The sequence below is a fragment of the Wolffia australiana genome, chromosome 9 (assembly GCF_029677425.1).
Source record: "Wolffia australiana isolate 7733 chromosome 9, ASM2967742v1".
Lineage (NCBI taxonomy): Eukaryota > Viridiplantae > Streptophyta > Magnoliopsida > Alismatales > Araceae > Wolffia > Wolffia australiana.
The window spans coordinates 5,877,299-6,021,477 of NC_135843.1; the positions used below are offsets into that span (position 1 = coordinate 5,877,299).

Consider the following 144,179-nt stretch of genomic DNA (forward strand, 5'->3'; position numbering starts at 1 on the left):
TATCCCAATCAAATACTCAAATTTCTCTTTTATGATGATTGATAATCTTGATATTACGCTCGGTGGGGTTTTATATTTTCGGAGGTATTTGGAAGATAATATCTAGAAGGCTTACACCTTCAGTGTTTATGTTCATAATATCATGGTGTTTGACATCAAGGAATGGGAACCTGTAACAAAGACCTCCATAAATGTAGTGGTCGTTGAACGATACTAGTTGAACGATACTAGGAATGGTGTTTGAACTATACTAGTTGATCACACAGATAGTTTAAATTCTTAGAAGGTTATGCGTATTCAAAGAGATTTGAAATGCTTCACATGAGAATTATGAAATTGGGATGTACGTCTGTCCAGAATTTATGTCGAAAGTACACGGGTCATTCCTAAATGCAAAGAGGGATACTGAAAGTGTGATGTAATTTCTCTTTTGTGGTCTGTGAAAGATGGTTCAAGTGTTACTCGACTTCTTAATGGGATTGCCTTACTAATGAATTATTGAACTGATGCTTATAGAATTAGAAAAAAAACATGTGGCTATTGGGCATCCATTTATGGGAATAAGAGCTTGAAAATTAGGAAAAATGGATTTCTATTATGTAACTAAATGGCTAAACTACCGTCATGTTAATAAAAAGAACAAAACATTGAGTGCATGGCTGGAGAATCCTTCTGATAAACTAAAAGTGGAGGATACTGTGTTTCTACTTCAGAAGGGAAGGGGGTGAACTTTGGATTGTAGATCAATTTTGTGAATTGAGAATTATCATGATAGTTAAGGATGTCATTAAGGTTGTTATCATTTAACACTGTTCCATTTAATTTTAAGCTTAGATTACTATGAAAATACTAGGTTTTAGAAGTCGTGAAACGAGGCTATACAAGCAAATTTTGGATCAATTGTGATCACTTCTGAGGATTTATTTTTGGTGAGGTTATAGAAGTGAGTGACGAAGAGGATCAAATCAAGATGACAGAACAAACCACTCCATTGAATGTCTTTCATTCACCTATGCCAGCAAACTCAAAACCATAGGAAAACAGAAATAATGGACTCGGTATCTGAATTCAATTGGTTTGTTACCTACATTTATATTTTACACTAATTCTAAGTCAGGAATAAGTCACCGGCTACCTGGTTTAACACTGGATCCTCCTGTGTTCACTGTATTCAAGTCACTATTTGTTGAACTCCAAATAAAGAGCTATTAATTCCTATAACATTTTGTTAACATTTTGTTAACATTTTGTTTTTAATCCTCACCAACCATGTCTAATTAGGATGAAATTTGATGTTTAGTGCTCAATAGGAGGATGAGTTTTTTTCCCTTCTGTTTTCATATTGGAGAAAATGTGGCAACGGATATTAAGCACTAGGTGCCAGCTACCCAAGAGAGTTCCCTCGATATGAGAGGAAGGAGGTCCACCACACAGACAAAAGTGAGACACCTTAGGATCACAGGACCATATCTAGAGAGAAGTACATCTTTCTACACACTTCATTACCTCTGCCCAAACCAGGAAGTTCTTCTCATATTCATTAAAGGTTAAAATCCAAATTGTCATCGAGCATTTTGATTCTTAATATGTGATTGTACTTCTAACACTTCATGCAATTGCATTTGATCTCATGGATGAAATGGGTCACCTATTAAAAGTTAACTATACATTCCTAAGGAACTGGCAATATTTTTGTAGCAGGGTATGATAATTAGCAAATTACAGTAGAATTAACATCTATAATCATAAATTTATGCACTGAAAGCCTCCTACTTGTATATATGTTTTAAAAATAATTCAAATGGACTTTGGTGGCATTTTAAATTTTTCACAGCATTCTATGGTAATTCCCCTGAGCTTGATTTCATTGATACATCAAATCTGCAAGTTGGAGAATATTTGTTTTGAATTACTAAAGGCATGTATTAGTTTTTCTGGATTTTTTTCCAGAAATTTCTAACTTCAGATGTACTAAGACATAGATTTTACACGTCAGAAAAAATATTTTTTGATTTATTAATGTCTTTTTACTTTTCTATGAAACTAAATCAAATATGATGTGTCATTCTGGAATGTGTTAGTGACTTATTTTAACAGTAATGTAATCAGTGATTGACTACGTAATGATTACGTGCCACGTCAATTTGACATTAAAATACCAATTATGATTTATTGATCTATTTTATTTTGAGTCTTACAAGAAAGAGGTCAGAGAAAGAAGGATTCTTGATTGCAAACAAAATCATGACAGCCCATGTGACCCAATAAAAAATGTCATTTCTAGAGAATAAATTCATGTGGGATTCCAATGTCATGGAAAATTAAAAATACATACTACCTTGACTTTCAAATTAAATGCCCACCTATGTCTACAGCATATTCAGACTTGTGGCAGGCCTTCGACCGTCCATGAGGAATATTGCATTGTTAATTACAAGACAATGATTCCGATATTTCATTACGTAGAGAACACGTGCCTCCGAAATTTTCAAAGGGTGGTCTGACTAACAACAGAGAAGACTAAACATACATTTTTTGGTGAATCAGGAGAAAAAAACCTAAATTTGTTCTTAACATCTGAAGGAGAGAAAAAAATAGAAAAAATCAGATGGCTTTAATTCAACAACATTTAAATATTGTGATGGCGAAGCCCTCAACCTATCTACGTTTTTTTTTTCTTAGGTTTAGGTTAAATTTTTATCTTTTTAGTAGGGTTTTTTCCTTGCTTTTCTTCATGGGGCCCATATAAAGGACCCCTAGGTTAAGATGAAGGTAAGTCTTTGAGATAGAAATTTTTGGAACAAGAGAGGTTAGAGAGAGAGTTGAAGTAGGTGGCGCCGCCGCTGCTACCGGTCCCTTCCGGCCGACGCAAGTGTGTGCTCCCTTTCGGCATTCGCCGGCGCGTGCCTGCAACCGTCGAGTGTGCCGCCAGCGTCCGCTGCATCGCGCCGCCCACCCGCGCCGCGCGCACCCACTGTGTCGCGCCGCACAGCCACGCCACGGGTGCCACCGCGCTATGCCGCACAGCCGTGCAGTGCCACCTGATGTGCCCGTGTGGCCCGCGCCACGCCACCGCCCCAACTCGCCCAGCCACCATGCCCGAGCTGCGCCGCCTCGCTGATCCGCCACTCCAGAGCCGCAACACCCCGCTGAGCCACCGCGCTGAGCCGTGCCATCGTTCTGCCTCGCTGATCAACCACGCTCGAGCTGCGCTGCCTCGCTGATCCGCCGCGCACGAGCCGCGCCACCGATCGGCCTAGAGGGCCAAGCCGCCTATTGGGCCGGCGCCAGCCAGTCTGGCCCACTAGGCCCAGCCGGCCTGGACCAGGCGCCCCGAGGTGCCGCAACGCGCGCCCCGAGGCGCGGGCCTTGCCCTAGCCGCCCCTGCTTGCACCCCGAGGCATTGATTCAGCTGGTCAGGCATGTGTTTCCAGACGCGGCCACGTCAGCCCTAAACCCGTTGTTGGGCCAACCTTATTGGGCTGTCGACCGGTCCAGTAGGCCGTCTGGGCTAGGCCACCAAGGAGCGTGGCCCAGTCCTATGGCCCAAACCGTGGTCGCCCGCGGCCTGAACCGCGGCCTAGCCACGACCCCGTCCGTGGCCCATCCCGGCCACCGCCACCGCCACCGCCATCGCCACCGCCGCCACTGTGCCGCTGCCGCCGCTTCTGCCTCCGACCTCCACCCGTCACCACCGCCGCCATTGCCGTCTTGGGCGCTGTAGGCCACCGTACCATTCGTCGCGTCTCGTCATTCGGCCAGCGGATTTCCCTGCCCGCCAGTCGTCGACCTAGCAATGCCTCGTCGACTACCTCGTGGAGCGCAGACCACGTGGAGATAGCGACACCTCAGCCACATCAAATTGAGGACCCCCGAGTAGGACCTTTCAGGGACACCCCACCCAGAACAGGACGCGCCATCCAAGATGATCATCCCCAAGAAGGATGGACGGATAGCCACTCCCGCCGTAGGACGTCTCCGACGATGTCCTACATCATATTAATATCAAGAAATCCAAGCGTGGGATTGACCATAAAATGTATGTAGTTTTGTCTATTCCCCACACGATTAGATTGCTAAAATTATGTGTAGAAGAAAGGGAAAAACACTTCAAACATGCCCCCTTCGGTTAGATTTTTTATTTTGATAAGTTAATTGATGGAAATATATGTGGCCGGCAAGCCAATCACACATTCCACATCTCATTCCATCTTCATTAATACAACATATTCATTATAGTGCAAGTGTGGTGCTTATAATAAAGTCCATGAATACATGATCAGACTTACTGAATTATGATGAAAATCGTAATACGGAGATCACTAGTCTTTAAGCATTTGTTCTAAACATTCATATTCAAAGGATATGCGAGTAGGACATCGAAGTATCCGGATAGAATAACACTATCTAGCCTCACTCATATGATGGTTATGGCCGGTCTCATAGCCATTAGTGTGGAGACACTAAGGATAAATAGTGGGTGCTCTTTAGTGGAAAGAGTTTACTGAATTGATCCGTACAAATCCCTGAATGGTATTGTACCGAACTGTCAATCAGGTTGATTTATGTCACGGTTATGTAAGTGGTCCTTAGACCTGAGACACAAAAGATGTCTTGTGGACAACCTGTTGTACTTTGACTATGACCAATGAGTTTCTAATCTTGGGATTCTAAACGGTCTTAGTTTGGGTGCATCAAGAAGTTCACGAAGCCAATTGAGTGGTCAAAATGGGATCATCCACCCTTGGTATAAGAGCTCATAGCACAAGGAAGAGCATGCAATGAATTCCTTGGCCAAGGCAATGAAATATCATAAAAGAGTTCTCCGATGATTACCGAATGCATTAGTACTAACTCGTATGACCGATTAGTGTTTGACATTTGACCATACTCTAAGTCATCCAAGGAGCATCAAGTAGATGAGGGATTATACGTACATAATAACCGATGACGAACATGTTCCATGAGTGAGTCAATACACACTCCTTTGTATCTTCTAGAACACGAGGTGTAGCTTCTCACCACACATGTTGGAGACTAACCTATCAATTGGATTAAATCAATTCGACATTAAATAATCTATATGTTGATATAGTTAATTAATTGGGAAGGCCAATAAAGGTTATTGGGCCGCTGGAGTCATTAACTAGACTGATACATAGGCCTAGAGGGTCACACGCAAATGGTCTTTTGGACGTCAGAAGATATACTTAAGTTTTGAGGGTTTTATGAAAAATATCCACTTAGTATAAATAGGGGAAGGCCCTGAACGAAATTCACCCAGGCCAGAATTGTTCAGGGGTCTTTCCCCTTCTTCTCCCTTCTCCCCACACCCCTCCATCGTCGAAGCGATCGAGACGACGTAACGATGATGATGGAGATTAAACAAGGCTCGTCAACGAGAAGGAGGAGATTCAACGTGCTGAGGATCGCGTGGAGGTCTAGAGGCTGCACACTTGAGCAGCTTGACTTATCACACTCCAGGATCCAAGAAATCATCAATGCAATCCGTGCAAAGGTTCTTTGTTTCATGGTTTTATTGATGCCATTCGATTACGTTTAAGTGTTCCGCTGCAGAATATTTTGATTTGTTCATCCATGTCAAGGCCTCTAGAACCCAAAATAATGTGGTGAGGTCTTCTTCGTTTCTTGATCTTCTTCTTGTCTATAGCCAAAACACAGAGCATGGGTAAAATGTCCATGCTCTAGGAGGAGGTATTAAGGGGAGAGTATCATTGTCATTCAAGTGTGCACACCAAAACTTAAATAGGGTTTCCCTTGCCCCTCATGAATGGAAGATGGTTTAGGCTTCTCCTTTTTTGCCTTTTATGGAAGGTTCTTTTTTATTTTCCTAAAGTTCTTGACTCGTGCCAACAAGGATCATGATAAAAAGGGGCAAGCATTTCAGCCCGAATATCTCATCTCTCAGGGTGTGATCCTATTGAGGGATTAAGCTCTAACTCATCCATTTCTTCAAATAATCACTGAGAAATCAGAGTCTTCTCATGCATAATCAGATAACTCAGTGTTAATCCTCCCTTCAGTATCATAGTTCTAGGATTTTTCATGATCCTTTTTATGAAATTTCCTTTGAAAGAGGATAAATAAAGGGGGCATCATTTTTTGGTGCCCATGCTATTCAAACCTGGGTTCCCCCTGCCCTTTCTTCCATTCTAGTCATTCCAATCATCCCACTAGAGTGGTTTGATGGTGAGGAGATCCACAAGATCATCAGTAATATTTCGAGAGTAAAAAGAGGGGATCCAACATCACATTGATCATGTTGGTACTAGGCACGTGAACGTCCTGACTAGACTCTCCCGATGAGAAAGTCAATGGTGGAAGAAGTTCCCCAGAATGTAATCAAATTATCCTTTTTCTAGATCAATTGTGACTTGATTATCAGCTTCCTCTCTATGAAAAACTGTTTCAAGCATTCAATGTCCATAAAATTGACTCTATGCACTGAAGTGTTTCTCAATAGGAAAATGTAAAAATATGAAATACAGATACCAGAGATGACGTAAACCTTTTAGTCACTAATCCCAAAGCTGAGTATTGTCGTTTCTCCAAAAATGTGGATCACGGTGGAACCCTCTCTCCCACACAATTGAAGAACAAGAATGCATCAAGATAATCTGATGCACCAGGCTGCCAGCATTGAGTTGCAAGCCAAACTCTAAAATGGTATGTACAGATAAGTGAAAGGAGGTTATTCAGAACTTCCCAACGACTCCCAGCTTTTGGATTTAATTCCACAGGTTTGGATAATAAGGTTTACATAATCTCTGACCTAGATCCATGTCCCTTCCATACTATATGTTAAACTAGTCTTTTCTGAATTTTCGAAGCTCTTCGCTGCATTCATGGAGGCAGTCATGGGGAGATTATCTCCTCCCTTCGCCATCCCTTCTACCCACTTCTCCTCCAAGTTCAACAGCCACCCAGTTGCCGTAGCTAAGCACCCATGTCTGAGGCATAAAGCAGAGATTTTGGCTGAGCGTTGCTATTCTTCTTTGGCCCATAGAGATTTGCCTACTCGATGGGCTTGCTCCCTCAGCTATGGCGGGAACCCAGTTGAGAAGAGACAGGTGTCTTCTAGGGCAAAGAAGGAGGGTAGATCAGATGCAGAAGGGTACAGCCCATTTCCTGTGGAGAACGAGTCTTTCTTTCCTGAAGATTTTCTTCTTAAGAAGAAAAAAATTGAAGGAGATGATGCAACCCTGCCTGAGTTTGCAGATGCATCAGAGGAGAAGCTGTTGGAGTTTCTCAATCTCCAGCTCGAGAGTGATGTTAAGTTGGAGAGAATGCGCCACTACGAGGTGGTTTATCTCATCCACGAAGAAAACTTCCAAGAAGTCAAAGCAATTGTCGACAAAGTCAAAGATTTTGTTAGGGAAAAGAAAGGCAAGATATGGAGGCTTAACGGTTGGGGGATGCAGAAGCTGGCCTATAAGATACAGAAGGCTAAGATGGCTAATTACATCCTGATGAACTTCGAGATTGAAGCCGGGCAGATTAATGAATTTAAGACCATGCTAGATAGAGAAGAGAGGATCATCAGGCATCTCGTGATTAAACGCGATGAAGCCATAACTCAGGATTGCCCCCCGTCGATAGAATTCCGACCTAGCGCCTCTAGTGATGATGATGTCGATGAAGATGATTATGACGATGATGATGAAGGATATGATAACGATGACGATGGGGAATTGGAAATGGATGAGCACGATGGGGATGAGAATTTTGAGGAAAACGTGATTATTGTCGACGAAGAAGAGGTGGAATATTCTACTCAGGATAGCAGGAAGACGAAGTCAACGAAGAGGATTGGTGCATCTTCAAGATCATGATCCTCATTTGGTCTTTGCTTTCCATAATTTGAGAGATTATATTGTAATGCTCTTCAGTTTGGTAGGTTATTTGTATGGTTGGGCACTAAAAAAAAAAAACCTAGTCTTTTCAGCTTGAAACTTGGGATAGTTCCATAATCTATGCCTTTACTTGATTCTGTCATTAAAAAGCTTTGAAAGGGCTTTAAGAATAATCTTGTCGTCTATTGGGCCTCTTTTTATCAACTTGGCCATCACTTGGGTTTCATCTTCTAGCAAAGGTTTTCAGTTGAGTATATCTTTTTATCCCAATTACATCCTAACTTCAACATCTTATTCTAATAAACTCTGTTGTTACAATTAAATTGCAAGCTGTAACAAAAACTACCTTAATTATAGTGATTCCAATTGTTTAAAGTCAATAAAAATATCCTATAATACTTGTGTTACCAAAAATCATTTCAGTTTTCCCTTTCACTATTTACCATTTACGCGAAAATGATAATTTTCTACTCTATTTTTGTAAGCTCTTGTTTATGTATTTACTGACTACAAGAACTTTGGTGAATAATATTAGATGCAAATGGGTGGAGATGATAACTTCAAGCAATTTCTTGTACCATAACCAGAAATCTGAGCCATGTCCCATACCATAAAAATAAGGCTCATACACACAAATTCTCTACTTCGAGCCCGTTGAAGCCTATTTCAAGAACCGGGTCAAATAAACAAAAGAGTTGTAAGACTAATGCATAATATGACTTCACACAATAAATAGGATTAAACTATAATGGTCAACAGTAATTTTTACCACTTCTCCCAGTGGCCCAGTGGACCATTTTCTCCAAGAATCTTGACTATACTCTAACTCTCTGTCCCACACTCATGTAGAACAAGAATATATCAAAGAAAGGTGAGTCACTAGGCTGTTAACAACTTAGGAGTAGAATTCCAAGATGGGATACAAAGTTAGTGGAAAAGAGCATAGAATAGGGTTGTTATCAAATATTTACATGTTAATTAATTTTTCCAAGTAATTCTGATTTTTCCCTAATTTTTGTTAATTTATGAATTTTATGGAGTTTATTTAAGCTTAGAATAATTCCATTTAAATGAAAATGGCAGGTTTCAAAAATAATTTTAATGTTAATTAATATGGGGATGAATTACTAAATTTTATAGATTTTCTAAAATTTTATTGGATTTTTGGAAATTTATTTGAGGAATAAATTAATATTTAAATAGATAAAAGATATATTTATAGGAAAAATAGGAGTTTTCAAGCAATTTCTAAAGTCGGAGGAGTTTCTCTTAAATTTTTGCTGCAATTATGCCCTTAAAACAGCGTTCTGTCGCCCCTTGCAGGCCTAAAGATCTAATTAAAATATTTTCAGGTTTTACATCAAATGAATAGGGAGTTTTGTAGGGGTATTTTAAGGAAATATGGAGGAGAGAGAAAGCGGAGGAGCATATACATAATTGTTTTTGGGCAGCATCAATTTGAGCCCACATACTAATTCAGGGACTTTTGCGCAAACTTCCAAGACCTTAATTTGGCGGGGCCACGGGCGTGATCTTTTCCAGCGGAAACGAATCCGACGGACTAAATCTCTCTTCTGTTCTGTAAGTAACAATGCACGGTTGGTGACATGGAAAACTCGAATTGGGCGGCGCTAGGAACAATGTACACGCAAGTGTTTTTCAAATGTATTGCGTGTATCTATTTTCTCTTCCCTTATTTCTGACAGGGGGTATGTGGTGTGCCGAGAGAGGAGGCGCCAAAGGAATTTGAAAATGTACCAGCCAATCAGCGATTGACACATGATTGTGTGTATAAAAAAATTTAAAATAAATGAAAATTAATCCAATGTCTCCGATTGTTCGATTTCATTTATTAATAAATTTTGATCTTGAAATTGCGGATAGAATGGTAATTTTCACCATTTAACCTAAGTATAAAAGCAGAATTTTGAGTTGAGGAGGTTATTCTGGAAGGGGATCTTTCATTGCTGAAAGACAGAGAGGAGCTACATCCTCGATCAACCCTATTTGGTAATTTTTACTTCATTATTTTTGAATTTAGTGTGATTTGGATTATGTGTTAGTGAAGTTTTTTATTATTCTTCTTGATCTTGGTCAGAACTTCTAAATCGCTAGGCTTAAGAGGAATGTACAAGTCCTTAATAGGATTAAGAGGAGTGAGCATTGAATTGATCTAACTATTCCAATTGCAAATTTCGGACCAAAAAAATTATTAAAAAATCTAGTTAGTAGGATATATTAGATTGTGTTTGTGAGATAGTAGTTAGTCAACTTGTATACCCAATTTCCCCAAAACAACCAAAATCAAATCTTATTCTTAACCTCTCTTCTTGACTCCTTTGATCCTTTTTATGGGATCAAAGAAGTCTATTTAGAGATCATTACTTCTATTATTCTTCCCATCTCTTCTACCCTCCTTTCTAAACTCTTCATCTATTTCGGTATTTGATCTTCATTGAAGATTAAATTAATTCTAATTAGGGTCAAATTATTCAAGTAGATTACTAATTGAATTGCCTTACTAGCTTTCCTTGGACGATACCTATACTTATCATTGTACATCTTAAGATAAGGTTTTATAAATTTTATTGTATAAGCTAAAATCAATGATAAGGAAAAATAAAATTGCATAATTCAACCCTATTTTTGGCTTATCACATACAGAGGCATATGTTTGGATATGCCAACTTTTGTTCGAGGAGTGAAACTCAACCTAGATATGTATCCCCAAGAAAGGGGAGATTGATATCTTTCTAGGGGCTCCACGTCTGAGATATCTCAAATGTTCCCAAAGTAACTATAATCTTTGGACATTGAAAATCCTTTGGTGTAGATGCAAACATACACTCAAAATTGATACATCTTTCAAATCACCTTCTCAATGGGCTTTGTAGCCTTGAATGGGGTGAAGCTAAAGCAAGTCGCGTGATGAAATACTTTAAACACAATCATAACAACCTTTGCTAAATGATGATCAAATCACCTCTCGATGAATTACATCAACGATTTCTAAGTTCCTTGAGTGAGTTGGGTTGAAGTTGTGCGTGGCTTCTAGATGTATTCATGTACTCCCCAATGCATCAAATTTATCCCTCTTGACAAGGCCCAAAAATAAATTCTCTCATGCCCCAATTGATCAGGTACCTACCCTTCTTTGTCCTTCTCTAGTTTTCTCCTGTTCACTCCAAATGAGATTGGGACAGCGTAGCAATGGCTATGGAGCAAAAACCCCCAAAATTGTCTAAGATTGAACTTTTTTCTTAAAAATTAAACTTGAAATACATCTAGAAGCCACTGTAAAAGTCTAGTTAACAACTTCAATGGCCCAATAACCTTTATTAGCCTTCTAGATTAATTAACTATGTCATCATAAATATTACTTAATCACAGAGAAATTAATCCCAACTGAATTTTCAACCTATGGATTGCTATGCTTCACATGGTACTTTAGAAGATACAAAGACATATATTAATTGACTCTTTAAAGTCGTTTCCATTGGGGATCATGTAGTCCCTTATTCCCTAACTTCAAATACTTGAATAATATTCGAATCCTTTTAGCCTTTTAATCCCTTAGTAAATTTAATAATACTTTAGGGACTAAAAGTGATGCAGGCCAACATCGGGGCGAGGTCCTGCCATCATCGAGGTGTTGGACTCGGTGTCGAGTGAGACAATGTCGGACGTCTACTCCGAGGAAGTCGTCCGACACGGGTTTCCTACGAGGAAGACCTACGATGAAATGCACGGGCATGGGGGTTTAGTACGTGCGACTGCCGACAAGCAATTGAGGGCTGATGTCCGGGCATTGATGGGGTCGCCTGAGAATGGTAGGTAGGCCTCCTGAACCTCGTCTGGGTGGGACGAGGATGCTATGGCACCGTATGGGAAAGCTCCTGCCGGGATGTACTCGCACGGGACTGGCGGACCCGACTCGTACCAAACAGGTAAGACGCTCAAGTGCAACGTAGTTTCACTCAATCTTTCACACTCACCTACGTCTAACCCGAGTGCAGTGGAGGCAACCCAAACAACACTGCAAGAAATAAAAGACAGGGCAGGACAGGACGGCGTACCTCGTAGCCGTCTGGGGGTAATCCACTCAGTCTCGGGCAAAGGGCGGTTGCGTCGTCTTGGGGCCGAGGACTGGTGGCGTGTGATTGGTGTCCCGGAACGCAGGCGGACGCCGGGCATAGTGGGGTTGACAGGGGCTCAGCGGCCAAATGGCGGCTAGCGTGCCGGCTTGACAGCAACGCAGTGCAGGTTCCGTTGGCAGCGGAGCAAGCGTGCAACGGGGTGCAGTATCCGCGGGCAGAGCACGGTGCAACGCGGGCCCACGTCGTAGGTTCTGGCAAGGGCGCAACGGTCTCCGTGATCCAGTAGAGGCACGCAGCTAAGGCGTGCGACACGACGGGGTGAGATGGCGTGGTTGCAGTAATCAGGCAGCGACGGGTAGCGAGCCCGCGGAATCAAGTGCACTGGCGGCACTGGTTACGTCTCAGGAGAACTCCAGCTGCGAACGGGTGAAGATTGATCAGCGCGATGGGGAACGGTCGAATTGTGCTGCAACTATTGGCTCGATGGCGGCAGGACGATCCTGAGACTTGTAACGGGAGGGGGGAGGGGTGGTGACGGGTTGTGTCCAGAGGAGAGGCGTCGGTCGGAGTGGACGGGAGCAGCGGCCGGGTGAGGGCTGCGTTGTCAGTGGCGGTTGCCATGGCGCGGTGTAGGAGCCGCGGTTGCGATGAGTCGGGCCAGCGAGGCGGATTCGCAGCGGTGCGATGCGGCGGCGACGATACCGTACCGATAGGGTACATACGCAGCGCGGCGCAATGGAAGGACGGGGTTGGCGGCGGCTTTCGGGCCCGGCCAGTCAGCACTAGCGCGCGGCGAAGGCGCAGGTGCAACGGGCGACTCTGGCTATGGCGGCGGCTCGAGCGAGACAGGGCGGTGACGAACTTCCAAGATTCCCTTCCCTTCCCTTCTTCCCTTCTCTCTTCTCCTTCCTCTTCCTTCTTCTTCCCTTCTCCTTCTGGGGTCATAACCCTAACTCTCAACGAGAAAACTTCTTTCTTTCAAAATTCAACGAAGGGTACAGTTTAGGGCACCCACTCTTCCCTTATATAGGTGGGGAGATGTGGGCGGCCCATTAGAACAAAAGCAGCATAAAAATAAAGAAACGAACGCTAGACTTATGACCTTAAGGACATGAAAACGACGAAGAGGGACAGGGGAACGAGAGAAGGGGGAGGGGAGATCCTTATAGGATGAACCTCCCTCCTTACACATGACCATGACTGTTTTAAAATGACAAACGACGAAGACCGAAACCAAAACGACGAACGAAACGAAGATGTAAAGACGATGATAAAGTGTCCATTACCCGGGATATTTGAATCCGGGCGTGCGTACCATTGCCTTGGCTTGACGAACAGGTTGAACACGTGTCAGGGGCGACGGTGACGTCTCCGAAGATGTTTCCAGTGCTGCAACTGGTGCTGCGCCATTAAAAAGGATAAAATAAATTTAGCTGCAGGCCCATGGTAGAAGCTGACCTTGATGTGGATACCTGGTGGTGTTTCTACAAGCTAGTTCAGCATCATGGGCTCAGCATGGCACCTAAATGACGTAGGCGTGGCCCATAGGTAGCCTGCATAGGTTACTTCAAAACATTATGCAGTACATTAATTGTATACTCTTCCAAAAGGTAAAGTTTTCCAGACAGGATTCTTATTTCGAAGTTCTATTCAGGCACACGTGGAAGAATGTGAGACATTGGGTCAAGATCTAATTGACCCCACGATGTGAAGGCCAGGGCCTCTCCCATGGTCCCATGCAGTATAATATCGACCAATCGATTTCATTTAAAGATATCAAAAACATAAATCTATACTAAACCATCAATGTTAACAAGTAGTCGATGCCTTAGAATGCCAGAAATTTGTACTATAAATGACATAAATCTCCCAACAAAGAAGGTAGATCCTAAAAATTTTCAACTAATCAGGTAAGTAGATCTATTTCTTTATGTAAAAATAGTGACATTTGGATTTTTTACTTGGTGATGCTCATCTTGCTCCAAACATCTCCTCTATCGATCAAAAGAGGAAGTAGAGTCATTGAGAATATACTAGAAGAATCCAAAACTCCATATTAAGGTGATTAACCAGATATATACTTGATTTAAGATCTAATTTCTAGTTTTTGAATAATAATATTTCCTATTGTTGGTTTTTATTTTGAACCACCTGATTTTGATTTATATTATATATATATATATCATAGCTACTTTCCCCCAACTTTACATCAATTTTGATGGCGCAGCATCGCCGGACACCGTAGAGCCATCACGCGAGGAGCCACCGTCGTCACCGAGCCTGCCACCGACACATGTCCAGCCGACACGACGAGCCGCCGCAGCGACGCGCGACCCTGAGTTCAAATACTCGGCATGACGCGCACGCCACTTCATCGTCGGAGCACCCCACTTATCCTTTGTTTTCTTTTCTTATCTTTACTTTTGTTCTCTTTCTTTATCTTTTGTCATTGTCATTTCCCTTGTTGTCGTGTAGTGAGGGGAAGAGCCCATATGAGGACATCTTCCCCTCCCATGGGCCTGACAAGCCCATTTTCCCTTTTTTATTTTCCTTTTTCTTTCTTGTTTGTTGTTCAAAGCGGGCCCATCTTCACCCATTATATAAGGGGGGGGTGGGCGCCCAAGTGAGGTACTCTTGAATTTTCTACCAAGTCATAACGTTTTTAGAAGTTGAAGAGTCACGTACGTGAGAGGAGGAAGAAGAAGAAAGAAGAAGAAGAAGAAGAAGAAGAAGAGAAGAAGAGAAAGAGAGAGGAGGAGAGGATCGCCGCCACCCGCACCGCCGTTCTGCCTCCGTCGCCGCCCGCAGCTGCGACTGCTGCTGCCCCGCACCGCCGCACGCAGCTCTGGCCGCCGCTGCTCCGCACTGTCGTCCTGTCTCCGCCGCCGCCCACAGCCCCGGCCACCGCTGCCCCGCACCGCCACCTGTAGCTCCGACCGCCGCTACCTCGTGCTGCCGTCCTGTCTCCGCCATCGCCTGCAGCCCTGGCCACCGCTGCCCCGCACCGCCACCCGCAGTTCCGGCCGTCGCTACCCCGCGCTGCCGTTCTGTCTCCGCCGCCGCCCGCAGCTCCGACCGCCGTGTCCCGCACCGCCGCCGCAGCTCCGTTCACCGCCGTCCCGCACCGCCGTCCGCAGCTCCGATCAACATCATCCCGCAGCGCCGCCGCAGCTCTGGACGCCGCTGCCCCGCACTGCCATCCCGCACTGCCTCCCGCATCTCCGATCAACATCGTCCCGCACCGCCGCCGCAGCTCGGGACGCCGCTGCCCCGCACCGCCGCCTGCAGCTCCGATCAACGTCGTCCCGCAACACCGTCGCAGCTCCGGACGCTGCTGCCCCGCACCGCCATCCTGTCTCCACTGCCGCCCGCAGCACCGGTCTCCGACCCCCTGTTCTGCCACGCCGTCCTGGCCGCCGCTGCAACGACCACGCCGATGGCTCGTACGCACACGGTTTGGGAGGTCCTCGATCTGACGAACCAGCTGCTCACCCGACGACCGTCCCACTCACCCTTTCACCTGGTTCTACCGCCTCTGCCTAGCTACGGAGCCCGCCCGGAGTTGACCGCCCGTCCTGCTGCTCGACCGGTCGTAGTTCACTTCCACCGCCCTGTTCAACCGACGTCCACTGCTACCACCCTGACCGCTCGGTCCCCGCTGCCACTACCTATCGCCGTCGTCGACTGAGCTCACCGAACGGCCCTTGTGTGCCAGTGGTCTCGCGCTAGGACGCCCGCACCACGTCTGTCCGCCCCCGCATCATCCAGACATCAGCATCACCAACCTCCTATTTATCTCCGGGTTCTCCTCCGATTCGTGATATCCGTCGCCAGCACGACGAAGGTACTCCCCTACCCCTGCTCTTTAAGTCTCTTACGTCCTTCAGTGCTCTTTCGATTTGCCTCCTTCGTGCTCGGGTTAGATAGGTGAGAGCGAGACAGGTTGAGAAAACGACAAATATTTATCGAGAGTCTTACCTGCCCGGTACGAGTCGGGTTCACCCGACGCGTGTGAGCACTCTAGCGGGGATTCCCCATTCGGTGACGCACTCGCCCTCGACCCTCTCGGGCAACGCTCAGGAGGCCCGTCCGACCTCACTTAAAGCGACCCCGTCAATCTCTGGAACGGCACCCACCACTCGTCGGCGCACGCACGTACGATACGTAGGATCTCATACATCCACGTCATCATTCATACCTGTCCACTAGCATCATTCGGACGACGTTGATCGTCGTTGTCCGCACGAGATCTCGGTTTGATACCGAGCCGCTACCCTCGGTGTCGACCGGACGACGTCTTGACAACATCCAGCATCAAATTTTCTTCCAATACATTCCCACTGTAAAAAATATATCAATTTGTTGACTGTACGTGGGTTAGTGAATCCTCTTTGCATTGATAAGTAATAAATGCAATTCCGTTGACATTTGGCCCCCTAAATATTTGTTTGAGAACCATATCCTTGTACTTGAACATCTAAATTTCAGGTTGTGTCTTTGAAATCCTCTCTTTCCCATTTTTTCGTCTATAACTAATTCATCAAATTCTGATATTAATTTCTCGTTCAATCCCTTGACTTTGACTAGATGTACGAAATTGAGTCATTTTTAAAGCATTGACTTTAAAATTTTATATTAATTTTTATAAATTCTTCTAATATTCACAGCTTTATTAGATAGTTAGACTTTATTGCAACACCCCCCAAAAGAAGTTGGCACCCACCGCCAATCGGCATCCTCAAGCTAAATGTGGATGGTACGGCCAAAGGGAACCCGGGGCAAGCAAGGGGAGGTGGTATCCTACAGGATCATACATGGAGTATTCTTTTTTCTTTCTCCTCTTTTTATGGCATACAAACTAATAAAGTAGCCAAGGCCATGGCGATGCATGATGGTTTTACTCCTATACGAGGAATGAAACCATCACCATATCGTCGTAGAATCAGATTCACAAGTACTAGTTGACATGTTTCGTGCAAGCAAATGCTCCTAGTGGCGACTGCAATGCGTATGGTAGGACATCATGTGGTGCCACCCCCACACAACTAGTATTTGTCACCAGCTGTGCGAGGAAAATCAAACAGCAGATGGCCTTGCCAACCATGCGGTACACGCACAAACCCCCTCCTGCCTTTTCCTTTCTTGGCAGGCACTCCCTCCGATAGCTCGTGGATGCTATTACGTTGAACGCCTTGGCTTGTCGGCCCTTCGTACGCATAGCACACTATTGAAGGAAGGACCACGGGAGTGGCGGATAGCATGGAGAGCTTGAGGCCGGAGAGCTCACCCTCTCGCCTGGTAGTTCGTGAAGTCGCGCACCTTCACGATGACATCTGTGAACGGTGGGGCCGACTATGCACTCCACACTTTTGCATCGTGATGAGGGCTCCCCCAACTCCTTCTGGCACGAGTGACCATATCTCGGCCTTCACTAGGTAACACCTATGTGCCTTTCCCTTCCTACAACATGGGCATGGGCGAGTAGGCTCCATGTCTAATTGGAACATGTACGCTTGTTCCACGCCCAAAAATGATGAAAAACACTACATTTTATCTATAAACACCCCTTGGGTGGCATCCAGGGCACGGATGGATCAGTCTACCGGCACAACCGTAAGGTTGGACGTACCCGGCACCGTGATTTTGCCAATAAAAAAATGAAGATATAATTTTTAGTAAAATTAAATTACCATTTTTAACCATAATTTACCTAAAGCCACAGTTTGTAAACTGACTAAGTGATTTATAGTAAAGTCAATGTTAGGTCAGGGTGATTCACATAAATAAGCCAACCAATCAACCTTTTGTATTGCTCCATATCGATTGGAGTGAAATTCAGAACACTTTCACAGAACCCCAGCTTCTAGTTTGTGTTAAAGGGTAGTAATTATGGTTTATATTTACTCGTTCTTGTCACCTTCAAAACATGTCCAGTGTATATTTTCTCGTGGAACATAATATAAAAGTGTTAGAGAGTAGGAAATTTTAATTCCCACTCCGTAATGTTAATTGTGAAAGGGTTTAGTCTCTAACCTTTGGTAATAAGGTTTCTATCATAGTTCTTACAATTATGATATCATCTACATATGCAATTAGAACAGCAATGTCCAAACAAAAATTGGTTTTTATAATTAATGTATGACCACTTATAGGTTCATATCCTATTTCTTTCATTTCCTAGGAAAAGTTCCCAAACCATCTAACATGAGATTGTGTCACACCATGTATGCTTTCTTTAACCTACATATGTGTCCTATTTCCACCAGGAAATTACATCCTTAAGGGACCTGCATGTAGATTTATTCCTCCAAATCCACATGAAATAGTGGATTTTTATTTCATATTTAAACAATCTCTATTCCAGGTGCGCTGCATATGCTGGATGGATTCAAATAGTGGCCAACTTGGCCATCATAGAAAATATTCAAATAGTGGCACACCCTTTTTGTGATAGTTGAGATTTTTACCATCCAACAAACCAACTAAATTATAGTTGCGACTCCCATTTCTAACCCACGGTCTTTTACGTTCAGGAAGGGGTAAAAATATTCAAGTATCATTCTTTATGAGGGCACCCACTTCCATAGCCATAAAATTTTGAGATTGCTTTTCTTAAATCTCTCTTCATTGGGTAGGGAGTGGATGGTAGGGAGCAAATCATATTGGCTATAGTGAGTGTTAGGTTCATGAGGCCAGGATCTGGATGAAATACTCAAAATGATTTGAGATGGAAGACTTAAATGAAAATATAATGGCATTAGTAAAACTTTGAAATGAATCACATATGCATAGATCACATTTGTTATTACTTGGATCCTCAAGCAAGACAAGCCAAGTCACTCATGTATGCACCCTGTAGACATATCCACGTGATCCTCAACACGTCAAACCTCCTCCTTCACCATGGCAACCTCTGTTCAACCTTCATCATTGTGGATACCCCGACTCGATCGTATCCGGCATGGAGTGGAACTATGGGAGAAGGGAGAAGAAGGGAAAGGCCCCTGAACAATTTTAGCCCAGTGAATTTCAGTCTGGCCCTCTCTACTTATACTAAGTGGGTATTTTTCATAAAAATCACCAAAACTTTTGTATATCTTTCAACGTCCAAAGCACTATTTGCAAGTGACCCTCGAAACCCATGTATTAGTCTAAATAATGACTCCACCCACCCAAAAACTTAATTCTCCACCAAAATAAATGAATATATCATCGTATAAATTAATAAATGTCATATCTATTTAGCCCAATTGATATGTTGAGTCTCCAACTATGGGGTGCCAAGCTACAGCTTGTGCTTTAGGAGTGTGTATCGACTTACTCATAGAATATGTTTGTCATCTGTTACATTGAATGTATAGTCCCTGATCCACTTGATAATCCTAAGATGACTTAGGTTATAGTCAACTATCAAACCCTAATCCATCATCCAAGTTAGTATTGATGCGTTCAAAAATCATTAAAGCACTCTTCTCTGATACTTCATTGCCTTGGCCAAAGACCATTTATTTAGTGAACTCTTTCTACTAAAAAGCACTCACTATCTATCCTTAGTGTTTCCACACTAATGGCTACAATACCATCCATATTTATTGTACGAGTAAGGCTAGATAGTGCTATTCTATGGATCTAGTTCAATGTCCTTCTCGAGTATCCTTTGAATAGGAATATTTAAAACACATGCTTAAGGACTCTTGATCTTTGTATTACAGCCTCATCATAACTCACTTAGTCTAATATGCATTTACGAACTTCATTATAAGCATCATACATACTTATGTTATATTAATGAACATGGAACAAAATATGGCATGTGTGATTGTCTTGTCGCCCACATATATTTCCATCAGCGAGAAAGTTCAAATCAAGGTAACTGAGTAAATTCCTCCTTACAGTGGGATTGAACAAGAATAGTCCTCATTCTAGATCACCTTCTCACATTGGTACTTAGGTTGGAGCGCATATAAGAGATCAGATTGATCAACACTGTCCTATGATTGAGTCTATGTAACATAAGGTCACAATAGACGACAAAGAAGACTCAATAGTGAAGACAATATAGAGGCTAGTCCACTATTAGATGTTGAAACTATGACAAATTTGGACATTTTTCTTACACATGTTGTTGGGATAACAACAAAGAAAATGTCAAACTAGCTGAGGCAAAAAATAGGAGGTAGTATCAAGTCTACCAATGTCTATTACGGAGGATGATTTCCTTTTTATATCAAGTGACTGATGATAAAATGGAGGGAATGGTATATATACAGTAGGCCCAATAACCACATGACTAGATACATGGAGCTATTCCATGAGCTTTAGAGGAAAACAGGAAAGGTCAAGATTTGAGATGGATCAATAGTTGAGATTCGTGAAGAAACATGGACTCTGGGTATTGCTCGCTACATATGAAAAAAAATTAACATCAGAAGTCTTGGGCAGCTTGAGGAGAACTCCTGTAACATCATAATGGAAGACCGTATGTTCAAGATTTAGAATCAAGCTGGAAGCCTTCATGATCGAGTTATGAAGACATGTGGCTATAATTCCAGTATGAGTATGTATCAAGTAAGTGGATTTATACCATTGGTTAATGATTCATCTTGTTTTCACTTTGTTATGAGAAGGAAAAGATGGCTTAAAGTTATGGAAGAGCAAAAGATGAGAACAATCCAATCAGAACTATGGTGAAGATCTCTAACAAAAAAACAAAGAGAAAAAGGCTTTACAAATGTTTTGAAAATAATCACCATCACCAAATGAATGCTTATGATAAAAACAAGAAGATGCTCTGTAAGATTACTAAAAATATACAAGATATTGACAATGAGAAGTACAATAACATGACCGATCTCTGACTTGACAAACTTGGCCCAAAATGTCAAGCTTTTGGGAGGGGTGGGGGGTGATTGTTGACCTATATTTTTAAGGAGAATAAGAAACAAAAATATTTTCATATGTTTTTATTTCCTTATTTTGTGAAGTAACATCTTATCTCTAGTATCCATGGAAAGTTCATTATTACCAAGTCAGCCCATTTCCTCTATTTAAGGGCAACATCTTTAACAATTTTTGCTATAGGAAGACTACTATAATCCATTTGCCTTTTGATCTCTCTATTCTCTATTCCATTTATTTTTCCTTCCTCGCTTTGAAAGCTCCTGATGCCCTATAGTGGTGACTTTCCTGGAATAATCCCAAGTCCTGTTGTTGACCACAGTGATGTATATGTTTGCTGGATGTACAACTTTGTGCTGTCTTATTACACCAATGATAAGAAGTTAATGCATGCCTGCCAGGCCTGTTGCTGGCCCCCCATAACACATGTGAGGGTCACCCAAAATCTGATCTGCAGAAAATTTGGCTATTTCTCAAATTTTACCATTCCCTAAGTCAAGAAAGGCAATGATACCACCAGAAAACATACTGCTAGGGGTGCCGCTAGGCCAAATTTAATCAATATCATAGCAACTATATTAGGAAAAAGATAACCAAATGAGGCACCAAGATCCCCATTTTTTCTTGATCATTGCCTCACTATTTGCATTGAAATATCCTATGTCAAGGATTCAAAAACTCAGAGCAGCAAAACTGTTAACTCGAATGATTCAGAAAACCAACTGTATTGTCCTCATTTTTATTAAAAAAGAGCAGCAAAACTATTAAATCGAATAATACCTAGAGTTTAAAATACACACTAGGTATTAAAAATTGAACACATACCCCTTATACACATTATGAGATTAGGATTCAATATAAGATTCAAGATTGAAGACTAAATATAGATAGCTAGGATTAAACATAAATTGGACATAATTCAACAGTCAGGGCTGCATCTTGATATAGCCATTCTACTTAGTTATAACAGATATGATTAACATGTAGGAACATTTCCAAGTATAATTTTTACTAAATGCTATAATAAATACAAACCAATGTATAAACAATAGTCTGGAGAAATACAACAATTTTCAACAGTATATGTCTCCGTTCTCCCTCTATCGCCTCCTTCCTTCTCAACTTGCCTCATCTTCTTTAACCAGTTCAGTTCTGTTCATGGTATCAGAGCCAAGGCAGGTACCGAGATTACTAATACAAAGTTATTTTCTGCCACTCCATTTTCAGATCTTCAACTAAGATCTGTCTATATACCATGCGTCAAGTCCTTCTAGTGATTGTAAAAGTAGCAATTATCAGTCTGAAGTGCAACAAAGACAACTATCAAATGTGGAAAAACACAATGATGCAGCTTCTAAATTTAAAGAAGGTTTTCCTTTACCAGTCTACATTGCAGATGCACAAGGAAACATAAATGAAAATAAAGATTTTATAAAATGGTGGATAAACGCTAATCAGGTACTGGGATTCCTACATCAAACTATATAATAGTTTGTTACTCCCCAGATCAGCAAAGGTAAGGCCCCAGGAGAAGTTTGAAGCTAGACAGTTCATTTTCTGGCTCGAATGAACCTGAGGGATGGAACTTCAACCCAAATCCACAATGTGAAAATAGGTTCAATCACTACCAAATAGTATGAAAAACATTTTAAATCTGCCTCTGAGTCAATTTAATTTATGTTGGACAAGACGTAAATGAAGCATCCATAATCTTTAGTTTGTTGAGAGGAATTAGTTCTGCATGTGCCCACTTTTGTTAGTATCAACTATAATTAATCATTTAAAATTTGATCAGACAAACTAACATGAAGGCACACAATGCATTCTTGATGTTTCAAAATAAAGCAGTTGGAACTTATTTTCCTCTAGCCAACGGTCAAACACAGATTCCAAAAATCAAAATTTAGTCAGAACATATAATATCCATAGAATCAATGATGGATCAGAAATCAGATATTCCAACAATGGTGCTGATAAAGCAAGCCTAGGTTTGTTAATAGGTCTTTTTATTAATTTTGCTTCAATCAAATACTATTTAAGAAATTTTAATTTTAGTTAAAGGTTTATATATGAAAGCAATGTCATGTCCGCAGAGATTGGCTCTTAGAGGTAGGATTAGTTCAAGAGTTAGAACAGAGGGATCAGTGATACTAGGATAATAAAACAAATAGGAAATTGTATTGTTATTTATTATTTAAATTCCAGATAAGGAAGATATCTCTGAAAAAGGATGAGCATAAAATAAAGACGTGCTTAGGGAGATGAAGGATTAAATAGAGCAAGTAAAAACAAAGAGAATTTTTTTAAAAAATACTTGAAAGATTAATTAGGCCTCGAGGGAGGGCATTCAAGATGTTTATAGGAATGCGCAAGTGAGAAAAGCAAGCCACTAAAATAAAGTACCTGAGTTATTTTTAAACTTTTTAAGTAGAACTCTAGTACAATGGAATAGGTGATGATTTATGAGCATTAGATATTTTTATGAAATTTTTATTCAATTAATAATGCGATAAAATGACTGAAAACATTGTGGAACAAAGGTTCAAACTAAAAGGTTGATAAAATGTGCCAAAGAGAATTTCTAATTTAATGTGCTAAACTCCTACTCTGATTCTATATGTTTAATCTCTTATGACTATGAGGGCTCATATAATTCCTTGTATACGAGTTTAGGATAGTCTTTTACTTACAAAAATATGTTGCTATTTCGAAGGTTGCAGACAGCTTCTAACCTTCTGGTGATAGCGTCTTCTTCTACTCCAAGCCATCAGATATGTTCTCTATTCCCAGCCTCCTTTCATCTATCTTCAGGTCAAAGGGCTGTCACCACCTAGGACCGAGATATTCCAAGAGGAAGAGAAAATACTAAACAGGTCCACTCTCTGTTTTATGTTTCAAGATTCAATTTCAAATTCGGTGAGGAAGATGGGTTAACAATCAACAAATTCAAGTTTTAATATGCAGGAACGGTGTAGGAGTCGTCACAGTCGATTTAGGATCATTTCATTATTATCTGACATCTAGGAGGCTGTTTTATTCCATCTCTATTACTGAAAGTCACTCGCCAGTGATGGAGATGACATCATGTGCTGTAATGGACAAAATTGCATTCCACTATTCGACCTCTGGTCTAGAGGGTTTGAGAGCTGTGATTAAATTGCAGCCGCCTCTGGTCTAAAGGGTTCGAGACCTCTGGTGCTCCTCTACAACATGAGATCAGTTTCTTCTGCTAGTTGGAAAATTCTTCTTTGTTCATGTAAATGACCATTGTCAATGATTCATCACATGAACAAAGAAGAAAGGGGGAATAAGAAATGAGGATAGATCATGAAGGTTCGATCCTCTTAATGAAAATCAAATGGTCAGGATTAAATCACATCATTTGATAGAAAGCCCTCATTGAAAAGGGCTTTAGGCCAGGTCAGCCACGAGTTCGTTCTCTTCTTATGTCTTTGTTTTTTTGTGATACAACACGCGGGCTGCATTCCCTTGGCACTCTATGATGCGCACCTCTCTGAAAGGCACCTAATGTTATCACATATGGAAAAAAATTAAAGATGAAGCACCAAAATAATTTTTGAGCCCAAGTACTCCATGAAAAGGATTTAACCTCTCTCCCATCCATGCATCACCCAATCAATGCTATGCTACACCTCCGTGCCTTGCAGCAGTTGACATTACCTATAAGCTTGTGGTTGTGCCTTCTACCATTGCAGCTGAACACAGCCGTAAGGAATTGGTGCTCTCACCCATTGGTAGTGGCTTCATAAATCCCCATTTCGTTTTCTTATCTTCATAATAAAAATACATTCTTTTTATAACTTTCTTGCCAAGAAACGGCATAGACTGTAATGCACTTAGAATGTAAAGGTTACATTGATTTCCTTAATTACGCATAATTCCTGCTAAATTCATCAAAAAAAGGAGAAATTGTGGATTAGTTGACCTACTGCACTAAATAGGATTTATCCATCCTTAAACTTGACCTATGTAACATTTTCATTTTTTGAACCAAAATATAATCTTTAAAATGATAAAAGGCATGCATGTATCTGAATATTCCAGGTGACAACTCTGCTCACAGTTTGGACACAAGGCCAAGGAATGCCTTGATGAACAGAGAAGGTTTCAAGTCCAGAAACCAATGAATCCCAACAGAACATCAAATGTTTCAACAGCTCCAGATTACATTACAAATTTATCTAAATATAAAGTTTGGCACTCTGACAGCTGAGCAACTCACTATGTGACATCCAAAAACATTATTACTCCACATCACGAATGAAATGGGAGTGATCATCTAAAAATATGTAATGGTACATGTTGTAAAATTTATATGTTTGTTCTGAAAAAAGGTCAACATCTAAAAAACTATTGATTTAAAAGTTATCTTGCATGACCCTGAGAATACTAGAAAACCTTATTGTGTATTCACAAACTAAATATGGATGACAATGTATATGTCAAGTTTCATGACTTTTATTGCCTTGTAAAGGGCAACCCAACCCATCAAATACTCATTCACATATCAGTTGAACATGGACACTACTACTTGGATCTATAGTGCATCATTGTCTGTGGCATGGATGCTGGACAGTTTTCAACCAGTCTCATGTCCCACTTTTCAGAGGCTCAGCTAAGTCATTCCGTTCCTAATCCAACCCATCAAGAATGGTTTTGCTTGGTAAATGTCCTCATATTGTCTCACTTGATACATCTTCATCCCATCTCTCATCCCAGACCATAAAAAAAGTTCACCATTATGAGTCTGTGAAGTTGGACCTCCCAGGGCATCAAAATGATAGTGTGACATAACTGGGCATAAGCATAAGTTGTTAGAATAAAGGGACGATTATAAAGAATCACAGATATATTGTAAAAATATGCTTGGATGAATAACTTCATTGCCAAAAAGATAAGTAGTCACACATAAGTAACCAAGATATACATAAGTACATAAAATAATTCAAGATATACATTAGTACATAAAATAATTCAAGATATACATAAGTAGTCACACATGAGACGTAGAGATAGACAGAGAATTTAATTTTTACTTAGCAATGGTGCCCAGATATATATTTCTTATTCAAAAGAATACCCAGAGTTTCTATTTTCAAAAAGAACATTGAGATCGCGATTACAATTCTTACACTCTATTCCCATTCCAGGTAGTGTAGTATTAACACTTCTTGCCCATTTTCATTTTTTTTAAAGATAAAAAAATATATATTTCTGCCTATACTAATGTATGGATAGATAAATCGATTAAAGAGCGACAAGGAAAAAGTGTGAAATAGGGAGATAATCGATTATTTTCATATGCTCTTGATATTTAGATGAGATTGATACAAGGGAGATCCTGCACCTTTCCATCAAAATTGGTCTTAAAAACACACTAACAAAGCATGAACATCTCAACGCGAGAACCCTAGAAAAAAATGAATGAAACCTGATCAGCTCTAGTCGAGAATATGCTTGCCTACTTTATTCAAAATTTACTCATCTACTCCAAACACACACATTACTCAGATTGGTTACAAGCAGGGACTAGCCAATCAAGCATGATGTGGTGAGTCTCTTGATATTTTCAAAAGCCATGTCGTAGACCACAATCAATAATCACTTCTCCAGTTGGATTACTCCGCTACACCTTACCGCACCGATAATAAGACGGTAGTTCATGCATGCCACGACTTACTGCTGGCCCCCATCCTCTCTACCGATCTTTTGGCCTTGCCCGGGTCTAGAATGGGAATGTGGCCACCAAAAACCATACAACTAGGCAGTGTAGCTTACCAGATTTAGCAAAGATCAGAACAACTCCGATGAAAACAAGGATGACCAGACAAGGAGCATTGGGTCCCATTTTTCACTTGATTTTTGCCTTGAAATATGCTAATGGTGTGCAGATACCAATGGCTCAAGATGAATATATAGGTTGGGAATCTAGTAGAGCACAACATCCTAGGTGGAGTTTAGGTAATGTGAACACTTTGATTACAGATTCATTTGCTTGCAAAATTTCAAGTCAGCCTGGGTGCGGTGGAGGCAATCAAGTCAGGCCACAATCTTGGAGCACTTTCAATTGGTAGTAACACCTAACAGAACATGAAAAAAAAATCTCCATTAAGATATTTTCTGGTTTCAATGACATTACATGATGTATCCTCTTAGTTTTGGAATTGAAACAATAGTGTTGCAAGATTTCTCTCTTTTGGACACCAGACTTTTCTTCTTTTAACCCTTCCCAGGCTGGTAGAAGAAGCTTCTGCATTTTTTGATGTGAGATGACTAGGACTAAGGTTGGTGGGAGTGGAAAAGTTCACTTAAGGGTAGTTAAAATAGACCACAAATCAACATGATTAGGTCAAACATTTAAACTCGGAGAAATTGATAATGGTGCAGCCACTTTTCTCGGTCAAGAGAGGGAGTACTGTCTCAAAACCACCAGGATGAAAACAAAGCTCCACATTCAAAATCCCGATCAGTTGACCATGACGAGACACAAACCTATCTCACTAACTTGTTCTATTAAACCCAAGGGCAGAGGAAAAACATGGGGGAAACAACAAACAAAGTAATACATATACTAGAAGGGCGATAGAGTTGACCTTTGGCATTGGCGCAACGAGATAAGGCCATGTAGAAAGTCACAGAAGTGCCAGTGGTGGGATGATCTCATGGGCATTTGAGAGTATCAGACAGGGATCAAATGTTGGTGGTGGCATCGGTGGCAAAGATGGGGAACCAAATGTGGACCAGGTCGGATGCAGCATGGTTGCTAGAAACATGAGTAATGGTTGTGCTACTAGATGTGGTATGGATGAGCAGATGGTGGCAAGGGGCACGAGCACAATGGTGTGAGCCCCACTAAGACAGTGAGAACATGGCAGCAACATGAGCATGGCAGAGCGAGTGCAGGTCTAGCGCAAGATGTAGTGGCAGAAACATGGTGGCGACGACGCGGGGGGTTCAGGAACCTCCTACAAAGGACTCTTCTTTCCCTTAAAACAACCTCAAAAGACCTAGTTCCAACAACAATAATTAAAAAATTAAGATTTTTGGCCTAGTGTTGGCAATGATGGCATGTCATAGCTCTGGCCATCTCCTCCCGAGGTGGTAGTGATACGTCGGGAGGTGAAGCTTGGTCGTGTACCCAGCCAATCCCCCTAGGATGAGAAGAACTCGACTCTGATGAGTTGGCATGAGGTAGTGTGACTAGGGCCAACAGGTTTGGGTATAAGCATCCTAAGTCCTCCATGATCCACGAGCCCTCCATAGATAGCTTTCCTTGCCAATAAACAAGAAACTTCCACACCGGTCCACTCTCAATGAAGGTGATTGCTTCATCTAGTATCCCATCCATGTTTTCATGCAAGTCAGAGGGTAGTGGGGGGGATTGGATGTGGCAAAAGTGCTCTTAGACAGGGAGCGGCTTTCCCCTCCCTATATAGAGGGTATACCAATGACATACGCATTTTCCCCTACTTGCTTTAGGCTTGGGAACAGCCTGGCACTAGAAACATGAAGCTTAATAGCACACCTGAGAGAAAATCTCTTCGGCATTACCCTCACCATCACCCTATCACCTTTCTTAAATTCCCAAAAATGATAGTATAAATATTTGTGATGTTTATATGATGTGTTGCTACTCATGATGTGATGATGAATTTCCTCATTCAGACCTAATATATGTGGTGAAATCAGTTAGTTTATAAGGTGGGTGACCATTTGGCAATTTTAAAGGGACTCATGCCAGTGGTGTGATTGACAATGTCAAATGGACCAAAGTGTCCACTCAAGCCCGCATCATGTATCTCCCAAAAAACAAAAGCTCCTACATCTGTATAAAGTTGGATGCATTGGTAACAATCATAAAAGCAAAACCACCCCCAAAAATATATTTGGTCTTCAGCATAGGACTTTTTGCCAAGGACTGAATAAAAGGGGAAAAATGAGGTCATTCTAAATTAGACTCTTTCAATTGTTGAAAGCCGAACGGTTTAACTCTTCTAAGATTTAGCAAATGGGTTAGCCTAATGAATGCATTTGCTACTCAATTCTTAACTCCCCCCTTATGCCTTCAAACAAAGGTATATGATTGGATTTACTTAACTCCTGATTCCAAAAACAGGCATTATCCTACCCAGGAGAGGTATCTTTCTATGCGGAAGCGGTGAATATATTAAGATTCAGGCACGAGTGAGCGGGCGCGACATTAGGAGCGTTTACGAGCGGGCGCTTAGGAGCGTGCGAATGAGCAGAAGCGACAGAGCGAAGTAAAGAATACGTTCTTGAAGAACGTTCTGAAAGAAAGAAAAGTCAAAATAAAAGTAAAGAAAGATTAAAAAAAGAATTAACCATTTTTTTCTCGATTATTATATGATTCTTTCTTAAATTTAATATATATTCTTTCTTAATTTTCATATATAAATAAAATAATATATAGAAAGAAAAAGACCATAAATTACTTGTCAATGATACGAAATATTTTGTTTACATATTGGAATTGGGATATAGATTTCATATAATGAAATAGAGCCGTTCATGCGGAACCTTATAAGCATGGAACAGAGCCACTACGAAGAAGTTCGGGAGTTACAAAGGTTATGAAGTCAATGAATTCGGGCTCTGTTTGTGGGTTGAGAACGGGAGTTGCACTTTATGAGATCGAATCACCTGTAGTTCCTCAGTAGCTCAGTGGTAGAGCGGTTGGCTTTTAACTGACTGTAGGTTTGGGGAGATTTTATGTTTTCTGAATGAAAGTTACGAAGTCAATTATTTCAGAACCTAGCGACCCCTGTCCTTCTTTCGACTTACTTTCTAAACTAGCAGAATCGTCGGGACATAAAAAATCAGTGGGAAGTTGATTGTTGGAAATGTCTTCTTCACTCTCGTATAGGTTACTTGGTTCCCTTAATTCTTAGGGATAAGAGCTAGGAATGAATGGGAAGACTTTAGTATCTTTTGACTTCCTAACCTAAAGTCGAACCACTAGCGTAATTCGAAGAACGAACAAGAAAAGGGTAACTGTTTAGTTAGCATGTGGTCCAATGGCTAATGCTCTGCCAGCTTCTTGTAGACTGGCACGTTTATAAATTATGTTCTCAAGGGGTTATCAAATTGTTTGTTTGTTTGTATACCTACCGACTCTATTAAGTAAAGTAAAGCCTCTAAGATAGCACGACATGTTGTAGCAGAACTGCTTGATGAACTTGGCGGCCAACTCAGCGAATGTTGGAATGGATTCGGCTGGGAGATAGGTTGGTAAGCCAGTCTAATGCTGCCCCGGAAAGGTTTCATTGGAATAAGCGGATAAGGTTTTCATCGTCGCTAGCGAATTCCGTGCAGTAATGGATCAGGTGAGCTGAATCCGCCCGGCCTTGCCTGAACCCATTGTCATGACGGAATGTTTACTTCGTAACAAAATGTTAAAGCAGAAATTGACTTCTTCGCTCGTCGCGCCGTCGCTTCTCCGCTCCTAAAGTCAAGTGGATGCTTTCTTGCATTTTAGCAATTCGGCCATTTGCTCTCGCTTAGACATTAGGAGATCGGCCTGATGAGGGCGCACTGCGAGCCCCTATTTGTAAGGCACTGGAGTAGGTCTTTCATATATAAAAAAAAATGATAATTATTAAAAACCCCAATTATGACATCTCTTCTCTCCCACTTCACACCTCGGAGCGCACTGTTCTCATAGAGATAAAAGCGCTTTCACATCTTCTTAACCCAAGGAAAGCGGAGCTAAAAGGGGACTCCTGGGAAAAGATCCACTGGAGACGAGGTGGGGCCTGTAGCTCAGAGGATTATAGCATGTGGCTATAAACCACGGTGTCGGGGGTTCGAATCCCTCCTTGCCCACAACCGGCCAGGGAAGGCGTGACTTTACTTTAGGAGCAAAAAAGAATGATCGGGAGAGCGGCAGCAAAGCTATGGAACTTGGGTACTAAAGGTCCTCGGACCTCCAGGCGGTTTTGGGGATAATCCAAAATTATGGTTGGATAATCATAATTTTGGGGAGTACATCTTTAGCTTCTTTAGAAGACGAATGAGAATAGAGACGCGGGCAAACGATGCAATAACTTCGGTTAGAGCAAAGCCCAAAATGGCATCTCTTAAAGTGGTATCACTTTACCAACATCTGAAATGCGCGAAACTTCGATTGGTGGAAGCCAGTCCGTGAAGATTCTCCCTTTTCTTATGTGCAATTCCCCTTTTTTGGTAAGCATCTTGTATCTCCACAAATGAACATTTTTCTAAGCTTATCATGTAGCTTATACGTCGTTTGAAAGCAGCTCCGAGGATCCAACGAATAGCTAAGGAAAGTTGACGATCCCTAGCTACAATCCAAAGGACATCATAAACAGTACCTGCGACTCTGACTTTTTCCACTTCGCATATTGGCTTTATATTATCTACGGCGTCAACCATCAGTTTGATGACATCGCGTTCAGTTCGAGCTAGGCGATGAAAAGTTTTATATAAAATAGCGCGAACTTTCGTTCTTTTACCTTCCTTCATGCGAAATTTTACCAATTTCTTGATCAATTGTTTTTGCTCACTATCCAAGTCCCCACTGAGAAATTCCGAGAAAGAAGAAGAGGCGAGTTTACGAGCAACAAAATTGATATTACGCAATCGTTACTGTCCATCTTGATCAGCCAACTCCCCAGTTTCCTTCCATAAAAAATATCGTACGAAACACGGCATTTCACAAAAGATAACTTCGGTTTCTGGTCCCCCAATTGAGTCACCCAATCGATAGCACAAGCTATTCCTCTTTAGTTATACCTTCGTCTATTTTATTATTTCTTTCGCGATCGTTCATATCTCGTTTATTCAACACTGGCGCTCATTATCATCCAAGAGAAAATTTTAAGCATAGGAAAGATCATAGTTCCTACAATGTGACTCAGAATAGTATTGCTCCGTCTGCTTGACCAAGATTTATATTCTGCATTGTTATTATAAGAGGAGAACACAGAGCTTTTAACGCTCTCTATTACTTTAGCTCATCCGCCTGAAAAAGCCGCGAAAGTACTACCTCGTTCCAGGCGCTGCTCAATCATTATTGAAATTTCCGGGCAGATCTGCAGTTCATGCTGAACCTCGGGGTTTCACGGAAGCAGTTCATTTAAGCCTAAAACTCCATAGAATTTGGGGAGTTTTATCCACTGAACTAGCTAGAAGCTATCGCTTCGGGTCGAAGCACTCAAAGAAAAGGACCGGGAAACGCGGCAGCATAAGAACCACGGGACCCATGAGGGATAAAGACGATGTACGGGATACGGAATCCTCGTAGTAGGCTGGACCAACATCCAGCCGAGAGAGGCAGCCTTTAGAAGCTGGAAACCAAGAGAACGCTTAGCGTTTTCTTCTTCTTGTAGGAGCACAAAAAGAGGGATTAGAATTGGAGAAAGCACTAAGACAGCTCCGCAAAACAATATGCTGATGCGACGGAGGCGCTTAGGAGCAGAACGATGAATGAGGCGCGGAAGCAGTGAATATATGAGGCGCGAGGAGCATTCAGATTAAGATGAAGACGCGAGTGACCAGGAGCGTTTAAGGTTCTGAAAGAACTTGCGAGATCACAGTCAGGTACGAAGCAATTGCCAGATTCTTCAAGAACAGCATTTGAATGAACTGTTCTGTTCGCCACGCCCCAGCCCCATTCACTTGCTTGCAATTCTCATGGTTATTAAAAAAAAGTTCCCACCGGCGAGAGTGCCCGCCCTTTCTTTCAAGTAGGCCACTTTTCCAGAACGCTGTCCGGGATAACCGCTTACCGTGTATATATCTATATATCTTTGATGCTGTAAAAAAATGTCCGCTTTTCTTCTTCAGATTCATCTGAATTGACTTCGTAACGCTCCTGCTCACTCGCCCCTCATTGACTTCGTAACATTCATCTTCACTTCGTAACCCGCTCGTTCACCCCTCCCAATCCCGAAAAAGAAAGTTGGCTTGACGAAGGAAGCGGGAGCAAGAAAACCAAGAATCTCTTTTATGGTTCTCAAAAGCACTTTCGCTACTGTAAAGTTAAGATTAAGGTGCGACGAGCGTGAAGATGAAGGCGCGAGTTTACGAGTGATGAAAAACATCTTCGTTTCATCCCTCAGTGCTTCGCTCCGTCAGTCGCGTTTGAATCTTCATCTTCACCGCTTCCGCGCCTTGTTGTCTTCTTTCTTTAGCTTTTGCTTTCTGCTTGTAGCTTTCGGGCAAGGTTCCAAGCGAAAGCGGGAGCCAAGCGACGGAACAAAAGAATAGCCGGCAGCTATGAAATAAAGAAGCTAAAGTTCTTTATGCTTTATTTTTTTAAGTAAAGAGAATGCTAATGCTAAAAGAGAATGCTTTATTTTTTTTTTTAACCATGTCTAGGATTTAAATTTTGCTAGTAATGAAGATACTCCAATGCCTTATTATCAGAGTCAAGAGCAAAGTCCTTAGAGAGAAGGTAGTGATGCCAGTGACATAGAGACTGAACAATAGCATAAAACTCATAATCATAGGTAGATTATATGAGCTTGGCATCATTCAACTTTCATTAAAAAGTGCATTGGGACGAATTCTAAATTCAAAACACCGCCAATACCTAATCTGGAGGCATCACATGCATCCACAAAGACCTTGCTAAAATCAGGTACGCATAGGATGGGTGCTTGTGTCATTTCAACCTTGATCTCTTCAAATGATTATTGGCCGACATAGCCCACTCAAAGTGCTGAAGTTTGGAATGAAGCAGCTAGGCCATGGAAACTGCAGATTCGTGGGCACTTCTTGGGGTAGGCCATTTCGTGTTGGCGTCTACTATTCTGGGATCCTCAAAAACACCCTATGCTTATATGATAAATCCAAGCAATGAAATATGACTAACTAAGAATGAGCACTTCTTGACATCAAGACAGTTGCTCGGCTTTGAGGACTTTGCATATTTGTCTTAGGTGAAGGATATGATCACTCCTAGTTTTTATATAGATGAGAATATCATCAAAGTAGACCATGAAAAAATTTCCAATGAAAGGTGCTAGGAGGATTCGATAACCCAAAAGGCATCTCCTTACCTTCACATAACCTATCCTTAATTTTGAAAGCAATTTTCCGTTCATCATCATCAAGTGACTTAATGGTAATCACCCTTAAGATCATTTTTTGAAAAAATCATGAAACCAGACATGATATCAAACATATCATTGATGCAAGGAATGCAAAATATGTACATAATAGTGATCTTATTTGATGGATCTACTATTGATACATATGTGCCAAGTTTCATCCTTCATGGAAGTCAGAAGTATCAGGACTGTGCATTGGCTAAGACTCTCTTGGAGAAAACCTTTGCCCAACGATGCCTGTACCTGTCAGCATAGTTCCGTGTGCTGGATGGGATCCATGCAATAATGAGGGATATGTGGGAAGGATGAATGAGCAATCCAATCTATGGCATGCTAAATATTGTGCAAGGGTGGTAGGGCATCAGGTAAGTCCTCAGGGAAAACACTTTCAAAATCAGTCGATAAGTCAGAGAGCTTTGGTGGAGGTGGAGTGGAAATGCCACTCTAGCGATCCAGAATCATGGCCATCCAAATAGATGACTCACTATTCAACTTCCTTTGGAATTGATGCTTATTGAGAAGATATAAACCCAAGGAAGTGCACTTTGGTGTATATGTCTAAAGGGACAAGGTATACAGATGCCAAGATATCTCTTGCCCTTATGTATGAAGAAGCATATCTCACATCTACTAAAAATTTGTAGTCTGTTGTCGTAGAGTCAAGGGCAACCCAAGAAATGCTACCAACCTTCATTGGTAACACATCACACAAAACTTTTCTTCATAGGATTATAATTTGAGTGTAAAACGTCTTTGGATTTTTACAGGGATGGAGGTAGTGTCAATCCATGAAACATAGTATGGGTGAGGGTGATGATCAAAGATAACCCCAGACATGAAATCATCACATCTGAAATGGTATTGATACAACTACCACTATCATTAATTGCCTTGTACATCTTATCACCAATCTTCACCTGAATATAAAATATGTATGTCTTCGATGCAGAATCATATGTAGAAGGTTGGGTAAGAGTACAACGAACAATTCCCCTAGTGGAGGTAGATGGGTACCATCGAGAAAGTGATTGTGGCCACTCAGTGATGCCTAAAAAACTACTAAAGCATCATCATCGACACCAGCATCTGCAAGATAGCTTTTAACCCTGTGATGGAGGACCATCGTGCCGACGACGACCTGACGACGACGACGACATCTGCCGGACGACCGACGACGACCCGCCAGCAGCCACGTCGGACAGCTCGTGCCGACGTCCGCAACCCGGGGTTTAAGTACTCCGAGTAGGTTCGAACAATTTATGTTTTTCTATGTGTATTTTCTTTGCATTCCGAATTATGGATTGGGACAGTATCGTAGGGCCCATCCTCGTCTTTCTTTTATTTTAAAGATTGTATTTTGATTTTGTAAGGAGAGGTCGAACCACGTCTCATGACGGTTCCACCTCTCCCCACGTCTCCTTGGCACCCCTCCTCCCTATATAAGGGGAGGGCATGCCCAAGGGACTACTTGGAAGTTTTTGAATTGAAAAGTATTTTCAGAAATCTTCCCCCTTATCGTAGCTATAGCGTAGGGGGTTTGGCTAGCCCCGTCTCTTCGTCGAGATCACTCCGGAGAGGGTAGAGCCCACGTCTTATCCGTCGAGATCACTTCGGGCGGGACGTGTTCAACCGTGCCATCGAGATCACTCTGGCACGTTCAAGATTTCCAAGAAGCCGTTGAATCAAGAATTGAGAGGATTCCCATCGAGATCACTCTGGGCGTCCTCAAGGTTCGTGACGACTACGGCGCCGTGCTGCATCGGGACATCTACCTCCAGCGAGGAGGAATGCCCGCGACCGATCAAGAACCATCTCCGCAAAGGTTCTTGATTTCTCCCTCCACCTTCATCCTTCTCTACCCTCGCCTCGCCCGCATTCCTCCCCGTTCTTGACCATCTCCATCCATTCCTCATCGATTCTTGATCCCTCAACCGAATTCTTGACATCATTGTCCATTTCCCCCAACCATTCTCCTTCCCTCGCCACCCATGTTGATCCTTCCACCGTTCTTGACCACCCACATCCCTCCGCTACCTTTCCCCCCTCTCGTCTCCTTCGTCCTTGGTCATATTCCACCCTTCTTGATCACCGTCGCCCCAACTTTCCCCTGACCTTGATCACCGCTGCCCCCCCCACCCGCTTCTTGGCATCCACCCTCGCCGCCCAACCCTTCCCGGTCGCGGCTCCGTCCCGCGCATCCGCCCGCGTTGCACCGCAGCACCACCCGCGCGGCAGTCTCACCGGACGTCGCAAGCCCCGTGGCGCGACTCCGCCCGCCGCGTCAAGAACGACGCCCGCGCCGCTGGTCTGCCCCGCGCCGCCGCCCATACCGTCCAGCGGTATCGCCCCACGCCACGTTCCAGCTCCGTCGTGCCCAGGCCTCGCTCGCGCCGCGAATCCGCTCGTGACGCAGACTTGCGCCGCTCGGCGATCCTGCCGCCCGCCGCGGACTCAACCCCGTCGCAGCTCTGTCTCCGCGCCGCGGACTGGTCCTGCGCCACCTCCATTGCCGACTACGACCGGCGCTACCCCGCTGAGTGTGCCACGATCCCGCCCCACCGCTCGGTACTCGCCTGTGATTCAGCGTCACTCGGTGATCGTCCGTCCTCACAACGCCGTGAACCTACCGACGACTCGTCCGTCATCACGTTTCGTCCGATCTCCCGCCCCCGCCCGGCTCGCCGACGCCTCGCCTGCCGAAACACGCCGTGGACTACGCGCTCTCAGGTCAGCTCGTCTCCTCTCCATCTTAAACCAGTATTATTAATACCTGCAGTGCCGTCTTCTGCTATCGCGTCCTCTGCCCCGGTGCCTCGAAAATTGCCAGAAATAGGATTAACCACCATTGACGAGAATAGGAGCTTTCTTGAGGTAAACGGACTGTCCTCTGACCACTTAACTTCCGAACTTGGCAGGGCCGTCGGACGCCCCTCTCGCCTAGACGTCTAGTAGATTCCGAGGGTCATCGGGAGTTTGATCCTCGGATCATTCTTCTTGGGTGATCGTCCCGATCTACGTCGTTATCTTTTGAGGTCTTGTATCACTCGTCCATACGTGCATTATTTTTTAATATCATCTCACAACACGACATCATCATCTCCTGTGACGTGAAACGCGCCGTTCGATCCCGGCCAATTGCGTTTTGCATCACCCTGTATTCATCTTCATTAATAGCATGATCATCAATGGGATGGTCAAGTTCAAAATAATCTCTTCCAATAGGTAATACTATTTGATGGGCTCTAAAGGGCTCTATGGCAATGTTCATGGCACTTCAAGCATGTCATGCCAGCTGGCCAATCTGAGATGAAGGATGGGTAGCTGCCCTAGATATAGAATCCAGAGATGTACGCTAGCAGCAAGTGATGGATTGGAAGATTGAGGTGTTGGCCCAGAAACATGCAGATATATGGAGGAGACTGTAGGAATGGATACAGGTGCAAGGTGAGATGGAGGTAAATTGCACAGTGAAGGCCGAGGAGGGTAGGATGAGTACACGCGACCACTAAGGGTTGAGCAACCATTTGGGGTAGCATTACTATAAAAGGTTTGACATAAGTCTGTGTCTTCTAAAGTCTGATAGATCTGCTCAAGTGTAGCAGCCTTTCATATGAGCAATTCAGTCTCAAGATATGGGTTACGGCCAGTACAAAAATGTGAGATGACAATGCATGGATTTTCTTCTACCTTACATCTCATACAGTATTCAACAAATTTGGTTATATACTTGGTCATTGAACAATTACCTTGCAGCAATTTATACCATTGCTCTAAAAGGTTATCCAAATATGCTATGGGGCACATTCTTCTCATGAAGTTTATCCTTCATTTGTGGCCAACTCTCTATAGGATCATTGTCTTGGTTATAGATGATAATTCAAGGTTTTTGGAGAAAATATTTTCTTGACCACCCGACTTAATCTTAGGATACTGAAATTTTTGCCACCCAAACATAATGTACCTCTTGAAGTAGCTATTTGGATATCTCCTAATCCATGTATCTTTAGATCTTGTGATATCTCCTAATCAGGAACATTGACTATGACACTCTTTTGGACCATGACACTCCAGAGGCCAATCATAATCACAAACTTGTTGTCTACCCTCTGGAGAATAAGGTTCATCCCAATCAGCACAATTCCTATCATGGCCTTGGGATCTATCCATGGGAAGATATGGACTGTCACAAGTGTGACAATTCCTATCACGATCTTGGGGTCTATCAATGGGTGAATGTAGATCTACACACTCCAGATGACTCATATACTAACTCGGGATTTATCCACAAGAAGATATGGATCATCATAATCAAGACAAATCCCATCACAGCCTTAGGTTCTATTCTCAAGAGTAGGAGGATTTTTACATTCCTCGAGTGGATATGGGTTGCCACAATCATGGTGAGTCCTATGACGTCCTTGATTCTCTAACAGGCAAGTTTGCTCACTAATCGCCCTGATCAAGTTGGTTAGAGGGTTATCCATGTTGGTTAGGCACGTACTAATGTCACAAAAACTATGATGGGAAAGCTCTAATATGCCACCTACATCATCACGTGGTGAGGAAAATGGAGGCGGTGGTGATGGATCTTGACTAAAGACTGAACCCTCACAGTTATCCATAGACTGATTAGCCATCATAGCAATGCGTTTGCCCAAATGGAATTCTATGAAAGATTGGATGATGAATGACTGTGACACAACATCGGATCAAGAGAGGTCGGCACGCAAAGGGTAGGCTCTGACACCAAATTGATGCAGAATGAATAGGACTGATGTCAATGCTAACAGAAACAGGTCTGCTAAGGATGGATAACATAGACCTCCAATCCACACAATTGGGTCAAACATTTAAAGCATGAGAAATTGATGATGGTGCAGCCTCTTACAACCAAATAATGAAAAAATCCTTCAAATTGAAAATCCCAATTAGTCGATGATAACCCATAATTTGGGTTCAATATGTAATTTTAAGGCTCTGATTATGCAACAATCATTATAAGACTTTCCTTAGAAATGGGTAAATAAGGATTAAATACACAAGGAGCATGCAATGAGAGAGTAAATTTCAATTAAAATATATTTTAAATTAGTTTGTAGGTGAATTTATATTTTATGTATTTTTTAGATATTTTCTAAACATAAAATCAACTAAATAAATGGCAAGAAATAAACTGTGAGGAAAAATATAACCATAGTCCGCTCTTCCCTCGGTGAAATTACGGCAGAAATAGGTGGTGGATGAAAAACACTATAACTTTTGCTACACGAGGACACTTCGGTACCATTTGATGAGTTGGAATTCTTGAAGTCCAGGCTATCCTCTTGAATTTTTATCTTGAGAAAACGGTGAGAAAATTCAAATCAAACATTCAGAAGATCATACAAACCTTGTTGTCACACACCCCAATGTCCAAGTCATGCTTTTTCTCTAAGAATCGTGATAACCCTTCAACTCTCTCTCTCACTCTTCAAGAAAAAGAATAGATCAAAGAATTCTGATGCCCTAGGCCTCCAACAGTAAGTTGGGAGCATAAATCCAAGATGAGATATAAAGAGAGGGGAGAATAGATTAAATAGAAGTGCCCTAACTCTCTCAGCCTTTGGATTTAATTCTAAGGGTTTTTAGGGCTAGGATTACTTAATTTCCAGCCTGATTCACATTCCCTCCTTTTTGTATTTGAAAACAGGCCTCTAAAATTTAAATTATGGTTTAGTTTCACAATTCTTGCCTTTAGTTGACCCAGTTCTTAAGGAGGTTTGAATGGGCTTTTAGGTTGGAATTCTTATGTATCGGGCCTCTTCTTATTATCTAAGAGATGGCTTGGATTTCTCCTTTCCTCCCGTTTGCATCCCAAATTCACCATTCTATGTACATAAGTCCTGTTTTTTTCTAAAATAAAACTCCAACATGTGAGAGATCCATTTAACTCTATAGAGTCAAGTGGGTTTAGTCTAAAACATGAATAATATATATATAATATAGAATAGGAAAATAAATCATAAATTTATCATTTTATCCATAAGTGGTCAATAATGCAAGTATAAATCTAAAAATGTGGTAAAAAAGAAGTATAAAATCATAATTTTATCGATTTAATGTGATGTTATATGTCAATAATGAGAAGATGCAAACCTATCTCACTAACCAGTTCTACTAAGCCTGACGGTAGAGTAAAAATATGTGGTGAACACTGGATCACCTGAAAGGGATCACTAGAGGGGGAGAGAGTGTTCCTCCATTGCTGGAATAATGCAATGAGGCCATGCAGAAAGTCAAAGAATATTTGGTGGTGGGGCAGGCTGGTATGCACTTTGATAGAGCTAGACATGGATCCAACATTTGTAGTGGCATTGGCGGTGGTGCTAGGTGACCAGATGCATCATGGCTGGCAGCAATGCGGGTGGTGGTGCCACAAATGGATGAGACATGGGATATGGTGCCCTGGAGAGTGAGTGTAGTGCTGAGTCTACTGATGGTGGCATGGACACGGCAATAGAATGAGCGCAGCCACAGCATGCGGTGTAACAGTGGTGGCACAGATGTGGTGGCACCAGCCCAACGGTGGCGGCGTGGGGACAACAATAGCAGAATAAGTTCTCTCCCCCCCCCCCAACAGGAGCAGAGACAGTATTTGAGGGGTGCAGTGATGGGGTGGGGGTTGTTTAATGATCCTCCCAAAGGTCCTCTCTCCCTCAGGTTGCAGTGTTGTGTTGGGTGGTGGAGTGTGTAGCATGCTCCACCATTCATACTACAATTCCTTGCTCGTTAAACTACTCCTAACTCAGCACAAGAGAACCATTTGATCTTTAAACTAATCATGTTCATTATTTCTATATCAACGCATTGACCCATTCTCATTCCAAATTTTGAGCTGTTAAACAGGTTCCCCTTGAATTTAGATTTTTCCACTGGTTGGTCATTTTGGTATCGGTCTCGCCACCATCAGACTTTGTGGTGTCATCTACTGTATACCTTAGTGTACTTCTGTTGTGACTGGTCATTTTCTGATCCAACAGACTGCAAAGAAAATAAATATGATATTGTTGAAACTCACAGAATTTTGCATTCAGCTTAAGGACTAGCCACTGATCCATGACTACATGGCATCATCAAAATCTCTTAAAACTTTGAGCCTTCTACAGTTGACAACCAAACTATCCAATATTCCTTGCACATAAGAGTCTAGACAAAAGGTGAGTGAGATTTGAGAATGAAATTACTGCTTCCCCTAACAAGTTTATGATACCAACTGCAAGGTTCATATATAATCAGTAAAGAATTTCTTTGATAATAAATGTTGTAAAAACATTTTCTGTCCTGATTCTCAAAAGATACAAGACAAAGAGTGGCAGATTTGAGAAAGTCAAGAACTACATTCTCTTTCAAATACATTCCATGCAAATTTATAGTGCAGTGCCTGTAACTTTTCAAAACACTATTGTAATGAGATTTGTTTAAAATAATTTTAATGCCATCGAAGATAAAAATTCTAATATTTCTACAGTAGTTTTATCTCTTTGTTTTCCTTGTCAGTAAATAGCTTCATTAGAAACTGGTACTTGTGATCTTTAAAAAAGTGATGTTAAAGCCATCGATATTCATATTTATCTAAAATATGCTTTTATAGAAAATTCTCTTCATGATTGGCGCTTCTCTCTAGACGAGATTGACATCTTTAGGCTTGGAAGTAAATATTATATTAGAAAGGCTATTATCTTCATCCTCTTGTGTATGCAGCTCAGATATCTGTACACATCTCATCTACGTAAAAACTATATGAGATTCAAAAGAGGGTATGCGTGATATATCAACCATAGGTCATCTCTGCCATATTCAGCACCAAATTTAAAGCTTAAAGAAATAGGATGCATCTAATACAACAGAACTCATTCTCAAGGATAAAGAAAGATGGTTTCAACATCTTTCTTTATCAAAAACAAAAAAACTAATGAAACACATAATAACAAATTGGGAATTGGATCCTAGCATCCCCTACATGTTCTATATCAAGTAAATAACAAGATCGCTTCTCTGTTCCTCATTGAATCAATTTATATTTAGTCATTGTCCCCAATATGATGGAGGACCATCGTGCCGACGACGACCTGATGACGACGACGACATCAGCCGGACGACCGACGACGACTCGCCAGCAGCCACGTCGGACAGCTCGTGCCAACGTCCGCAACCCGGGGTTTAAGTACTCCGGGTAGGTTCGAACAATTTATGTTTTTTCTATGTGTATTTTCTTTGCATTTCGAATTATGGATTGGGCCAGTATCGTAGGGCCCATCCTCGTCTTTATTTTCATTTTAAGATTGTATTTTGATTTTGTAAGGAGAGGTCGAACCACGTTTCATGACGGTTCAACCTCTCCCCACGTCTCCTTGGCACCCCTCCTCCCTATATAAGGGGAGGGCATGCCCAAGGGACTACTTGGAAGTTTTTGAATTGAAATTGTTTCAAGAATCTTCCCCCTATCGTAGTCGTAGCGTAGGGGGTTTGGCTAGCCCCACCTCTTCGTCGAGACCACTCCGAGGAGTAGAGCCCACGTCCTGTCCGTCGAGATCACTCCGGGCGTGACGTGTTCAACCGTACCGTCGAGATCACTCCGGTACGTTGAAGATTTTCAAGAAGCTGTTGAAATCAAGAATCGAGAGAGCACCCATCGAGATCACTCTGGGCGTCCTCGAAGGTTCGCGACGACTACGGCGCCGCGCTGCATTCGGGAAATCATCTCCAACGCGGAGAACCACCCGCGACCCACCAAGAACTCACCACGCCAGGTTCTTGGCTCTACCCATCCACCCCCCCCCCTTCTCCTTCATCCAGCCCATCTCGCCCACATTTCCTTGGACGCCACCCCTTCACCCTCGCTTCTTGATCATCTAACCCCATTTCTTGATCTTTCCCGCCGATTCTTGAACGCCACCCATTCTCATCCCCCATTTTCTTGAAATTCTTGATCGCCCAACCGCTTCCCCTACCCTTTCTTGATCGCCCTTTCCCCTTCCCCTGCCCTTCTTGATCGCCCAACCACCTCTTCTTGCCTTTCTTGATTGCCCTCCCCCTACCCTGCCTTTCTTGATCGCCCACCCTCCTTTCCCCTTCGTTTCTTGATTCCCAACCGCCTCCTCTTGCCTCTCTTGATCGCCCACCCTCTTTTCCCCATCGTTTCTTGATTCCCAACCGCCTCCTCTTGCCTTTCTTGATCGCCCACCCTCCTTTCCCCCTCGTTTCTTGAATCTTCCTCTTCACCCTCATCGTTCTTGACCATTCCCCACCATCTTCCATCGTTCTTGACCATAACCATCCCATTCTTGCATCACCCTTTGGCTTCCCCCCCCCTTTTCTTGATTCGACCGCCACTTCTCCCATTGCCGCCCCGCCCCAAACCCCGATTCCCGACCACCCCGCATCATCGCCCGCGTCGGGGACCCGCTCTGTGCGCGACCCACGCGCGCCGTGGGACCCATTCGCGCCGCGACTCCGCGCCCGCGCGCCAGCCGCCAGCGCCGCGACTCCCACCCAGCCGTGATCCGACCGTGCGCCGCGAGTTCGCGCCCCGCCGTGGGTCCGCCAATCGCCACGGTTCTGCCGCACTCTGTGGCTCCACGCCGCGCCGAGGCTTCGGCCCGCGTCATCAACCCCCCCTACGCCGCCGTTCTGCCCTGTACCGTGGCTCTGCGCCACCGCCACTGCCAGTTGCGACCGGTGCCGCCCCGTCACTTGCACCAACCACGTTGATCCCTCCCGGCATTCCGGCCTACGACAAGACGAATCCGTCCCCGGAACGCTATCTCTACGCCCGTCTTCGATACGCCGTGGACTACATATTTTAAGGTCAGCTCATCTCCTCTCCCTCCTTAACCAGTATTATTACCTGTTCCAGTGTCGTCCTCCGCTATCGCATCCTCTGCCGCCACTCATCACTCGACGACGGATTAGGAACAGCCACTGTTGTGGGAGCAGGACTTTCTTGAGGTAAACGGTCTGTCACTTGATCTTTAAATTCCAAACTTATCAGGGCCGTTAGATGCCCCTCTCGTCTAGACGTCTAGTGGTCTTGAGCGTCATTGGGAGTCTGACTTTCGGATCAATCTATTTGGTGATCGTCACCGTCCATCGCGTTATCTCCTTGTGTCTTAACTGCTCGATCATAAAATCTCATTGTGTTTGCATCATATCATCATTATTCCTGTGACGCGAAACGCGCCGCTCGATCCCGGCCGACGGCGTATCGCATCACAATATGTTGTTGCTAGCAAATCCTACCGTTTTAAATTTTGGATCTTCCCAATCATTCCCACAGCAGATCCAGATCAAGCTTTTTCCAATCCGTTGATAAAAATATTCATTCGTTCAATTTATTTTATTTTTAAAATAAAAGTAAATCATACTTTGGATTAAATGATTTAATTATTGAATATTTCATTTTTACTTGAGATTGGAAGGAATTCAGAATAACTTGTAAATATGAAATGTGAAAAATTTTAATGATAATTTCTATATTAATAGCTTTATTAAATATAAGGATTAATAAGTTGGATTTGGATCCTGATTAATCAGTTGAAATATCAATATATATATATATATATAAGTTTGTTTCTTATAGAGGATTAGCCTTTCTTAGAAAAAATAACTCCAGCGGGATTGCTTTTGGCGACTTGCTTCCAATGCTTCAATCAATAAATATCTAAACATATGTCATCAACGAATGAGTGAATCTGAGCCTTCATGTGAGCGCTGGTTTGTTCAGGGTAATAGCGACTAGCTTTTACGAGCAGGTGCAAATAGAGATAATTATTAATTTTATTAAATATATCTATTTAAGATATCGCAATGAAACTAGAAGTTTTCCATATAAAAAAATATAGGTGGATCTTGACAGTCCGATCAAAATATATGGATCCATGGATTTATGTGTCTATATAGATCCTGTTCATGGATTAATAAAAATGTGCAAAAACTCTATTTGCCTCTGCCATTTTTTGAGTCTCTTCCTTTTTCCATTAAGTTACATTTTTTTTTTGTTAACACAAGTTAAGATTCATCTAGTAGTTAAGTTACTCTCTATTACTCATTTGGGATAGGTGTCTAGTTTCCATCGGCTAGTGGTTATTTCCCTGATGGGTTGAATCTTATATTAATTGGTAGTTAAATCGACTCGATCGACAGCACGGATTGTGATACCTAATCGATGGCCCAGGTCAAGCCGGAACGTTCATGTAGGCGCATGTCCCTCTATCTTTGAGTAGAAAGATGATATTGTAATTTTCAAAACCATACCATCTTTCCTTTCTTTGCAGTCTGTCGGATCAGCAAACGATCAACCACAACAGAATAATACTTAGTTACGCAGCAGACGACACCACAAAGTCTACCGGAGGTGACAATGACACCAAAATGAATAAACATTATAAAAAATCTAAATCGAAAGGGAACTTGTTTGAATCTCAGCTTTTGCGGTGAGAACGGGTCGACGCCTATTCCTTTTTTCACGAGTAATATCGCAGTTGATTTAGAGAAAACGAACGGGTCTCTTGCTGTCGGCAAATGGTTTCTCTACAGCTGATTTGGGAATAGTTTAACGACCAAGGAATCGCAGTGCGAATTCAGACGCTTCTTTTGCCAGCCCGGACAGTTTTAGACGAAGAAAAGTCTCGTGTCCATACGATAGAAATCTCGCAACACACGCTATTGTTTCAATTCCAAGACCAAGAAGATAGACGTAGAGTGCGATTTTTTTTTTCAAGTTAGTAGTGCCAACTTAGAGTGTTCCAAGACTGTGGGCTGACTCGATCACAACTTAGAGCGCCCACAGTGACTTGAAATATTCCAAGCGAGCGTCCACACTATCTGAACCCCACGAAGGATGTCGTGTTCTACAAGATCACTAGCCTATAAATTCATCTCGTGCCATTGATCTCTGCACGCCATTATCGTATTTCAAGAGAAAAATGGGACTTAGCTCTCCTCGTTTGTTCGTCCTTTTCTTCGTCGGAGTTGCTCTGATCTTGGCTAAATCTGGCGAAGCTGCACCGCCCGGCGGTCTGGTCGCTGGAGGCTACGTTCCTATTCCCGACCCGGGAAACGCTGAAATCCAAGAAGTAGCTAAGTTCGCCGCAGAGCAGATGGGGGTGACACTGACTCGCGTTCTGGGAGGACAGCAGCAGGTCGTGGCGGGCATGAACTACCGTCTTGTTATCGGCGCAGTAAGAAGTAGCGGAGTAATCCGAACGGAGAACCTATTCTTGGCTGTGGTCTACGACAAGCCTTGGGAAAATTTCAGGAGGCTCACCGCGTCGCGCTTGATTGTCTAGTCCCTGCTCGTTTCACGTCCGAGTGATATGTGAAAGTTTGGACTAGATGAGTGAGTTTCGAGTAAAGTAGGCGAGAGTGTTCTCGCCTGGAGTTGATCGTGTTTCTTTCGTGTTTTTTAAGGGTCCTCGCTTTGAGATGTTCGCGTTTCGTTAGTGTTTTTTTAGAGGAAGTTTGATGGAGGGCTGCAGGATGTCCCCTGTTGTCTCAGTCTCGTCTGTGTGGCAGGAGCTTTAGAAAATAGCGTCTCTTCAATTCTCTCCGTGTTTCCTACTTGTTCTTTGCCGCTCTTTAATCGATGTATCTATTCATACATTAGTCTATGCAGAAATCTGTGTTTTGTTCTCGATCTCGTCTACGTAGCAAGAGCCTATGAAAATAGCGTCTCTTCAATTCTCTCCGTGTTTCCTACTTGTTCTTTGCCGCTCTTTAATCGATGTATCTATTCATACATTAGTCTATGCAGAAATCTGTGTTTTGTTCTCGATCTCGTCTACGTAGCAAGAGCCTATGAAAATAGCGTCTCTTCAATTCTCTCCGTGTTTCCTACTTGTTCTTTGCCGCTCTTTAATCGATGTATCTATTCATACATTAGTCTATGCAGAAATCTGTGTTTTGTTCTCGATCTCGTCTACGTAGCAAGAGCCTATGAAAATAGCGTCTCTTCAGTTCTCTCCGTGTTTCGTACTTGTTCTTTGCCGCTCTTTAATCGAAGTATCTATCCATACATTAGTCTATGCAGAAACCTATATTTTGATCTCGATCTCGTCTACGTAGCAAGAGCCCATGAAAATAGCGTCTCCTCAGTTCTCTCCCTGTTTCACACTTGTTCTTAGTCTCTCTTTTGATCGACGTATCTGTCCTTACATTAGACTATGCAAAAATCTATATTTTGTTCTCAATCTCCTCTACGTAGCAAGAGCCTATGAAAATAGCATCGCCTCAGTTCTCTCCCTGTTTCACCATTTGTTCTTTTGTCCCCCTTTAATCGATGTATCATTCCACACATAAGTCTATGCAGAAATCTATATTTTGTTCTCAATCTCCTCTACGTAGCAAGAGCCTATGAAAATAGCATCGCCTCAGTTCTCTCCCTGTTTCACCATTTGTTCTTTTGTCCCCCTTTAATCGATGTATCATTCCACACATAAGTCTATGCAGAAATCTATATTTTGTTCTCAATCTCCTCTACGTAGCAAGAGCCTATGAAAATAGCATCTCCTCAGTTCTCTCCCTGTTTCACATTTGTTCTTTTGTCCCCCTTTAATCGATGTATCATTCCACACATAAGTCTATGCAGAAATCTATATTTTGTTCTCTTTTAAAAAGGAATCAAAAACGACGAGAAGTGTTAATACGTATCGTGCGTACAGGATACTACGCTACCAGGAGTGGTAACAAAGTGTAAGAATAGTAACAGCGGACTCAAAAAAAATTTCTAAAAGTGAAACTATGGGTATTTTTACGGAGAAAATTTTAGCTTGGGCGTTATCTGTCTGGTTACCATTGCCAAGGAAATGCCTTGACGGATAAATGTACATATTTCCATATCTGTCTATCTCTATATTATCAGTGCAACAATTTATGTTTGTATATATTTAAATACTTTATATAGAAAAACACCAACATAATTACCTTTCCAGGAATGAAGTTACCCGTCAAAGCATATTTATACAGTATGTCTGTGATTCTCTATAATCGTCCCTTTATTCTAACAGCCGCTTTCCTTATATCCGTCTGTCAAGCCATTTTTCTATTTATACCTATTTCTATCTGGTGATCTATCTAGAAATATGGCATTTAAAGTAAAAGGTATTGATCTGGGCAGATGATCCAACCGGTTGGCCTGTTCTTTGATGGTAAAATCAAACCAAATGTTTGCCAGGAAGCTCGTCTACCACGCTAGCATAAAACTCTGCAAGTTGGATCAAATTACATCTGCGCCAGATGGGTTCCAACCAAGAGACGTAAATAAACTCAGAGCCGATGTTAGAGGACTGAAAAACCATCAAATCCGGTTAAGGAGCCATTATTAGTTCTTTTTTTATTATATTGATACCCATACTTTGCCAAGTGATGAGCCAATCCACAAACATCATGGATTAATTTAGTGTTTTTGTATTGAAGAGTTTGTTTAAGGTTGTATGTGTCTTAAATAAAATTAGAACCCATTTAAGGGAATGAAAAAACATAAAATGAGGTTAAGGAGCCATTATTAATTCTTTTGTTATTATATTTATACCCATTTTTTTCAAATCATGAGCCAATCCACAAACATCATGGATTAATTTATTATTTTTGTATTGAAGAAGTTTTTTTAGGGGTGTATGTGTCTTTTTATAAATTAAAAAGTAAATATACAACAATAAAATGATTTTCTTAATCAGAAAAGGTTGGTAAATATTAGTTCTATTTTGAATATTTATGTAAATTTAAGAAATTTTATGGATAATTCTTAAGAAGTTTACGCAAAAAACAATTAAAATAACCCCCACCGGTGGGAAGTGGTCATCAGGCGACAATGAAACCAGTCTACCCAGTCTAAGGACTAAGTTGACCCCCAAATTGGCCAAGTCAACCTTGTTGTGCATAAGCAGGCAGTAATTGTAGGTGAATGAGTCCGTCAAATGTCAGAGTTGGGTGGTGGAGTGTGATATATAAAAAATGTCATAATTATGCTACCCACCTGTATAAAAGATTAAAAACATGTTTGACATTATAGGAGGTGTTACCATCTCTAGATCTTTGATATCCACCTCTATAAAAAATCTACCAAAAATGAAATAATCTGATATCCACCTCTATATTTATACCAGTCAAATCTCCAGAGAGGTAGTACCTCGATGAACGTAGTTGCTTCTCCTCAAATCTTCTTCCCCAAACTTTAGATATAACTTTGACTTTCACTCTTGACGAGTTAGGAATGGAGCTAAATGAGACTCTGGTGAAGTATTTCACTCCACCAATAGAAATTGGTAAAATAATCGAAGGATGACACTTTCAAGGTGGTCAAAGGGATTTTGAATAGAAAAGTTCAAAGACCTTATTTCGTGGATGAATTTGAGACTTTGATTGGCTATCATTGTTACACATGAAAATCTTTTAACCTTATTAAAAAGATAAGTTTTTATCCTGTTTGATATTGGTATTCATCCCCACGATATGGAGCCATGTCATGCTGTCTTTAACTCATGCTGTGGCCCATATCTGATGGGCATGGATAAACAGTAGAATCCCTTTTCCTCATCAATTAATTTCATCAATTGCCTTTTAAGTCATGTATCTCACTGACTTAAGAGGATTTTTTCTTAAAACTATTCAACAAGCACATTAAAAAAGAAAATTTGGGGAATAACTCTGATATTTATTGAATTAACACAACAAAATATTATTTATAACTTCCGTTTATCATTTTAAGATTAAAAATAAGCTTATATGGCACATAAATATCATGAAGTATCTGATGCTATCAGGTACGTCCAGTGCATAGGTGCCCACCCTTTGTATAGTAAGTTACAACAAAACCACACAATCTATGCAGCTGCAATTCATTAATTACTTCAAAATTCACGGTTTTCTGATTTTTTTAATTTATGCTGAAGAAAAAATATGTCAAATGAATTGTCCATTTCATGCTCGATCAGCAGAGAGACAAATTAAATTAGAGAATAATTCATTAGCTTCGAAATGAAAGACATTACTATCGAAGTAAAACAAACTAGAATTGTATAAACATTTTTATATTTTGATGTAACTTTAGAGGATTTATAATATAGTACAAGGGAATAAAGATACTAAAAATATTTTCTATTTTCTGACATTTTATATCGGAAAGTATAATTCACTTTAATGGATTTATTATAGATATGTTGAAAACAAATACGGATAATGAATATGATTTCAAGAGACGTTTATGAAATTATTTGAGGTGAAAACAAATAAAATAATAAATACTAGTTTAGACACTTTATCAAATTTTAATCTAATTTTAAATGCTTAAAAATAAAAGTAGCTGAATGGAAGTTAGAGACAGTGGTTGGGAACGGAGAGCAGTTAGCTCAGCCATTGCATGCAGCCGTGGTGCAATGGACAAGGGGATCTGCATAAGTCACATGTCCTCCAATGGGAACCGAGAGCTGGAAAAATATTGATGATTTTCTTTTTCTGTCTTTGGGACCTACCGGGCGGCCTGCCTCGATGGCTACGGCTAACATAATGGTCCCCAATAGTCATTTGATTGAAAACGTGATGTCCAATGGAGGAAATATTGAATAAATGGTTGGGGATGATGGTGAGAATTTAGATCTAGGTTCCTAAGGCCCTGTTGCTTGAGTTTTGAAACTCCAATGCATTTTCTTAAACTTTGATCCTTGTATTTTTTCAATATCTGGTATTTGTCTTCTCATTAGGGATGAACACATCAAAACACCTATACTAATCAAATTAAACAACCAAGATCTTTGAGAGCCTTGTATTGCTTGCTAGCCAATGCTAGAACATGTCAATACTGAGAAAATTGGAGGATAATAATATTCATATAATCAGCATTAGTTAAATTGTCTTAGATCAATTCATATCCTTTTTCCTTGACATTATTTCGTTGTTTTTATTGTTTTACTGCTCCATGACTTGAATTTAGTGCTCAAATTGATGCATGGAGTTAGAGGGACTCTAGTAAGGATCCAAGATGTGGCCTACCCCACTCTAACAGCTCTTTTGAAATCCAAGACTAACATTATTTAAATTTCATCTAGTAACCTAAAGAAATAGCTTTTAAAATATCATGGCATTATCAAACCCTTTGTTAATAATCACATTTAATTACTATAAATTTATGCACAAATGAAACTTTAAAATATTCATCAGTTATCAGACATCTTGACCACAAGTCAAGCAGGGTTGGCTGAAAGTGCCAAAAATATCATAAAATGATATTCATATGAATCTCACAAGTATTAAAATTATCCTATAATTGATATGATGAATTAGTATTTATATCACACCATATGATAATCCTATTAAATCACACGCTATTGGCGTCTACTCCTCAGTACCTACTCTATTGTGACATCGTTAGAGTGTTTCGGCAAGATGTATCTCTCGTCAACACGCTCTAAATGAAGCCCCCTCCTACTCGTCACCATAGCTTACTTATTATGGGAAATTTGGAAAGGGCAAAATTCTTCTTGTTTTGTAGGAACTCCCATGTGTGACTTGGATACCATGCGACAAGTCAAGCAATGGATATGGTGTACGCATCACCTTTTACCACCTCATGCCCACAGCTTAGCCCTAGCCTGCAACCTCCTTCGATCTTGGAGTATCCTGGCGACCCTCACCCCCATCCGCATTCGAGTACAGATTGTTAGTTGGCACCCACCGCCAATCGGCATCCTCAAGCTAAATATGGATGGTACGACCAAAGGGAACCCGGGGCCAACAGGGGGAGGTGGTATCCTACGGGATCATGCAGGGAGTATTCTTTTTGCTTTCTCCTCTTTCTATAGCATCCAAACTAATACAGTAGTCAAGGCCATGGCGATATGTGATGGTTTACTCCTATGCAAGGAACAAAACCTTCACCACATCATCGTAGAATCAGACTCACATGTATTAGTTGACATGTTTCGTGCAGGCAAATGCTCCTAGCGGCGACTGCAATGCGTATGGCAGGACATCAAGCAGTGCCGCCCCCGCACAACTAGTATGCGTCACCAGCTGCGCGAGGGAAATCAGACAGCAGACGCCATTTCCAACCATGCAGTACGCACACAAACCCCCTCCTCCATTTTCCTTTCTTGGCAAGCACTCCCTCCAATAGCTCGTGGATGTTATTACGTTGAACACCTCAGCTTGTCGGCCCTTCGTATGCATCACACACTGTCGAAGGAAGGCCTGCGGGAGTGGCGGATAGCATGGAGAGCTTGAGGCGGGAGAGCTCACCCTCTCGCCTGATAGTTCGTCAACTAGCGCATCTCCGCGATAACATTTGAGAATGGCGGGGCGGACTATGCACTCGATATTTTTGCATCACGGTGAGGGCTCCCCTACTCCTGCTAGCTCGAGTGACCATCTCTCTGCCTTCACTAGGTAACACCTATGGACCCTTCCCTTCGTGCAACATGGGCGTGGGCAAGTAGGGTCCTTGTGTAATTGGGACATGTATGCTCGCTCCACACCCAAAATGATGAAAAACACTACATTTTATCAATAAACACCCCTTTGGTGGCATCCAGGGCATGGATGGATCGGTCTACGAGCACAACCGTAGGGTTGGACGTACCCGGCACCATGATTTTGCCAATTTAAACAAAAATAAAAGAATTAGTATTTATATGCTTAAAACCATATCGAACACATATAATTATCACATTAACAGACCTACATGCAAGGCACGTGATGCCAAACTTATGTGGGCCAACATTACATATGCAAGTGAGCATGGAAGTCTATCATCAGTGCTGCCACCCCCAACCATGCTCTAGCATCTGCCAGAAACATGGGGGAGTTGGTGCTGATTGCGACTTTTCTTGGAAAGATGCAAGCATTTCCACCAACGTCAGCACTAGTGACACATTAAAATAGCATCCAAACTCTTCTTCCCAACCAACATGGTAAACCAGAATACTGAAATTCATATTGATCATGTCCAATCAAGGGTGGAGACTCCTTCACTGGGCTTTCCAAGAAGCAATGATCCAAGATGACATTTGCGTATCATATGATGCAAAAATAAAATTTTAAAATATTAAACTGAAACCAAGACACATTAACGATAGAATCACCGTGAGTGGAATTGAAACTGCTTCCTTGTATAAGCCATCTAAAGGCACATATGTGTCCAGATTTCAAACGCATCAACTTTCAAATCTATTTGAAATTCCCGACATCATCGCCATGGATCCAGGATGCTATAATCATTCTATTCATACAAGGTGGGGACAGAACTCAAGAAGCGAGGGAGAAAAATGAGGGGAAAATAAGCAAAGACATGCATTTGTGTTTTTTTTTTTTGAAATCAGAATTTTGGGTTATTTTAGATGTAATAGATCTTCTTAGAAATAAAAAAATTCCACTTCACATAAATTCTCTTGCATCCGAAGAACCAAAAAATGTAATCCAAGATGACTCATACTACATGTATTGAAAATCATTCCAAAATTCTAATAACTCTTTATTCCCCATGCTAATTAAATAAAAATATCTAACTTATAAATTAATTAAACATTGATTGATTTAACCCAATATATAGGCCAAGTTGCCAACAGGAGAGACACCAAATTGGATTTCATGTTTTACAAGGTATAAAGGAACTCATAAAATCTTTCCCTGAACGTCTCTGACATCGGTTACCTTGAAGTTATAATTGATAATTCATGTAATAACCCTAAAATGACTAAGGGTATGGTCAACTATCAAACCCTTAATCAGCCAATTTATTAGCATTAATGCCTCAAAAACTATATTTCATGTTATTCCCATAGCCTTAACAAATGATTTTCTAATACACTTCTTCTAAGTTATCAAATCTTATACTGAGTACGAAAAATCCCATATTCACCACAGAATATCCTTTGTGAATTCGCCATTGAATCCAGGTTACGCCTGTTTGGCATCCTGTGATCATGTTATATTGGGTCATAGTCTAAACACAAATGTCTACTCATAATATGTCCTAAGTATCAAAAAAATTTAAGGACCACTAACACAAATCTAAGATAAACCAACTAGGCTTATAATTAGCTATAAAAATATCTAGGGTTTTAGTTAGATAAATTTAGTGTAATATTCCCAAAAGAGAACACACTACCCTTCATTAGTATCTCCACTGAAATGATTATTTGATCAACCATCCTCAGCATGTGAGCAATAATAGATATTGACATGCTATCCAGATATTTTGATCTCCTTCTCCAATATCATACAAGTATGAATGTTTCTGACATATCTTTTAAGTTAACTAATCATCTGAGTATGATATCACCATAATTCAAGTATCGTTGTATTAACTCTAGTACATTAAAATTTTCCATATGAATTATAACCAATGCAATTTGTATAAATGAGTAATTAAATATGAGGGCATACAGTTGGTTAGCAGGCCATATACTTTTATCATAACTGGAATCCCATAGGGGTTTCTCTATAGAGTGAATAGATGCCAATGAAGGCTATTCATCAATGAAGATGGCAAAAGTAGTGGAATGTCACTGCTGATGGGTGAGAAGACCATTTTTTATCTTTAAATTTTTAATAACTACCATCACATATTCTTTACAAGGATGACAGTGCTCATACAAGACCTTGAGCTGTATGAGGAGAATAAATACCTTAAGTTCTCTACAGCAAAGTTTCTGTCAGCGGTTTCACTCCAAAGAAGAGGAAGAAGATGACATTAGAAACCAATAATATGAATGAGGAACATAAGATGATCTTGCTCAGTAACTCTCCAGATGAGTCCAACAAGATGATGATGATATCGGGATTCAGGACATCCTACCAAAGGTGGAGGTCGGTGACTTTGACGCCTCCATGCAAGATCAATTCACCTATATGATTGATGAGGTTGTGGGTTTTTAAGAGACTGTAATGAAATTTGAGACATTCATGGAGCATAAATTATATTCCATGAGAATTATAAACCCAATCAAGAGTAATATACTCTCTCTCTCTCTCTCTCTCTCTCTCTCTCTCTCTCTCTCTCTCTCTCTCTCTCTCTCTCTCTCTCTCTCTCTCTCTCTCTCTCTCTCTCTCTCTCTCTCTCTCTCTCTCTCTCTCTCTCTCTCTCTCTCTCTCTCTCTCTCTCTCTCTCTCTCTCCCTCTCTCTCTCTCTCTCTCTCTCTCTCTCTCTCTCTCTCTCTCTCTCTCTCTCCCTCTCCCTCTCTCTCTCTCCCTCCCCCTCCCTCTCCCCCTCCCTCTCTCTCTCTCTCTCTCTCTCTCTCTCTCTCTCTCATGCTCTCATAATAAATGTCTGCCGACTGATATAGGACCGTTTAGTTAGGATACCTGATCTTCAATATTTGCAGCCTATAGAATCAGCAAACATCGTGCAAGGATTACGATTCATTCTGGTATCTGAATGGTGAGTAAAACTCTACTCATAATCATCCTGATGCCAAGATAAACGGACCGTATAAAAATGTACCAACTTTAAAAGAAAACCATGTTATGGCAAGCCAAGTGCATGTTCCACGGCATGTTTAGAATTTGTTAATACAAGTCGTATTCATAATTATGAACTTTAATAAATATAATGAAGTAATGAATAAAGAGAATTATTAGTGGTTTATGATGAAAATATAATTTGGTGATTACTTCGTTTTTGATGAATATTGTAAACATCATTATTCATAGGATATTCCAGAAATAAATGGGATAAAGTATCTGCTCATGTTCAGATGATGACAATATATAGACCCATTACCATTTGTGTTTATATTCTAAGGAGAGATAGTGACTGCTCTTTAGATAAACAGTTCACTGAGTTAATCCATATGAATCCTTAAATGTTAAATACCCTAACTGTAGACCACATTGATTCAAGATATCAAAGACATATCATGGATGGTTGGTTGAAATTTGATCTATGATCTAGGAGCTCTTAAGTAGGGGATTGAAAACCATCCTGACTCACAAACAACAATAAGTCTATGATATGATTAAATACTCATGGTGGGATTATTTTCCCTCGATATGAAAAGATTCTCACTCAAGGAAGAGGATTTGATTAACTAATTGGTCGATGTAAATAAAATATTATAGAAAGAGCTCTCCATAGATTTTACAATGCATTAGTCGTAACGAGGATGCCCGATCAAGGATTGTAGGTAAAAAAATCCTAATTCATTTTAGGCATGTATGGTGAATCAGGGATTATATGTACTGGGAAGCCAATGATAAAAAAAGTCCCATGAAAGGGCTAATGAATTATTGTTCCTTTTAGAGCACCTGGTGAATATTGTCAAGGTCAGGTTATGTGGCCTTGATTCATTTTCCAAAGTTATTTTGTGTATCAGAAATCATTGAAATAAATTCATCAGTTCAACTTTCATTTTTCTTCATGGAAGAGTCTCTTGAAGTTTTTCGTGCAATCCATCACTAGACAAATCCACAAAATCAATTCTACGATGGATCTCCATTTGAACTTGTTCAAGTCTCCTTCAAGATCTTGTAGATCCTCTCTTTGTCCCATCACACTTGAGGGAGAGCCTCTTTGAGAGGGAGAGACAAATGGGGTCTCCCAGATCTATGTTGCATGGACAAGTGAAGTGGGTTCCCCCGTATATTTATACTTCTTATGGAACTTTTGTAAAATCCATTGTAATTTAAGTATATTCCCCAACATTGATAGATCTTGTACTTGTGATCCTTTAGGTTCCCTGTATCAGTCTATTTAATATTTATTATGTCCATGTATTGGTCAACCATATTAAATTAATTATACTGGCATATAAGTTAGTTAATAAGAATTGATCAACCAAATTGATTGGATAAATGTTCTTCCCTTGGCTTGTCAAGCTATACCTTGTGCTATAGAAAATATAAAATAATGTATTAACTCTCTCATGAAAATTTCACTCTCACCTATTACTATTATACACATATAATTGTTCATTCACCCAAGACTTTCAAATTACTTAGTGTACCATTAAAATTCTAACCCTAGTCCATCATTCCAGTTAGCACTAATGTGTAATTGAGATCAGCGGAGAAAATCTTCTCCAATACCTTCACTAACTTGGCTACGGAACCTAATGCATCTTTTTCCTTGGTGTCTACCTCTCATACAAAGGGTGGACGATCTTATCTTGAACACTTAATTGACTCCGTGTACTTCTTACTATATCCAAGCTAAGACTAGTTTGATTCCACAATTACAGACTTGTAAGTTGTGGTCAATCCATTGACAAGATGCATTTATAGTATAGCTCATAAAACTATACTATAAATCAACCTGAATGTTATTTAGGTAACATTCAAGGATTTCTATGTATCAATTCAGCGAACTCTTTCCCTATAGAGCACCCATTTTACATCCTTAGTATCTCTACACTGATGGCCATATGATTAGTGGTAGTTATCATGTGAGGATTGTACAGTGTTATTCGTTTTTGGATATTTCAACTGTCTTCCTTGAGCATACTTCCATGAAGAATTTTTAAAATAAAGCTTTCAAGAATAGTGATGATTTTACTATCAAGTCATCATAATTTACTCGGTCCTCTCATATATTCATGTAATTCATTATAAACATCCCAGAGATATGATAATGAATTAAAATTTTATTTCAATGATTTTGAACATAACATAGAAATGTGATTCAATTTAGACATGGGTGAATGAACTCTGATCCCAAAAGAGGATTCAATTTTCTTTTTTATTCTCCTATACTCTGATCCAAATTGTTTATTAGGCTCTCCCTCTCCAATTTGCATCCAAAAATTAACTTTAATTTAACCTATTATTCTACTTCAACTAAACTATAATAAAAAGTGAGAGTTCATTCACATAAATCAAAGGAATGAAGTATATAAACCTGTTTTTAAAATGCATAAATAAGGTAAATCCGATAAATTATTATTATAGGAGTTATTCAATTTAACCAGAAGTGATGCTTAATGGAGTGCAAGTGAAAATATTGATAAAATACAAAATATTATTATAAAAATATTAATAGTAACTTGATATTATTAAGCCTTTACTCTTTCTTTTATGTTGCGCTGGCTTCTTAAATCAAAAAATATATTCAACATGAGAAATCTTTCTCTTCTGCAACCTTCCAATCTTCTATCTACATTATGCATTTGTATTAAGCTGTAGAGGCATGCTGAGGAGGTTTTATTGATTGAAATGTAAGGTGCATTTCAGTGAAGAAGTTTTTGGCATTTCATCCACATTCTGCAATGTTTCAATCTTCCCTCTGCATTCAGCATTTGAAGTAAGCTGAGGTATGAGGAGTTCTTGTGTGTTTTGAGCATTTGAATTTGAATCAGCATTACCATAGTTATTTCTTCCCCCAAGCCAAGAAACTCTGGCCATCTCAACTCCTCCCTCTTCCCCTCTGCATACACCAGTTGAGATTACTTTTCATTTGGATCATGATCAACATGGATCATATATGTTTTTTTTCCTTGCTAAATATTTTTAATGCAAGATCTAATCCAGGTTTCAGGGTTAAAATCTATAACTTGAAAACATTTGGCACAAGCGAGTAAAGTCGCTAGTTTTGCTTCAGTAATCATGCCAGGTGAATCTTTTAATTATTCATTTACTTTATTGAAATTATATAACGTCTCATTTGCCAATGGTTGAAGCTCTAGATGATGCATGATTCAGGTAATGGATCAGCATCTCTTTAAATGAGTTGAATGACTACATCATAGCGTCTCAGTCCATGGTGTTGTCCGTTCATAATGTCATTGCCACCATCAGTAGGTGATGTCGTGGAGGTCCTCTCATCTGGCCATGGCATGTCCTCAGTAGTCTGTGATGTCAATCAAGGCATCTCAGTTTCTGAGGTTGTTCATCTCTGATGTCATTCACAACATCCATATGTGACGTTGGGACATCCTCTCACCCAGTCCCATCACTTCCTCTCGGTTTGTGACATTAATGACATCATCTTGGTCGATGTTGTCATCCTTCGGTGATGTCATTGTCACCATCATTTGGTGACATCGAGACATCCCCTCCCCCGGTCGCATCAATTCATCACAGTCAGTGACATGAATGACATCATCTCAGTTTTTGACATAATCCATAGCTTACATCACTCACTGAGTACCAGTCTAGCATTCCATCCTACTCGATCAGGTCTTCCAATAATATTTATGAGGTCAATAATATTGTATTGGTTTATGATGCATTCATCAGTGACATCGATGATGTTAGTGTCGTCATACTAATGTGATGTCAAGAACGTCCTCTCACTCAATCACATGACATCATCTCAATCAGTGGCGGTAGTGACATGGTCTCAAGTAGTGATGTCATCCATTGGAGACATCAGAAGCATCCTAACACTCGCCCATGTCACATCCTCTCAGTTAGTGACATCAATGACATCGTCTCGATAAATGACATGGTCCAATTACATTCAGGACTTCGTCGATAGGTGACCTTGGAGACATCCTCTCACTCCGTCATGTCACCCTGCAAGAGCCATTGATGTCAATAACGTTGTCCTGGTGTGTGATGTCATACATCTCTTGCATCTGTGATATTTTTCATACATGATGTCTGGGATGTCCTCTCGCTCAGTCACATCATCTTGTCACGGTCACTAACATTCGTCTATTGATGACATCGGGGATGTCTTCAACAAGTGTATTGATAACATCATCTCAATTGGACATGTCACATTTTGGTTGACGTAGTCAGATTCCTCATTACACGTTTTGGTTACTGTATTCTTGTTTTTGTCAATGTACCCACCACCTTAGTTTTCATAAATATTTAAACCTAATCTCATATACATAATCATAAGAATGGGTGATTTATTATTCTCTCTTCCAAACTCATACCTTAGTATTAAAAAATATGAACATAACCTCATCTACAGAACTGTGTAATAAATTCCATAATAATGAGTGATTTATAATTCTGTCTTCCAAACTCCCACCTTAATATTTAGACATACCCATATCTGTTTATTAAAGTAATAATTGTCATGATAATGAGTGATTTATAATTTTGTCTTCGAAACTCATACCTCGGTCTTTCAAAATATATTCACCATTTTCACATTTTTTTGTATTGAAGTATTCTTTTTCAGTCAAAATATAGGATGGCAATCAATATTTTGATTAAACAAATCAAATCGATCAATAATCTTGATTCAACCCTACCAAAAATCTTGATTGATCTAAAGATTTAACTAAGACTCTTGCCGATGCATAAGGAATCTTTTGCATTCTGGCTTCCAAAATTGTTCTTCAGACACTGATCAAGACTGAACTTGTCTCCTTTAGCAATAGGAGTGTCTAGAGGTTTACAATCTTCCATGCCATATCGTTTAAGGATTTTTTCAATATATCCCTTTTGAGACAAACCTAAGATATTTTGAGAGCGATCACGATATATCTGAATGCCCAATACATATGAGGCTTCACTGAGATCCTTCATCTCAAAATGACTCGACAGAAATTTCTTCGTGTCATGAAGTAGGTTTGTATCGTTTGTGGCAAGTAATATGTCATCAACATATAGGACGAGAAATATGTATTTACTCCCACTAAACTTATGGTACACACATTCATCTGCTAAGTTTGCCTCAAACCCGAAAGAGACAATAATTCGATGAAATTTTTGATACCATTGACGAGAAGCTTGCTTTAGACCATAGATGGACTTCTTTAATTTGCAGACCATTGACTTTGGATCTTCGATCTCAAAGTTTTCTGGTTTAATCATATATATGGTCTCATTAATGTCTCTGTTAAGAAACGCAGTCTTGACATCCATCTAGTGTAGTTCAAGATTAAAATGTCCTACAAGTGCCATTATAATTCTAAAGGAGTATTTCGATGAAACTAGAGAGAAAGTCTCATTATAATCTCGTTGAGTAAAACCTTTTGCAACAAGACGACCTTTATATCTTTCCATATTACCCTTTAAATCCCTTTTGGTTTTAAATATCCATTTGCAGCCAATGGGCTTCTTACCTTCGGGTAATGGGACAAGATCCCAAACGTCATTGTCAACCATAGATTTTATTTCTTCGTTCATGGCATCTATCCACCTTTGAGAGTTAAAATTCTGCATAGCCTGTTTTATATTAAGAGGATCATCTTCCATGATCTCAAAATCAGCCTCATGTTCCTAGAGAAAAACAATATAGTCATCCGGAATTGCAGATTTTCTTTCTCTTGTGGATCTTCTTAAGGGCACTTGTATTTGAGGTTGTGATGTTTGTTTAACTAGAATAGAGGAGCATGAAGCATTATCTTGAATTAGTGGTGCCTTTGTTGGTGGGCCAAGTGTGATTAATTCATCTTCTTGGTCATCAACAATAACTAAAGAGGCATCCTCTAATTCTTCCGTAAAGACAATGTCATGAACTTTATCTCCCCCTGCAAACTCAACATCCTCAAAGAAATGAGCACTTCCCGTCTCAAAAATAGCTTTAGTAGTGGGGTCATAAAATTTAAAACCTCTAGACATTTCAGAATATCCAACAAAATAGCAAGTGACAGTTTTGGAGTCAAGCTTCCGTTCATTAGGCAATAAGGGTCGTGCTTCTGCTTGACAACCCCAAATGTGTAAATGTTTCAAACTTGGTTTGCGAGTCGTCCAAAGCTCCTATGGAGTTTTCTTAGTTGCCTTTGTTGGAATTCGATTAAGTAAATAGGCAGCCGTCTTGAGTGCTTCGCCCCAGAGTTTCATTGGAAGAGCAACCAAGAGAGTCATGCGATACCTTCAGAGAACAAAAGGACATATGCTCACATACAAGAAATCAGACCAATTGGCGATCATTGGGTATTCCAATTCTAATTTTGCTGGATGCGTTGATAGCAGAAAGTCTACTCCAGGCTATATTTTTCTGTTAGCAGAAGGAACTATATTTTGGAGAAGTGCAAAGCAAGCATTGATAGCATCTTCTACTATAGCACCAGAATATATAGCATGCTATGAAGCATCAAATCAAGGGAATTGGCTGAAGAATTTTGTCACAAGCTTGAGAACCGTTGATGGCATTGAAAGACAGCTAAAGCTCTATTGTGATAATCAATCAGCCGTAAGGTTTGCCAATAACAACAGGAGCTTAACGAAATCAAAGCACATTGATATCAAGTTCCTAGTTGTGAAAGAAAAAAAATTCAGACAGGGCAGTTGTCTGTTGAACATATTGGGACAAACTCCATGGTACCGGATCCACTCACAAAAGAACTGCCGCCAAAGGTCTTTCATGAGCATACTGCTCATATGTGTTTAATACCTCATGAGGATATGTAATTCAGTGGGAGTTTGTATTTTGATGTTCATTCAGTAATAGACATATTATGGAGTTTATTTTCATGCATGAGTAATCTCCTAAATTTGAGCATGTCTGAACAAACTTCAGTTGATCTCCATTCAGAATCCGGAGGACTAAGTTGGAAATGTACACGTATGAATCACGTGTTGTGTAATTTCCATGCTACACATCCATACATGATCTATGTCATTCATTGAATTGGTGTATGTGATCATTGTTTGGGTTTAGTTACTATTAATGTAACAAAAGCCCCTTGGTTCTATGCTAGTTTGTCATGGACGAGATTGGTTTAAATGTCTTAATAATGATAGTATGAATTTGAGCTCCTAAAGTGATGATATGCAATATTTTATTAACATATATACATTGTCCAAGTGGGAGATTGTTAGATTAATTTCTTAATCTATGGACAATTGTATATATGTATGTATATAATTGCATATTGTTAAGCTATCAGTTATAAATCCCATTTCATATGTGATTCACTTAATGACGGGATTAAGACATTTATAACAATAAGTGTGGTAATTAATTGTGTAGAGGCTAAGCTTGTCTTAATTATAATGATGGGATTAATTAAGATAGGCTTAAGAGGCTTAAGTATTTCCTCTTCCTATAAATAGGGGCCAGGTCCTTGGGTCATAAGGTAATTGACTTTTCTCCTGAGCATCCCATTACTCAGAGAGACTTCAGGATGTCATCCCGTATTGATCCAAAAGGCCTCCCCTAAAGATTGTTCAATTCAACTAAGCGAAGACGCGATGGATCGAGGTATGTTTTACATTGATTTACATTCACGTACGATCTTCATCATCCTTGAGAATCGATGCAAGACTCTTGCGGATACAAGTGGTATCAAAACATAGGATTGATTAAATTCAGTCCAAACCCTGATCCCTAATCAGGAATAGATTTAACCCATTAGGATTATATTTGTCTTTCGTATATGGATTTTCTAGATCATTAGATGCCATCGTATCAGTCTAACCTTAGACTATCTAGTACTTAAAAACTCCAATGCATTATAGGAGCTAAGTTCTCATCTGATCTACCAACCCTGTATTTTTCATGTGTTTGTGATTGGGAATTGGATGAAATAGAATTTTTACTTCTGATCATGGTGCCATAACACACCATTCTGGTCATACTTTGAACCAAGTACAATGATTAGATGAGCTAATTCATAATTTCATTCAATTTCTTTCTTGAGTTAATCCATTCTTACCCTTCTGAAGCATACATCCCATTGTTCTATGGCATCAATTTCTTGTTCTGCAAAAGTTTTCTACACAATTTGAGGGATTAATTTTCTTAGAAGACGTCGACTCAACTAGTTTGGTGTGTGACACAAAACTCTAAATCAGGCCAAAATAGCCCAAACCCCAACGTATATTTATTCCCCGGCATTCACCAAATGACATCACAACTTCACATTCAAATATATCAAGAAAAAAAATGGAAAAGAAAGGTCTTGTCCAGTTGTAAAATAAAAGCTAAACCAGCCTCAAGACTTAGATTGATTCTTGACCAGGGGAAAAGCAGTGGCCTGCCTAGTGAAAGAACAAGGGAATTCTCTTCTTTCTATACGCAAATCACGGTCAAGATGGATGGCAATAGCAGGAAGGTCAACTGTTGACGATGTCGTGGATGGCCTCGCTGACATCAGGATCGTCAGAACGAACGGCAAGCTTCATTGCCACATGCTTCGTGGAGTCAATACCAAAGGAGAGACGGACCAGCACCTTGGCTTGCCCCATGAACACCCCGGAGAGCAAGCAAGTGTGAGACCTAGCGCTGCTTGGCACTGTCTCCGTCCCCTGCATTTACAACCGTCAAAGAGTTCAAGGTTTAGGATTCTGGATTTAGGGTTTAAGGTTTAGTGTTTTTGGAGCCACCCCCTTGCACAGAGCGAAGTGGGGTGGGGGGTGTGTGACTCAACCAGATGAGCTTCCAAGGTCAATAACAGATTTCGGGTTATAGTTCCAGATCCTCCCAGATGTGGACGATAGACGGAATTCGTACCGTCCAACGTCCAGAGTAAGTTCAGGGACAAAGGACAGCACGATTTTTCGTCCAACAATAAAAAAACTGTCCCGTCCAGTCCTCCCAGGACGAATTTTCGTCCCAAAATTCGCCCCGGACGAAAAAAACCCATTTTATATTTTTAATATATTAATATAGATTTTTCCAAGTTTTTTAAGGGAAATATGGAGGAGAGAGAATGCAAATGGACATATATACAACTAATTCTGAGCAGCGTCAGTTTGCACCTGCAAAAAAATACAGGGAGCTTGATGTAAATCGTCGAAGTGAGGCCACGTGGCGAGATCTCAACCGTCGGATGTGAATCCGGCGGTGTTTCGTCCACATCCGTCCATCCATATTTCGAGACCTCCAGACGGACGGTTTTTTCTTCCCACAGGACGAAAACCGTCCCGTCCGGTGGCCCTGGGACGAATTTTTGTGCCGAAATTCGTCCGTATCCTCGGACGGGGAGATTTTTTCGTCCCGAGACGAAAAAATCGTCCCGTCCGCGTCCCTGAACTATTTTTAGGGTTCATGGTTTTAGGGTTTTGGAAGATAAGACTGACCTCGCAAGGCTGCATGCCGAGGATGTTGACGACAGCGACAACAGCCTCAGCTAGAGATTCCCTAGGGCCGAGCCCGTACTCATCAACCCGTTCGTTCTCATCCCCAAGTCCTTCCCACGCGTTCCTGAAATTTGACACTCCCACCTTCACCATGTAGTCCGCTGCGACAATCTCCACCTCCTCCAGCTGATACTCATCCTCCATGCCTTCCTCCTCTGCCTCGCCTGTCGTCGGGTCCACCTGCCCCAAACAAAGTCAACTCCACCATCAATCAAATATCTTCCTCCATGCCAGAAGCTTGCTTCGGTTTCATCATTATACCTCTTTGACGATGAACTTCAAGAGATTGGAGAATTTCCCTACGCTAATGCCATCTGGCTTCGCAAAGGCGACAAAGGTTTGACCAGGAGAGTCATAGGGAAGGCTCGGCAACGGCCGGACGGCAACCTCAGAGAAGTCCTCGGCCTCCGAAGCGTCCACAAGCACAGAAACCTGAGAATAGGAGCAGGTTGATGAGATTCCATTGCTTTAAACATGGGTTAGTTTGAAATGGTTGAGGTTTCTCACGTTCTCCAGCAGCTGCTCTGGGATCGTGTTGGTGCAGTTGTATTGGAGCAAGATGTGGCCGTCATAAATGTGCTTCACCACGTTGACCGAGTACTCGGTCTCCGCCTCGGTCAGCTCCATCGGAGCAGATGACTGAAATAAAGGGCAATTCAATAAATTTTTGTAAATGGATTTCATATCAACCAGACTTTCCTCTTTGAATGTCCTTTTGAGCACTAGGGGGGGGGGGTGGTGTGGAGCATAGAAAGATGATAGTATTCCGAATGTGTAAGTGTTTTGTTTCGTTATTACTTTCCTACCATAACCCAAGAACATAAATTAAGGCAATCTGATCGGATTCTCAATCTTATTTCTCGACCTATTTTTTCCTATCTTATGAAGGTCAAACAAGCCTCTCTAACATTTAATTAAAGCAAGGAAATAAGGGAACACTTCTACTAGTGTTTGGATGAAGGTTTGAATAGGGAAAAGATGGAGATATCAATTTTACAGAGAGGACAAACCGAATAAAAATAAAGTCAGTTAGAAAATCAATATGGAAAAATGCAATTGAAGGAAATGAGAGCATACTGAAGATCAAATCCATTCAGGTGGAAAATAAATGTTGAAAAAAAGCAATTAAATAAAGTCGGAAGAGGCAAAGAAAAAAATTTAATCGGACAGCTAATACAAAGATGTAATTAAAAAAATGAGGACAAGGCAAAGAAGAATAAATTCAGTAGGAATATTAAAATCGAAATAATGCAATTATGGAAATGGAAAAAAACCCAAGAAAATTGGAATTAAAGAAGTAATAACAAGAAGAAAGATAGAAGCAAAAAAAATGCAATTAACACATTAGGACAAGCCCAAGAAAAATAGAAAAAAATGCAATGGAGGAGAACAGAAAAGAAAAATTCGGATGGAAAATTCAAACAACAAATGCAATTAATGAGGATAAACAGAAGAAAAATAATTACAGTCAGGCCATCAACATCAAGAAAATGCAAAATGAATAGATACGAACATGGAAAGGAAAAAGTGAAGTTGGGTTACTGACCTTCAGGAGCTTGCCAAAAGAGGAAAACTCTGGGATGGAGGAAAGAAGCCTCTCATAGGCATCATCCGCAGATGCCGGCTTAGAAACAGGCTGGCCCAATCCAGTAGGCTTTTTACCCGCGGCCTTCTTCTCCAATAGAGGCTGGGACTTCACCTCCTTGGATACGGAATCAATATCAAATGGTTCTTCAGACGCTTCCTGAAAATTGCGTTACAGAAATGTAATTCACCCAAATATGGGAAGAAAATTTAGTAGATATTTGATGCAGTGCCTACGTATTTCTGCAGGCTGCTCTCCAGATTGTTCAGTGGAATAGAAAGTGACCCAAAGAGAAAACTCTTTACGTCTTCGTCTGTCTGCTGATTGGTTGCTTCCAAGTCACCCCTTCCAAGAGTGTCCAGATAGAGTGTGGCTCGGTCACGAACCTAAAAGACAGAGTGGAAAGAGGGTCATTGATATTAGAAAGGATCAAACTAGCTGTACTTACTTTTCCATTTGCAGAAATGCATGGATTGGTTGTAGGGTTTGGATTTTTCCAGGACAATGAGAATAATGATGACTATGATTGTCTCGTTATTGCCTCATCATCGTCTCACCATCGTCTCATACAAAAATGGATGATGAAGTTTGAGTTTGATGTTGATGATGATGATGAACTTGACATAGTAACTTGTCTTAATGACTGCTACTCCTTGAATAACAATGAAACGAAAAGATGGTTTAATTTTATTCACAGATAATGATGTTCTGGGAAAGAATACTAATAGGCAGAGATGACGATGGATGTTTCCTCTAGTTCCAAAGTCGGACTTAATGAAATAGTACAAGAACTGAGCATGTGTTGACCAGGTCTCACCTCATCATCGATGTCATATAAGCAACGCCTCATAAGGATGAGTATGCGAGGCTGAAAGATACACAAGTTTCAAATATTTAAGTCCGTAATTTAACATTTAATAGATCAATAAATGTTTGCATACCTTCAAAGAGCCGACCAAAGCACCGAATTTCGCTAAGGTGCTCACAGCAGCAGCCCGAACAGTGGCATTTTCGAGAATAACGCGGTTATAGATGTATCGGATGTACTTGCTGGGATCAGAGGTCTTTGGACCCTCATTTCCAATAAAGTGAAGGATCTAAGGTGGAAACAAAGTATTAAACATAAACTAGGATTTATACAGAGAACAAGCAGTATTCTATATAAAAAGGAAACATTTCAGCCGACAAGAGAAAATAAAATACCTGAGTAGAAAGATAAGTGAATTCACAGTCTTCGATAAACTCACAGAGATGCAACAACCCATTTTCTTTTGCATCAGGGATATCTCGGATGAGGAGAACAATAGAATCAACGATAGCCTTCTTGAATTCAAAACCCCCCTCTTCTCTGAGGATGTTACTCAAGAAGCTCATCCTTCGCCAAAGTTGCAGTCACAGAGAATAGCAGAATCAGACATGAGTAGAAAATAAACTAAATTACAGGAAAAATTTTAAAACAGAAATGTGTTTCTTACAGTGAGCGATATTTGAGAGGAAACTTCAGGCATAAGGATCGTATAGCCTCGACAACAACAATTTTGAACTCATCAGAGATATCAGACATGAAATTAGTGATCTGCTTCATCAAACGATCCACGCTTGACTCGTTACCAGTTTTCAAAAGAGTTGTGATTGCAAGCGTTGCAATGCTCCTGTTTTGATCTGATATTAAGCTCTCCATGTCAATGTTACAGTTTGTAACGGCCAAAGGATGTGCCATGGCCACCTGCATGAGATAATTATGATAGATAATCACGAATTTACATCATAATGAATGAAAAATAAAAAGTTGGATCTGATGAAAGAAAATGGGAACCTTATTTAAAGTTCTGACAGCAGCAAAACGAAGAACAGGTTTTGATGAACTCAAAAACAGTTGAAGAACAGTGATTGCTGGAGTCAACTCTCGGCTGGTAACTCCATATAGTTCTGTTATCGCCCTCGCAGCTTCAAATATCACCATTTCAGCTTTCTGACGCAGGCAGGATTCCAGGAAATCATAGAACGGACGTTCCCCAGACTGAGTATTTGATTCTCTAATTACCTGAAAGAAAAAATGAAGGTCGGAATGGGAAGAAATATTATTGGACATCTTTATTTAAAAGGCACAATAACCTGGCTGGTGTATCTAATCAGGAGGCACTGAGCCAAAGGAGAACGAACGTTCCCTCTTGTTAAGCTTGTGACGAGCTTGCTGACAGCAAGGCGGTCATTTTGTCGTATCTGCAGATCAAAGTTTCTTCATATTCACCAATAAAACAAAAGACACAGCACAGAGTTAAAATAAAAACTGACATCAACTAATTCCTACGGGCCAAGCAATTCCTCAGACAACTCATACTTATGAAAGAAATAGAAAAGCAAGAGAATTATAAAAACTTAAATATTTAAATCTAATTAATATTTAAAAAATATTAACTAAAATGAACTTAAAGCCGTATCAACTCACTCCTGCATATAAAACAGGAACATCGATACCTATTACTCTACCAAAAAATTAAACAATTGTAAAAAAAATCATAAACATAAAAGTTGAACCCTAAGTCAAAGTACCTGTAAAGCCACATCAATTGACTTCTATATGGCAAAATAGGACCTTCGATACATCATACTTTTGGAAAAAATAAATTCAATACAAACTTAAATAGATTTAAACTCGAAATGATCCTAGAGCCTGACAATCAACTGACTCCTACGGGCCAAACCGGACCTTCGATACATCATTTGTGCAGAAAAATAAACCAATTCCAAAATCTTAAAACATTTTTCTTCAAAAAAAATTAAAAATATAACTAAAAATAAAAAATGCAATCTCCAATCAAAATTACCCTAATGCCATATCCCATGAGAAAAGAGGAAAAGGAAATTGAAAATCTACCTGGTGAAGAAGGGCCAGAGCATGAAATTGCACAAGAGCAGCCCTAGACTGGACAGCTTCCTGAACCTCATTACTCCACCTCTTCACAATCTCAGGGTTGGTCTGCCAACATTAAAGAAGAAATACAAATAAGGTAAATCAGGGATGAGCATTAACTATAAATGGTTCAGATTTGCTAGAAACTACCTCAAGTAAGTGCACACCACTGACAAGCGCAGCACTGGCCACAACAGAGTTCTTGTCAACTATGGCTTGCTTCAAGTAACGCTCGATTTGAGTCAGGAGAGTGCCGTCAATTATTCGAGAAAGAACTCGAATAGCATTGGCCCGATACATATCCGTTTTGCTGTTCATGTCTTTCATCAGTGAGCTCGTGACAATAATAACCTAATGAGAACAGAGAAGACCCAGTTATAATTTTTTAAAAAAAGCTTAGAAACACAAGAAAGATGAGAAAAAATACGACCCAACCTCATCAGCAGAGGGAGAGAGCTCCTTGATGATCAAGTACACCATTCTCCTCAGACCTGGATCCCTGGATTGGAAAAGCTTGGTAACAGAGAAGAAAACCTCCGTAGCTTCAACCTTCAAGAACCCAAGAAAATAAGTCCCTCAATGACGAAGAAGAGAACCCAAAAAATTAAAATTGATCCTTTGTATGATCAAGAATGCAAACGAGCTGACCTTTGTGAAGGTTTCACCTTGATTTATCAAATACAACAACTTCGTAATCACCTACAGATGTAGCATCGAAAGGGGTGTAGAGCAAATTAGGAGAAAATCATCAAATTGACAAGTCTTTAATCGGGGGAGGCAGTACCTGCGAGCATCGCCGGGCATCTAGCTGAGGATCGTTGAATACCCTGGCTTCCTGAAGAACAGAACCTTTCTCGATCCCCAAAAATGGAGAGTATTCCTCTGCAAAAACGCCCTTGTTTCAGTCCAATCGCCTTGGAACACGGTTTTCCCTCCAATCAGAAGCTAATAGGGCGGAATCCAAATCACGCGATCCCAAGATCCAAGAAAAATCAGACAAAATCTAGACAATAAGTGACTCTCAACGAACAAACATGATATGAACACCCTCAGATCTACCCATGGAACTCCAGATTCAGATCTAAAACAACAATGAAGAGTCCAAATGCGACCCGCAGATCCCCAAAAATAAAACTAAGCACAGCATAAATTAAAGAAACGGGGATTAAAAAAAGGGAAATCAACGCCGCGGGGCTGAGATCGGAGGAGGGAAGAAGGGAGGAGGTTGGATCAAAATCAGACCTTCTTCGTCCCGGTCGTCGTCCTTCTTCACCAGAGGCTGAGCCATTGACGAGCTCCGCTGGAGGGAATTGTCCAGAGGAGAAGAGGGGAGAGCAGAGCTCGCGAGGGAGGGAGTGGAGATGGGCGAGGTGCTCTCGGACTTGTTGAAATACGTCGAAATCAGAGCTGCAGAATTGTTTGAAGAGTACTTATAATAAAGTTCAGGAAGAGGAGAGCGCTGCGCTGAAGAAATATTAATGGAAAGTTCTAGGCCGAGAGATATTGGGCCAGTTTGGACTATTGGGCCTCCAGTATAGGGAAAATGTGTGTCGGTGCTTCCCTCTCTCTCTCTCTCTGTCTCTCTCTCTGTCTCTCTCTCTCTGTCTCTCTCTCTCTCTCTCTCTCTCTCTCTCTCTCTCTCTCTCTCTCTCTCTCTCTCTCTCTCTCTCTCTCTCTCTCTCTCTCTCTCTCTCTCTCTCTCTCTCTCTCTCTCTCTCTCTCTCTCTCTCTCTCTCTCTCTCTCTCTCTCTCTCTCTCTCTCTCTCTCTCTCTCTCTCTCTCTCTCTCTCTCTCTCTCTCTCTCTCTCTGTCTCTCTCTCTCTCTCTCTCTCTCTCTCTCTCTCTCTCTCTCTCTCTCTCTCTCTCTCTCTCTCCTCTCTCTCTCTCTCTCTCTCTCTCTCTCTCTCTCTCTCTCTCTCTCTCTCTCTCTCTCTCTCTCTCTCTCTCTCTCTCTCTCTCTCTCTCTCTCTCTCCCTCTCTCTCTCTCTCCTCTCTCTCTCTCTCTCTCTCTCTCTCTCTCTCTCTCTCTCTCTCTCTCTCTCTCTCTCTCTCTCTCTCTCTCTCTCCCTCTCTCTCTCTCTCTCTCTCTCTCTCTCTCTCTCTCTCTCTCTCTCTCTCTCTCTCTCTCTCTCTCTCTCTCTCTCTCTCTCTCTCTCTCTCTCTCTCTCTCTCTCTCTCTCTCTCTCTCTCTCTCTCTCTCTCTCTCCCTCTCCCCCTCTCTCTCTCTCTCTCTCTCTCTCTCTCTCTCTCTCTCTCTCTCTCTCTCTCTCTCTCTCTCTCTCTCTCTCTCTCTCTCTCTCTCTCTCTCTCTCTCTCTCTCTCTCTCTCTCTCCCTCCTTTCCCTCCCTCTCCCCTCTCTGGTGTAGGACAACTAGGGAGATGGGAGTGACGATGACAGGTGGAGGGTATTGACGGAGTTTGGATGGAGGGATAAAACAGACCACAAAAATCCACGCGATCGAATTCGGAATTTAAAACCGATGAAATACTGGTGGTTCAGCCCCGTTCCTCGTCGAGGGCGGGAGTACTGTCTTCAACCACCGCGACGATGCCGAAGCACCAAATCCAATACACGAATTCACGTCACGAGGAAATCTCACGATTGAGAGAATTTGATGGGAATTCCAAAACAAATCAAATCTGTTGACAGTGGAGAATTCTCGTGGAATACTGGACAAAAAACACGTCGACACCAAAGAGTTCAGGCATACCTCGCAATTGGAGTGCGTGAAGAGGCTGCAGGGAATTCTGGTCGTGACGAGACTGGGCGATCCGGGCATTGTATGGCCCCCTAGACGAGAAGATCTGGACGTTCCGGGCGTTAAGCGGCCTTGGCAAAGAGACGGCCGGACTAAGCTTGGTTGCTTAGTGGCCGGAGTGCTTGGCGTGGGCCGTCATTGGCGAGACGATTGATGTGTGCTTCAATAGGGTGTTGCGGATCCAACTGCGCGGCCAATTGGTGGGGGGTCAAGGGGGGATTCGCCCCCTTGCGGGGTTCGGGGCAGCGCACTGAAACCTAAACGGCATGCGTCGCGGTAAGAAGCTTCGAGGGCGTCCGGAGGCTCGGCGGCGGGCGCGCGGCGTCGCGTGGCGGTGCGCGGCTGCGCGGCACTTGCGTGCGTGGCGCGGCAGCGCTGGCATCCGCTGGCGGTTGCGGGTGGCTGGCGCTAGGGCGCGGTGCGGGCGGCCCAGAGCAGGCAGCCTGCGCGGGCGCTAGCGCTGGCGACCCAGTGCAGGTGGCCGGCGCTATGGCGCGAGCGCGGGCACGGGCGGCCTTGAGCGGGCGGTCATCGCCGGCGCTGGCGACTCTGTGCGGGCGTCCGGCGCTAGGGCGCAGATGCGGGCGGCCTTGAGAGGGCTGTCTGCGCTAGCGCTGGCGCCCGGGTGGCCGACGACTACTGGACACCCTTGGGCGGGCGACTGGAACCACGTGGCCGAACCCTAGGGCAGATGGACCAAGAAGAAGAGGGGGATGGCGAGAGAGAGAGAGAGAGAGGGAGAGAGGGGTGACGACGGAAGAAGAGAGGGAAGGGCAGGAGGGAGACCGACGACGACGACGATGGCCTATACATATAGGCCTTGGAGGAAAGAGAAAATACAACTTAACGACGATAAATTAAAGACGAGAGACGTGATTCGTGTCACGTCAAGGGGCAGTTGTTGATCTGCCGTTGGTGACATGTCATGATGCGTGAAGGAGCGTGCGTGCGTGGAGATGTGCGTGATGCCGGTGTGTTGACTTTGTCCAATGACGGTGGTGGCGTGTCTGTAGCAGTAGCATTGACTTCGATTGACGATGGCGGAGTGTCCGTAGCGGCGACGTTGACTTCGGTTGACGGTGGTGATGCATCCAATGTCGATGCGTTGGCATCCTCGCCATCACTCTCTCTCCCTCTCTCCCTCTCCCTCTCTCTCCCTCTCCCTCTCTCTCCCTCTCCCTCTCTCTCCCTCTCTCTCTCTCTCTCCCTCTCTCTCCCTCTCTCCCTCTCTCTCTCTCTCTCTCTCTCTCTCTCTCTTCCTCTCTCTCCCTCTCTCCCTCATTCTCTCTCCCTCTCTCTCTCTCCCTCTCTCTCTTCCTCATTTTCTCTCTGTGTCTCTCCCTCTCTCTCTCTCTCTCCTCTCTCCCTCATTCTCTCTCTCTCTTCCTCATTTTCTCTCTGTGTCTCTCTCCCTCTCTCTCTCTCCCTCCCTCCTCTCTCTCCCTCATTCTCTCTCTCTCTTCCTCCCTCCCTCTCCCTCATTCTCTCTCTATCTCTATCCCTCCCTCACTCTCTCTATATATCTATATATCTGTCTTCCTCCCTCACTCTCTCTATATATCTATCTATCTGTCTTCCTCTTTCCCTCTCTCTATATATCTATCTCTCTTCCTCTCTCCCTCTATCTCTGTCTATCTATCTTTCTTCCTCTCTTCCTCCCTCCTCTCTCTCTCTCTCCCCACTCTCTATATATCTATATGTCTATCTATCTCTCTTCCTCTCTTCCACTCTCCCTCTCTCCTTCTCTCTCTGTCTGTCTCTCTCTCTACCTCTCTCTCTCTGTGTCTCTCTTTAACACTCTCTCACCTTTCTCTCTTCCCATCTCTCTCTCCACATATCTCTTCCCATCTTTCTGCCCATCTCTCTCTCTTTGGGTCCCACTCTCTCTTTGGGTCTCTCTATCTCCCCATCCTTGTCTCTCTTTCTCATCTCTCTATGTCAACCATTTCTCTTTTTGTCTTTGTCTTACTCTCTCTTCCCATCTTCCTTTCTATATCTCTCTGTGTTCACATCTCTCTCCCCATCTCTCTATGCCCCCATCTCTCTCTGTTTATTTGTGTCTATCTCCCCATCTGTCTCAATTTTTCTCTCCCATCTCTCTCCCCCCATCTCTCTTTGTCTTTGTCTTACTCTTTCTCCCCCATCTCTCTCTCCATATCTCTCTTCCCATCTCTCTCTTTGTGTCTATCTATCTCCCCATATCTCTCTTCTCTCTCATGCTTTCCTCTCCCATATCTCTCTCACTATCTTTATTTTACTCTCCCCATTTCTCTATCTCACATATATATGTATCTCTCTCCCATGTCTCTCATAATGGAAATATATGTGGCCGACAAGTCAATCACATATTCCACATCTCGTTTAATGTTCTTTGGTAGAACATGTTCAATATAGTACATGTGTGATACTTTAATGAAATCCATGAATACATGATCGGACTTAGTGAATTATGATGAGATCATAATACATAGATCATTAGTCTAAACATTCCTATTTGAAAGATATAAGAAGTACGTTTGTAGTATCTGGATAGAATATCACTATCTAGCCTCAATCATATGATGAGTAAGGCTGGTCCAATAGCCATTAGTGTGGAGACACTAAGGATATATAGTCGGTGCTCTTTAGCGGAAAGAGTCACTAAATTAACTCATACGAATCCCTGAATGGTATTATCCCCGACTATCAATCAGGTCGAGTCACGTCATAGTTGAGTAAGTGGTCCTTATATTTGAGACACAAGAGCGTGTCGTAGATGGGCGATTGTACTTTGATTATGGCCAATGAGTCTCTAATCATAGGAGTTCTAACTGTCTTAGATCGGGTACATCAAGAAGTTCACGAAGGCGATTGAGTGGTCAAGGTGGGATCGTCCACCCTGGTATAAGAGGTGACAACTCAAGGAGGGCGATCACGATGAAGTCCTTGGCCAAGGTAGTGAAATATCAGAGAAGAGTTCTACTATGATTTCTGAATGCATTAGTACTAACGTGGATGACCGATTAGGGTTTGACAGTTGACCATACCTAAGTCGTCCAAGGAGTGTCAAGTGTATGAGGACCATACGTGCCGGTAACCGATGATGAAAAGGTTCCATGAAGTGAGTCAATACACACTCATTTGTATCTTCTGCAACTTGAGGTATGGCTTGACACCCCGTGTTGGAGACTCCACCTATCAATTGGGTTAAATCGATCCGGCGTTAATTAATCTATATGATGATGTAGTTAATTAATTTGGAAGGCCAAAAAAAGGCTATTGGGCCAGTAAGTCGATTAACTAGACTGAGACATGGGCCAAGAAGGTCACATGCAAATGGTCTTTTGGGGATGTCGAAAGATATACTTAAGTTTTGGGGATTTTTATGAAAAATGCCCACTTAGTATAAATATGGGAAGGCCCTGAACAAAATTCACCCAGGCCAGAATTTTTCAGGGGTTTCCCTTCTTCTCCCTCTCCCAACACCTCTCCTTGCGATCACGATGGAATTATGACAATGGTGGAGGTAGAACAGGCTCGTTAACGAGAAGGAGAAGATTTGGCGTGCCGAGGATCGCGTGGATATGTCTAGAGGCTGCACATTTGAGCAAGTCGACTTGGCTCTCTCCAGATCCAAGAAATCATGGGCGTGGTCCGTAATATCTATCTATCTGTCTTCCTCTTTCCCTCTCTCTATATATCTATCTCTCTTCCTCTCTCCCTCTATCTCTGTCTATCTATCTTTCTTCCTCTCTTCCTCCCTCCTCTCTCTCTCTCTCCCCCCTCTCTCTATCTCTTTATGTCTATCTATCTCTCTTCCTCTCTTCCACTCTCCCTCTCTCCTTCTCTCTCTGTCTGTCTCTCTCTCTACCTCTCTCTCTCTGTGTCTCTCTTTAACACTCTCTCACCTTTCTCTCTTCCCATCTCTCTCTCCACATATCTCTTCCCATCTTTCTGCCCATCTCTCTCTCTTTGGGTCCCACTCTCTCTTTGGGTCTCTCTATCTCCCCATCCTTGTCTCTCTTTCTCATCTCTCTATGTCAACCATCTCTCTTTTTGTCTTTGTCTTACTCTCTCTTCCCATCTTCCTTTCTATATCTCTCTGTGTTCACATCTCTCTCCCCATCTCTCTATGCCCCCATCTCTCTCTGTTTATTTGTGTCTATCTCCCCATCTGTCTCAATTTTTCTCTCCCATCTCTCTCCCCCCATCTCTCTTTGTCTTTGTCTTACTCTTTCTCCCCATCTCTCTCTCCATATCTCTCTTCCCATCTCTCTCTTTGTGTCTATCTATCTCCCCATATCTCTCTTCTCTCTCATGCTTTCCTCTCCCATATCTCTCTCACTATCTTTATTTTACTCTCCCCATTTCTCTATCTCACATATATATGTATCTCTCTCCCATGTCTCTCATAATGGAAATATATGTGGCCGACAAGTCAATCACATATTCCACATCTCGTTTAATGTTCTTTGGTAGAACATGTTCAATATAGTACATGTGTGATACTTTAATGAAATCCATGAATACATGATCGGACTTAGTGAATTATGATGAGATCATAATACATAGATCATTAGTCTAAACATTCCTATTTGAAAGATATGCGAGAAGTACGTTGTAGTATCTGGATAGAATATCACTATCTAGCCTCAATCATATGATGAGTAAGGCTGGTCTAATAGCCATTAGTGTGGAGACACTAAGGATATATAGTCGGTGCTCTTTAGCGGAAAGAGTCACTAAATTAACTCATACGAATCCCTGAATGGTATTATCCCCGACTATCAATCAGGTCGAGTCACGTCATAGTTGAGTAAGTGGTCCTTATATTTGAGACACCAAAGACGTATCGTAGATGGACGGTTGTACTTTGATTATGGCCAATGAGTCTCTAATCATAGGGTTCTAACTGTCTTAGATCGGGTACATCAAGAAGTTCACGAAGACGATTGAGTGGTCAAGGTGGGATCGTCCACCCTTGGTATAAGAGGTGACAACTCAAGGAGGACGATGCGATGAAGTCCTTGGCCAAGGTAGTGAAATATCAGAGAAGAGTTCTACTATGATTTCTGAATGCATTAGTACTAACGTGGATGACCGATTAGGGTTTGACAGTTGACCATACCCTAAGTCGTCCAAGGAGTGTCAAGTGTATGAGGGACCATACGTACCCGGTAACCGATGATGAAAAGGTTCCATGAAGTGAGTCAATACACACTCATTTGTATCTTCTGCAACACGAGGTATAGCTTGACACCCCACGTGTTGGAGACTCCACCTATCAATTGGGTTAAATCGATCCGACGTTAATTAATCTATATGATGATGTAGTTAATTAATTTGGAAGGCCAAAAAAAGGCTATTGGGCCAGTGGAGTCGTTAACTAGACTGAGACATGGGCCAAGAAGGTCACATGCAAATGGTCTTTTGGGGATGTCGAAAGATATACTTAAGTTTTGGGGATTTTTATGAAAAATGCCCACTTAGTATAAATATGGGAAGGCCCTGAACAAAATTCACCCAGGCCAGAATTTTTCAGGGGTTTTCCCCTTCTTCTCCCCTCTCCCAACACCCCTCTCCTTGCCCGATGCGATCGGAACAGTGTAACGACAATGGTGGAGGTAGAACAGGCTCGTTAACGAGAAGGAGAAGATTTGACGTGCCAAGGATCTCGTGGATATGTCTAGAGGCTGCACATTTGAGCAGGTCGACTTGGCTCTCTCCAGGATCCAAGAAATCATGGACGTGGTCCGTGTAAAGGTGTTTCATAATTTTATTGATGTCGTTCGATTCTGTTCAAGTCTTCCGCTGCAAATTGTTTCGATTTCTTCATCCAGATCTAGGCCTTTAGAACCCAACATCTCTCACTTCCCATTTATCTCTCTATCTTTTCATTGGTCTCTGTCTTTCTCACTGCCTCTCTAGCTCCCCATTTATGGGTTATGGTGCCATGGTTCAATAATGGAGAACATCTTTTTCTATGCAACAAAAGATGTAATTGAGTTCAAATTGATATTTAGAATGAATACATTATATGTACCTTGTGGGGAACTTGTTCGACCATGGACTTGCTCACTTTGAGATTGTACTGAAACCGTTCACATGCCTTGTCTCTAGAAGTATCAGTACGATCACGTTGTTCTTGGATCTCCAATTCTTTTATTCTAACTTTTCTTCAAAATCTTGAAGATCTTCTCACAATGAAGACTATCTCCTTGGTTGAGTGGAGAAGTACTTCAAATGAAGAAAGGGGGGGCTCCCAACTCTGGCTGGCCTGGGTGCCTAAAATGGGTGGTCATGTCCGTACTTATATTTTACTTGGGTTTTTCTCAAAAAGCCATCAAATAAATATATTCACCAATGCCCCAATGATCTTTTCTGTATTTCCCTCATGGCCCATTTATCATTCTTTTTAATAACTTTAGTGGCTTAATAACCTATAAACACATCTTATTAATTAACTATATCAACATAAAAATTCATTAAGTATCAATTGAATCTCATCGATTGGTAAAGTTTCCAACTTGTGGGGTACTATGCTACACCTCGTGCCCTAGAAGATACAAGTATCCTTTATTTGCTCTCATGGAACCTTAACCATCATCTGTTATTGTATATGTATTATTCTTTATTCACATGAGATTCATGAATGACTTTGGGTATGGTCGATCATCAATCTCTAATACAACATTCGGTTAGTACTGATGTGTAAATGGGATCATTGGAGAATGCCTTCTCTAATATTCCTCACTACCCTGACCAGAGATTTACCCGCATCATCTTTCTTGAGTTAATATCATCTTATACCAAGAGTGAATGATCCTGTATTGACCACTCAATCATCTCCGTGGGAGTCTTCCTACATCCAAGCTATGAATTGTTTGAATCCCCTAGTTAGAGACTCATATGTCGTAGTCAAAGTATAGTTCGCCATCCATGAGATGTCATTGGTGTCTCAGGTCAATGGATCACAAATACAACCATGGCATGAATAAACCTGATTGATATTTAAGTACAGTACCATTCAGGAATTCTTTATATCAATTCAGATCAATTTAGTGAATTCTTTCTACAAAGCGCTCCCATTATCTTTTCCTTCGTATCGCCACACTAACAACCATAGGATCAACTTTAATTATCGTATAAGTAGGATCAAAATAGTGGAATTCTATCTAGATAGTTTAATTTCCATATCTACTATCCATAGAATAGGAATATTTAAAATACATATTTAAAGACTAGAGATCACTGTATTTGATCTCATCATAATTCCCTAAGTCATTGCATGTATTCATGAACTTAAATAAAACATGGTCGTGTGATTTGGCTTGACAGCCGCACAACATCCATTACCTATCTCTCTCACTCACTCTCTCACCCTCCATCTCTCTCACACACTCTCTATATTTCCCTCCCTCTCTCTCACACACACATATTATCCCTCCACTCTCTCTCTCTCTCTCCCTCCCTCGATCCATCCTCTCTCATGATCTCCCTCCCCCTCTCCTTCTCTTTATATGTGTATATCTCCCTACATTAAACTCAAGCACAAATTGCCATAAATATAAGTTAAGGGAAACCATTACATCTTGCATCAGGTGTTGAGTTTGGAGTTATTTTTCTGATGACTTGGGCCAAAATGATTAGTTTTTTCTAACATTTTTGAATTTAAATCCTTTGAGTTGTAAATTATGTACATTCGAGGTGATTAATTTCTCATAAATTATTGATATCGTTGCAATATCATCACAATGATTTTACTTATTATATATCCCTATTTATCTATGTCTCTCTGATACAAATTAGTGGCATATATTACTATAACTAGAAGTTAAAGGTGGTCATCACAATTTGCATCAGTGTTGAGTTCACAGTTCTATCGATGGCGGCTAAGGTTGAACTAGGTACTTTCTGTTAAAATGTTTACAATTAGATCTAGAAATGTAAAATATGCATTGTGATTTTAGGTTGGAAAATATTTTATTAGTTACTCTTTTTTATGGTGCTCGTCATGAAGATCTGAAGATGTCTGGAACTTAAATGCAAAATGATAAGTTATCTTACTGTTATTTGAGACAGTGTGAATAATGTAGGTTTCACCACTCCTGTTAAATACATAAGTATTGTGTAATAACAATTGAGGAAAAGGTAACCAAGAAAACATCATCAAAATTGTCATTGGTATTGATTCTAATACTTTTTGGGATGATGACTATGGGAAAACTGAACAATTATCTAAAATAGATTAACATCCAAACACTAATGAATTTTATAATCTGAAATCTCGATGAATGTTGTTCGATTTTTACCATTATTGTTGCAATTATCTCTTATTAGTTTCATGATATGTTTACTTTATGTTTATTTATTTACTTATTTGTAGGATTTGAGGATAAATTAAGCACATTAATAGCTTAAAGGTCATTTTAAAGCTTGTCTTCCAAGATTTTGGAGTAATGATTGAGAGAAGATATTTTGTGAATACTAAGACTAATGATTTGTTGCCTAAATGGATGAGTCAACCCTTAATCACTTTCATTTGAATTATTGAAATTCATTTTCGACAATCTGAGTGTTACATGACCATCTCAAGACTTTACGCAATGAAACAACTAATCATTCCAAAATGATATATACTGATTCAGGACATTATTTATGAAGATAACTGGCCTCTTAATTAATGCTCCAAGGGGGTCAACCATTTGTTTCCGAGCTATAGTCTTTAACAATTCCATAATCTAATATATCATTGTTTACATTGTGTGATCATTTAAACTTTATTTCACCATAAAAATTACAAAATCAATACTCAGATTTAAGAATCACTCCATATTGATAAAATTATATAAATATTTAATGATTGAGATAAACGAGTGAAAAAAGCATTTATTCAAAATGGAAATGGAGGAAATATCTACCGTTACACGATTGGTCTGGAGGAATAGTTATTATAATAAGAGGTAAGAGGAAGAATGAAGTTAGTTAGTAGAAATGTGATAGATAGGGAGAGATTAGTAATTTTTTTCTTTAAATTTGTCGAGTTGAGTCTATTTACTTGACTCTATAAGGTTTTGTAGATATTAATTAAATAGACTTAGTTTGGTGGAAATGTTATATTCTACTATACAGGAAGCTGAATACTAAGAGGGGGATTTGTAAATATAATGATATTTATTTGGAATTTAAAAACAACTAATGCCTTTTAAAACATGTGGAAAAATATAATGGTGATAATGTGGAAAAACAATTATGATCTTGATGTTTGATTTTATGACCATTGGTCTTCCAAGAAATGTGTAACCCTTGATTTTTCAAAAGAAATACTCACAGCTGTCAATCTAAGTGAATTTGCTATTCTTCTCCTTTTTTCCTCTCCTGGAAAATGATACTCGTGTAGGGTACCTGAAGATTATACCTTAGCACATTTTAATGAATCTTCCTAAGAATATTTTTTGATGAAGTGAGATATTCTTCAATGAATTTATTGTTTTTTTAACATGAGGTCCATACGATCCATAATTGTGCCTTTTCGTTCAAGTTTTTTATAGATACAATGGATTCAAGGATGCCTTGTACACATCACACCAATGTGACCTTTGTGAAAATATCATTTGATGGAGATTTTTTTAAATGATGTCTCTTGAGATTCAATTCAGCATAGAATGTATTGATAATATTAATACAAATTCATATCAATTTGAGAAATATGATTTTATCCATGGATGAAGAAGATACCAACAAGAAAATATGACCACTGTGAAATTGTGCTATCTACAACGTATTCCATTTGTTCATAGAGTTGAGATTATTTTGATCCATATTTGAGGTTTAACTCAAAAAATATCCTAAACCTAATATTTGGTGCATGCATGAAGGATACATAAATCACTTGATGTATTCTCAGAAAGAAGAACATGAAGAGAACTAGAGCAGAGCATCAATATAAAGGAAGTTGGGTATTACAATTTTTGGATATAACTTATAACCTCATGTTTTAGAATAGTAAAAATATCACCATGAATTGGTATTTCCTTGGATACTAACCTTGAGGTGAAGCTTATAAAATAGAGAAAATAATTCAATATTCACATCATCCTTATGGAAAACGAAGTAAAACATTTCCATCTGGATGAAAAGGCTGGTTGGGTGCAAAATTACTAATGCAGCAGTTTGGTAAGCACAAATATGAAGATTTGGACTTTATTTTAGACACATGGAATCACAATTTGGTCAACCTTGGTATGATACCAAGTTGTGTGGAAAAGACTAAATTTTGTGAGACCATAGGAGCCTATGATGTAAATTAAGGTCAATTTTCAAACCCTAATCAGTCATCCGAGTTAGTACTCATGAGTTTAGAAATCATATGAAAACTATTCTTCGACATGTTATTGCCTTGGCCAAGGACTTCATCGCATTGTCTTCCTTGAGATGTCATCTCTTATATTGAGGGTGGACAATCCCATCTTGAACACTCAATCATCTTCGTTAACATCTTAATGCATCCGAAGTAAGTCTATTTAGAATCCCATGATCAAGGATTCGTATGTTATAGTCAAAGGACAATTTTCTGTACACAAGACATCTTTGGTGTCTCATGTCTAAGGACCACTAACACAACCGTGACGTGAATCAACCTAATTGAGAATGTGGTATAATACCATTCAAGGATTTGTATTAGATCAATTTAGTTAACTCTTTCCACAAAAGAGCGCCCATTATTTATCCTAAGGGTCTCCACACTTATGGCTACAAGGCCAACCATAGTCATCATAAGAGTGACACTGGATAGTGTTATTCTATTTGGATACTTCAATGCCCTTCTCGAGTATCCTTTGAAAAGGAATAATTAGAACACATGCTTAAAGACTAGTAAATTCCGTATTACGATCTCATCATAATTCACTAAGTCCGATCATGTATTCATAGACTTCACTATAAGCATCGCATGTACACTATATTGAATATGTTATATTAATGAACATGGAATGAGATATGGAATGTGTGATTAGCTTGGTGGCTACATATATTTCCATCAGCCATATGGGCCTAAAATCTCAGACCTAGTTGATAATTATAAGCGATATCAGTAAACTTTATCAAATTATGAATTTTGGGTCTCTACTATCTTGGTTAAGCCCGATAGAAGAGGGAATTAGATAATTTAAAATCTTAAATAGATACTAATAATATACATTACATGTATAGAGCTATATAAGGGCTTGTGAGATATGATAGAGATGATACATGAATGCATATCAATTAGTTGTTGAAAGTGATTAGATATTAAAAAAAATCAGAATTAGTTAAAAGTAGTAGAAATAAGGAAATGATTGTAAATCACAAATTCCAAGAAATTTGCTGAATAAATGGGGTGCAAATAAATGGGATCCATATTATTAGGTTGTGTAGTTTAAATGAAGAGTCATGATAAACAAATTTGATGAATAAATAAGGTGAGAAAATGGGATATGGCTTAAGGGTATGAAGCTGAAATGTAAGATCAAATAAAAAAATCCAAATAAACTACCAGGAGATCGATTGTTGAAATATTGGAGATATAAAAATTTGTGGAAGTTTTAAACAATGGAAGCTAGATAACGAGCATACAAAGCTGAAAGGAAGGTCTTCCAGAGAAAATGCAATAAACTACATGAAAAACTAGTTCAAAAACTGAAGAGCTGAAATTTTGGGGAAGTTTGTAAAATCTGGGATCTCGATCATGAGGGTAAGAAGCTGAAATAGAAGATCCTATAAAAACAAATACAAATAAACTAGACAAAGAATGATTGTTAAAATTATACGTATTAGGAAATTTGAGGAGGCTTTTAAAAATGGGATCTGGATTGTGATGGAATGAAGCTGAAATGGAAGATCCTATGAAGAAAATCCAATATATATATATATATATACATATATATAAAGACTGAATGTTAAACCTATAAAGATTCGGAAAATCACGAAGTTTTTAAAAATTTGGATCTGGATTATGATGGAATGAAGCTGAAATGGAAGAAAATCCAATATATGTATATAAGATTTGGAGTTTTGCGGATATTTTTTTAAAATGGAATCGTGGTAATAAGGCCATGAAGCTGAATTGAAGACCACATAAAGAAACTCCAAACGAAGTATAAATGTTAAAATGTAGGAGATATGGAAAATTTGCAAACTTTATAATAAATTGATATTAATCAAGAAATTGAAGACCACATAAAGAAACTCCAAATGAACTATAAATTTTAAAATGTAGGAGATATGGAAAATTGGTTAACACAATAATAAATTGGTATTAATCATGAAATTGAAGACCACATAAAGAAACTCCAAATAAACCATAAATGTTAAAATGTAGGAGATATGGAAAATTTGCAAACTTAATAATAAATTGTTATTAATCATGAAATTGAAGACCAAATAAAGAAACTCCCAATGAACCATAAATGTTAAAATGTAGGAGATATGGAAAATTGGGAAACTTAATAATCATAAATTGTTATTGATCATGAAATTTGAGCTATATAATAGAACACCAAGCCCAAACCAGAAGACCTCCACTACTCCCTCCAATGGAGTCCCTCGTCGACGCTCTCTGCTTCGCCTACGACGACCTCGTCGCGGCCATGGCGACGGTTCTCGAATCGAAAGAGTCGTCCGGAGGCAAGAAATCCGCCGCCACGGACTCTGCCTTGGAGAATTTCAAGCAAAAATTGGAGCTTTTCCGCGTTTCCTGCGATCACGCCGAGGAATTTGTTGAATCGGCGAAGCTTCGAATCGGATCCGAGTGCATCGTTGACGAGGCGACGGGGGCCTCGGGGGGGGCTTCGGGAAGGCATGGCCTCCCTCCGATCAGCGCAGTTCGATTAGAGCAGATGAGTAAGGCTGTTCGGTGGCTTGTGATTGAGTTGCAGCATGGGTCGGGAGCGACGGCGGCGCCACATCCCCATTCGTCCCCTCCGTTTGATGGGAGATTCTCTGAGGAGGCTGCTCAATGAGGTATTTTATAATTAAAACGATGGAATCTCGCAGTTTTTTGTTCAAATTTTCCGGAATGAATCATCCAAATGTGGAATTTTTCAGTTCGGAGTGTAGTTAAAGGGGGATTGAATTGGGGGTCATGACCTAGGTAAAATAATAGGCTCTTAACCGCAGTTTAAAAGAAAAAACGATGGAATCTCGCAGTCATTGTTCACATTTTCCGGAATGAATCATGCAATCTTGAAATTCTTTGCATATTTTTTTATCAGTTAGGACTGTAGTTCAAGGGGGATTGAATTGGGGTTTATGATCTAGATGACAGTGCCAGAATGAAAATCCTAGGCTCTTAATCAGATTCTCCGAGGAGGGTGCCGAGTGAGGTATTTAAAAGAAAAAACGATGGAATCTCGCAGTTTTTGTTCATATTTTTCCTGAATGAATCATCCAAACTTGGATTTTTTGCATATTTTTTTATCAGTTGGGAGTGTAGTTAAAGGGGGATTGAATTGGGGTTTATGATCTAGATGACAGTGCCAGGATGAAAATCCTAGGCTCTTAATCAGATTCTTCGAGGAGGGTGCCGAGTGAGGTATTAAAAAAAAAATGATGGAATCTCGCAGTTTTTCTTCATATTTTCCAGGATGAATCATCTAAACGTGGAATGTTACTTTATAATTTTTTGTCCAGTCGAGAGTGTCGTCTAGGGGGGATTGAATTGGGGTCTATGATTTAGATAAGAGGGCCCGAAATGAAAATCCTAGGCCCTTAACTAGATTTTCTTCTTAAACGAATGTTCATCATTAAAGCTTACTTTTCTGGGTAGAAAATCACTATTTCTGATCATATTGAGATGATTTTTTTTCTCATTTTAGCCGTTTATCGTTCTGGGGTTTCTTAGGTGTTTATCGCTGGAAAAATCCGGAAAACCATGATCTCGATGGAAATTTTAGGATTAAAATCTTAGCACCTCAACCAGACCTTCCTCCCGAAATGAAATTAATCATGAAATCTGGAGTTATGCTTAATTAGTTGTCTTCATTGATATTTTAAATGATTCTTTTATCAGGTTAGCGTGTTGTTCAAGATGTAATGGACTGGGGTCTGTCATCCGTTTACAGCAAGAAGAATGCGGAAAATCATGATCTAGATGAGAATTTTGGCATTAAACTCGTAGCCCCTCAGCCAGATCTTCCTCTCAAATGAAAGTTAATCATGAAACATTAAGTTAACGCTTAATCAGTCTTCCTCCTCAAGTAAATTATTATTTTCCACTTAATCTTAAGTTAACGCATAAATTTCAACTGTGCTTGTATTTTCCTCTTGCAAGGCAGACAAGTGACACAACCATAGTGCATGAACCGTATTAGACAAATATCTTCGCTAAGGGAAATATTGGTTAAGAATAAGGGCAGAAAAAATAAGGAGATAAGCCACATTATAATTCATGTACCCATCTGGTTTTAATGAGATAATCAACTCAAAATTAGGGTTTTAATTTCTCGTTGGTATTTTTGAGTTTAATCAATAAAAGTATACTCATGTACTCAAGTAAATGTAGCTCGTAATGGGTATAGATTGCCTCCACAGGGAATGATAATTAATGGTAGAGCAAGTTTATGCGTGTTAATGTCTTTGTTACTCACTTAAATCAAATAATATGTAGGAATGTTTAATCTCACTCTAAGATATATAGCAAAGAGTATGGTTGTCTCCTCAGGGATTGGATCTTAGAGATAGTACTAGTCAATGAGTTCAAAGGCAGGGATAATAGATCCTAGAATAATAATCCTACTGGAAAATTTATTATTATTTTTATCTAAATTCTTGGTAGGAAACCGTGGAAAATATCTCTGAAGAAGGTTAAGTCAAATATAAAGAGGTATTTAGTGGGATGAAGATTAACAAGAAACAAAGAAATAAAAAATTGTAATTGAAGAAAATCAAGAACAGCACTAAGTGTTTATAGAAATGACTAGTAGAAAGAGTGAGCTTCTATATATTTTTATACAAAGAATTTTCTCTACTGATTTTATTCGAAGCTGGAAATTTGTATTTTGAGAACATATGCAGATTAGATAATTAAGGTAGTTTTTATCAATTTTTTAGAAGTCTTTTGAAAAGACTGTGAGTGTAGAATGCTCAGTGAAATGCCCGAGGGAAGTAGTTATATTGTTCCTTTTATGTAGAACACAATTATTTTTTGGTGTTTTTATAACCAACAAATTAACAGGATAAGACATGTAACTTTATATAGGTGTTAGGTATTTTAAAAGATTTTCATTGTATTAGAAAGATTCTAAAGAACCAATTAAAGTTTGTTTGGGAAGACAACGCTGACCAACTGTTTGATAGAAGATGAAAAATATGTGATCTCCCAAGTTTGATGATAGTGCATATTGTGCATCATCCACTTAAAATGTCCAAGCCAAGCCTGGTTGATTATTTGAGTCCATACAAATTTTCTTTAGCCTACGCACAATATTCTGTTCGTTGGGTAACTGATAACCAAGAGATGGAATTATGTACACTTTTTCTGTCAGCCCATCCCAAAATGCATTCTTCACATCTGGGTGGAGATCATCCCAATTATACTAAGCCGCCATTGCAATCAAGACTTGAATGGTGTTGAACATGGCTAGAGTCCAAAGGTCTCACCATAATCCACATTATAGATCTGGGTATAGCCCTTGGCAACTAGGCATACATTCAACCGCTCTAATGTCCCATCAACATTTAACTTGGGGGCATACACCAAGAAGCTAGTGAACTACAAACATCATCTATAATATCATTTATCACAGTGATGAATGCATTTTTTGCCTCGTGACAGTGACATATGACGTGTATCATCACCCTACTCCTTTCCTTAGGGAAATAGGTTATTATAGGTCATCAGCCACTAACATCATTGGATCATCAACATTCTTTGATCTCTCCACTACCATAGTTGCATCCTCTTGATGATGGGCACCTAGAGGGTATGGCGGATCACCATGTGCCAGTGGCAGTTTTATATTTATCTGCCTAGCCTTTTGCTTTGGCCAGTAGTGTACCAGAGTCGGCTCAACTATCCCCTAAGGCGTAATTATTATGTCCCCTCCAGACTCTATGGTTCTTTAAGATTTGCTTTCAAGCTGCTCGCCATAATCAAACTTTTCTAGGGGAGTGTTTTTTTAAGGTTTATAAAGTGAAGTTCTCCAACACTGTTGTGTGTAGTTAAATCTATCTATTGAGGAACATATATATCTCATTAAATGTAACATCTGATAAGAGAAAAAAATATGAAAATGTCTTATCTGTCAATGCAAATAGATGATTCTCTCCACTATTACACATCTGATACTCTCGAAAGCCAAACACACCTGAGGTGAGGCATCAAGCAAGATCAATGCACATTTCCACCTAAAGGATGAAATCCTCATGCGCAACACCTTTGATAAGTTGATTTTTAGAGGTCTTAGTTCATCGTTTATATTTTTACTTTATAATATTTTCAAGTGTGCAAAAAAAATAGTATTTTCACTTTCAACATGAAATAACAATGTATAGAGTGACAAGGGGTTTGAACCATAGAGACAAAGGGTTATTAGACCTGAATTAGATTTTCTCGTGATTAGAATTGGCGAGGTGCAAAGATGGAATAAAGGAGAAACGACAAAAAGGAATGAACGATGTGATGAAAATGATTCAGAGTGATAGATGTATATGAATTCTTAAATCTCCTTTTGAAGATCTAAAATTTCATAATCTATGGTGGAAATTTTAATTTATGGTTTAGGAATGATAGAATCAAATTCAGGATAAAGATAAATGGGAGAAATTATAGTTCTAAAGTTGTTGAGATCAAACCTTCATGAAGTGACGGTCCCATTGGCAGTTGATAATTTATGAGCTCATATATTTTTCCTGGGTTTTGGCTTTATGATCAAACATGAAGGTTGATAAGAGGGGGGGACAAACTCACTTTTTCAAGAAGGAAGAACTTGATTTTGATGATCCCAAAGCATTTGTATCACAAGGCTAGCCAATGCAAGGAGTACATAAGAAACTATGAAAAAGACCGTCTTCTCTAGTCTATTAATAAGATCAGAGATGGTGGATGTTTAGAAGCTAAAGGGGGGTAGTTGCATGTGAAGTTTCAGCCAAAACCTCCATCATGATAAAAGTTATGACCATTTGAATCTCAATCATTTATGGTTGTTCATTTATGTAACTTACCTTTATGTGATCTGTTTCTGCTATTGATCATGTTACTGATCATCGGAAGGCCTAAGACTGTGCCAAATGTCACACTATGAATCAATGTTGCGAAGCTTTTGAACCATCAGAGCATCAAGATCAAATGCAGCTACAATCAGGGTGTTCGATGTGTAACCTGAAAATCAAATGCTCATGTTTGCATCAAATTTTCACCAATTTAATCATTATCAAGTATACTTTATACTCATAACTAAGCTCAAAATATTCCTAATTTATTAAAACATACAAGTGCGGGTGAAATTATAAGATTTGCAAAAAATCATAAATAAAGTGATATTTTGCAGTAAAATGATGCAAATTATGACTTGAAAGCATTGAATAAGCATGGCTTATCTGTTAAAAATGCATATTATCGACCTTTTCACCCAAAAACAGTCATCATGATCAAGGATGAATTCCCACCAGGCGTCACACTCATAAACAGAATTTTTAGGTTATGGGTTATAAGGCTTCTATTTTATGTGACAAAATGTATAAATGTTTCGTAAATAAGCACATTGGCAAGGGTCAAATCCATAGAGACTCGGTACAGAAAATTTGAAAATTTAGTTAATATATAGTTATAAATTCTAGATTTATATATTGTATTTCAATCCAAATGAAATAAAATTTAAACCATTATATAAATTAGGATAAAAAAATATATTTATTTTTAATAAATTCTATGAGATTTATTCAATTTTTTAACAAATTAAGGGCAATAATTGAATTTGAAAATTAAATTTACCTTCAACTGCACATCTGGATGACAGTCATGGGCTCCTGCCCACATGGCAAGTGGCAATCGGGCATGGCGGCTTGTGGGAAGCAGTGGAATCAAGCTGTATTTCAGAATGTTTGAATTTTTAAAAAACAATTCGCTGAAATAGGATTTTTTTAGCGTTGGAAAGGCTTCGATTTATAGTATCTATCTTATTGATAACCTTGTGACAAAGATAAGAGAGACTAGTTAAGTAAAAGGACCATTCAAACTTATTTTGTCACGCCAGTTAGGCCAAGATGGTGTTCTCTCTTTTTATTCTCTGGATCAACAAATTTGCACCACTACTCTCTCAATCTGACATCCTTAAGAAAGATTAGAACTAAAAAACTTGATGAACTAAAGCTACTATGTAATGTGACTGAATGGAAGGATGTGATACATGAGGAGGAATATAAGTTTAAATAGAGGAGCAGAAATGTCATCAATCCTTATATCTAGTTCCAGGAAATAGGGGATGATTAAACCTAGACTTTTATCCTTATTTACGTTTTTTCCCATATAGGAAGTCAGCTTCCAAATTCGAATCATGGAGTTTGTTCCACAAATCATTCCTCCTTTTGACATGATCTATAAAGCGGGTTAAGTTGATTTTTTTCCTCCTTGAATATTAAGCCTCCTATTATGATGCAAATCATGATTTAGGCTTATCTTTATCTCCCATTTACAACAATAATTTAAGATTTTTCTTCTCTTGTATTGAAATAAATCTCAAACAAAAAAATAAAAATAATGCACTAGATTCAAGAGAAACAAGTAGGCTAGTCTTTAGACCAATAAATTTAATAAATTCACATTAAATGGTTAATGTATGTTATATTTTTCTATTTTTAATCATAAATCATTTATAATATGTACTAATATTTCAAACATAAATAATTAACTAATGCATTCTCACAAATCATTATCACTTCCTTTTTATGGTTTCACGCTTACAAGCTTTAGTAATCATATAAGATTCATTTGTAACCCATGCACATGTAAAACTCCTTTTAAGTCTAAATGTTCAAGCTGTACATCTCCAGCTCCTTGGACAGGAAAAATTCCCCTCAGTAGTCTGGACATTGTGAGATCTCTTGGTGATTGAATTATTAGCAAAGAGTTCCCTTTTTGGCACCATATTATCAGTTTCCCTCTAATCCACAATCCACTTTAATATAAAATGCCAAACAAAAAATCATTTGTTCATGACTCAACCAGGATTTATTGATGAGTTGAGTCTTGACTTGGTTGAAATGATCTTTTTGGGCTGTTAAACAACTCCTTGGTCTTTGAGGTTGTCGAACATGATTTCTTCCCCAAATTATGATTTCCAAGCCAGATTCTAGCATGTCTCCTTTGTACGGTGCCACCTCTTGTAATAAGCATAGAATAAGGCATTTTGTGTGAAACCAAAATACCCAACTGTCCAATACCTTGATGAGGTCCTTGGCAATTGGGTCAGATGTGAGCTATGGCTCATCGAGACTCTATCTTCTTGATGACTAATGCATCATATGTCTTGGACGGAGACTCAAGCCCAAACCTTAGCTGGCTCTCTTATATCATCATAATACCTATGGCTTCTTCAAGCTCAGGAATTTTCTCCCTATGATGGACATTGCTTATTACATATTCATATGTTGGATTAAGACCCAAGAAGACTGTAAAAGACGATGGTTCAGAATATAATAGTGCTCAAAATCATGGTGCTTTTGAGTCAGATATTAGTACTCAATTTCCCTCTAGATAGCTTTAAAATTGGATGCATACATCATGATGTTGTCACTTCTTTGACACACTTGATATGCCCATGCATTTAACTCATAAATTCATCAACCATGGCTCTGCTTATGATTATGTTTTTAATATCGTCCGATAACTCCTCTAATTTACACATAAATAATAACTCATGTCTCATTTATTAAGTCATTAAGCCCAATATCCATTGATGAATTAGGACTTATTCTGATTTCCAAACTTTGCAGTATGGATCTGTTAGTAGGAGTCAAGGAGAGGATCTGTTAAATGGAAGCCCAACTATTTGCCTTCTAGGATAAGCTGGACAAAATTGCATCACGCAAACATATTTAGGATGTCAAACTTAACTTGAATATTGGGAATGACCATGAAAGACATCAAGTATTAGAGACGATGAGAGCCTCTGATCCCTTTCTATCTCCCTACACTACTTGCTTCTGAACATTATCATTGGCTATCTCAGATTATTGATAGGCACGAGATTGTGAATCACCAGTAACAAGGCCAAGAATGTGTATTAGAGGGAGATACCTCTGAAGCGAGTGGAGAAGCAAACACCCAACACCAAGCTAGACTGTAAAAGGTACTGAACTGATCAACACCAAAGTGTCCTGCTATGGTAATGATAAATGGATTTTTAGTGGCAAAATTATACACATTTTAGGATCATTATATGCATCATTTTACTTAAATTATCTCTATTCTGCTATAATCTCTATGCATTATTTCATGAAAATTCTGAAAAATTCTATATTTACTATTAAAATCCTATCTAGTGCTTAAAGAAAAGAAGGGGGTTTATTATTTCATTTTAAAAATACTTATGACCATTAATAAGGGGGATGTTTCCAGACTAAGGGACCAATCAATGGCCCTCAAGCCAGCCGCCAAGCCAGTGAGTGCAGAGCGCTCAAGCCGGGCCAGCTGCCATCGAAGTCCATTGCACAAGGAGCCCGAGAGTAGACCCATAGCGAGCCCACCAGCCAGGCCCACGAGAGGCCCATAGAGAAGTCAAGGTCACCCTATAAGGAGGCATAGTGTTTTAATTCAGTAGACAAAGAGATGCCGACATTTATAAAGCACCAAAGATTTCTCCATTTTTCAATATGGGATTCATATCCTATTATCTATTTTACTCTCGCATCGGGCCGGGCTGCGAAATAAAGAAATTGATCGCGGCCCAATGGATCGCAATCCTTTTGGCTTTAGGAAGAATTGATGATCAGGCTTCGAGCCGATCCGGCCCAAAGCCCATATCATTTCAGGCCTTTTTAAGTAAAGAGATATGATCTTGTCTATCCGATCTTCTCAAAGAAGATTGAACGGTGGGATCTATCCCATCTTTTTAATTTGTTTTAAATAATTTTCAGGTTCTTTGATTGGTTGATGGAGGCTGACGGGGAACGCAAGACCCTTGACGGGCGAATCAAAGCACGCGAAGCTGATGGGGCAGCTGACGAGGTCTGCTGATGGGGCAACGGAGGGGTACACCGATCAGAATGGGTACACGGCTGCAATTTTATCGCTGACGTCGACCCAAAATAAGAGGAGAATCCAACTACCGCCGGGCAATCCTGTCCTTTTGAGCCCTTGGCCGTCCTCCTCGTCGGCCGGTCGGCGAGGGCCGCCAACGATGGGACCACAAGCTGGTCCAACGGCCTCAGGAAGGCCGTTGGATCAAGCCTTCCCCTCTAAGGGTTCGAGAGAAACTCTCTCGACCATTTAACTCTCATCGCAGGAAAGAAGGGGGATGGCGGAGGACTCTTCAAGGTGACCCAGGGGCTGGTGTAGGTGCAGTGACACGCCTCGACTGCTTAATGGACTCTCAAGAAGATCACGAAGATCAGACCATCATCGAATCACAACTGGACGGAGGAGGAGAGCAAGGGGTCCACTAAACCGAGGCTCGGCGGCGGCGACCGGCGCCGCCACTCTTGCTCTTTGAATCAGGGTGTTTGTTGAGGTTTAATTTTCGTAGATAGATCCCCCAACATAACTTGTTACTAACATCAACAAAACTTTTACAAAAAATTTCATAGGAATTTCAAATTGTTTGATAAAATTTATTCGTCGAATTCTTTCTGACATTCCGTCGAACACCTTGCGTGTTCAGCACCTAACCATATATATATACCCATTCCTCCTTGCTCATCTTATCGAATCGAGGTATATACATTTACATCGACTTCTCAAAGGCATTTCGTCGAATACCTCTCGGGTTTCGACGGAATCACCTTTTTTATTTCCTATTTTTGAGTCCGAAAACTTATAAAAATACTTATCTCTCTCTTAATCGACCTACTCTCTGGCATTCTATCGAACACCTGACAGGCGTTCGAAAAAACATCCCTTCTACCTCAATTTTCTCCTATAAAACTATATATACATAAATAAAAAAACAGATAAAAATTACATAAACCTAAATATCTTCCGAAATTCGACCTACTTTCAAGCATTTGATCGAACCTTTCAGGTGTTTGACTTAACCAACTATTATCTCTAAAAATCAACCCTAAAAATTGAAAAAATACATACAGAAAATACAAATATATATATATATATATATATATACATATCATTATATAGTAGCTATTAAACTCATTTTCAACTCTTATAAACTTAGAAATCATCATATTCATCCATCAAAACTCATACTAATATCTTTACTTCCTCCTAACCTTCTTCTCATCTCTTAACCCTATAACTTCTCTCCCTCATCTCAATTATTAACCCCACTGTTTTTAGATTCTACTCATATTCTCATAGAACTTACTAGTAGTCCAGTAAGTAATATTTTGCTTCATTCATAGATGTCATTATACCTCAGTTAAATTCCATACTTACCTTATCATTCTACCTAATACTTCTCAAAAGTCATGCATCTCATATTTCTTTATTATTACTGGCATATCTAAGTATAAATAAATACTCCTATCACTTACTAGATATTGACCTGCCACTGCACCCACTATCTCATTAGTAGTTTTACTATCATTATCTTTTTTTATTAACAAGTAACTCAAATATTGAACATCTCTTTAAAGGCCAGTCCCTGTGGAGATGACCTTACTCACGCAATACACTTGAGTAAGTTTCTATATTTAACAAAATTATTTGATTGTAGGTAAATTAATTTACAATGACATTTAAAATTAATTCCGCAATCTGCCTCCGTCAGGTAATATCTCACACGGAGAAACTGAACCCCTCTCTATAGGAAACAACACTCTAGACTTACAGGTAGAAAAAAGAAGATATAAAAACATTCACTCATGTACCAGTGTGGTATTTAACAAGCACATAGGAAATTAGGTCAGGCTCGATAGTCTAAATTTGGTCTGGCCTGAACTTACCAAAAGAAAATAAATCAATATACAAACTGTGCTACTTAAAAATTGTGGTCCACTCATGCCAATAACATAGCATGGTCTAACAAATTGTGTAAAAACATAATTTGAATACAGAATCCTTTCTCTACTTGAAGAAGCCAAGTCCTAATTCACAAAAGTAGCCTCTTTGACCTTTGAGTCCACAAGGGAGATCTGCTCAAGTCTTTCTTAAAAAATATAATACTTTAGTAATTATTCTTCAAGGTTGCAATGGGCCCTATATAAGCCAGTAAAATTTAAGGTCACCCTAAGTGGTATTACCATAAAAGGACAACATAAACTATTAAAAAATTAACACCAACAAGAAAAAATACAGAATCAGGAGCCTAAAGTTCCTGAGTAGAGATATTCTATAGATTCAGGGGGCTCTAAAATTTTTGGAATATATTTTGTGGCTCAATAATATTTTGAAAAGGCAAAATAAAATATACGCACCTCTTAAAAGGTATAATACATACATTCTTCATATTTTTTATAGAAGAGTAATCTTTTATAAGATTCTTGCAGAGGAAGAATCTATTAGAGGATTTGTGTGTCGTAGGCACTTTTCTACAGATCTTGTCAGCTTCTAGAAGAATCCCCATCTTGGGCCACCACTTGCTAATGGACCTCAAGAAATATGTTCGTGGGTGACATTCATATTTCCACGACCGCTCCTCTCCTCTTGCTGAAGTTCATTATGTTATCTCATGTCCCTTCACCGCCATTCTAGAGTCTTCTCCCCCCATCATGTCTTCTCATTGATAAGAACTTGCCAGTTCTTATGGAACCTTAAGATATGCTTAATCAGTTGTCTTCATTTTTTTTAAAATAAATTAAATTACTTTGTTATCAGTTTAACGTATTGTTCAAGATGAATTGGAATGGGGTTAGTTATCCAAACTCATCATCTAGTTAATTGTCACACATTCTCATGTCAATGATGATGATGATGATGAAAAAAATGGATGATAATGATGCCTACCATGGATTCTATCTGATGGATCAATGCTTGACTGAATCAAGCATTCCACCATTCAAATCTGAATCTCGATCACTCAGGTAGGAAAATCGTTTCAGGCTCAATCCACCTGTTGGGTCAGAACTTATTAAACGATCCAAATCAATATTCAAATCAAATTCTCCAAAAAAAAATTATTTGAATTGTCCAGCCTGGATCAGATCAAAATTTTCAAGGTAATTAACATAATATATACATGTAGTAAATGAAATGAGAGCGAGAGAGAGAGAGAGAGAGAGAGAGAGAGAGAGAGAGCAAGAGAACAAGAGTAAGAGAGAATGAGAAATAGAGTGAATGAGAGAGGGATAACGAGAGAGAAAGCCAAATAGAGATGACAGAAGAGATACATAGAGAGACGCATGAGAGAGAGAGCAAGATAAGGCCAAAGAGAGAGCCATAAAGGGAGAGAAGGAATGAGCGAGAGACATAGAGAACAAGAGAGATGGAGGGAGAAAGAGAGAGAGAGAGAGAGAGAGAGAGCGAGAGAGAGAGAGAGAGAGCAAGTGAACACAAGAGAGAGTAAGCAAGAGAGAGAGAAAGAACAAGCAAAAGGAAGAAAGAGAACGAGAGACAGAGATAGCAAGCAATGGAGAGAGAGACAGAAAGAGAGGCATAGAGAGAGTGAGAGCAAGAGAGAGTCACAAAGAGAGTAAGCAAGAGAGAGAGAAAGAACGAGCAAAATAAAGAAAGAGAACGAGAGACAGAGCTAGTGAGCAAGGGAGAGAATGATAGAAAGAGAGGCACTGAGAGAGTGAGAGCAAGAGAGAGCCACAGAGAAAGAGCCATAGAGGGGACACTTGGAAAGCAAGAGAAAGAGCCTCTAAGAGAGAGAGATAAAGAGCCACATAGAGAGAGCCACAGAGAGAGAGAGCGAATCACAGAGAGAGAGAGAGAGCCACGCAAAGAGAGCCACAGAGAGAGAGAGAGAGATAAAGAGCCACATAGAGAGAGCCACAGAGAGAGAGAGCCACACAGAGAGCCACACAGAGAGAACGAGAGTGCCAGACAGGGAGAACGCAAGTGAGCGAGAGAGTCACAGAGAGAGAGACCAAGTGAGAGAGAGAGGGCCACAGAGAGAGAGAGCGAACGTGAGAGAGTCAGAGAGGGAGAAAGCAAGTGAGGGAGAGAGCCATAGAGAGAGAGGGCCACATAGAGAGAGAGAGAGAGAGAGAGAGAGAGAGAGAGAGAGAGAGAGCGAGACAGGGAGAAAGCAAGAGAGAGAGAGAGACACAGAGAGAGAGAGACCAAGTGAGAGCCAGTGAGAGCCAGAGAGAGAGAGAGAGAACGAGAGATAGCCAGACAGGGAGAACGCAAGTAAGCGAGAGAGCCACAGAGAGAGAGACCAAGTGAGAGCCAGAGAGAGCGAGAGAGAGCAACAGAGAGAGAACGAGAGAGAGCCAGACAGGGAGAAAGCAAGTGAGCGAGAGAGCCACAGAGAGAGAAACCAAGAGAGAGCCAGAGAGCGAGAGAGCAAATTTGATCACAAGAGTGAGCCAGAGAGAGAGAGAGAGAGATCAAGAAAGAGACTGAGAGAGAGCCACATAGAGAAAGTGAGCGAGAGTAAGAGAGAGATAGAGAGAATGAGAGAGAGCCACATAGAGAGAGTGAGTGCGAATAAGAGAGAGAGAGAGAGAGAAAGAATGAGAGAGAGCCACATAGAGAGAGCGTGAGAGAGAGAAAGAACGAGAAAGAGTGAGAGACAGTGAGAGAGAGCTAGAGAAAGAGAGAGAGAGAGAACGAGAGACAGCCAGACAGAGAGAAAAAGAAATAGCAAGCAAAACAGAGAATGACCGAGAGATAGAGAGATAGCAAGATAATACATTAGAGAGAGAGAGAACTAGTGAGAGATTTAGAGAGAATGCAAGAGAGAGAGAGAGAGAGAGAGAGAGAGAGAGAATGAGCAAGGAATAGAGAGAGAGCGAGAGAATGCAAGAGAGAGAGAGACAATGAGCAAGGAATAGAGAGAGAGAGAGAATGCAAGAGAGAGATAATGAGCACGGAATAGAGAGAGAGCGAGAGAATGCAAAAGAGAGAGATAATGAGCAAGGAATAGAGAGAGAATGCAAAAGAGAGAGAGAGAGAGAGCAAGGAATAGAGAGAGAGTGAGAGAATACAAAAGAGAAAGAATGGGTAAGGGATAGAGAGAGAGAGATAATGCAAAAGAGAGAGATAAGAGACAGTTAGATTCTAATCCTTTTTTGAACTATTCAAATTTGATTGGACAGTTTAATTAAACTTTCTCTTGATTCCAATTACTGAAATTGAATTTTTTAATATTGTTTGGATTGAACTCAAACCAATTCATCATTAGATAAAGGAGAATCAAACTGTTTGGATTGAATTGACTTCTGCGTGATTGAAATGTTTTATTAAATTTTGAATGATCCAATTTGATTCAATTGTTGATCACTACTTCCAAGTAAAGCAGACCCTAATTATAGGTTGAGGAAGATGGGAATATTAAATGTTTCCATCCTAGAATGAAGTAAAGACTTTTTGTCATTAGAGCCCTTAAAAATGCAACTTCAAACTTATTCATCAGATTAGTAAAAAGCAAAACAAATGCGAAGTAATTTGATTTCTCTCCTTAAAAAAATAACATTAATGATCTCTCTCTCAAATTCAAAAAAAAGAGCTATGCGAAGAACCTTTTTGTGCAATTTTTGTGTAGGTTTGTATTGTCTGAAATTGATCAACTTCTTAATGCAACTTTGATGAGGGATATAAAGGAATGACACACATAACATCAAATAATTAGCTAGATAATATAGTAGGAGGGGTGTAAAAATAGATGAATAAATGGAGAGGTATTCAAATTTGGTACATTGATTACTGGCAGAGCACAATGATAGATACGTATACTCAGAAGGTCAAAATGGAAGTGCAACAAAGTCAGTGCAAGCATGTCTATGCCAAAAATGTGGTAATTCATTTGTTTGTGATGATAATAATTACATGTAGAACGTGAGCAGAGCAGGTTTACATGTGAATATCCTTTTGCTGAATTTAAGGATGGTCTGATCATGAGCAATGCATGGTTGCATAATGGATCATAAAAAAGAAGATTTAAAATAAAATCATAATATATGTTAAAAATATGATGATCGAATCACCTTGGCACATATTGTATTTATAATTCCTTAGTTCATCCAGAGAGACAAGTTTAGGTGTTCATGTATTCATCCTCTAGACATAACCATGCAATCCCAGCATGTCAAATCTACACCATCAGTATTTTTATTGCTCCAATCATATCAGGAGAGGAGGGAAGCCAAGGGGAGAAGGTACAAGAAGGATGGGCACTTGAAGCATTTTGGCACTAGTAATATTGTTCAAGGTAGACCTCATTCTGTAAAATTATGAAACTTTAATAAAATCCTCTTGACTTAAAGTGTATCTTCTGACACTTAAAAGGTCATTTCTATCTGACTTTCTACTCCCATGTATAAGTTTAGTCAACAACTATAGAGGCCCAATAAATTTTAATGGCCTTCCAAATTAATCATCTATATCATCAAGTACATTAACTATTTCCTGATCCATTTAACCCTATTGATAGGCCAAGGATGCCATGCTATACCTCGTGCTCTAGAAGATAAAAATGAGTTTTTTGACTCACTCATGAAACATTTATATCATAGTCTACTATTTATGTACAGTTCTTCATCTGCTTGATGCTCCTAAGATCACTTAGGGTATCGTCAACTATTAAGCCCTAACCAGTCGTCTAAGAAATGATACATCTGGAAAACATCACATAACCATTCTCTAATAATCCATTTCCTTGGCTAAGGATTTTACCATATCATCTTCCTTGAGCTATCTCATCTTCTACCAAAGTGGACAACCCCATATTTAGCCCTCAATCATCTTTATGAACTTCTTACTACATACAAGTTGCATGAATAGGAACTCGTAGGTCATAGTCAAAGCATAACAATTACTTCATAACATGTACTTGGTGTCTTGGGTGTGTTGGCTTCTAGAGGCCTATACATGGATGAAGATGAGGATTCCACACAGCGGAAGACATGTAACGGAATCGAACAACATCATTAAAATCATTGAAACAAAGTACCTCATCATGGATCACGTTCGCGATTCCTTTGATCCTCGAATGAGTTGTGTGGAGTTGCTCTTGTGTGCAGTCTCTAGAAGTATCCACGCAGTCCACGGCACATCAAATCTCCTCCTTCTCATTGATAAGTCCTGTACAATCTCTGTCGCCATCGTTACGCCATCCCCATCGCATCGCAATGCAGAGGAGGTGTGGGGAGAAGGGGGAAGAAGGGGAAGGCCATTGAAGAATTCTGGCTAGGGTGAATTTCGTTCAGAGTCTTCCCCTATTTATACTGAATGGGTATTTTTTATAAAACCTACCAAACTTAAGTATTAACCTCTAAAAGATCATTTATGTGTAAACCTCTAGCCCCATGTATCAGTCTAGTCAACGGCTCGAGCGGCCCAATAACCTTTATTGGCTTTCCAACTCAAGTAATTATATCATCATATCAATTAATTAACGTCAGATTAATTTAACCCAATCGATAGGTTGAGTCTCCAACACGTGGGGTGCCAAGCTACCCCTCGTGCTCTAGAAGATACAAAGGAGAGTATATCGACTCACTCATAGAACCCTTTTGTCATCGGTTACCATGTACGTATAGTCCCTCATCCAGTGTATGCTCCTTAGATGACTTAGGGTATGGTCAAGTGTCAAACCCTAATTGATCATCCGACGTAGTATTGACGCATTTGGAAATCATCGGAAAACTCTTCTCTGATATTTCACTACCTTGGCCAAGGACTTCATTGCATCTTCTTCCTTGAGTTGTCACCTCTTATACTGAGGGTGGACGGCCCCATCTTGACCACTCAATCGTCTTTGTGAACTTCTTGATATACCCGAACTATGACTATTTAGAATCCCATAATTAGGGACACGTAGGTCATAGTTAAAGTACAACTGTCCATCCGCAAGACATCTTTGGTTTCTCAGGTCTAAGGACCACTTACACAAACGTGACGTGAATCAACGTGATTAACAATTCAGTATAATAACATTCAGGGATTTGTACAAATCAATTTAGTGAACTCTTTCCACTAAATCATCTTCGTGAACTTCAGAACACATACTTAAAGACTAGTAATCTTTGTATTATGATATCATCATAATTCACCAAGTCCCATCATGTATTCATGGACTTCATTATAAGCATCACACATGCATTATAATGAGTATGTTATATTAATGAATATGGAATGTGTTATTTGCTTGCGATCCACATATATTTCCATCAAGGTGTGAGATTTCCTTACATATATGTGATGTGAATCAACCTGATTTAGAGTTTCACCTAACATCATCAAGGATTCAAACGTATCTATTTATTGAACTTTTCTCTATAGAGCATTAACTATTTTATCTTTAGTGTCTCCACACTAATGGCTAAGTGATTGACCACACTTTTTATATGAGATAGATTAGATAGTAGTATATTATCTTGATATGTTGATATTCTTTTCAAATATCTTGTGTGACTGGGAATATTTATAGTACATCTTTAACTACCATTGATCTCGATAATGTGATATTGTCATAATTCACATGGTCATTGGATGAATTCAAGAACTTAATTAAAAGCATGATCTACACATTATAAAAGGCCATATTGTATCAAAGAACATCGAGCTAGGTATGAAATATTTGAAGAGCATACTCCATCACTTTGTTCCACGTACTTTTTATATAATTAAAATTAACTAGAGTAGCTGGGAGTAATGACAGATAATTCCAATTCACTAGTGAAAGTGCATTTAAACTGATAAACTTTGGCTAATGCCCTTGATCTCGATATCACTCAATAATCCCAAAGGATCACCTTCCCAATGTAAGGTATTATTAAATATAGTTCTAGTAGTGATCTAAACTGGATATAGATTCAATAAGACTGGTACCCAGTTTGACAAGGTTACCAAGGCTTGAAGATGAAATAAGACGATCTTGATGACACATGGTATCATGTATATAATCACGACTTTAAGTTGAAGCCTCCATGTAAATGAATGTATGACCCATATGGATCTTCTATCTTGACTAAACCAATCTACTTTTTTTTCTAGAATCTATCATTTTTATTCCCATATTTAGTTCGACATAATCTATATGCCCATATATAGCCCCATATTTTGTTAGACATAATCTAATTTTATTATTAATTTATATTAATTTTCTAAACATTTTAATAAGGAGGATTCAAATCTCATACTATCATTCATACTTTCTATTATGATTAAATTAGGAAACGACTATAAATGTATCTATAAAGCATTGTAACTATAAATGGACAATATGTGTTTGCTTTCATCAATGGCTGAAGGACAATGATGAGTGATGGTTGTCCACATACTCTGTCCTTATAAGGATGTTGATGTAACTACATCATAGCCCTTCATCGTCAACAGGAGTGGCTATGGCAGTACAAAAATTATCATTGCCTCTCGTCATCGTCCCTTCGTTACCCATGCTCTGAGGACCCAAGACTTAATGGAATCATCACACACCTTCCAGGAAGATGACGAAGACGAAGACAGAACTTTACCCTATGTGAAACCCTATTTAATTATAACTTTTTTCTTTGTTAAAACTAAAAATACCTTAATCTGAGATTCAGACTAATAAACTTTACTAAGAAGCTACTGTTGCACTTGTATAAAAAAATAACTGTAATGGGCCGGCTTGTACTGAAATGGACCGATTCGATCGGACTTGGGGCGACCCAAGACTGAATGGAATCATCACTTACCTTTACAGGAAGATGACAAAGACGAAGACGGAACTTTACCCTATGTGCAACCCTATTTATAATCTAGTTAATTATAATTTTTTCTTTGTTAAAGCTAAAAATACCTTAATATGAGATTAAGACTAATAAAACTTTGCTAAGAAGCTACCGTTGCACTTGTATAAGAAAATAAGAGTAATGGGCCGGTTTGAACTGAAGTGGACCGATTCGATCCGAGTCGGGGCGACTCGGGCGAGTCGTCCTCCCAGTAAAGTTCGCCTTCTCTTCTTCCTATTGAAGCCGAGAGTATAATCAGAAAAAGGGAAAAGCCCTAGCAGAGCTTTGCTCCGGCAGAGGAAGATGGCGGAGCACGACGGGCGGCTTGAAGCGAACGGGGGATTTTTCCAGGAGTTGAATTCTTCGCAGCATCGGACGTCCGGTTCCGATGCTCGAGGTGATTCCAGATCCCAGGTTGTTCTCTTTTTCTTCTTCTTCTTCTTCTCTTTTAACTTCTATGTAGGTTGTTCTCTTCTTCTTATTTTAGTTTATTTTAAGGTTTTTCTCTTTTTGTTCTTCTTAATTTAGTTTTTTTTAGGTTTTTCTCTTCTTGTTGTTCTTATTTTAATTTTTTGTGTAGGTTTTTCTCTTCGTATTGTTCTTAGTTTTGATTTTTTTCTCCTTTTTTTCTTCTTCTTCTTTTGTTTATAATTTTTTTGTAGGTTCTCTTTTCCAGTTGATTGCACTCGTTCGAAAATTTTGTACTTTTTTGTTTTTTTTTTTTTTACTGATGTGGCGATAGTTTCCAATGAATGTTCGTGGAGTAGGGTCGTCGTTGTTTAGTTCTGCATTTTTCACTTTTGAAGGCGTGGAATTCGTCTCGTGTTTACTATGGGAAGGAACTTTTTCTCGCTTATTTCGAGATTTATTTATCCTCTCCTTGTTATGGATATAATTCTCTCTCTTACTCATTGAAATTATGTGGAAAGATTTTGGTTGATCTACATATCTCATCTATTATTCGATGGATTTTTAGTATATATTAGTGTAATTCTTGAACGCCGAATTACACTGCGGCTACCAGTTCTTCTCGCTGAATTATGGCGATCCTGAGTATTCTTGATTGTATCGATCCATGCTCATTCATGTGTTGATTCTATTAATGTTTTTCTTATCAATTCGGACTGTCCTGACGAATCCTGTGTTTGCAGCATGAATCGCATGATCCCGAAAGGGGATCTTCCAGGAATAGAGATAAAGAGAGGGAGAAGGAGAGAGGGGTCAGTTCTCGTTCAAGGGAGCACGAAAGAGATCGTGACAAGGACCGCGAAAGAAGTAGAAACAAGGATCGTGACCGGGAGCGAGATCGACACCACAGAGATGATAAAGATAGGGAAGAGAGAAAGGAGCGCACCAAAGACAGATCTGAGGACAATGATCATCGCCGGAGTCGTGATCGTGACAGGTATGAAACTTGCATTTTGTTGAAAAATATACTGTTCTTATAAATATTATCTTTTGCCTCGTAGATTGTATAGGTCGTGCTCTAGAATTTTTTGTAGGAAATTGTGCTGTATAAATTAATAACATTATGAATTCCTTTACACTCACGTTCCTGATATAGGACCGTAATATTTTATTTCCAAAAAAAATCTGATATAGAACGTTTTTTGGAAAAATCAATCTTGCTCTTTTGCAATCGTTTTTCTCTTAATTACTAGCCACCTGTCTGTAGATAGATGCTTGCCAAGAATCATGTATTTCAGTCTTATTTTCTGATCGGAATATTACATAAGTTCCGTGACCTGATCAATATTTATCTCTCGTGGCACAGGCACAGGGATCATGATAGGGATAGAGAAGGACGGCGCCGTCCTCGGTCTCGCTCTGGTTCAAAGAGTAGATCTGAACGAAGATCCAGATCTCGTTCTCGCTCTCGTTCAAAGAGGTCTGCTTAAAAATGTTTTATCTTCGATTAATACTGCCCCAGTTTTTTGCATTCGAATGAGAGAGTTCTTCAAGTTTTAATACTCTATCCTCTTCTCTTCATCATAAATAATTTTGACGTTTTGTATGCAGTAACCGATCATTTTTATGCTGGAAAAATGTTGTTTTGATAATGAAAAACATAGAATGAATTGATAGGACTTCCGAATGTTCAATTGAGATGAATTTGCCTCTGTAATGATTCATCTACTATTTCTACTTTATCCTCTTTTGGTAAATGTCTTTCGTGCCAGTTGATGGGAAGTTTATTTATTCTTTGATACATCTTGGGTGCCCAAAAGTTTCACTTACTTATCTTCTAATGTACATGCATACTCGACCTTTTATCATTGTCCAATTTCCTTTTGAAAGATTTCTTCATCGTCCAATGACCTTCATTAGACGTCTACTGTCAAGAGAGGAAGGAAGAAGATAATGACATAACTCAATAGAGTACATGGCTGGGTATACATATACCCTAGGAGGGAGAGAATGATAAGAGGGCTAATGGGCTTATAGAATAGGGCCCATTAGCCCATAAGGCTGACTATCTCACTAACACCCCCCCGCAAGCGAAGTATGGATGTCATCCATGCCGAGCTTGGACACTGCACGTTGCAGGAGAGGTCGAGATAGTCCTTTGGTAAGGACATCAGCAGCTTGATCAGCGGATGGAACAAATTCCAAGTCAAAGATGCCCTCGTCCACGCGCTCCTTGAAGAAGTAGCGGTGGAGTTCCATATGCTTGATCCGTCCCTGTTGGCCAGGGTTCTTTGCCAAGGCGATGGCCGACTTGTTGTCGCAGTAGAAGTGGATCGGGCCGGAATACTCCACACGAAGGTCATGGAGAATTCCGTATATCCACTGGCCTTCAGAGGCCCCATCGGCAAGTGCCCGGTATTCGGCTTCAGCACTGGAGCGGGACACTTTGTCCTGCTTGCTGCTCTTCCAACTGACAAGACTGCCGAAGACAAAAGTGCAGTACCCCGTGGTGGAACGACAGTCCACAACTGAGCCGGCAAAGTCCGCATCAGTGTACACCTTCACGGTCCGCTCCATACTCCGAGGAAAGAACAAGCCCTTCCCGGGGCAGCCCTTTAGTGCGCAAGTACTCGGTTGGCCGCCTGACGATGGATCTCCGCGGAGAGTGCATGAACTGACTGAGGAGGTTGACGGTGAAACTGATGTCGGGCGGGTGTGGGTCAAGTACAGGAGTTTCCCACTACCTGCTGGTACTGATATCGTTCACGGTGCTGAGTCCTCCCCTTACCCAACTTGATGTTAGGGTCGATGGGAGTAGTAACCGGTGCGCACTCAGTCATTCGGTCAAGGCCAGTAGGTCAACGGCATACTTCTGCTGTGACACAAAGATCCCCGGGGAGTAGGCCACCTCAAGGCCGAGGAAGTAGCGAAGAAGCCGAGGGCCTTGATTTGAACTCCTTGGCCAACGAGAGCTGAGGCGGCGGCCTCTGCAGAATCGGACCCGTGATGAGGATGTCGTCGACGTACACGGCCAAGATGGAGACACCCGCGGAACTGTGACGGGAGAATAGGGGGGCATCCCCATTGCGCTGAGTGTAGCCCTCGGTCTTCATGACCGAAGAGAACCGACCGAACCACATCCGCGGTGACTGTTTCAGTCCATAGAGACTTCCGCAGCGGCAAGCGGTGCCCGGGGCCAAGGTATACCGGAGGTGGCTGCATGTACACCTCCTCCGTCAAGTCACCGTGGAGAAAAGCATTCTTCACATCGAACTGTCGTATCGGCCAGTCGGAATGAGCCGCAAGCGCCATGAGGAGACGGACTGTTTCCATCTTCGCCACAGGAGAGAAGGTCTCGAAGTAGTCCACGCCATACGACTGAGTAAACCCCCGAGCCACAAGTCGAGACTTGAGGCGCTCCAGAGTACCATCAGCATGATGCTTCTTGGCATGAATCCACTTGCAATCCACCGCCCTCTTGCCAGGAGAAAGTGGGACGACTTCCCAAGTGTGGTTCTTGAGCAAGGACTGCATCTCCTCATCCATCGCCGCTTTCCAATGAGGAGAAGCAAGAGCATTGGATAGGCGACGAGGGAGGGGATGCGACTCGATGTGAGAAAGAAAGGACCGGTAGGAAGGGCTTAGCCGATCAAAAGAGAGATAGTGAGATAAGGGGTAGAGAGGTGTGCGAGCGCACTGACGAACCCCTTTCCGGAGGGTCATAGGCCATCCCAACTGAGCATCATCATCAGTAGACGAGGGTGACGCATCGTCCGACGGAGGAGCGGAAGCAAAGGAGGGAGAAGAAGATAGCTCCCCGGGGGAAGGTGGTGCACTAGGAGAAGGATACGGTGCACCAAGAGTAGGAGGTAGCTCCCCGGGGTGAGAGATGGACTTCCCGGGGTTAGGAGGTGCACTAGGGGGAGGATACGGTGCACCGGGAGGTGAGACGGTAGGAGGCAAGGGAGAGAAGGTGGCTGGGGACGGCGACGGTGGAGGAATGGGTCCCACAAATGGAAAGGGTTCCAAGGAAGGAGTCGAAGACGCCTCAACCAGCGGAAGGCGTGGCGAGGTAGAATCACCGAAGTAAGACTCATGCTTGGCAAAGGTGACGTTTGCCGAGATGAAAAATCTACGAGACGGAGGGTGGTAGCAACGGTAACCTTTCTGGAGAGAAGCATACCCGACGAAGACGCACCGGAGAGCTCGAGCAGTGTGCTTCGTGCGAGTGGGAGCCGTATCGTGGACGTACGCTGTGCACCCGAAGGTGCGCGGGAGGAGTCCAGTCCGCAGTGAGAGATGGGGGAACGCCGTGGAGAGACGATCCAGTGGGCTGACAAACCCGAGGGGCTGGGAGGGGAGACGGTTTACGAGATGGGTACTCGTTAAGACCGCCGCCTGTCGCCCACGGAACTGAATAGTTCAGTAGAAGGGTACGGGCGGTCGACGTGACATACCCGATCCGACGTTCTGCCATACCGTTCTGTTCCGGGGTGGCCACACAAGAGGACTCGGCTGTGCGCTGTGCGCGGCTGCGGCTGTGCGCGGCTGTGGCTGGCGCGCGGCTGTGGCTGGCGCGCGGCTGTGGCTGGCGCGCGGCTGTGGCTGGGGCGCGGCTGTGGCTGGCACTCGGCTGCGGCTGCGGTTCCGGCTAGGGCTGCGGCTGGGGCTGGTTCTCCGGAAGTTCCGCGGGCTGGCTACAGCTCGCGCTGTGGCTGATCCGTCGGTCACGCTCTGGGTTCGCTAGACAGCGAGAGGGTGATGTCAAACCCTAGATGGAAGAGCTCTGGAGCTCTGATACCATGTCAAGAGAGGAAGGAAGAAGATAATGACATAACTCAATAGAGTACATGGCTGGGTATACATATACCCTAGGAGGGAGAGAATGATAAGAGGGCTAATGGGCTTATAGAATAGGGCCTGTGAAACCCTAACCTAGGTTAGGAGGAAGAAGATGAGATTGAGAGAAGAAGAATAATCCCATCATAGTGAAGGTACATGAGTTGGGTATATATACCCTAGGAGAGAGAAACGAGAATAAGAGGGTAATGGGCTAAACATAGAGGCCCATTACCCATACAAGATATATCTCACTAACAGCCCCATGGCGAGGTGTGGATGTCGTCCATGCCGAGCTTGGAGACAGCACGTAGCAGGAGGGGGTTGGAGAGGCCTTTGGTCAGAACATCTGCAGCCTGGTCGGCGGAAGGAACAAACTGGAGGTCAAAGATGCCCTCATCCATCCGCTCCTTGAAGAAGCAGCGGTCATGCTCCATATGCTTGATCCCACCAGTCTGGCCAGGGTTCTTGGCCAAGGCAATAGCCGACTTGTTGTCGCAGTAAAGTGAATCGGGCGGTATACTTGACGCGAAGTTCGCACAAGATCCCGTAGATCCACTGGCCTTCGACGCCCCATCGGCAGGGCACGGAATTCTGCCTCGGCGCTGGGCGGGACACCTTGTCCTCCTTACTGCTTTTCCAGCTGACAAGGCCACCAAACACGGCGCAATACCGGTGGTGGATCGGCGATCGGCAGCGGACCCATCAAAATCAGCATCCGTTTAAACCTTCACAGTCAGGTCATTGCTCCGTGGGAAGAGTAGGCCCTTCCTGGGGCAGCCTTTCAGGTATGCAAGGACCCGATTGGCGGCCTGGCGATGAATCTCATGCGGAGCGTGCGTGAACTGGCTGGGAAGGTTGGCGCGAAGCTGATGTCGGCGAGTGTGGGTCAAATAAAGCTTCCCCACCAGCTGCTGGTACTGGTAGGGGTTGACGGTGGAGAATCGCCCCTTCGCCCAACTTCACGTTGGGATCAATGGGCGTCCGGAGAGGAGAGCAATCAGTCATGCCCATCAGTGCCAGGAGATTAACAGCATACTTCTGCTGAGATAGGAAGATGCCGCGAGACGAGTAGGCAACCTCAAGGCCCAAAAAATATCGGAGAGGGCCGAGTGCCTTAATCTCAAACTCCCGAGCAAGAGCGAGACCGGCGAGAGGCTTCAGCAGTGTCGGAGCCAGTAATCAGCATGTCATCGGCGTAGACCACCAGGATGGCAACCCGGCCGGCCCGTGGCGGAAGAAGATCGTAGCATCACCGTTACTCTGAGTGTAACCTTCAGCGCGCATGACGGAAGAAGCGTCGAACCACATCCGCGGAGACTGCTTCAGTCCATACAAGGACTTCCGCAATCTGCAGACTGTGCCCGGAGGACCGAGGATACCGGGGTGGCTCATGTAGACCTCCTCCTCAAGATCGCCCGTGGAGAAAGGCGTTCTTCACGCCAAACTGCCGGATCAACCACCCATGATGAGCGGCGAGTGCCAAAAGAGACGGACGGATTCCATCTTCGCCACGGGAGAGAAGGTCTCGAAATAGTCGATGCCGTGAGACTGCGTAAAGCCCGGCGACAAGCCGAGACTTGCGGCGCTCAAGAGCCATCCGCATGGTGCTTGGGTGTGAACCCACTTGCACCCCACGGCCTTCTTTCCGGGGAGGAAGGCAGCGTCCCAAGTATGGTTTTTCAGAGCCCGCATTTCTTCGTCCATAGCCGCCTTCCAATGAGGACAGGCAAGGGCATCAGCCAGGCGGCGTGGGACAGAGACAGTAATGCGGGTCAAGAAGAGACAGTATGAGGACTCAGCGGTCGTAGGAGAGGTAATGAGAGAGGGGTAGAGAGGTGTGCAGGTGCACTGGCGGGCGCCTTTGCGAAGAGCGATCGGCCAGTCAAGAGAGTCATCGTCAGCACTAGAGGGCCGACGGAGAGGGAGAACCAACGGGAGTAGGAGCGGAAGCAATGGAAGTGGGAGAGGGCGGCCTGGCAGGAAGAAAGGACTCGGGTGGAGTGGGAAGCAAAGGAGAGGGGTTACTCGGGTCCAAAGTGGAAGACAGCTGAGGAGGGCGGCGAGGAGGAATCACGTCCGTGGGGAATGACTGGCTGGGGACGCAGCAAGAGGAAAGGATCTAACAAAGGGATGAGGAAACCGCCAAGCGGAAGGCCGGAAGAGGAGGCGGCGAAGAAAGGTTGAAACTCAGCGAAGGTGGCGTTGGCAGACACGAAGAAGCGGCGAGTGGGAGGGTGATAGCATTTGTACCCCTTTTGGAGAGGAGTAGCCGGCGAAGACGCGCGAGGGCACGGGCGTCAAGCCCGTCAAAGTGGGCGCCGTGTCGTGGGCGTATGCCGTGCACCGAAGACGCGAGGAAGGAGGCCCGTTCGTAATGTCACAGCTGGAAAGGCGGTCGACATACGATCGAGCGGACTACAGAACTGAAGAGTCTGAGGCGGTAGCGGTTGGCGAGGTGGGTGGCCGTCAAGACAGCTTCGCCCCAGTATGTCCAAGGGACGGAGTAGTTCACGAGCAGAGTGCGGGCGGTAGATTTCACGTAACCAATCCGACGTTCTGCCATGCCATTCTGCTCCGGGGTGGCAACGCAGGACGTCTCATGGAGAACACCACATGTAGCAAAGCACGAGGTCAGCTCCTGGTTGACGTAGTCGCGAGCGTTGTCCGAGCGGAAACGTTGAATTGGGCGGCCAAACTGAGTCTGAACCATTGTGCAGAACTGCTGAACGGTGGCGGCGACAGCGGACTTGGTAGGCAGCAAGTAAGTCCACGTGTAGCGGGTGGCTTCATCAACAAAGAGGAGAAACCAGCGGTGCCCCTTCAGACTAGGCCGCGGAGCCGGGCCCCACACATCACTGTGAACACGATACAGCGGCACCGTCGTATGGGAAGTAGATGGAAAATGACGTCGATGTTTGGCTAACTGACATGCCTCGCAAACAACGGTCTGAAGGTCCAAGCCCATACATAAGGGGCGGAAGCAAACGCTGTAAAGTAGAAAACGGCGGGTGGCCGAGGCGCTGATGAGTGAGCTGAAGGCGGTCGCGGCGAGAGTCAGCCGTGGTGTGAAGGCTGCGCTGCACCATGAAACACGATCGGCCCCCATCCTCGAACAGCAGCAATCCCCGATCCCGTCTAATCGGTGTAATCTTCCGCACCTTGTTAGACAAGAAGATCCCATCAGGTTGGATGTGGAAGGAACACTGAATCGCATCAACAAGGCGTTGCGGTGATAGAAGCAAAGTTCGAAGAGACGGAACATGGAGAACGTTGGGGATGAAACCAAGACCATCCACGTGGATAGTCCCGATACCAGCCACTCGAAGACGTCCGCCCCCGGCAGTGAGGACAGCCCGGTTCCCACCATGCCTCTCATAAGATACGAACCGGTGATTGAACGGGGTCATGTGTTCCGTGGCCCCCGTATCAAGCACCCAAGTGGTATCCGACAGGAGAGGAGCGGTGAGAGCCGTATGTCCGCAATACCACGAATCAGAAGTAGAGGCAAGAGGCGCACGAGCGTCGAAGGAAGCCATAGGCTGAGTCTGGAGGGCGGTCATCTGCGCAGACAACCGAGCAAGATCCGCCTGTAACTGCTCCATGGTGACGGTGGCACTGCCAGTCGAGGAGAGAGCCGGGGCAGGGACAGCCGCAACATGAGCTTTGGCATCTTTGGCAGCTTGGAGATCAAACTGCTTCTTCCTGCACCGCTTCGCCGTGTGGCGGCGCTTGCCGCAGTAAGTACAAACCAGTTTGTCTCGCGGGTCGGCAACCGAGTCCGGGGGAGCAGAGTGGGAAGGCACCGGTGGACGCGGCAGTAACCCAGGCGAGTCCCCAGAGCGGGAGACTAATGCAGTGGAGTCGGCCGGGTTCGCCATGTCGGGACGATCACGGCGAAGACTGCTCTCCAGCTCAATCAGGTCCTTGACCACGGCATCAAACTCCGGGAGAGTGCCCCGGGTGTGCAAGGTGCGGCGACGCACCTCGGCATACTCCGGGTTGAGGCGATCGAGGAAGGACAAGAAGCGGAGACGAAGAGCATGACGCCGGTCCACTCCGTGCGGGTCACCAACCGGCATGTAGTAGTCAACCTCCCGCCACAGGGCATTGTGAGCCAAGCTGTAGTCCATGATGGACAGCGTCCCTTGGCGGAGAGCATTCGCACGCTCCACAAGCGAGAAGATGCGCCAGTGGTCGGCATCATGGCCACAGTACTTGTGGGCATAATCCCAAATCTCCTTCGGGGTAGTCAAGTGGAGGAACTTATCGTGAGACCGGAAGTAGACAGCGTGTGATTCAGCAGCCAGGAGTGGATGAAATTTTGCTCAGCATCAAAGGCACCATAGTGCGGGTCGGTCGGGCAAGCGGCGGGCATATCAAATGTTTGTGGAGAAGCCGGCCTTTGAGTGTCGACTCCACGAACTTGATCCAGGCCAACAATTGAGGCGCTCAGCGACAGCACTCTGGAGCAGGAGGAAGAGGAGACCGATCTTCGGAGAAGGAGGTCTCTCCCGAATCGGCGCGGTGAAGGCGGAGCCTGCACCGGGGTTCGTCAGGCGAGGACCCTGAGTTGACGGTAGACATGAGGGCAGGCTGGCGGCTGCTGCCTGCGGAGAGCGGCGGCAGCGGCGGCGGCGGCGAGCTGCGGCTGGCGGCTGCTGCCTGCGAGCGGCGGCGGCCTAGGGCTGCTGCTGGCGGCTGCTGCCTGCGGAGGCGGCGGCGACTGCGGGCGGCGGCCTAGGGCTGCGGCTGGCGGCTACTGCCTGCGGAGGGCGGGCGGCGGCTGCGGGCGGTGAGCTAGGGCTGCGGCTGGCGGCTGCGGGCGGCGGCCTAGGGCTGCGGCTGGCGGCTGGTGCCTGCGGAGCGGCGGCGGCCTGCTGCGGCGGCGGCCAGGAGCTGCGGCTGGCGGCTGCTGCCTGCGTAGAGCGGGCGGCGGCTGCGGACAGCGGCGGCTGCCTGCGGAGAGCGGGCGGCGGCTGCGGGCGGCGGCCTAGGGCTGCGGCTGGCTGCGAGACGGATCGCCAGAAAGGGGAAAGAAGGGAGAAGCAAGGCTGGTGAGTCTGCAAGGCAGACAGTGGCAGCCGAAGCAAGGAGGAAGGTCTGGATCAAGAGCTTTGCTCTGATACCATGTGAAACCCTAACCTAGGTTAGGAGGAAGAAGATGAGATTGAGAGAAGAAGAATAATCCCATCATAGTGAAGGTACATGAGTTGGGTATATATACCCTAGGAGAGAGAAACGAGAATAAGAGGGTAATGGGCTAAACATAGAGGCCCATTACCCATACAAGATATATCTCACTAACAGGGCCCATTAGCCCATAAGGCTGACTATCTCACTAACATCTACCGTTATTTCAATTCATGCGAATCCTCGTGAGAATGAGTTCAAAATCGTTTATGCAAATCTTGGTTTAGTAAATGACATTAATTCTTGAAGGCTAAGTTGCTTTAGTCTTTGGAAAAGAATCTCATAATTTTCTTCCCCAGGAACAGAGGTATGAAAAGGGCTCATGGCTCTGATTTGAACGTGAATGGAAGATTCCTTTAGTAGAAATACCTCTTAAGGAATCTTCTTCGCATTGAAGGCGATTTTAACTTTTTAGATGATTTTTTCTTTAAATTGACAAAAAGCCTGTCATTGGTACACTTGGGCAAGGCACCCCGCCACTCGTGAGATAGAGTACTTCCACCCATAAAATTGATATCTTGCCACTCACATCTGTAGAGTGTTGGATCTTATATCTTATCTCTTACATGAGGCTGCCGGGATTTTTAAGCAATTTTCTTCATATTCAATTAACCTCAGCGGCTTTGCTATAGTTATTTGCCTCTTTTTTTTAAAATGTCTTGTAATCGACGGTTTGATGCAGCAAAAGAGTCAGTGGTTTTGACATGGCACCTGCGTCTGCAACACTACTGCCCGGTGCTGCCCCCCCAGGTATATATTCTTTTCCATGATTGTTTACTACTGTTAACTTTCAGTTTTTATTTTTTAAATGAAGGTTCATATCCATAGCGTTGGGTCATTTTGGTAAGCTGCATTCATTTAATATTTTCAACGATGAGCTTAAATTTATTTGTCAATATACAAGTTTACTAAGGAAGTTCTACTGTTATTTTCTCATTTGATCAGATGATAAGATCCCAGACTGAGCCATATTTTTTGCTTGTTTCTTGTTTTTGGTGTTTGTTTGTCTGCCTTGTTTTTATGTCGTTGTAAGAAGGCAATGGGCCTGAGCCGACTACTGTAGCTTATATGTAGACGGAGCAGTCACTGCAAAGGTTTGATGGATCTTGTTCGCCTTCAACTGGCAATTATTGCCTTTTTTGATAGACCTTAAGTATTTCCCTCTCTCCTTTATATTCTCCTCAAGACGGTGGAGACTACTGCTATATTATATTCAGGGACAAACAATACCTACTATACTATATAATTCATTTTTTCTCAACAATTCATGTTATTCACGCCTTGGTCTGGTCACCCCAGCGATCCAACTACCAGGAACACCACCTGCCATACCGGGAATGTTCCCCAATCTCCTTATGCCGGGTCAGGTAATTGCGCATATGCGGCTTGACTATTTCATTTCCACTATCCGATTTACTAAATGTTACTTTTAATTCTAATCCATTGCTTTGCTGCCAGTTCCCCACTATCCCGGTGATGCCAGTACAGGCAATGACCCAGCAGGTAACTCACTTATTATCTCTATTTGCCGTTTTTGTATTCTCGTGCTGATTCTCATTGCTCTGTCAGGCCACTCGGCATGCTCGCCGTGTGTACGTCGGTGGTCTTCCTCCCACGGCAAATGAACAGGTTTATAAATTTACTTTTTTTTTTGGTTGATTATATGATGGGTGGCCTTTAGACAGAGTTCCTAAGATATCTACTTTTTCTGTGTCTGAACCATGTTATTCTTAGTCGGTGGCGACCTTCTTTAGTCAGGTCATGGCAGTCATTGGAGGAAACACTGCTGGCCCAGGTTTTTGCCATCTTCTCTATCCTTAAAACTGTCGTTCTGGTTTCCAATATTCTCACTGACGTTGTGATGATGTCAAAAGGTGACGCCGTCGTCAATGTGTACATCAACCATGAGAAAAAGTTCGCCTTCGTGGAAATGCGCTCAGTCGAGGAGGCCAGCAATGCCATGGCGTTGGATGGGATCATCTTCGAGGTTAGGCCCTGACCCTTTTTACCTCTCAGCCTGCAGATTTTGACTCTGCTTAGATGCACATTGTTAAAACGCCTGAGACACATTAGGATACGTTGATAATGTTGTCATTAGGGTTAACCATTAAAGAAGATGTATGACGAGTGGATGCTGCTGATGATGAATCTTCATCGTCCTCGTCATCCATCAACTTATGATGAGTCATTGGCGTCATTGTCATTCGTCAACAATCCCAAATATGAGATTGGGGATGGTGGTAATGATGATGAATGCATTATTGTCCACCAACCTTAGTTCGACATCAACTATGATAATAATGAGTCTATCATGATACTGACATATTATGTAGAATCATCATGTCTACATTCTTGTCATCCAACCGTTACATATAATTTTTTCATGGTCATCATCACTTTTCCAATTCCAAACGTGGATGACGACGATGAGATTGGGGATGAGGATGACAATGAAATTGTTAAAACACTCGGACTGCACTAAAGTACGCATGTTGTTGTCATCAGGCTCGGGCATCAACAATGACAATGACGAACGGATGATGAAAATAGATGGTGAATCACCATCATCTTTTCCATCAATTGATGGCAAACTATTATCCTTATCATCAATCGTCCAAGTTCAAATGCGATGAGTGGGAGATTATGGAGGATGGCAAAGATGATGAATTGCTCATCATCTGCCAAATTCATTAAAAAAAATCATCATCCACCAATTTAGTTCAGTGTCAACTATGATGATTACAACAATGGTCCTAGAGTCATCATCTTCCTTATTCTTGATTTCTCCATGTTCATCATCATTCGTCGAAGTGCAAACATGGATGAAGACGATGAGATCAGGTTCTTATAATGAATCTGTCACTGTTGGCCAATGCTAGTTTGGCGTAACAAAGACCAACAAGTATATAAAGATGATGACAAATCATCCTCGTCCTTGACATTCGTCCAACAGCCCATGAATGATGACGTTGATTATGATGAGACAATGTGCAGATGATGCTGTAGATGACTTATTTATCAGTCTCAGCCAACTCTACTCGTCATGTTACATATTCTAACGTTAACTGCACTCTCAGGGGACCCCAGTCAAAGTGAGGAGGCCGACAGACTACAATCCCTCCTTGGCAGCCGCGCTTGGGCCCAGTCAGCCAAACCCAAACCTGAACCTGGCTGCAGTCGGGTTGACCCCTGGTTCAGCCGGCGGGCTTGAAGGACCGGACCGGATCTTCGTGGGGGGCCTTCCTTACTATCTGACGGAGACCCAGATCAGGGAGCTGCTGGAGTCATTCGGGCCTTTAAGGGGGTTTGACCTGGTCAAGGATCGGGAGACTGGCAACTCCAAGGGGTATGCTTTCTGCGTATACCAGGATCTCTCCGTGACTGACATTGCCTGTGCCGCACTCAATGGGATCAAGATGGGAGACAAGACTCTGACGGTGAGGCGGGCCAACCAGGGGTCTGTTCAGCCTCGACCCGAGCAGGAAAGCATCTTGTTGCAGGCTCAGCAGCAGGTTGCTCTTCAGGTATGCTTTCATGTTTTCATAATTCTCCTTCTATACTTGTATCCGGTGTTTTCATATTCATTATCTGGTGCTTTCATTTCTTTAAAAAAATTATCTTGTGTTTTTATTTCTTAAAAAATTATCTAATGTTTTTATTTTTTATTCTAGTTATAGTTTTTCATGCTGTATTCTTTTCCTCGATCTTTTTTATGTATTCGGGTCAAAATCGAGTGGTTGTTGTCCCGAGCATGGGCATGTGGAACATCCAGAGCATTCTCCACTAAGAAAAGTGATCCCACTACTATCGATGTAGACATGACTGGAATATCTTAGCTTGGTGGAAATTCAAACCAAAACAGATGCGAAAGGGAGACTCCAGGAACTCTCGCTTATGTGTTTATTGCAAGAAGCAGAATCACACTAAGGAGAATCGCTGGAAACTAGCCAACGATAACCATCATCAGCAACAGCAACAGCAGCAGCCTCAAGTACAGGAAAGCATATGTGGTGACCCAATAGACTCAAGAAATGGGAGAGACTTCTTTGGGAAAGAACCAGCTGAATGAAGCAGCACAAGGCACTGGAGAAAATGTTCATGCGCTGAAGGCAGAGGTGAATAGCCTTAAAAGGATTAATGGGTTCTACATCCTTGGTTTATTCAGGTAAACCAAGTGAAAGCACCTGGATCCTAGGTACTGGGGCAACTGATCATATGACCCCAGATTGGAATCAGTTTGCTTCATATCTTCCAGTCAGTGAACCCCACAAGGTAATCACGGCTGTTGGTGGAATTGGGATTATAAATCTCAATATTGGTCTACTCAAGAGGGTGATACCCGAAGTGGCCTCAGGGGAAGACTGATTTCATTGCAGAGGTTAGTTGATGACAGTGGATGGAGGTTTGTTCTTGATAATAATCAGTGTTTTCTCTGTGACAAGGGAACAGGGTGATAAGAACTCGATATAACTGAATGAAATCGACTAATAGAGATCGCAATTGTTCCCAAATCCACCAACAGAGCAGGAGAGGGGAGAGGGGGAAGAAGAGAGGTTCCCGGGGGTGGAGAGAATGAAAGAAACGGGAAGGGGTTGCTGATGAGAGTTGCCGTAGGCTTCGACCGGAAGAGAGGAGTGTCGACCTGCGAGAGCAAGAGAGGGAGAGGTAGTGAGGAATAGGGAGAGAAGGACAAGGGTAGATGAAGGTAGAACTCACTTGTGGATGCCTGCCTCTTGTCGTGACGGTGTTCCCTCTTAAGTAGGGGAAGAGGCGTGGTGGGCCGAGGCTTGCTTGTCGGGCCCATGTCTGGTCCGCTTACAGATGCAGACCCTCTGTTGGATCATATCACAGGGAGAGACCTTCATCGTGTAGAAGGGAAGATAGCTTGCTGCTCCTCAAAGGCTTCCCCATCATCTGTCTCACCTCTGTTAAGCTTCCTCAGGCCATGGATCAGGTCCAGCTGCTGCGTAGTCATGGGCCATCCCTCTTTTGGGTTACTCAAACTATTCTTCCTGTCCGTTTTTGAAGGTCTTGACGTTAATACCCTATTTTGTGATGCTTGCCAACTGGATAAGCACCAAATAAAATCCTTTAAATGTCTAAATGACAAAAGTTTGACTCTATTTGACTGTGCTCATAGTGATGTGTCGGGCCCATGCCCAGTAACCAGCCTTTCAGAGCATGAATGGTTTGTGATCTGATACACCAACTATGTATTGACGCCCCGCGGTGAATCTTGACTAATGCTTTGAATTTCAATTCCTTGAGTACATTATCAATACTTCTCTCCCAACGACAGCATTTGGTAACAATGTCACTCAAACAGAAAGAAGAAAAAACAATAGAAGATAGATGGAGAGAAGATCTCCCTCCAAGTAAATCTTCTCCTCTCCGACTGCAGACGCCTGCTGTTCTGGCCTCTGGTTTCCTTGACCGCTTCAATCTTGAAAATGACAAACTCTTCCCTTGTTTCCCGCTCAACTTGCCCTTAAAAGGATCTCTCACGTGTGGGGCCTGCACGTGTCTGTTACTGATAGTTGCATGTGAAGGTATCATGATCCTTGTGGATGACTGCACCCAGTAAGCCTGGTTGTATTTGCTGAAGTCTGAGGCAGAAGTATCTTCTTTGATTATGCGATTTTGTGAGCTAATCAATAATCAATTTGATGCAAAGATCAAAGGACACTGATTGGATAATGCTAGGGAGTACTTCAACCTCACAGTTAATACCTACTGTGTCCAGAGAGGTATTGCTAATGAATGTTCATGAGTCAGCACCTCTCAACATAATGGACTGGCTGAAAGGAGAATAAGACATATACCTGCAACAGCCACGTCCCTACTCTTCCAATCAAACATTCCCAAGTCACACTGGGAGAAGCAATATCAATTGCAATCTAACTCATTAATAGAACTCCAGCAAAGGTAATTGGGTACAAGAGTCCGATTGATCTGATGTATTCCATCTATCCTCAGGTGACATTAAAGGCTGGATTAATGTCAAGGGTATTTGAGTGTGTTTTTCTGGATTAATGTGTTTATTGGCTACTCTCATACTCAAAAAGGTTACAGGTGCTATCACTCAGAGTCCCTAAGATTTTTTGTCACAGCATTCGATGAGAAGCAAATGTTCTATGCCGATGAAACGGGGGACACGAGCGTAGCATCTGAAGTATTGCAGCAAGAATTCCAGTTCCTAACTCTGCCCACAAGGATTTGAAGTGTGGGAAGGCCACTCATGAAGGCGGCCAAACAGAGTCGGATGGACCGAGATGTGAGAATTTAGATGAAATGTTGCCACTGCTTACAGAACAGATGCTGGGGATACCAGTGACAATGAAGAAACCGATTGTGTCCCGTGAATTTGAAGCTGACGATGTCCCAATAGGTGACGAAGAGCTAAGATTGAGCTGCCTGTTGCGTCTCCTGGAATTGATGCAGTCGTTGACTAGGGAGAGGAAGACCTAGGATGGCTAATTAGACATGGTCGTTCTGTTCTGTTCGTTTTAAACGAACAAAAAATTCGCACAAAAGAACAGCACGGGGCCTTGTTCTTTGTTCTGTTCTTTTTTTTTTCAAAAATGAACAAAATTTGCACATTCTCACAAATTTACACATTCGCACAAAACTAGAACAAAATTCGCACAAAGCGAACAAAAGAACCACACACGGGCTGTGCGATGTTCTGTTCTAATTTGTGTTTGTTCTGTTTGGAAAACCAAACAGAATGAACAATCCGCACAAATTCGCACAAAAAGAACAGAACGACCATATCTATGGCCAATTGCATTGAGAGAGGGTGAGAGGAGCTGTTGAAATAAACCCAGATATCCATTGGGGAATTATGTTTCTCATGCCAGATTGAATCCACAGTGCCATTGGGCAATTATGTTTCTTATACCCTGATCTCTCTCTATCATTTCTCCCTTCTGAACATTAAAAATTTACCGTATTCTTTCTCATGTTTTTTCATTTTCTACTGTACTCTTTGCAGAACCAGCTCATCTTTCTCATGTCACTCGTCTCATCTATCTCCATGTCCCTCTCTCTCTCTCTCTATTTTTTCTCCTTTTAGAAATTTACAGTTTACGAATAAAGTGCGTGGACCATGCAAAAAAACATTCGAAAGAGTCTGTGCCCTGTTCGCTATCTCTTCCCTCTTCTCTCTAGTCCCAACTCTCTCCATGGCCCCCTTTCTAGCTATGAAATTTAATCTTTGCAACATGAGTGTGGCCCATGCATATCTGACGTATGTTTATTTTTTATGGGCAGAAGCAGCTGATGTTTCAGCCGGGGACGCTTCCCACGAAGGTGGTGTGCTTGACCCAGGTCATTTCCGTTGACGAGCTCAGAGACGATGACGAATATATAGACATTCTGGAAGACATGAGGAGTGAAGGCGGCAAATACGGTACTGGACACACTTATTCTCTTTCCTCTCTATACCTACACCTCACACTCGCTCTGAAACACAATCTTAAATCTCTCTTCCCGTCTCTCTTCTTTATAATTTATTTGTCTTCCATCAATTCTGTGAGTTCAAATTTTTTCAATTAATTTTGTTAATTTTTGGTTTAATTTTGAAATGAATTTTACTTTCTGTTGTGTTTCTATCTCTCGCTGCCTCTCATGCTCTCACGCACACATTCTCTCTCCCCCTTTCTCTTTTTTTATTTATCTTCCATTAAATTTTCTGTTCAAAATGTTTCGCTTCCATTTGTTACTTCCTGCCATTTTTTTATTTATTGTTCAAAAAACAATGTCCTGCCATTTTTTATTTCCCGTTAAATTTAGTCCTATTTTTCTTAAATTTTAAAATGCTTTTTCTTTCTCTCATGTCTCTGTACCCCTCTCGCTCTCATTCAGTCTCTCTGCTGTCTCTTTGTCCTTCTCAATTTATTTGTTTTCCATCAGCTTTATGAGTTTTAACTAATTCTCTTTTATTTTTATTTATCTTAACGAGTATTTAAAGCATTTAATATATATTTGAAAAAATTTTACGTGTCCAGGTAATCTCGTCAACGTGATCATTCCCCGGCCAAGCCCGAACGACGACTTGTCTTCCGGAGTGGGCAAGGTCAGCATGCTTATTTCTTAATTGAATTTTTGCTCTTGCATTTGAATTTTTGCCCTTGTAAAATGGGATTCAAAATAAAAAACGTTGGGCTTGTTTCTGCAGGTTTTCTTGGAATTTGCAGATACGGAAGGTTCGGTGAAAGCTAAGATGGGTCTGAATGGGAGGAAGTTTGGTGGCAACCAGGTGATCGCCGTCTTCTACCCGGAGGACAAGTTTTCCCAGGGCGATTACAGCGCTTGATTTCTCACTCTTTCTCTCTCGCTCGCTCCGGAGTTGCGCAGAGGTGCCCTACTCTCTCTTTGTTTCTCTCTCTCTCTCTCTAGGCATATCAAAATTGGGTTTTCTTTTTTTTGTAAAATGGAATCTCATCTTCAACTGATTTAGGTAAAAATTATGTCTTCCTTTCTGACTTCATGTGTATCTCTTTTTAATACCCATGGGTTTAGTTGTTTTAATTTCTTTTGACAAACTTGGATCTTAGAGAAAATATATTATCCCATTCTCTCACCGTGTACAGAGTTAGGAAGAAAACTTGAATTCATCTGTTTCTCTTTTTAACACCTATGAACTCCTGGACTTTCTATGTTTTACGTTGAATGGAATATTGTCTTTATAGATTAGGCTGATAATTACAATCGTTCTTTCTGGTATTTATGTTTTAAAATGAATCGAGTCTTCTAGACACCGGTAAATCCTAAGATCCTAATCTCTCTCTCTCTCCATGTACCATCCAGGGAGGTATGGATGGTGATTTTGTGAACTTGAAACCCATAAATGGTTTGGGTTGGGACGAAAAAAATCTCTGGACAAGGAGGCCGCGTGTTCTGGCCTATCTTTCGTCCCCGTCCCGGATGATCGCACACTTAAATGTCGGTTGTGACGAAAACCGTATAGGCAGAGGATGATCCTGATAAGATCCTGAGTGTTCTTACTGGGAAAATGAGTGTTCTTATTAAGGAGATCTGGCAGTAAGTTAGTTGCCAAGAACTCGAGAGACGAGAGGGCCGAAAAGTACATCGTTGGAGGCGGCGGCTTGGGAACCATCAAATCCTTTATACTCCTTGGCTGCTTTCCTAGAAGAAGGGCTGCTCTGTTGAAAGAAAATACATGTTGAGTGGAGATGGGGAGAATTCCCTAGATATGATGAGGATCCTATCAGACCCATCGTCTCTTCTGTCCCTTAACTGTCATCATCCATCTTGTTTTGGCCTCACTGAAACAAAATGAAAGCCTTTTAACCCTCCTGTCTGCTCGTCCCCGCATTCCGGCATCTATGATTTATTCTACGTGTATGTTAGTACTCCGGGTACATCTAACAATTCGTATTGCGATTTCGCATAGAATTTCCACAAGAAGGTCGAAACCCAAAGAACACCGCAGAAATAAACACGAATGTTCCCAGTCTGGTTACAGATAGAGTTGAGAAACCTAAAGGAGTAGATCAAAGTAGATGAGAGAGATATAGCAGCAAAAATGCGGTTGACGAATTCTTGGACGGCCAAAGCGGCGACAAGGACGCTGGGGAGGACCTCCCTCTCAGATGCCCCGCTCTTTATTTATAACCATTTCCCGCCTACATAAGCTCAGCTTCTTTCCCGCCTTTATTCAAATTCTCACACGTGTGGGTCAAACAGCACATGTGGGGTTATGGACTTTCCTCTTCTTTGACTGATAAGTACGCCATGGATGCTTATCACTGTACAACTGGCCTCTCAGTTCAGCCCCTCATACTGAGGCGAGACGTAACTGCAAACTCTATGATGGATGCCAGAAATGTTGTTCAGTTTTGCCCCGTAAATTCTGTTCCATTGTCTGTCCACCATCCTTTCCTATAGATAGGGAGTGACCTTAACCTAAACCTATAGCTAAACTGGGTAAAACCTATACATTCAGATACTAGATTTGGAAGAATTAAGTTGAAGTCGAAAAAATCAAAGTCAACTTTGAACTCAAAATACTGCTCCAACTGTTAAACGATGTCTAACAGTTTTGTAATGACTTAAGTATATAAAGATGGCCTTTTCACCATGGATTCACTTCAAAACCAAAGAAAATTTTGGGATGACCTATCAATATTAAACATGCACTAGAAAAACACTCCATTGTCTGTCCACCATCCTTTCCTATAGATAGGGGTTGACCTAAACCTATAGCTAAACTGGGTAAAACCTACACATTCAGATACTAGAATTGGAAAAGAATCAAGTTCAAAGTTGAAAAAATCAAAGTCAAATTTGAACTCAAAATATTGCTCCAACTGTTAAACAATGTCTAACAGTTTTGTAATGACTAAAGTATATAAAGATGGCCTTTTCATCATGGATTCACTTCAAAACCAAAGAAAATTTTGGGATGACCTGTCAATATCAAACATGTATGAGAAAAACACATTCTATAAAATAGTTTTTGGAGAACCCCTAACTATTTAATTATGGGTCTGAACAGAAACTGGTTTTGGTTTGGTATGCTCAACTACTTTTCAGTAAAAAAATAAGTTTTAAGTTGAGATACGATTGTCAAAGTTTGGTTCAAAACAATGAATGCAGCAGTCGAACAGTTACGTTTAGCAGGTAAGGAGACAAATTTCATTGTGGAATTATCACAAAATCAAAGAAAAATTTGGTTTGACCTGTTGATAGAAGATTCATTAAAATTTGATATGGTCTTGGATTTGGTCATACCTATAGGTCAGAAAAATTCAATGTTGAAAATCCAAATTCAAAGTTCACGATAGAAGATAAATTGAACAGCTTAACAATAAACTGTCTTATATAAAAAGACCCTTTTCATCGTGGATTTTTGACATCAAAGCTTCACACGAAAAGAGTACCATCATAAAACACTTTATAGTGCGCTTAATCATATTAAGTTTCATTCCCAATCATGAATAAATTTCATGTTTTTATTTATGTTTTATTTTGCAATTGAGGTTGAAGGGTCTCTCCCTTGAACCTCAATTTCTAACTGAACATGTGCAGTAACTACAATTAGGGTTTGATGACCCTGGTCCAGTCTAGGTTTTTAGCAAAGATCTAAACCTTACCTAAATTTCTTACCGGTTCCGATCTGTTCTTGTTCGGTCCCAGTCCGGTCCAGACCCGTCCCAGTCAGGTCAGATTGACTAGTCAATGTCAAAGTCAAAGTAAAAAAGTTATGTTCATATATATGTTAAATATCCTCTACATCAAGTGGGTGCCCACGGAAGGTCAAATATTTGGTGGCTGAGCATGATAGAAACCTCTCCAGCAAGTTGGATTTGACATTTTCAGAATTTTATAAAAAAATAAAAGAAATATTTATTAATTTGGTTTGGAGCTGGGTTTCGTCCGGTTTGCTGCTTGGACCTTAACCTGTCTCACCAACTGGTCTACCCCCATGTGGGACACCTATGGCATAGGTCCAAGCAGCAAAGCAGACAAAACCCAGCTCCAAAATAAATTAATAAATAGTTATTTCATATTTTTCTAAAATTCTTAAAATATCAAATTCCCCGAGTGGTCTCACCAACCAGTCTACCCCCAAGTGGTAGACCTATGGTTTGGACTCGGTCCGGTCAAACTGGTCCTCGGTCCTAAATGTCCAACCTTACTACGATATCAATATATTTTCCCCCTATTTGGACATAGTTTTGGTGTGGTTCTTTGGCTTTATATAGGCTTCTGAACTTTCGGTGAACCTTTTAATCAGTTCAGTCTACTTTCAGTGGGTTAACAACTAAAATGGCAAACCCAACATAGGGATTTGGGATTAAATCTGATCAGTATAACATTTGATCGAATCCAGCGTTCGATCGACTCCTAACCTCCATACTTGGGCCAGTTCGATCGACTCCATACTTGGGTTCAGACTCAATCTAATCAATTAGCTTGGATTACATTAAAGCCTAAAGTTCGGAGAGAGAGAGAGAGAGAGAGAGAGAGAGAGAGAGAGAGAGAGAGAGAGAGAGAGAGAGAGAGAGAGAGAGAGAGAGAGAGAGAGAGAGAGAGAGAGAGAGAGAGAGAGAGAGAGAGAGAGAGAGAGAGAGAGAGAGAGAGAGAGAGAGAGAGAGAGAGAGAGAGAGAGAGAGAGAGAGAGAGAGAGAGAGAGAGAGAGAGAGAGAGAGAGAGAGAGAGAGAGAGAGAGAGAGAGAGAGAGAGAGAGAGAGAGAGAGAGAGAGAGAGAGAGAGAGAGAGAGAGAGAGAGAGAGAGAGGGGGGGAGAGAGAGAGAGAGAGAGAGAGAGAGAGCGAGAGAACAAGAAAAAGAGAGAGAGAGAAAGAGAGAAGGAGAGAGAGAGAGAGAGAGAGAGAGAGAGAAACAAAAAACGAGCGAGAGAGAACGAGAGAACCAGAAAACGAGAGAGAGAGAGAGAGAACCAGAAAACGATCGAGAGAGAGAACGAGAGAACCAGGAAACGAGCGAGAGAGAGAACGAGAGAACCAGAAAACGAGCGAGAGAGAGAACGAGAGAACTAGAAAACGAGAGAGAGAGAACGAGAGGGAGAGAGAGAGAAAAAACGAGAGAGAGAGAATGAGGGGGAGAGAGAGAGAACGACAGGGAGAGAGAAAGAAAACGAAAGGGAGAGAGAGAGAGAGAACGAGAGAACGCGAGAACGAGAGAGAGAGAGAGAGGGAGGGAAAGAGAGAGACCGAGAGAACGAGAGAACAAGAAAGAGATAGAGGGGAGCGAGAGAGAGGAGAGAGAGGGGAGAAAGGGAGAACGAGAAAGAGAGAGGAGAGAGAGGGGAGAGAGAGAACGAGAGAACAAGAAAGAGAGAGGAGAGAGAGAGAACGAGAGAACAAGAAAGAGAGAGGAGAGAGAGAGAACGAGAGAACAAGAAAGAGAGAGAGGAGAGAGAGAACTAGAGAACGACAAAGAAAGAGAGAGGAGATAGAGGAGAGAGAGAGAGAGAACGATAAAGAGAGAGAGAGGGAGAGAGGAGAGAGAGTTGAGAGAGGGGAGTGAGAGTGGAGAAAGGGGAGGGAGAGTTGAGAAAGGGGAGTGAGAGTTGAGAAAGGGGAGAGAGAGAAAGTGAGAACGACAAAGAGAGAGAGAGGAGATAGAGGAGAGAGAGGGAAGAGAGAGAAAGAGAGAACGACAAAGAGAGAGAGGAGAGAGAGGGGAGAGAGGAAAGAGATGAGAGAGAGAGGGAGAGAGAGGGGAGAGAGAGAGGAAGAGAGAGTGGAAGAGAGGGGAGAGAGAGAGGGAAGAGAGAGGGAGAGAGAGGGGAGAGAGAGAGTGGGAGAGAGGGGCGAGAGAGAGGGGAGAGAGAGGAGGGAGACAGAGGTAGGCTTCGGGGATTGGGGCAGATCGTTCGAATGCTCGATCGAATCGGGCATTCGAACGATCAAATCCGAACACAGATCTGCCCCGTTCAAATCTGATCCGAACCCGATCTGAGCATCTGTCCGGATCGGATTGTTCGAACAAAGTGGCTGTTCGGATCGAATGTTCGAATAAGATCTGATTCGAACACCTTGTTCGAATCGGATCGGATGTTCGAATCTGGCGGCGCCAGCGGCGCCCAGTGCCGGCCAGCGGCCGCCCAACACCAGCCAGCGACCATCCACCTGCCGCCAGCCAGCGGCCTGTAGCTCCGGCCAGCGGTTGCCAGCGCCGACCAGCGGCCGCCAGCGCCTGCCAGCGCCTGCCAGCGGCCGCCAGCGCTGTCCAGCGGCCGCCTGCACCGGCCAGCAGCCGCGGGCGGCTGCCAGCGACTGCCAGCGGTGCCAGCGGCCGCCAGAGAGAGTCGCTGGCGGTCGCTGGCGCCGCTGGCCATTTGTTCGAAATTGTTCGAACTTGTTCGAACAAATGGCAGTTGAACACAAACGAGCCAAATTGTTCGATCGAACACGAACAAAGGGTATGTTCGATCGAAAGATTCGAACATATCGTTCTAATCGGCTTTTGTTTGTTCGAAGCTGTTGATCAAGATTCAAACGATCCGATCCGATCCGATCCCTGATGCCGAGAGAGAGGGAGAGAGAGAGGGGAGAGAGAGAGGGAGAGAGATGGTAGAGAGGGGGGGGAGAGAAGGGAGAGACAGAGGAGAGAGAGGGGAGAGACAGAGAAAGAGAGAGAGACGGAGAGAGGGGAGAGAGAGAAGATAGAGATGGAGAGAGAGGGGAGGGAGTCAGGGAGAGAGAGGGAGGGAGAGAGAGAGGAGAGAGAGGAGAGAGAACGAGAAAGGAAAAGAGCGAGCGAGCATGAGCTCATTTTCTCCGAACTGTTTGATTTCGTTCAAACAATTTGACTAACTTTTCGATCTATTTCGATATCTAAATCGAGCAAAACTTGTTCAAACGAACAATTCAATCTGTTCTGATCGAATCCTCTCCTATTCGATCGAATCACTCGATTAAAATTCGATCCGATCCAATCCGATTGGAACCCCGACCCCTAATTATTCTTTCAAAAAACAAAATTAAAGAAACAAAACATTCTTTCAAAAAAAAAAGAAAACAAAATATTCTTTCAAAAAAATAAATAAAGAAAACAATTCTTTCAAAAAAAAATAAATAAAGAAAACCAAATATTATTTAAAAACAATTAAAGAAAACCAAATATATTCTTTAAAAGAAAACCAGATATTCTTTAAAAATAAATAATGAAACCAGATATTCTTTAAAAATAAATAATGAAAACGAAATAAAAAAATAAAGAAAACCAAATATCTGGTTATATTTGGACTGGGCCAGAAGTTTACCCCCAGGTGGGCCCGCAACGTCAGCTGCCCACAAATTTCACGTGGGGCCCACCCATCTGAATGACGTCACTCGTCCGTTAGACTCTCAAAAATAGGGGGCCAGAAAAAAGAAAAAAAAAGGAAAAAAAAGGAAATTCATCTGTCGCCGTCTCGGCTTCGGATCGGCGATTCTCTTCTTATCCAAGCGTGGCCTCAAGCCGATTGGCGGACGATCGATCTTCAATGGCGTTCTGGCGGTCTCTGGCCTCGATATGGCGCCGTTTATAGCGTTCGATTTGGTTGTTTTTTGTGGTTTATGTGAAGTTTGATCTGGTAAGAGTGTTTCTACTGGCCGCGGTTTTATTTTTCTGAAATGTGAGTGATTTTAGTGGCGTCTGGAATTCTGAATATGTTTTGATTGGCCGCGGGTGCGGATTTTAGAATTTTTTGTGGTCACCGCGGTTTTAGTTTTCTGAATGTGAATTGTTTTGCCGGTGTTTGATTTGGTTGGTGGTGTTTTTTTCTAATGGCCGCGGTTCTGTTTCGCGAAATTGTTAGATTTTCTTGTAGTGGGGTGTGACAGGGTGTTTTCTGCTTCTTTTTCATTCGGTATTATTTAGTTGGTATTTGTTTCTCAGTATGTTTAGAAAGCAGTATGTTTAGAATGGCTGTTGATGATGATCGGTTATGAATGATCGATTGTTGGGAACTTTGATCTTGTTGAATCTGTCCGAATTTTCGCTCTTCTGGGTGGTTTCTTGTGGTTTGATCTTCTCTAAAATCTCTCCAGCTCCATTATTTATAATATTGATTGATGTTGATTTTTTTGTTTTTGTCAGTATCTTTCTCTTCAGAGCAGTCCTATTTCTTTCGAAAAAAATGTTGATAGTTGTGGAGTTTGATATTGTCAGAATCTTTCTAATCGCTTCAACTCTGTTTATCAACAACGATATTGATTGTTTTGGACTTCAACAACTCAATTTTGTTCCTATTGCAGTTCTTTTTTCCTCTAATGTGGACCAATTATTTCGGACTTTGATCTCGTTCAAGCATCAACTTTCAATCATACTGAGTCTAATACCTGCGGCTTTGTTTGGCATGAACAGGATCAATCGTTGTAGATTTTGATAGAAGAGAACAATCGATGCTGTGGATCTCAAATTCTGAACAAAATTCAAAGATCTTCACTCATGGAAACTCTTGGTCGTCGCCAAGGCCAAGTCTTTGTCCGCAGCGTCTCTGGAGATCTCTTCTCATGCGATGAGTTAAGGCGGAGAAGCTCAACTGATTTCAGTGATGTATTCGGGGGGCCACCGAAACGATATTCCCATCAGAAAACCCCAAGCACTATTTCTAGTTCTGGAGATGATTCTGAGCTTGGAGGAAGATCAGAGAAGGAAGAAGCAGTTGAGAGTTATCAGCGATGGCCGTCTTCTTCTTCACTTGAGAAACCTGTTTTTGGGGGTGTGGGGAGTCCTGCCAGAAGGAGGCATCTTGGGGAGGATTTCTTCAGTGATATATTTAAAGGTAGTGAGTCTCCGAGCTCCACACCAAAAAGAAAGGGCGAGCGTGATCGGTTTGGGGTTAACACTGGCTCGAGTATGCTTAGCCCTGGCCGTCCTCTTCCGCCTCCAGCGAGTGTGTTAGGCGGAGACTCGTCTGCTGCAAATCTCAGGTTCTTGATTTTCTTTATTAGATGTATTGCATGTTTTGTTTATTTGATTCTGCATTTTTTTCCTTATAATTTGTTGATTGAAGTTGTCCTGATCGGTTTATTTATCTCAGATCTACTTCCTCTACATCGAATTTGCTGACTTCTTTACCTGGAGTCCAGAAATTGACTCTTAAATCTTGCCTTCATCACAAATTTCTCATGGTTCTTTCTGCGCAATTTTTCTTTGATTCCATGTTTCTATTTGATTTTTGTTGATCTGTGTTGATCTGATCCGTTATCTTGATTCTCCCACTTCTTGATCTCAATCCAAATATGAACTCCAAAATCTCAACATCTAGACACTCTTTGATTCCAACTGTGGAAGGATTTTGTCTGATTTATGTCTGTCTAATCAACTAATTTCTCCGATATCTACTTCCTCTACCTCAAATTCTCCGGCTCCTTGATATAGAATGCCATTATGAACTCTTTATTTTTGCTATCAGGGAAATTTTCCGCTCAATGTTTGCTGTACACCTTTTTTTTATTCTGCCATTGCACAGTTTTTTTCAATTTACGTTGTTCTGATTGGTTTTATTCACCAAGATGGACCTCTTCAACCTCGATTTTCCAACTTTGTGACTTAGAATCTAAATAGGGTCTCGGATTATCTCTAACTATTCCTCTGGTGAATTTTTTCCACGACGTTAAGTGGAAGATATTTCTTTGATTTCGCCTTTCTGTACAATGTTTGTCGTTATGCATCGTTCTGATTTTTTATTCCTCTGAAATTGCCGTGCAAAATTCATTCTGACCGGTTCATTTCTCAAAGATCTAACTCTTATACCTCAAATTCTCCCCTCTTCTTAACCTGGAATCTAAATGCTTATTCTTCAATCTCTCCAGCTACTCCTCAAGGCTAGTCAAGAGCTTCGACAACTCCCCAGCCAGCTCTCCTATTCACACTTCCGAGAAAGCCAAAGAGAGCAAAGGAAATACCTTCATCCTTCACCCAATCAACAGCTCAAGCCATAGCATCTCCAAGAATGATACCCAGGAGAATAATTCAACCATCAAAGAGAAACCAGCTGCCATGGATAATGGAATTGAGACCTCGTCTGCTGAGGAGCAGATGAGTAAAGATTCTAGTGGGGCTTATTCTCTGCATTTTTCCATGTACAAATGGGCAAACAAAGGAGTGACACTCGTGGTACCCAGTAATCTGAAGGAAAAAAGCAAGGGACGAAGTAGGTTGGGCGCAGTCTATGCACAGGTCTCCCAAGAACTGCCAGATCTCCCCCTTGATAAAGAAAACTTGCCAAAAGGAGTCCGGGGCCCTCAAAATCCTGTCCAACCGGAGGACAAAGCTTCAAAACCTCTGGCAGAAAACGTTAAGGGTTCCTCTCCCAAGATTGTTCCTGAAATTCTTTGTGATATCACAGACAAGTCTGGTAAATCCCCTTTCTGATTCTCATTTTCTCTCTTTAAATTGTTCGAATGGTCTCTGTTAGAAGCAAATATTTTCTTCTTCTTTCCTTCCTCTTGTCTCTCTTACATTCCTATCTCTTCCTCTTGTCACTTCTGCAATCTATCTCTCCTCACAATGGAGTTCTTCAGATTCTGTATGAGCAGGATTATTAGCCATACCTTTTTGGGAAAGTATCAATAGATTCGAAGGTCCATTTTGTTAACCAGTAGTGATTGCCATAGAAATTGAAGTGGGTTTTTTTGGTCTGGGCTATAAGGGCATGTTAGTCAGTTGGCTTGGGTAGTCTAACTAAGGTCATATGGGAGAATTTATGGGGGGAAAGAGAACAATTGTCAGCAGATCAGCTATGTGGGACTCGCAAGAACCATTTCAATCCAGAATTTCTTCAATCAGAAGACTTTGTCAAATCAATACTGTGGTGGCTGTTTTATTAGTTTTGGTGCAACGTTAGCTATGGATAAATATGTTTAAGTCTTTAATTATTTTCATTTAGTCAGTAAAAGGTGTTGTTATTTCTAAAAATGATGAATCTTGAATCAGATGAGGTCGGTGCTCTTAGAGAAGAAGGCACTGGGCTCAAGAACCTTCGTCATATGCTCGCTGATGACCTGGAAAGGGAAGGTAAAACCCTAGAAATAACATGGCGGTGACAGACTGTTTATTCAGTTCTTCTACATCGTTACATTTTGGTTCTTGTATTTTCCAGAAAAGGAGGATATGCTGAGGAGGACAAAAGAGAAAGATACTGCAACTGGTGATGTCAAGAAGAGTACAAGAAGCACTAACAACCCTGCAAAACCCAAGCAGGCAGCAAGAGAAAATTCAGCTATGGAAAGCCATGAGAAGACCAAGGCCGGGGCTCCACATTTAACCAGAAGTTCCAGCAGGGTCAAGGAGTCGGTGAAGATCTTTGAATCCAAGGAGGCTGTACACAAAGAAATTAGGAAACCAAGGGTAGAAGATCGCCAAAGTCCAAAGAGGGTAGATGAAGATGAAGATCGGGTTAACTACCGCACTTCAGCAGTCCCTGTTGCTCTAGTAAGCGCGTTAAATTCATTCTTCTAAAAAACTTTATTCAGTGGGGTCAATTGAGTAACCTTATTTGTGAAGGCTGGTCATAATTTGAAGGAAGAACGTCAGAGTACAAAGAGGGTTAACGAAGATGAAGATAGGGTCAACTACCGCACTTCAACGGTTCCTGTTCCTCTGGTAAGGGAGTTAAATTGTGTTTTTCAATAAAAAAATTATTCACTGGGGTGAATTTACCGACCTTATTTTTGAAGGCTACTCATAATTTGAAGCAAGAACGAACACAGTATGACATCCCAAGCATTCGAAAGGTTGATAGGTCTTTCTCAGAGACTAGTGGCCTCTCCCGTACACTCTCTGGTCAGTTCCATTTTTTTGAAAAAAACTTCAGTGCATAAAATGCTTTGAATTACGCCCAAAATTTAGTGCTTTTTTTAGTGTTTGATGTCAATGATGATGATGAATGGATGATTACACAAACTGTTCCTCGTCATCAATGATGACAATGAAAAATCATAGTCTTTATTACTCTGATACGACCATCAATCGTATTGGAAATTCTTGGCAATGAACAGATTCTTGAAAATTCAATTCTAGCCATTTCGAAACAATATTGAAATGATCAATCATCCAAGTGGTGTGGCTGGAAGGGAAGAGAAGAAGAGTAAGCTGAGAGAGAGAAGAGGAATTTAGTGGCCAATCTCCTGACACCGACGTCCAATGGCTGACAAAGGATCTGCGGCAACGGATGAGAGAGAACAGGGAGGAGGAAGAGGTCAAGAGGGAGGAAGAAGAGAAGCAAGAATTGAGGAAGGGAAGTCACGATGACTTCTTGATGCCTCTGGTGCTTTCCTTCTTTGTATTTTTACTTTTCCCAAATCATGGGCCTGGGCCTCCTTCGGCTGATAGAAGGGCCTAGATATGGTACCGGGATGCCGTTTAGAGTATCCTTCCGGTATCATATCACACTCTCATCACCCTACCATCGCTGACGATTTTGTCATTTGTCCAAGTGAACCATGGATGACAACGACACAATTTCATAAAAAAAGCTATAACGCAGAAGAATTTCAGGCAGATTTACCCCATTTTCTCTGTCATCGGATCTCGTTCAAATGGAAGGGGCAAAGTAAATGAAATGGTTTTTGGGAGAGAGAAAATTATGATCCAGAGTTATAAGGTGAAATCTGGCTGGCATTTAAGATGTTGAAAGCAGAAAAATGTTCTGTTAGGAAGTAATCTTCATAAAAAATAGTTTTATTTTCTTGAAAAAATTAATAAAAGTTTTAAGCTTAAAGTCTGTGTTTGTCCCATCTTATTGTCCAAATATTTGATTAGCATCGTCCACGCTTTCATGGTTTTCTTATTGAACGCCTACTGACCAATCTAAATTTTACTTCAGATTCCACTCTAAGCGGCCTTGATGCCACCTTCTGTGGAATTGAGGTGACGTCTGTTGACGACATCGAAGACTTCCTGGTAACAGATTATTGCCTTAAATAAATTTTATATTTTGAACCATTTATTCCTGAATTTCCAAACTTCTCTAAAGAATAACCTCGTAAGTTCATCTTACCTTGTACTACTGATATGACATGGTATCAAAATGCGCAAAAATCCCAAAGAAAAGATTACTCACCAAGACATACGATCCGTGAAGGCCAGCCAGTGATCTACTGGCAACTGATCTACTGCCTTTCAGCCAGTGCACCCATCTTCTAATCTTGCCATCGTCCGCAATCCCAACAAACTTCTGCGAGATATGAACCAAATGGGCGTACTTGTCCCCTTTCTGCGCCAAGTAACAGCTTTAAAAAAAATGACCGCTCCCTCCCGTGCTCAGCCTTCTTTATTGTTTTGAATCTCCTGGATCCTTCTTAATGGTTGGTTTAGAACTTTTTTTGCTAAGCAATCATGCTCCCTGCACATGATGTCACATCTGCCAATATTAGTCCGCCCTCTCAGGTCCACAGGCCTCCTAGTCAACTGATAACTTGTAGTGACCTCACCTCCTCTTCTTACTTTCGTATTCACGAACTATGACTGCATGATGGGAGTGTGGCATTGCACTATGTCTGCAAGCTTTTTATTCTTAAATTGATTGTTTTAAAATTACTTTATTTCAATATGTGAGTAGATTCCCAATGTTTAATTTGATGTTACATTTGTGTGTAAATTTTTTAAAATTTTATTTAAACATTTCAATATTAAATTTTAAAATTTTGTTATTCTAAATATTCTAAATATTTAATTTAGACACAATTTATCTTTATTTATTTATATTTTTTAGTTTTATATCAATCCTTTTGGGTTGCCATCAAAATTCTCCGGCTAATTTGGGATGATGCTGATTGATTTATCGTCAATCTCAAGTTAAGCCAAAAATTAAACCGGAAACTCATAGAAAAATGTGTTTGACTTCCTTGTGCTATCATGAATTTTCAGCCACAAATTCTCTTGCTTATCATTAAAGTGGAAAAAAATATGCCTAATTTCATTCTTGAGTAGACATCAATTGGCCAGCCTTCAGTTATTAAATTCAGCCCTTTACTTTTTCTGATGCATTATCCAGTGGAATTATCTGTGGAGGGTTATGATGATTGTATCTTAATGATTAAATTTATGATTTACAGGTGGTAGACATATCCAACGATTGTAACGAAGTTGCAGAGGCCAAGCAGCGTGAGGATGAAATCCAGGTAAGGGTATTTTCCCACAATTAAAGAGTTTTACCCTTTTCAGAGGAATGTAAATTTGTTTCTTGTTGACTCCAGAAGTCGGATGCCAAGATACGTGAGTGGTCAAGGGGCAGAGAGGGGAACATCCGATCCCTGCTTTCAACCCTACAGAATGTGAGTTTTGCCTTTAGGCTTCAATGCACCAAGTTTTTTCGCCTATTATACAATTTCCTACTTTAGAATTCTAAATTGGGGGGAGAAAGAAAGAAGAATCAGAGAGAGGGAGAGGAGCAGTGTGGAAGTAGGATAGATAACTGTGAACTGATGTAATCCCTAACCTCTATAAATATGTATATCCCATTCTCCGAATGGAGTAGGCAAGAAGATGTAATCCTCCTTTAGAATCCCTTTCCGCATGTTCCCTTTAACAAGGGCAGGCCTTCCTTTAAGAGGCAGCCAAGAAGAAGTTGATATCGTGTTCATCCACTGTGCAATGTCAATCCTACCGATATCCTCGCGCTAGGCGATGTTCATTATGCCGAGTCCTCTTCCCTGGATGCACTCTATTCTGCCAGGTCCTCTCCCTCTAGTCTGCGTGATGCTATTACTGCAGGACTATCATTCCCTCTTATCTATGTGGATTTATCCTAAATCAAGGGTTGTGTTCCTAAATACATCAAATTCATGGTACAGTTTGATCCTATCACCTTTCCATCACGATCCCAACCATGATTATATCACCTTTCCATCTCGGAGGGATAGAGTACTGTAAGAGGTCTTGATGTAAGTCTATATGAGGGATTGTCTTTTGAGGGGAAGAGCGAGAACGATTAAGTACAGAAAAATCAGATAGAAAGATAATGGAGCAGTAGCTGCTACAGGCCCATATTAGCGTTTGTATCTCATATGGAGAATCTTCCTCTCTGAGGCTGACCCTTTCACTGAGTCCTGCTTCCTTTTCGCTGGTTCAGCTAACTGTTCTAGTCTTTCTTGCCTGATAAATCTGGTGTTAACTATCCTTAACAGGACTCAGTGAAACCTACGGCTTCTATCAGAAACCTAAAGAAATATTGCACTGAAGCCTTTCTAACATTCCCCTTCTAATTTATAACCTACCTTCACAATCATTAGCTTCTATTGAATGCCCATTCTCTTTTCCTGTATCTTATTTATGAACTGTAATTTTGTTTTCCTCGAACCAATATTGAAAGATCAACATAGCCAAGAATTCAGCCTGCATCCTGGTCTGAAGATTAATTAATGAGGAGATTTTCTTGCTAAATGACGCTCATAAGTTTTTACTTAACTCATTGCTTTTTCTCTCCAGGTTCTGTGGCCCGGAAGCGGGTGGAAGCCGGTTAGACTTGTGGACATTGTTGAGGCGCCGGGTGTCAAGAGGGCGTACCAGAGGGCATTGCTGTACTTGCACCCAGATAAGTTGCAGCAGAAGGGCGCAGAGGCACACCAAAAGTATATTGCCGAGAAAGTCTTCGATATATTGCAGGTACATCTCATTTCCTTCCATTTTAATCGATATAATGGTATCTTTTTCTCTTTGCATTTATATGTGTGGGCCTATTTTCTATACCCATATTTATCTGGTTAAATCACAATCCCTCGTATTTTTTAACGGGCTAGAGTCTTTTTTATATCTATATATTTACACTTAAGTCTCTATCTATAAATTTATATCTAACTTCCTGCCTCTCTACGTATATCATGAGGGCAAATCTCTTTCAGTTACATTCCATGCGGGCTGCTGAATTTCTCAATATCATGAATCTTGCTTCTATCCATCTCTCACTCTCTCACTTTCTCTGTCTCTTTATATATATATATATTGTATCTAATTTTCTATCAACAAACATATATCATGTGTGCACATCACAGTTGGAACACTTCGCATGGGCTTGTGACTTTCTCAAAACCGTGACTCTTTCTTTCTGTACATATCTCTCTCTCTCTCTCTCTCTATATATATATATATATATACCTAAACATTTTTATATGTATATCTATTTCACCACACAGACATATATATCTTGGAGGTGCATGTCAATTCCTTACATTTTGGATAGTAGAAAGTCTTCCCCTTTACCCTTGCATCTCTTTTTTCTGTTTTGCCACCTATCTATCTACCCATTTGGATCATCACCTTCTTATCCTTAATGTATATCAACAGCATGTTTAACATTGATAACCAATCTACCTCTTCTTGATTGAGCATAATAATTACTCCTAACTCCTCATTTTTATTAATATCCTCGCGTCGGTATGAATGTGCCCCTTGTTCTATTATTGGGTTGCATGAAATAGTTACAGGCTATTATGGAGGCCTTTCCTACATCTCTCTTTACCTGCTTCTCTTGTCAACCAAATAAAAAGAATAAAATAAGAAAAATGTTGATTTCCTTATATTATAAACATTTATTCTCTATAGCCGATATGGGCAAATATTTTTGATTCCTTAATATATTTTAATGACTTCCATGGCAGGAAGCTTGGAACCATTTCAACACTCTGGGTTCCATCTGAGATCTGTCTAATTGGCCGATCTGAGCTTCTTTTTTGAAAGATAAGTTCTCGATTCAATATTTGTAATTTTGCGTCGATAATGAATGCACATCTCTGTAAATAATATATAAATGATATCCTACGGTCGATTGCTTGTTCCTATTTGTGATGTTGGATTGATGCGTGTTTCATCGGAAATCGGTTGCTTGGTTGCTCTGGATCAGTTTTTTTTCTTGACCATACTGTCTGTTTATTGTCATCACTCAATAACAGACAGACAGAGGATAGATAAATCCTTTAACTCAGTGTTTTTAATGAAGTTAGTGGCAAAACTCCAAGAACATACATGTCTTCTTTAACATTTCACAATATTGGGTTCCGGGTCTAAACAATATATTTCCTATACTAGATCTTGGGGAATAATACTGCATGATGTCTCCATTACCGAAGTTTCAGTCCCCATCTTAATCAGACTCTTCGACATGAGCTTGTATTTTTCAGAGATGCTTTTCTTTTCTCTCTTCCCATCTCTCTTGCTCTCACTTACCACACAAACATGCACATATTCCCTCTCTCATCGGTTTTCCATCGGGTTCATATGCAAGCAATCATCTTCGCCTAGTAGAGCTTCCTCCACACCATTATAGCAGAGAACTCCTCATTTTTCCAATGAATATTATTGCTACTATTAGAGATTCTATCATCATTACTCCGGACGACGAGACTGTCCTACATATTCTAGAATTTTGTCATTATTTGACGTAGATTTTTACTATTCTCCTGCTTTCAACTCTCAAACCACTATCTGGATTTCAGTTCATATGTTTTACACCTCATATCCTCCATCCGGAAGTAGATTTCCTGTTGAGCAGAAAATGCCGACAGCTCAAACTACAATATTAGGCATCAATTTCACTGGTGTCAATAATTTTTCAGGAAGATATAGATTAAAGAGTGTCAAATTGGCATCAGTTTTACCTTGATTATTGACCATTGTCTCAATAAAAAAAAAAACAGATATAGAAACTGCTACAAACCTCCCAAAGACTTAAAAGAAATGATCCAGAAAAGAAGGGCAGGCAGCAGTTACACTCTTAGAGTGGGAGATTGGATGGGAAAAGCTTATATAAATAATTTCCTGCCCTCAAGAACGGACACGGGTTTTCTTGTTCGGGGTTTTCAAGCGAGCTGGGCGAGAGATCCTCTGTCCAGAAAGGGGAGGGAACGGCTGATGCGGCTGATCTCCGTTTCTACTCTCCTACATTCTCTCTACTCTTCTCTAACTTTCATCTTCTTGGTTGTTCGTCTTGGTCTTCTGTGTTCAAATGGTGGACGTTATCTGATTGGACGATATTATATGGATTTTTCTTCAATTCTTGTTGAGAATGTCCCCGGGGTCAACATAAGAAACCCCTTTTATTGAGATAGAAAACCTGCCTCTATTGTCTCCAACATTAGAATATATATCATTGTTGCCACCTGGGAAAAGTAAATTCCAAAGCTTATTACTATCCCCCATATTATTTATTTTTGATATGTTAAGGGAATAATAATGGGGGATTGAAACTCGATCAGGTTGGACTTAAAATTGGAGATGATCAAATTTTGGTTTTACCGGCAGATACGCGATGATCAATTTATCTTTGTGGAACATGAAGTGACTTGTACTTTGGGATTGTCTAGTGGATCCAGGACCATACCCGACTGCTCAAGGCCGGGTCAGGATCAGATGAAATTTTAACTGGGACATGACCAAGCAAGTAAAAATGAGACCAAGATTGGACCTGTATTTCTCACTTCATGTTACTTGTAGACATCTCATGACATGTCTCTCTTTGAGGGTCATCATACTGTACTTCTCAATGATAGAAAATGAACTAAACTCAACGATAGAAAGTACCCTATTAACGATGCTATATAATGCCATTTAATTGGCTGATCTACGTGCATGCCCACAAGACCTGATACTGAGCCTACTACATATTTTGGCTTTAGATCTACGTGCATGCCCACAAGACCTGATGATAATTATCAAAATATCCAAATTAGATGAAAGTTGAATATGTAACTTCTGAACACCTAGAAGATCTTTGTGTGAATAATCAGTTTGAAACAAGTAATTTTGGATTAGATGAAACTAATATATGAACAGATGAGAAGCTGTCTATGTTTTCACTTTTGGACAACAAAAGAAAGGAACAATGGAGTGGAGGAATCTCTGAATTAATAAAGAGACGGTTGGAAACATGGATTGACTTTATATACTTCTAAGTCGATCTGCCTCAGTTTAATCCATTAAATGAAAAATAATGCTCTGGAATGAACCGTAGAATTTCTTGTTAGCATCGCGAGAGGGCTTATTGATCTAATGTTTCATCCAATAATAAATGCATTTACAGGTAGGGGGTCTTTTCTTCTGTCAGATGGTTGAACCTGGGATATAAATCAAAATTTAATTTACAATACTTGTTCTCTTGATTTTGGATTACAAAATATAAATTTCCAGTTAGACAGAAGACATGTCTTCTCCTTGATGGTTCTCTCCAGAGCTGCAAGATCTATTGTGGCCGCTCTTATTTCTGAATAAGACAAAAGTACTTAACTAGTTCTTTGAGATGGTTTGAATACTGGATAGTAAACAAGACGGGCAGGGCTCTTGACTTCTTGAAGAACATTGGATAACCACTCCCGCTCGTAAACTCGTGAATTCGTAAACAAAAACAGTCCAATGAAATTAGATATTGGTCCATGGAGTCCCAAGAAGATGGGGACTCTGAGCTGTTCAATCCTTCTTCAGTCAAATACGAAGCCACTTAAGTGAGTTATTCCCACATGGGAATAAGTCAGTTTAAAAATGTTGCCTGGGCTGGTTATACCATGTGTCCCATTTACATCACATAACACAAATAAAATAAAGATAATCATACTGATCAGCAATTTTGCCTTCCCATATCAAAATATAATCTTTTTAGGTTAAATAATTTTGAATTAGAAATAATTTAATTTCATTTCAAACATATACAAATTCATCATTAATAATTAATTATTCCACACTACTGACAATGTGATAAATGAAATTAAATCAATTATGTTTTAGGGAGTACATGGATAATTGGACATCATGAGTTATTTTTACATGTACCATCATATAAATGATTTCAAAATAAAATAATAAAAATGACATAACTTTACAACTAACTTTTTCATTATTTTAAATGCGTGGAGTGTGACATTATGGTTTAATAATTAAACACAAAATTTTCATCGATAAACACATAAATATAATTTTATTTTTTTCCATTACAGTTTATGTAATATAAAATTTAATTTGACACTATAGGGGTTCATGAAAATGCAACAAAAATGTACAATAACATTTTTGTATCCAATTTTGGGATTGACAACCAACCCATGAACTTAAATATTGATCAACTATAATTGTTTGTTAGTTTCATAAATTAACATCATATATTTACAAATATTATTCCACATTTTGAAATATTTTCACGAAAAAAATCACAATTTTCCACATTTTCCTATCAATTTTATTTATATGTAGAATTTTAATGATTCATATTTCTTTTTAAACAACCAAAGTTTCACACTATTTTCTCCTCATGTTTCATGAAGGCAGTTTAAGACTTTATTGGGTTTTTGAGTTTTCAACGGTCTTTTATTTTGATTTTCTCTGTAGTAACCTTACTAATTTTCAAAGTTGATAGGAAGCCCACTACAATTCCCCAACACTTAATGATCAAGTTCTGGGCAATAAGGGAAAAAATGTATCTATCCGAGAAATTTTAAAACACCAACCGTTGAAGTCCCAAATAGTTCAAATCCTTATACAAAGGGAGAATGTTATATTTTGGTTACTCTATAGTATTATCAGTTTAAGAAAATAAACTTAAAAATTCCATCCCAATTAGAAGGTAAAAAATAGGCTCATTGGGACAGTAAAGCATGTCACCACATAAAACAAAATAAAACCCATAAATTTGGTCTGTGTAGGTGACATTAATTTCATATGAAAAAGCCCAAAATAATTGGAAGGAATCCAAAAACATCAAGGGACCTCTATAAGTGTACGATTCGCAGTTTGCAATTAATTATTTAAGGGATTGTCTTAATTTTCGATACTAAATATTTATTTCAAAAAATCTAATGCTTGAAAACATTTATTCCATTTTTGAGTCATACTGGTCAAAATCCTAGAATTCCATGTAATATTTTATGGATTATTGGTAACTTCTTAAATATAGAGTTAAAGGATTGGATTTTATAAATCCATTAGCATTAAAAGGTTAATAATGAGATTTTATGAATACATGACATATCTAATTAATGGTCGAATTTTAAGAAATATATAAAATTAATTGAATATTTATAGACTTATGTGGAATATTGAGTTAAGATAATGCTGATATGAATGTGGAGTTATGTATCTGAACATGCCACAAACGACGGTGCGATCGAAGGGGCAAAGCGAATAAACATTCTAAAGAAAGTCAAAGTCAAGAAAAATGTAGAAGTCAAAGAAAAAAAGTAAATGAGAAGTGGTGATCTCATCTCGTCTTGTTTCCTGGGAGAGAGGAAGCTTCCAGAATACCTTTTTCTTGCTACTTTTTTCTTGTTGGGATTTTCAGGGTGGTTAATCCGGAGGTAGGAAACCCAGGTCGATTAGGAGAATCCTTTGAAGTGGTAGGTGCAACTTGATTTAAGGGGAAGTAGGGTTGGGTCTTGGAGTAGGTTGGGTTTATAGCAAGGTCTGCTAACGGAGGCCAATGGAGAAAATATATGAGGTACGTCAATACAATCAAATATATTCAAATGAAAATATAAAGTATGGATCAAAATAGGGAGTTACATAAGAGAATGATCCGTCCAATTTTGGCAACACATTCCCAAAATAACTCCTTCTCAGATGTAACCAAATGGAAACAAGGGCCCCTAGCCAACTCGAAGTAAGCTATAATGACACGTGAAAGGCTTTTCAAGGGGGAAAGATCATTTCGAATATTGATGAGAAATGAAATTTTATTGTTAAACTTAGTCCTTAAATGAACATTCAGATGCCTAATATCCTAGTGGATTGGTGGATCCATGGTCAATGAATTTTTAATATAGTTAATTTGTGTTAAATCATAGTCAAATGCCTAGATTATCTATAAATTTAATTCATTAATATAAAATGACTCAAATAAATTTGATGGTTTTAGTACTGTTTTCATAAAGTCAATATGCCAGCCTTTGAGTTTTAAGCTAAATTTTCAGGATATGTTTTTTATCATGTTTTTATTTATAACTGAAACTTTTGCAATTTTTACTCCAATTTGTGAGATATCAATGTTATTTTATTAATAATATTTCAAAAGGGATATTGTTAAGACTTATTACACATAAAATATAAGTAGGATGAAAGCAAGATATTTTGTTGTGTAGTAATAATAGCAAAGGTCAGTAATGATATCCATTAACAATTATATTGTTGTAAATGATTATAATATATTTTAAACATAGAATAATTGAGCAAATATATTTCTATAGTAATCATGATTAATTTTAAACCCCTATTTAATAGTATATACCATTTTTATCTTACTCCTTTATGTTAGATTTGGCCATTCCATTTTAAAACAAACCAGATTTGCACAAAAAAATAAAACAAATAAAAAAACCTTTAAAACTGGCGATAATCAAATCAAATATCATATAATTGGATCTTATACCATCTTGGTTCCTTAAACCAATCATCTTGATCCACACAAGTGCACGCTATATAGACATTTGTTACCCATTCTTGACTTATTGAATTTCCTTGCTTCCACTTGATGAACTCCACCATCTTTCCATGCTGATCTTCTAGTTCTTACACATGGAGTGGGAAGTGAGAGTGTCTGAGGAGAGATGGAGAAAGTTCGCAAATCAAGGTTTTCATGGGTGTACTTGGTTTGTGGATTCATATCCTTTTATACTTAATGGGATTTTTCAGAAAAATCCTTACAATTTAAGAATACCTCTGATGTCTATGAAACCCAGTGTGTGTATCTGTCTATACGCATGTGTCACGCGGTCAAATCCCGAGCTATGTCAATTGCTTAAATCTGGAGCGTGCCGGCCTCAATGCTTGGAACAAAACACTGAGCAGCCTTGATCTCTTACAACGAAAGTCTTTGCAATTGCTTAAGATCGCATAGAAGGGGTTAGAGGAGACTGTGGGGATGCAGCCCCGTCGAGGAATACAGTCATTACATTAATATCATAAGAGGTTAGATCGTAGTCATGATTGTTACATGGGGGAAGACCAGGGATGATACATAGTAACGAGATGAGGCGCTTCGTGCTAGGGTAGTGTCGACTCTCCGATCACACACGCCACCAGCACCCGCGCTGACACCTATCGCGTGTAGACTGCATGCCGCCGCCGCATTCGACGCCTCAAGCAAGGCACCGCGTGACCGACAATACCCCCGGGGGTGCCATGCCCCCATGCTG

At 41.1% G+C, this 144,179-nt stretch overlaps 6 protein-coding genes across 10 annotated transcripts; 5 read left to right on the forward strand and 1 right to left on the reverse strand.

Annotated features, from left to right (window-relative positions):
• The first annotated feature begins 6,878 nt into the window (after positions 1–6,878).
• Positions 6,879–7,853, forward strand: LOC144707375 (protein REGULATOR OF FATTY ACID COMPOSITION 3, chloroplastic-like). The gene is made up of 2 exons (XM_078580479.1): positions 6,879–7,641; positions 7,687–7,853. Exons 1-2 carry the CDS (start codon positions 6,879–6,881, stop codon positions 7,851–7,853), a joined length of 930 nt encoding a protein of 309 aa, XP_078436605.1.
• Positions 7,854–45,947: 38,094 nt separating this feature from the next.
• On the forward strand, positions 45,948–46,310 carry LOC144707376 (cysteine proteinase inhibitor 8-like). The gene has a single exon (XM_078580480.1). It carries the CDS (start codon positions 45,948–45,950, stop codon positions 46,308–46,310), a length of 363 nt encoding a protein of 120 aa, XP_078436606.1.
• A 17,330-nt stretch (positions 46,311–63,640) lies between these two features.
• On the reverse strand, positions 63,641–70,855 carry LOC144707438 (coatomer gamma-2 subunit, putative / gamma-2 coat protein, putative / gamma-2 COP). Its single transcript, XM_078580542.1, has 18 exons — positions 70,677–70,855; positions 70,219–70,316; positions 70,083–70,133; positions 69,870–69,983; positions 69,585–69,785; positions 69,399–69,500; positions 68,636–68,743; positions 68,337–68,564; positions 67,996–68,246; positions 67,724–67,895; positions 67,462–67,617; positions 67,338–67,388; positions 66,757–66,906; positions 66,482–66,679; positions 65,443–65,574; positions 65,197–65,367; positions 64,876–65,115; positions 63,641–64,101 (listed from the first exon to the last, which is right to left on the reverse strand). The coding sequence occupies exons 1-18, from the start codon at positions 70,720–70,722 to the stop codon at positions 63,910–63,912; spliced, it is 2,661 nt and encodes an 886-aa protein (XP_078436668.1). The 5' UTR covers positions 70,723–70,855; the 3' UTR covers positions 63,641–63,909.
• A 13,862-nt stretch (positions 70,856–84,717) lies between these two features.
• MED32 (mediator of RNA polymerase II transcription subunit-like protein) lies at positions 84,718–86,429 on the forward strand. Its single transcript, XM_078581284.1, has 2 exons — positions 84,718–85,171; positions 86,220–86,429. Exon 1 carries the CDS (start codon positions 84,745–84,747, stop codon positions 85,168–85,170), a length of 426 nt encoding a protein of 141 aa, XP_078437410.1. The 5' UTR covers positions 84,718–84,744; the 3' UTR covers position 85,171; positions 86,220–86,429.
• A 16,948-nt stretch (positions 86,430–103,377) lies between these two features.
• On the forward strand, positions 103,378–122,075 carry LOC144707474 (splicing factor U2af large subunit B-like). Of its 4 annotated transcripts, none has more exons than XM_078580593.1 (13): positions 103,378–103,558; positions 104,296–104,549; positions 104,919–105,032; positions 114,267–114,334; positions 114,884–114,951; positions 115,043–115,087; positions 115,154–115,213; positions 115,319–115,379; positions 115,459–115,571; positions 116,662–117,108; positions 120,860–120,995; positions 121,594–121,661; positions 121,764–122,075. In XM_078580593.1, exons 1-13 carry the CDS (start codon positions 103,448–103,450, stop codon positions 121,899–121,901), a joined length of 1,683 nt encoding a protein of 560 aa, XP_078436719.1. In that variant the 5' UTR covers positions 103,378–103,447; the 3' UTR covers positions 121,902–122,075. The 4 variants fall into 4 exon arrangements, with proteins under 4 accessions (XP_078436719.1, XP_078436721.1, XP_078436718.1 ...); XM_078580595.1 differs by having other exon boundaries at positions 120,863–120,995; XM_078580592.1 differs by having other exon boundaries at positions 103,379–103,558; positions 120,857–120,995.
• A 6,374-nt stretch (positions 122,076–128,449) lies between these two features.
• Positions 128,450–137,849, forward strand: LOC144707555 (J domain-containing protein required for chloroplast accumulation response 1-like). Of its 2 annotated transcripts, none has more exons than XM_078580733.1 (12): positions 128,450–128,656; positions 129,430–129,998; positions 130,884–131,428; positions 132,007–132,087; positions 132,173–132,504; positions 132,595–132,675; positions 132,750–132,855; positions 133,898–133,974; positions 135,129–135,194; positions 135,270–135,347; positions 136,501–136,677; positions 137,670–137,849. In XM_078580733.1, exons 2-12 carry the CDS (start codon positions 129,514–129,516, stop codon positions 137,706–137,708), a joined length of 2,067 nt encoding a protein of 688 aa, XP_078436859.1. In that variant the 5' UTR covers positions 128,450–128,656; positions 129,430–129,513; the 3' UTR covers positions 137,709–137,849. The 2 variants fall into 2 exon arrangements, with proteins under 2 accessions (XP_078436859.1, XP_078436858.1); XM_078580732.1 differs by having other exon boundaries at positions 128,452–128,656; positions 132,577–132,675.
• The last annotated feature ends 6,330 nt before the right edge of the window (positions 137,850–144,179 follow it).

Excerpts from the sequence above, each read along its gene's own strand:
- LOC144707375 (XM_078580479.1), top strand. The coding sequence starts at position 6,879 with ATGGGGAGATTATCTCCTCCCTTCGCCATCCCTTCTACCCACTTCTCC. Across the intron at positions 7,642-7,686 it reads ATTCCGACCTAGCGCCTCTA|GATATGATAACGATGACGAT; the intron begins GTGATGATGATG and ends ATGATGATGAAG.
- LOC144707376 (XM_078580480.1), top strand. The coding sequence starts at position 45,948 with ATGGGACTTAGCTCTCCTCGTTTGTTCGTCCTTTTCTTCGTCGGAGTT.
- LOC144707438 (XM_078580542.1), bottom strand. The coding sequence starts at position 70,722 with ATGGCTCAGCCTCTGGTGAAGAAGGACGACGACCGGGACGAAGAAG. Across the intron at positions 69,786-69,869 it reads TCTCTCCCTCTGCTGATGAG|GTTATTATTGTCACGAGCTC; the intron begins GTTGGGTCGTAT and ends TGTTCTCATTAG. Across the intron at positions 68,565-68,635 it reads TGATTAGATACACCAGCCAG|GTAATTAGAGAATCAAATAC; the intron begins GTTATTGTGCCT and ends TTTTTCTTTCAG.
- MED32 (XM_078581284.1), top strand. The coding sequence starts at position 84,745 with ATGGAGTCCCTCGTCGACGCTCTCTGCTTCGCCTACGACGACCTCGTC.
- LOC144707474 (XM_078580592.1), top strand. The coding sequence starts at position 103,448 with ATGGCGGAGCACGACGGGCGGCTTGAAGCGAACGGGGGATTTTTCCAG. Across the intron at positions 105,033-114,266 it reads TCTCGCTCTCGTTCAAAGAG|CAAAAGAGTCAGTGGTTTTG; the intron begins GTCTGCTTAAAA and ends GGTTTGATGCAG. Across the intron at positions 115,214-115,318 it reads CTCCCACGGCAAATGAACAG|TCGGTGGCGACCTTCTTTAG; the intron begins GTTTATAAATTT and ends TGTTATTCTTAG.
- LOC144707555 (XM_078580732.1), top strand. The coding sequence starts at position 129,514 with ATGGAAACTCTTGGTCGTCGCCAAGGCCAAGTCTTTGTCCGCAGCGTC. Across the intron at positions 131,429-132,006 it reads TGATATCACAGACAAGTCTG|ATGAGGTCGGTGCTCTTAGA; the intron begins GTAAATCCCCTT and ends ATCTTGAATCAG. Across the intron at positions 136,678-137,669 it reads AAGTCTTCGATATATTGCAG|GAAGCTTGGAACCATTTCAA; the intron begins GTACATCTCATT and ends CTTCCATGGCAG.